The following is a 121,896-nucleotide window of genomic DNA, read 5'->3' as shown; positions in this document are numbered from 1 at the left end:
AATTCACGTAGGCCAACGCTCGCAGATTCTGCCGAAAAGGACTTGACCCGGTTTTCGGTAGCTTTGACAGAATTTAACAAATACCAGAAACGTAAACTAATCGTGCAGTCTCGCAAACATTTTTTTATCCCCGAGTGCGAGGAGCTTGCATGAATTCAATGGCGAGTTATAAGACGAAATTTTACGAACAGCGGTACACCTGCAGCAATTATAACGTGAATTTTAAGCGGATATACGTATCACCTCGATTCACAACGAAAAACAAATCACGGGTAGGCGTTGCAACTTCAATCCCGTGGACAGTTTGTGAAATTTTCATACGACCGACTCGAAATTCTGTCTGATTGTCAGCGTGCCGCTAAATTTGCACGAACTCGTATACCTACCCACCGCGGTATGTATAACTGGAATCACACCTCATAAACGTGTTCAACAGCGCGTATAAAGTCAGTTCATTTAACCGAGTTCCTATCGGCACTAAAATATGGCTTAAGGTCCACAATCCGCCTGCAGCGTGAACTACAAGCGAACGGCAAAAATAGCGACCGACGGATGGCAGAGGGGGGGTCGATTTCTGCGATAGGTGGGGTCGTTCTTTCAAATAAAGTGCAGTAGCGTACCGACGACACAGGAATAAGAGTGTGCCCGCATACCTGGTCCCGTGCAGCAGCGTCTGGGGGGTTGGATAAGGAGCGAAGGGTGCGGCGAGGGTCGACCAAGAGGGAGATCCGGCAGGGGTGGTTTTGTCGAAAAGGTCCGAAAGAGGGACTCCGAGTCGAGGCGAGACGGCGAGTGGAGGGGAGGACCTCGAGCACAGCCAGTCGAGCCCCGGCCCCAGCTTGCAACGCGGTATTCAGTAGAGTGGCGAGAGCCGTTGCGAGCGGTGTAGGCTTCTCGCGATCGCTTCCGAGCTTTTAATCGCACGACGCGGCCGTCGTTCACCGTACGTCACACTGATATAAAGTTGTTGCGAACATAGTTGAGAGTGCGATACGTTTACCCCGACCAAGGATCGTTATCGAACGGGACAAATTCCAAAGGGAAGAAAAAAAGTAAACAATACGGTAGAGATACAAAGCCAGAATCTCCGTCCGTTTGGAGCAGGGCGAATAGTGACTCGGTACTCGGTTCGATTCCTACCCTTAGTTACAGAGGATCACGACAACGAGTGGCAACACGATCAGTGACGTTTTTGGATTATTGTGATTGTTCCGATTTACCGGTTACGTAGTCGGAAAGAGAGCGAGGTGACGAACGGAGGCTTGTCAACGTCGACTAAACTCCCGTGTCGGGTTCGCTGCAGAGCCGATCTCACAGTGCGCGCCGATTTTCTTAAGTTCGAAACGGTTTCGTAGGCACGATTCGAGGTGTCGCTGACGGCGATCGAATGCGTCTGATTTGAGTGTCGAGCCTCTTCGGTGGTGTGACGTGTTTTTCGGTATTTGTGTGTGCTGAAGAAGGCGCAGGAAGAGAGGGAGAGTCTTCTCTAAGGCAGAGACGCAACCCATTACCGGACTGCACACAAACGCGATATCATAAAACGGGCGGCAGACTTGAAAGGAATCTCCGTCGAGCAAGTGGTAAGTTTTTCCATCCCGGACTGAAATTGGTTATACTTTGAGACGGAGGGGAGCCGGAGGATCCGGAAGGTTCATCTCGATCTGAAAGAAGGCCTTCCAGCGGCGCGCTTTGACCGTGATACGCGTGTGTTCGCCCACATTGCGTATACGATTATAGGTGGTGCACTAAAAGCCTTGTGTAAACAATCGTCCCCCTTCACCTTCGGCAACACCAGAAGGAGGAAACCTTTTACGACACGTTCATCCCTTTGACTAGTTCTTCAATCGCATTTTCTCTCGGTCCTCTCTGATACCCGAGCGCGAGACTCGACCGATTGCGAGACTCTTGATACGTTCGGGGGAAGTTGAGAATAAGCCTGTCATTAATCCAGCCGTGTGAATCGGTGTTCGATATTTTTCTTGGATTGCGCGTCGAGCTGATCTGTCTTCGTACAAATCCGTACTTTATATCCTCGTTTCCGATACCAGAGACAACTGCCGACGACGACGAGGGTGTTTCAATTCCAATGCGTAAAAATTCAAACTCAGGTCACGTAGATTCAGATCCGAGCTACTGATGCTGCCTGACGAAAGAAACGGAATTAGTTTTTTCAGCTAAATAGGTACTAATCGTGTCGAGGATTTCAGGCGTTAATTCGTTTGGCCAATTGTCTTTGGTTCCGATTTTTGTCGCTCGTAGTAGTACTTGTGAAAAATTTGTTAGAATTTCTTGATACTCACTTTATTTTATTTATTTTACTTCTATAAATATAGATTCTATATTACGTGATGAGATTTAGATAAAATAAGACCACAAATAGGGAAAAGTGATGACCGAAGCGTTGGAGGTTGTTAACCGTCGGAACTAAATTTATTACCATCTTGGAACGGTGGTATTCTATTAACATGCAACGCATTTATATATCGACGCCTCTTACGAAAAGTAGCATGTTTCAGATTTCTTACGAAAACTAGCATGGTTTGGCTTTCACTGCGAAACTAGCACGTTTTAGGTCTTGCAGCGAAAATTAGCACGTGTCGGTTACCTCCGCGAAAACAATCATGTCTCGATTATTGCAATAACGATTTTCTGAAGATTTGTGCGGTGTACGGTAGACGAAATGAAAGTCAATTTGCGGATGCAGAAGTGCGTTTTTTCCCGTCAAAGTAAACTTATTAATATCCTCGAAATTATTATTATTACAGGTTCTTTACAGATATTTCATTTGATCCAGCTTTATTATCGATATAAATCAATCGGTCTTGTTATATTTACATCGAATAGCCCTTACCTAAACTATGCGTAATCTTTCTACAAGAGTGTAACAATTATTGTAACTTATTGCAGATGACGTAATCAGTCTCTTACTAATCTGTATTAAAATGTGTTAGTTTTCGCGATAAAAACCACAACATGCTACTTTTTGCAAGAGGCGTCGATATTTGTATTAATTTGAAATCGTAATTTAGTCGCAGGCAAAAATTTTGCAAGCTGTGCGAGTCGTCGAATTGTTTGTTCAAGTGATTAATATTATTGTTGACAATCACGTTCGTTGGTCGACGAGGATAGTTGCAAAGCGCCAGCTCGTCTTGGGTTAACCCGTAGATAATTGAGATTGTGTTCCGTCGAGAAAAAGAAAGAGTGAGAGGGAAAGTACTCGAATGTTTTCGTTGTGAAAATCGTCTCCTGGTCCTACAAGCCGTGGTTGAAGAAAGACAGCAAATCTCTCCAGGTTCGACGGTATGTGCAAAAATGCAGCCTCCGACGTGACGATTGCAACCGAAAATTTGGCCGTTACGTTGAATACGAGTTGAATAGTAGTGAGTGATTGGATTTGGGCGTAGTGGTATTAATTTTGATTCCTCCCGGCCGGAGGATCCGGAAGCCGACTGCTGCCTTAGTCGTCCCTGATCTTCACAACGGCATGCTGCTTAATAGTTTTGTGGTTCCGTTCCTTCGTCTCTCTTTCTTTCCTTCCTCTCTCTTTCTTCTTCCTTTCTCTCTGTCCTCTTATTCGTATACCTCGCACGGATTCTTGGTTCCTGTAAAATTTGAATAAAACTGTAAGCTGGAATTTCCAAGTTCGGATCTCTGTGCGAGTCTTACACGCCAGCTTTATGCGTCAAAATGTGGAGGAAACCGTCGAGTTTCGTGGCTTGGGTGAGATGTAAAATCCCGACTGCTTCTACGCTGACGTATTTCTGGAAAAAAGTAGTCAGTTCAATTAAGAGATGAGAAAAAGAAGAAGAAGAATAAGAATGCTGGCACACGACTCTGCGAATCTGCAGCAGTGCTGGCCGCGGTCATTGTGCGACGCTCGATTATTGCGCGGGGAGTGAAGAGAGCCTCTTTTACCGAGGGCAAAGTTGCGGAGATCCTGGAAAACACAAAGAAGTTCTTCGCCTTGTCGTCGACGTCCTCGGCAGCTCCGCCCCCGAACACAAGGCTGCTCCCTGGGAACAACAAAACGAAATTAAAAGCATTGTCGTGTTGCTTACGGAAATAAGAAAAGTCCAGGTGAACTATATAAGCGTAAGCGTCTGCCCCTCTCCTCGACGACGCCGGAGAGAATTTCACTCCCTCTCCGACCCTCTTTTTCTCTCTCTCTCTCTCTCTCTCTCTCTCTCTCTCTCTCTCTCTCTCTCTCTCTCTCTCTCTCTCTCTCTCTCTCTCTCTCTCTCTCTCTCTCTCTCTCTCTCTCTCTCTCTCTCTCTCTCTCTCTCTCTCTCTCTCTCTCTCTCTTTCTCTCTCTCTCACTCACTCTCTATTTCTCGGAGGAGTTGCACGTGTCTGTAAATCGGACGAAAACTGCGAAGCGTTCGTTCTTTTCTTCTTTCTTTTCGCCTCTCCAAGTTTTCCCTCTTTCGCGTTTTTTTTTTTTTTTTTCCTCCTGTTTTTCCTTCACATTTCCCCAACCCGAGTTGGGAATACACAATCAAAGTTATAAGCAGGAAGAAATGGGAAATAAACCAGGGCTCGGTGGAGGAGAGGAAAATTACCCGGCGACGAGAGCTGGGACGTCGAGCCATCTTTCTCTCTTCTTATACCCGTCGCAAAATCCGCTCTCCGCAGTTTGGATCAACGCGGATGCGATATCCATTAGTCGAGGAATAGCTGTTGCAGGTTCTCTCCTCGCAAAGTGGAGAAAAATTTCGGCTCGGATGGAACGAAGCCGGAGAGCCGGGAGTGGTCCAGATTCACGAGCATCTTTCATCGTCTTCGGCTATCCTCTTTAAGGATACCCCGAAGCTTTCTTCCTCTCTCCTCTCTTGTCAGTCTGGTTGGTTGCTTTTTTGCGGGCCCGCGTTTTCGCATGAAAATGACGGCGGCGTTTTGTATGCACCGGTCCTGCAAAACGCTCCATTCAAACGAGCCAAAGAATATTTTCTATCCTTTCAACCTCCTTCTCCGACATTCTGACTTTCCGTAACGCTCGACGTTCCTCGTTTCTTCCGCCCGGCACTCGCGCTGCTGAGTCGCACGACAAGAATCATTCAATTTTCAACTTCCGACGCTTCGGCTCTTTTCTCATAATATATACTTGTATAACCGAGCGACATCTGTCACAACGCTTCCATTAAATAGAGAGACGCCCCGAGAATCCCAGGAGAAAACTCTATGCTGCTCCTTCCTTATGCTTACGTATTATTTATCCTAAATTGTATACGCTCCCTTTCTCGTTCCCGCGATCTGTCCCTTCGTCTGCTTGCCCGATTCAATGGCCACCCGGCACGAAACAACTTCGTTCGCCTCGAGCAAAGAATCAGCGTGTTCTCCGCGATGGAACAAGAAACAAATCGAAAGTACTTGTTCCTACTGAACAGTAGCGATACATTCGTGGACGAGCGTGAGATGAATCGTGCAGAAAAAAAAAATCGATGTTTTAACGCAGCCTAGTAGTAAAAGAATCGTATTTCGGAATTCGAATTATTAGCTGTCGGCAAATGCAGTGATTTCATAACAAAATTTATACATTTAGATAGAAGATGACGTTGAAGTTAATATACCGAAATATCGCCGTCAAATCACTATTTCGAAAATTAAGAATAATTTAGGAGCAGTTGAGATTGCAAAGTACGAGTATTTTTTATTCAGTATATATTTTACTAAATTTCAGACAGTCCTAAAGTTACGAAGTAACAATTTTTTGCCGAAAACGCAACTTACGAAAATGAATAACACTGCCTTATTAGATACTCGATCCTGTATCGAACTACCTGCCAAATTGGATAACTGAGAAGTCAGGTAGGTACGTTTCAGCTGCTTGCGTCGGTAGTGACGATAATTGTGAGATGAGAATTTGAACAAGTTTGCAAAAAAGTCGAGGGCTTATTCGGTTCGAATATTGCGAAACGTAGGATATGTGAGAAAAATATCGAGTAGGGGAGAAGCGGCGAACGGGAATTGTAACGCTATAATAATTACACGATTTCGAATTTAATTGGAACTGATTGGACGCCGAGGCGGAGCACGTCGAATCTCTCCCTCGCGGGGGTTGCAGGCGTATATCACTAATGCGAATTATCAGGATTTGACGAGAAATAATATTAATTTGCACGTTGATTGGCGTCACTTTGCATACGTTTTGTGGACGCTGCTATAACCCGCCTGACAATGCAGTGGGTCTGGAAAATTAAAATAATTATCGAAGGGTTGTTATTGGCTAGGCTCGGACCTGAATTCAAAGCCGTTCTCATCCTGGAAATAATTGCATGTCTCTGTTACGGACCCGGTAATTTGATAACTTGTGATTCGATTAAGCCCCGGAGTGCCCGAACTGTTGGAAATAACTAGTGTTGTAGACTTCAAATTTTTGGGGGTGAAATTATGTAACACGATTCATAAATTGATTTGAATTTTGCACACGCTTTACCGGTTCAGTTTCCTAAAGTTTTCAACGATACACAGTCGATATATCTCATCGTCAAAAAAAGGGAACACGCAATAACGAAGTTTTCATAATTTTAACCATCGAAAAATCCAACCCCTAATTATTCCTCAACGTTGAATACTAAATTAGAATAATTTATTATTCGCATGCTCAAATTCTGATTCCGAAGTATTCAAACACGCGCCGATAATTCACCCCAAATTTGCGTACGTATGAATTTGTCAAAAAACTCCCGAGGCACTAGGTCAATCAATTGTACGAGGAGTAGGTACCCACTCGATTCTTGTACGAAGAAAAAGAGGGAAAAAGGGAGGGCGGAAAACAAGCATCAGAGAGCGACTTCAATTTTACTGAAGGTGAAATTTAACGGGGCGGAAACGACAGGTTAATACACCGTAGATGTGTTACGTTCATTTTGGGTCGGACGACGTAGGCGTACGGCGATCATTGTATGGGAAGAACCGTTTGTTGATCTACCGCATATTACAACACCAAATAGAATTGGTCCTTCGCCGGAACCTTATTATTATCGCTTAGGTGTCACCCTAATCGTTTTATTTATCTTTCCCTCCCGTCGTCGCGGAGAGAAAGCGAAACTTTGGCCTCGTTGACGTGGTTGCCGAACGTATTTATTTCGCGTTGAGCCTGGGGTGCGAAAGTGAGAGGAAAGCTGAAAGATGGAGAAAAAAAGGAGAGGAAATGAATGAAAAATAAGGAAAGTCCCCTTCCGCTCCCGCAACGCGCTCACGTATGCTTTATTTTACAGCCACGCGTCTTCATCCCCTCCACCTTTCCTTGCCAAACGGTCCCGGCTACTCCTTCTTCTCGTGTTGTTGTTATTCCGACTTTTCCTCTCTCTGCTTTCCAGCGCCGTGCAGTAGTCATAAATCCTAGAAATATATCTAAACTGAACCTCCGCCGTCGTCCGGCGAGCCTGAACCCCTTGGCTCTGTATATTATTCTATGTATCTACGGTGTTTGTTATCGCCGAACATTTCAACACCGACGCCACCGCAAGGCGAGAGGAATTTTATCCACCTTCTTGTTGCGCTGGATCCCTGGATTATGTATTCTTTTTTGAATTATTACTCCGACCGCTTTTACGAACTCGTTTTAACCAACCCGTACACCCTACGCCCAAAAATTTTCGATGTACCATGGCTTCGAGAAAGGAAGCTACGCGACACGGCCCGGAGCTTTCAAGCTTCGGGTCTAACCTTGTTACGCTGTTCTCCGAAATCCTTTTTTTCTTCTTTCAATTGCAAGTTGACCCCGTTTCTTATGAAACGCACATAGTCGTTGTTGCTATATACAGCTTTTACACCGGATGAAATTATTATGTGTAATATTGTTGACGAGCATTATTCTTACCGTGAAAAAGAGACGCGTTACCCGGTACCAGTTTTCTTATTTGGCATCAGAGCATGAAGCTGAAGCTAGCCGCCAGGGTTACCAGCCAAACGTGTTAATCATTTTGGAAGTAGAAAAAGGCAGTTCAGTTTCATCTTCAGCATTGGGCGTTCAAGGTATCTGACAAAATTTTTATTTCCGGTCGCTAGCTTCGGTCTCGTCATCAGGACTAAGCCGTTACTTTCCTTCTTCGGCTTTCGATCGATTAGTTATCAACGGAACAACGCGGTGTAACGTTAACGTTGTCGAGCCTTATTTTGTGTGAATTATTTATAGAATTTCACGTCGATCTGATAAGCTCAAGCTCGTCCGAGAAGACGGGCCGTTCCCTCCGACGTAAAAATAAGAAGCATATACGTAAAGGTATAACTAGACAGCTAGATAAGAAAAACAGGCATCTTCTTCCTCCACCCGTTGAACACATGTAGCGTCGCATTGCCTTTGAAGTGCATAGGATGTAACGACATCGGCGCATTTCCTGTGAATTAGAATTCGAGCCTGCCTCACCGATGTCACGTGGCCTCGGCTCGGATCGTTTACCAGGTGTCATCCGATCGTGTCCGGTCTTGGAACGTGTGTCGGTACCGGATCACGGTGTCTTGTGTTTGTCGTACGAATCGAAGGTGGGAAATACACACGGGGTTGGAATGTTAAATGCAGTGATGTACAAGAATCGTGATTGTAAAGGGGCATAACGTCGGTGAAACTGTTTAAAAATTGAAAAGTACATAATTGTATTGAAAACTCGACTCAAAAGCACCACACATGAATTTTGTTAAATTCCACATGGTGAATTTAATTTTTCTACTCGCTTGATATAAAGTGAAAACGTATAATTAGCCCTCGCGATAGATTTTTTTTTTTTTAAATTTATTTCTTTTTTTTTCTTCTATGGAACTGACCGGTTTCTCGTTTTTGGCAAGGTATGATATTTGAAAAATTGTTATATACCTATACCTGGGCTTTGATCCAGCCATGATTGTAATCTTCATCGAGGCGTGGGTCCAGGAGAAATTAATCGGCGTCCATGGGGTCACGGATGTTGGATATAATGCGGAAAAGGGAAGGGCTGAAGGGTGGCGTTGCCGGTGACGACCTCGCGTCGAATATGTGCGAGAGCTGGTGGACCCCGCAGGAACAGCGAGCGAAGAGGGCGTTGGTCGAGGGACGAGTGTGATCTGTAATTTGGTTGTCCGTATATGTATACTTATGAATTACAACGAATAGAATTCGATGGACGATATGACGGTCCGAGACACACCAGAGGGGTAATTTGAAAGGGCGACGAGGCATTAAAGTCGCCCGTCCGCAGTATAACTGTCATTTGATTCGACAGTCGTCGCGTCCTCTGTAGCTTCTACAACCGGGGGGCGTTAATGGTCGGGGGTGAAGAAAATTCGAAACGTCATTTCCGCTTAAATTAACCAATATCAGTGCCTACTACTCGCCACTTTTCGGGGGTCGCAGACGCCTCGGGACAGACTCGCGCCACCACCCCTCGTCTCTCCTTGATTCGAACATTTTAATTGCGTCTTCTTTACATTCGACTCGGAACTCTCGAGTTTCTTTTGCGAGCCATTCTTTCGTCTCTGGCTCCTTCTATTCAATTTAGTTTCATAATTGAAAGTTATAACCATATAAATTCAATTGTAATTCATTTCTTTAGTGAGCAATTAAATTTCTGAATACGCGTGCCATTGTTTTCCTCATTTCCTTCAATCTTTAAAGGTACAACACGAATGACCGAAATCCAAGTTCCTTTCTTCTGGCTAAATTTGCAGCTGAGAATATCTCACAGACGTATGTACAGTCTCAGTAGTAGGTTTAAAATACGGTGGTAAACAGCTGCCAAGTGACAGCGGAATCTGGGGGAAATTCGGTTGATATAAACCAATCCACAGAAATTCTATCCCCTCTCTAAGCGTGGTGTGGCTTCTTCTTCGGCGGCTCTTCCTCCTCGAATTCGAAGGTTATCTTGGATTACTATTTTCTACCGATGCAAAAAACGCGGATGAACAAAGGTTACACGGCGTAGGCGTGCGTCTAACGGCACGTACCCTGTACGTTATTATCACCATCAGACGCAGCGGCATCGACGAGGTTGGCCCGGTATCCAGTCTCGGGGGCGTCGAGGGGCGCTATTTAGGGGCGACAGACCCCGGAGCACCGGTTGACAGCACCGCAGGCAATTCAGTGACTGCCTTCGCCGGCTTACACACCACAAGCAATAACGCTGCAGCGTCTATAAATATACAGCATCCACACCGAGACCATACCAGACCATACCAGACCTGGAATAATATAATTATCCTGGTGATATACACACTGTGACTCTCGCGTACATTGGCCTGTTTTCTCTAGACCGTTCGTCACACAGCCTAATACGTTACTCGAAGACTCGACAACCGCCAGCGTGAAAGGCTCGTTCATTTAGGAAGGAGCGGTACGTATACGTCGGTTAAACAGTGAATGAAATACACGCTTCTAATTAGTTTCTGTGCCGTAGCTTCATTCAGCTGCAGATATCCTGGTTCGCGTATTCATGGTTGAGAGTAGAGTCTGTGGTACCAGGGACAATTTTTTTAGCGGCATTTCTCTGGTTGTATTTTGATCTCTTTCCATTGAGGCAATTTCCGGGTAAAAGGGAATGAGAATACTCTCGGCGTGCAGGTTGGTTGGAGCATTCTGAACGAGATCAGCGGTAACGATTCTTGACCGAAGCGAAATATCCGCGAAAAAGGAGTGCTGAGTATCCAATCAACCAGGGCTCCCGCTAATCGAAGGTAAAAAGGGTACTTGGGATTTTTCACTCAGCGTTTGCTGCTCCATTTTACCTGCAGCTGTAGTGGCTCTCAATATTTAAACGTAAGAAGTCCGAAATACCTTTTGTACACAATACGTTCTTTGTATCGTAGCTTGTGATGCAGGGGCAAATCACTTTGCGATTAGCACGCATGTACTCTCGTTGACAAAAGATCGAGAAATGTTTTCGATTCATTTAAATGTACTTTCGAACGTTATGGGCGACGAACAATAGTATCTCCACTTGAGACCGAGCGAATCAAGGTACGATAATTGATTTGCGTTCAACGTACAATTAGATTCAGGGAGATGTAATCTGGAGTTTGAGGTTGACGCCGAAATGGCGGGTTAACGCTGACTCACAATCAAGTCAAGCCAAAGTGGCTGCTGTGTGGTGGAAAAAGTTTCGGAGTAATCTCGAGTAGTGTCGGTGACCTTTGTCAGTAATTCTCCTTAATTTTTCACTAGTTTTTACAACCTCGGATGCTTTTTGCCAGTTAAGCACAGCCGTTATACGCGATACACATCACGGTTGAGCGTAAATTCAAACAGGAAGAGAATAATTGGTCCCCCAGCTAGCTCGCGCTTGGTAAACACATGGTCAGAAACTTTGTGACGACGCGTTGCCCGCAAGCCGCGCTTATACAACTTATCACGAGCGAAACGACGGAGTGAGCTATTTTCTTTAGCCCTCGAAAGAGCGAGAGCACACCGGCATTATCACTCAATAAGGGTGAGCGGCGTTTAACGGGCAACATATGCGACTAGGTGACGACGAGTCCTTTCCCTCTTTCCCCTCGTCTCGTCTCGTCGCGAGCTTCGAGAGCTTCTCCCGCCGCTTCCACTTCTTTCTGCGTATCCAACGCAGCGTCGCGACGCCCAAGCTTCTCTTGACGAATGTTTGCGATGCAAAGGGGGCGAGTTGCGCCACAGCGCAAGCAGTCTGGCGAGCTTTTCGTAGGGGAATTCCTGCCACGGCTCTTCAGACATGCGCACCGCGACGATTAACGCGTAGGTGCACTTCGTCAGACGGAAGAGCGACTCGCCTGGAGTCCTTTTAAGCTCGGGAGCGTGTGCGAGACCTCGTCGACCTCCTCGTTCAACCCGCGACGCGAATTTATAAACCCCGCAAAGGCACACGCCTCGGAGGAAAAACGAATTTCAGAAATCTCTCCGCGCGAATAGACTCGCGCCCTTCCGCAGCACACCACCGTAGGTACGGTATAAATTGATTGTTTGCGGACGATGGGGAGGAAGGCGGCAGCCATCGGCTTCTACCCGCCTTACTTAATATCTGATTTTCAGAGGATCCCCACGTCGCCTCGAGCCAGAGAGCTGAGCTGCCATGATAATTCCGAAAACCCCGTTCCGCTCGGTGAACCTTATCGCTTCTGCTGGTGAATGGAGCGGGGTGAGCGACGGTTTCCTTCTTCGCGCCAATTCAGGAGCTCGATTTCGTCGAGCCAGAAAGAAACTCTCGCTCCTCACTGTGCGATGGCGTTTGATTGTGATCGGTAATTGGACCGGTAGTTAACATTTGATTGGAAACTTTTTTCCTCTACCTTATACCTAGGAATTCCACCCAGGCACATTTCTGTGTGAATTACGTATGAGCGGTGTGCTTGACACACGGCAGTGACACAATTTTGTCGGGTTCGAGTTTTTCTGCACAATCAATTTCGTCCCTGGTTCAAGTACCCGTGACAAATTTTATCAGTACTGGGGTGTCCGGTGACTTGGAATAACCGAAAATTAGTGCGATATTTTCAATCGCTGGTCACGATAATAACGCAAGTTTCGCCGTCCTTTGAGAAGCAGTATCGCTCAAAACTGTTTCGAAAACTACCCATCGCGATTCCGGACTGTTCTACAATCAATACGAGACTGAATTTTCACCGATTTCGGTTCGATCGCGTACTCGCCGTGTGTAGATATATATATGTTCCATCCGACGAATATTCTCAAGATCATAAACAACGCCTTTGAGAGGGGATCGTTGCCGGTCGCGGGACTAGAAGGCAGCAGGGTTCAACCCACGTTGTAGTTATGGGCGTGGGCCGAAGGCTGGACACCGAGTATGGATCAACCGAGTGGCCGAAGAGTCCTGAGGGTACGTCGCGACGGCGGTAACGAGTCGCGCATCTGTTGGCACGTGTATAATCTGCTCGTGCCCCGGTCGACGGGCAATGCGTCAATACGAGACATCGGGCGTGGGTCGTCCAGGATATCGCGACGGGACTCGGCCCTTCTTCCTTCATCCCTCTTCGCCGTTCACACACCTCTTTATCCTCCGGCTTTCGCCGCGTATCCAGCAGCTGTCCGACCCGCCATCGGTGTACGCGACGTTACCACGGAAGCTTCGGCTTAGCGGCGGGTGGAGACGCTCGGCTCGGGCGGCCTGTCGAGACTTCCGGTCCCGTCATGGGCTCATAGCCAAATTAAACTTATTACCTACCGGCGACGTTCCAGAACGGCCTCGGATCTCGCATGGATTCGCTCGAAGCACCACGTGTTTTTCATCCATCTCCGGTTACCCTTCGGGACTATTTACGACCCGCACAGACCGGCTTGATATTCCGGACCTAGCTCCGTGACGGGTGAAGGCTTCGGGATGCAGAGACTGATTCGGACCTCACGATTTAGTCGACTGACCCTCGGAAGGTGTCCGAGTACTCTGAACATTTTTAGATGTGTCACAAAATCGTTTCTATCGAACAATCAATTTTGAAAAAAATCGTTTTCGAACTAATATTGTTACTAAAAATTTGATGACTTTTGCAATAGTTTTAAAAAATTACCAAAAACCAGCTTGCAACCGATTTCAATCTATAATAAATTTCACGGCTTCATACATCCAGAGTATCAGTTGCTAAAATCGGTTAGCTTGAAAATATTTGATCAAAAACCGGGCGCTGCACGGTCTTACAAAATTATGTACAAAAAGAAGAGGAACGGTTACTTAATTTTAGTTGACTATAATGGCTGGGTTTGTAAAAACGATAAAAATTTCATCAAACTCACAAGAAAATAGTCCTTTCCAAATCGCAGAACAGTCTTCCTATTAGACAGCTGTAAGCTCCAGAAGCTTTTATCCTCACACTCGAATACGTTGGTCGAGTTGAAACGGCTCGTCGGTGCGTCTCAAGGTGGGTACATCTGGGTAATTTTTGACGACCCCGTCCTTTGTCTCCGGTAATGATCAGGATCGCAGTGGACTCTGAGAGACTTTGAAACACCGTCAGACTTTATGCTAATCCGCTTTGGGCCTGGCCGAGGCGCGGCATTGTCCGCTAATAATCATCTCGGGGCCTCCACTGGGGGAGAACCAGACATCCCTGCGTCCGCAGACTAGCAATTATCACGCTGGTACGTGGTTAGAAAATTCCTGGCTATCCTTACAGAGCGTAAGGCATCGTCCTTCGCGTCGAGGAGATGACACTAGCCAGCCCCCTCTGTAGGATTCATGCATCGTACGTGCAGTCCACCTTATCTCTTCAACGCACCCCGTGTATTTATATGACCTTTCGTATTATACGAACGGGTTCGCTTGGGAATGAATTAACAATTGTGAGGTGCGGGTTTCTTGAAAGGATCTGTTCGTGTGATGAAAATACCGCGTCGACGAGCTTTGGATGAATATTAAATAGTCTTGTGTCTGGAAATCTGCTACAGTGCTTGGAATACTGTGCTCCGAACGTAAATTAATATTGCAGTGGCGATTTTTTTCCACGAGTGCAATTCGCGGTTGTTCATTAATATCCTGATTGCTTTCCTTTTTGCTACGCCGTGGAGTTTCGCTATTTCGGCGAGCGGCTGAATCGAGTTGAAGCGCCCTGCAAAGAAGCTGTGGAAATTCGACGCGAGGTGCGGGTGGGCCTTTGGTTATGTAAGAGATTCTCGCGGCCGTCTTGTGCTCCTCCAAGACGTTACGAGTCGTCGTCGTCGTCGTCGTCGAGGATTGCGAGAAGAACGATTTAAATTTAAATAAGCGTGACAAAGCTGCGATAAAATATAATTAAGTTTCATAGCGGTGGCGGCGGGAGAGGAAAAAAAGAGAATAAGAAAACAAAGGCGACGTGGACGAGGAAGAGGAAGAAGAAGAAGAAAAAGAAGACGAAGAAACTGCTAGCTCGAGGCGAGACGGCTGGCGGGGAGGATCCTTGAAGTCCTGGCGAAAGAGGTCCTCTCGGGGTTGCGGCGCTGGGCGTCACGTCGCTGCTTAACTTGACGAACTTAATGGGAAAAGGCGTAATGGGTGCAGACTGCGAAAAAAAAACGTAATTAAGGAAAGGAAGGATACCGAGCTGTTCCGGCGCGAAGATCATGCATGCATCGCTGCCCTCCTTTAGCGGCGTTCGCGTTTATATACACGGGGGAGAACGAGGAGCCTTGCCGCCTGCTGCAGGACGTTTTCCGTTGAACACGATCGCCAAGTCTCTCGAGAAGCAGCGTGTACGGTATCTCCGCGAAGGGTATGCAGATAGCGCCCGAGCATTTCTCATCCTAATGTGATTTATGGGGCATTTTTAACCCCGGGTAATGGCGCGTGGTGGGAGGAAGGAAACCGCCGCGCCGCTCCGGCTCTTCCAATCCTTCGCCACTCTCCCGACCGAAAAACCTCATACTCGCGGGTTACCGGCTCGAGTCTCCCGCCGCGAAACATCCCCGATATTTTCGCCTAATTATACAGGGGTCCGTGAGGTCCCGGCAATAATATTGCGATAAAGGGGAAGCAAGGCGAAGTAAGGAATACCATATACATTTATTTTACCTCCGTGGGTCGATGTGTTGAGAAAAAAAAATATTATAAACATTTTTTACGATGATTGGTCTTGCAATTGGATCGTCCGAGGTTTAATGTTTCAAAATATTTTCATCCGTTCGTTGTATGTCTGTCCAACTAGTATGTGAAAGAGATACAATTTGAAGGAAAAAGGATTCTTAGGAATCATTTTTTGAAGTATACGGTGATCGGGTGTGAGAATCAACCGAAGGATTGTCCACTTCCGAGCATACTCGTTTCTCACTACCTTATTTAACTTTTTTTGCCTGTCTATCCAAAGACTCGTCGGTAATCGCCGATATTCACCGACGAATCAGCATCTGCTGTGGCGAAAGTTCGCGCCCCGCAAAAAGCATGGCAGTGGATGTAGTCGATTTATTTTTGTATCCTAAGATATGTTAATTAAACTCATGATCTATTATAGCCCAACGTATACCTAATAAATGATGAAATTCGCCTTTCTTTAAGTCAGACTCATATTGTTTTCAAGTCCTTTCTGCGACCACTTGATCCAGAAACTTTTAACAATAATTCTTTTCGTACTGGCTTATCTCGACGAGCGATCGAGGGTCAGCTCTCTAAAGGATTTGAGGTTGGGTAAGGGAGGTACAGAGTTGGCAGAAAAAAAGAAAAAAAAAATAAGAAACGTAGAAAGGAAGAGATAGAATACATGACAACGACGACGTGAGTGCGTAATTCCGTTTTCGGAGTTTCGGGAGAAGGAGGTGGAGGGTTCATACATAAAAAGGTTATACCGGTGACCGGAAGTCCTCTTCACGCGTGGATGGTATCACTCGTTTCTTTCTCTGTGCGTTTCGCACCCTCGCGAACCCTTCGGATGTTTATCCGCATCCTCCGGACCCTCGCGAGAGAAGGAAATAAAAAGAAGAAAAATTGTGAAACAGGCAAAAAAAAATGTCAAGTTCGGAATTAGACGGCTGTTTTGCCTTCCAAATATCACGCAAAAACGAAGCCGCGACGATGAACGAACGAGGGGATGCAAGAGTGGGTTCGGTTCGCTGGTTGGTTGGAAGGTTCGCGAGCTGATGAGTTTTTCATAAAGTCACGGCCATCGGGCGATCCTCTCCACGTAGGAAAACAAAGGGGCGGAGGAGGTGGAGGGGTACCTTATTTTCAACGTTCATTAATCCCCGACATCCCATTACACTTTGCGTCGTAAATAATCGCTGGAGTCTCTCGGACGCGGCGCCTTACGTGTTGCGTCGAGACGCCGCGCAAATAACCACCGGATCGTAAAGCATAATCATAAAGACTGGGCGATGGACCAAAGATTGTCGGTCGCTAGCACAACGCCACTGCTGATCTTCGCCGCGTTGTTGCCGTTGTTGCTACTCCATGCATTCGGACCCTTCGGCCACCCCGGGAACCCGTCGATGATGCCGTTGCTGATGCTGCTGATGTTGCTGCACCGGGCGTAGGTGTCGGCTGTGGTAGGTATTTGTAATGAACAACGCCACTTACGGCTTCCCCTCCCCTCTCCTAACCTCCCCTACCCTACCCTTCTTCGCCCGCTCTCGCCAATTCACGTTCCCGTATATGTATATGCCTTTGTAAATTCGTAAATTGATACGCGCACGTACGCCTTATGCACCTACCTACCTTCCACCTTCCTGCATGTGTATGCCGCGTCCATCCACCCCACGCATGGCAATCATCTCCGCGTGAGATTCGCGGCAATTTGTTCGATATCGGGAAAAAATAGAAAAAAAAAACAACAAACGAAAAGAGAAACTCTTGTTTGCCAAAGATTTCGAACCGTCCAATTACGAGAAACGCATCAGATTTGTACGTCGGTCCCGTTTTGAAAAAGAATCATATTCAAATCTGATTCCCAATATCGTACGTGGTATTTTTTTGTCGCACCATCGTGATCCATGCATTATTTTTCATATTCTGATTTGAATTCCATTAAAAACCGATCGATTCAAGGCGTCAACAGATCGAAGGCCTGAAAAAATTGATACTCTTATCATCCCAAGCACGAGTTAGAGAGAGGAATTTTTAGGTATTTTTGCATTTCGTATTAGGAAGCAGGGAAAGTGTGGAGGGGCTATCCGAGTTTATTCCTCGCACTCTGTTCCGACCGCTTTTGTTGTAATTAAATACATACGGTGGGTAACGTCCCAAAACGACATTTCCGCAAATTACAAGCTACCGCAGTGGATTTTCCCGCGGTCGGAGCTGCACGGGAGGATGATTTCAGGGGATGTTACTCCGGTTCCGGCCCTCAGGGGGGTTTCGCAGCCATGGTTCTCCGGAGGAAGCGGGGCGATAAATACAACGTTGCACGCCTCACGTTTCATCGACGATACAATATAATTGAATGATTAAACGAACTTACCTGTAAGTGAAGTTCTATCATAATTGTATGTAGCGCCTCTTCCGAATAGATCATCTTGTAGTACCCCCACTCCACGCCAGTGTTACCACATGTTTACAGTAAAACTAGAAACTTTTGGTCTCCTCCGTTGGTCTATCTGTCTGGACTATCATTTCTTCAAAGTATTTGCCGTAATATTTTGGGTTTACCTCTGTGTACACAGAGTTGGGTTACCTATGGGTGGGACTGATCTATTCGGAAGAGGCGCTACATACAATTATGATAGAACTTCACTTACAGGTAAGTTCGTTTAATCATTCAATTGTATTTCGCGCCTCTTCCTCTAGATCATCTTGTAGATGTTTAAAGATCATTACGGCACCAAAACACGGTGAATTGTTGAACATGAATATATTCTCAAGTAACAAACAACCCAAAAGTGTAGTACAACTACAACCAAAACAAAAAATAGCTATTCGAACAAATGAAAACTTCTTATTTATCTAAAACTGCTTTGGCAAAAGCGTCCTTATCGTTACACACAGGTAAGTTATAGAATCTCGCAAAGGTCTGAGAGGCTGAGGTCCAACCTGCCGCTTTCCTTATGCAGTCTATATTTACTCCTTTCTTATCCGCCGCCGACGTCGAAGCATGTCGAGTGCTATGCGCCGAAAAAATATTTGTGTCCACGCCACTCTGTTCTAACATACTTTTCACCCACCGACTCAAAGTCTGGGCTGAAACCGCCCCGTATGGTTTCTTGATTGCAACAAATAATGCTTGTTCGGCGCCCCTGAGATCCTGTGTCCGCTTAAGATATGCCACCAAAGCTGTTGCAGCGCATATACTATTATCTTTCTCGTAGAATGGTACATTTAGCAAAGGTTGTCTTCTGTTGGGCCCCGAAGTCTTTACTTTATCCGGAACTTTAATCTGTATCTTTTCACCCAGGTTCTGAATATTCGGTATCTTAATTAATGAAAGAGTCTGCATTCGTTGACCCGTGACTAGTGCGAGTAGGGTGACAACTTTTAGCGAGAGGTTATTGAGCGAGATCTCTTCGTTAGGCATTAGACTGGCCGCATAATCCAGGACAATCTTAGGGTCCCACCTTTCGTCGTACTTGGGTTTCGGAGGACGCAACTCAGACACTCCCTTAAACAGTCTTTTTACTCTAGGGTCTTGCCCCACGTGAGGTCCCAAAATTAAGGCTAACGCCGATCTTAAACAATTTAGGGATCCGTAAGATGCTCCCTTGTTATATTCGTTGGTTAGTAATATCAACACGTTTTCAATCGAATTATCGAAAGGGCTGACGTTCCTGTCTGAGCAAAAAGACCACCATTTCCTCAACGCGCCGTCGTATTGCTTCATCGATGAATTGCGGAGCGAGGCCAGCATCAACTCGAAGGATTCCTCGGGGACGTTCCTTATCTCGAAGGCTTTCCTGATAATATTGCGGCCACCAGGGTAGTCTGCTGCCATAACGGATGAGGTTCCCTGTTCGCGGAAAGTAATAATTTCGAGTTAGGCTTAAAAATCAGCGGCTCACTAACACAGAGGGCCCGAAAGAGTGGATACCAAGCTTGTCCTGGCCAGTCAGGGACTACAAGAATACCCGTTGCGTTTTCGTCTCTAATTTTTCTCAGGACTCGCGGAATGACTATAAATGGTGGAAATGCGTAGAAAAAAATCGTTTCCCACGATATAGTAAAAGCATCTACGGCTGTACAGTTCGGGTCGCGTAGCCAAGAGACATATTTTTTACATTTCGAATTTATTCGACTCGCAAAAAGATCGATCTCGGGTCTCCCGAATTTCTGGACTATCGAATGAAACGCTGCGTTTGACAGCTCGAATTCGGTTTCGGGTTCAAGCCGACGTGATTCGAAATCCGCCTCCGTATTCTCCTTCGTACTAATAAAGGACGCGAAGACCCAAATTCCCCTTGTCTCACACCAGTCCCATAACGAACGAGCTAGACGGTTTAATTCTTTAAAACGGACGCCACCCATTCTATTAATATACGCCACAGCTGTGGTGTTATCCACCCGCAAGAGGATATCGCAGTTTCTCAAGTTATCGGCGAAACATTTCAACCCGAAAAGAGCCGTCTTGAGTTCTAGTATATTAATATGATTTTCCCTTTCTTCTTTACTCCAGAATCCGTGAGATCTCTCGCTTCCACAAGCAACGCCCCAACCTGATAACGACGCGTCGGTAAAGATTTCCCGACAATATTGAGGAGCTTTAATTGAATTTTTTGTGGAGAGGATAACTCTGTCCCACCATTTCAGATCCGGATGAAGATCCTGAGACAAGGTCATATAACCGTCGTAATTTCCCTTATTTTGCTCCAAGGCAAGGTATCGTGCTCTCTCGAATGCCTTTGTGTGACCCAGGCCATATCTAACCGCTGGACAACACGAGACAACGCTACCGACAAATTCTGAAAACTCGCGAATTTTACAACGTTGAATACGGCTATATTTTAAAACCCATTGTTTGACTCTTAATCTTTTCTCCCTTGGAAGCTCGATAGTCATACTTAGCGAATCAAACCAAAACCCGATATATTTACATTTGTTTGTTGGAATTAGCTGACATTTTTCGTCATTAATTGTAAATCCCAATTTCTGCAAACGCGAGCACGTGACTCGAACGTTCGCTTGACATTCCTCAAAAGACCTACCGACGAGCAAAAGGTCGTCGATGTAGATGACCGAAAAATACCCTTGTCGCCTCAGATCGGTCATTACAGGCTTTAGCAGTTTAGTAAAAACATATGGCGCTGTGGCGAGCCCGAAGGGCATACACGTAAACTCATAAAGCTGACCCTCGAATTGAAATCTTAAAAATTTTCGGTTAGATTCAGCAATTGAAATCGAGTAATAGGCATCTTTCAAGTCAATTTTTGCCATAAAACAACCCCTGCTCAAGAGATTTATAACGGTCTTTCGATCTTCCAATTTGAAGTGTTCCGTCTGAATGAACTCATTCAACTGCTTTAGATTCAGAATAAATCGAGAACCACCATCCGGCTTCGGTACCCGGAAAATGCCAGAAAGAAATTCGCCGTGAGTGCTGTCGCACTGGCGAATAGCACCCTTCCGTTGCAGCTTCGCTACTATATCGGCCATCGCCCCCCTTTCTTTTTTGGAATCGAAGATTCCCCTCGGAAAGGTAGACTGACATGGCTGAGACTCAAAGGGTATCTTGTAGCCCTCTATCCACGATAATATTAACGGGTTACGCGTTAGCTGTTCCCATTCTTGTCTAAAGAATCTAAGTCTTCCGACAGTCGAACTTACTGGTTCTAATAACGCTTCCGGTTGTTGCTCCGCTCGGACTTCTGATTGATTTTCCAGTTGGTCCCGTTCTTGTGGTTGTCTCGGCGGAATGACGAATATCCTTGATTCCTCGGCTCCTTTCTCCCGCCTGACGTCGTAGCAAATCTCTGGTTGTTCTGAGGACGACGCGGCGGGGCTGTCGAGTTTTTTGAATTCTTCTGTCCCTGTGGCTTTTGAGGAGCTTTCAGCTCCTTGCGCGAGCTCTCAAGTGCTTTCGCCGCCTTTAATTTCTCCTCCAATTGTTGTCCGAACAGCCATTCATCTGGGACAGTAGCGTTCAAGGTCTCCTTACACGACACGTTTAAGTTCGCGAGGATCAGGCTTTTCCTTATGATCGACTCGTCGTGGAGGAGGTCAGCTAACAGTCTCGAAGCGTCGCCCAATAGCTCGAGAATGAGTAATTTTTCAGCTCCGCCCTCTAGAACTTTCGAGAAAACCTTTACGATTGCGGCGAGACACGCCGTGATCTTCGACTGCTTTGCGTGAATCCTCTCGTCTCTCTTTACAACCGACCCATGTAAAGACGCCTGAACCTCGGGATTGACTCTCGGTGGATCGATGATGACGCAATTGGACGGCGGAGGGTGCTTTTTTATGAGAGAGACTCTGTCCTCTGTGGGCAAACCCGTCTTTAGGATTTCTTCCAAACGAACAACTAAGTCCTTAGGAATTGCTTCTGCCAGAACTCGATCCTCCAAGAAGCGTCTCCCTAAGATCTCTAGGATCGCGGGGTCGAGTGAACCCTCACAGATCGCTGCCTGGGTTGACAGTGTTTCCTCGCCAGCTACGCTGTGACTCTGAGAAGGATTCAGGTGTAGAGCGCTAGCCTGAATCACTGGTTCTGTCACAACAGAACTCTGCGCAGTCTGCTGGACCAGCAAGTCAGCTGCGCTGGACCTCTGCGGAGCCCCTGACTGTGTAACCGTGACAGTCTGTTGGGTTATTTTGTTTATCGCAGGAGGATCTTGTCCCAAAACTGCCTGCGTAGCAGTATGATGGACCACTTGTCCCTCTGCGGATGAGCTTGACAAGCTCCCAACCTGCGCAGCGGTCTGATCGACAAATTGCTCTGAAGGGCTGTAAGAGAGTTCTCGCTGTATCGATTCGTCATACACGCTGGATCCTTTCGAAGAGCTTCTTCGAAATTGGCTTCTTCCTCTGCTTTTTCCTCTGCTACGCCGTCGCCAATTGGCCTCTGCCGATGAGGACCTTGAGCTTCGGTGACGTCCTATCAACGAAAGTAAAAACAATAATGACGACGTTATTCCGTGGTTGTCAGGTATGCGTCTGAACCTATAGGTTTTCATTTATTGTTTTCTGCCCCCTGGTTAGAACGTTTAGCAATGACGTCGGGCATGTTTTGGCCGAGTTCAACTCCCCTTTATAGGTTAGGGCCTATAGGGTGCCTCGAGTCATGCGCCTTGAGAAACTCTCCTCCGTGTAGGTTAGAGCCTACACGGGTGGCCTCGAAACATTTGCCCGGTCTGAGTAATAACTCCTCGATATAGGTTAGTGCCTAAACGAGTGACCGTCGAACGCCAATCTCTGCCATATAGGCCAGAGGCATGCCGATGCATCCTATCGAATATTCTGGAACATAAAGGAAACATAAACTTACGACGTCTCTTCTTGTGACGCTTATTGTCTCGTATTTCCAAAATCGCATCCTCCAGTCGCCTCAGTCGCTTCTCCATTCGATTCTCCTTGTCTTCTTCCTCGTCTGAATAACCTCGGTATCTTTTCTTGTCCATGATTAACAATTTGTAAAAAACCTATAAAAGGCACATGTGGTTTCACCGGCACAAAGATGAAGAATGATAGTCCAGACAGATAGACCAACGGAGGAGACCAAAAGTTTCTAGTTTTACTGTAAACATGTGGTAACACTGGCGTGGAGTGGGGGTACTACAAGATGATCTAGAGGAAGAGGCGCGAAATACAATAAACCGTGAACAAACCTCCGCATGCCCAACGATTTATGGAACGCCTTCTGGGACCAACAAATTTTTTTTTCTGCGCCCCTCCAATCATCTCTTCGGAGCAAAATGACTTAGGGTCGGAATTAAAGATTCTTCTCCCAACCGCGGATGTGCCATTGAACAATAACTCTACGACAGCATCGTCAACTATATGCCCCGTGGAGGTTGTGAAACGGTATTCCTAAAATGGCGCGCACGGCTCAGGCGTAACAACGTCCATTTCAAGCACCGTCATCATCATCATCCGTTCTTCTTTAAAGATTCACGAAGGAAGAACAGGAAAAGTCGGGAAGACAAAACGGTTGGATATTTTCAAGGTGATGCGACCTACTCTGTCTGTGGCTCGCCTTCTTATCTCTATGGAGTAAAAAATATCTCTCTACCTCAACTCCAGCTTCCTCCTGCTTCCATTCCCGCGCCGCGGTGAAGAATGATGAATTATTTTAACCCGTCAGCCTTTCGTTCGTTCTCGCACTTGTACCAGCTCTCGGGTCGAAACAGACATGGATTTGCGGTGCACCGTTCGTGCATTTATCTGCAATATGCACAGCCAACTATGATTCCTTTTCTAATTAGACGTTGAACGGATCTATCTCGCCGAATGCGTATCGTTACGAGTGAAGACCTTAACCGTCTCAACTTACTACAATGACCATGATTTCCCTCAATTATTGGATCGTTCGAGAGATGAAAAAAAGAAAAAAAAAAATTGCAAACTCAGAGATAATCGTAACTGTAGACTTGCAGTAAATATTGAGTCGAACGCAAAGATCAGAGCCACGTGCATGGATTATTCTCTTTTTCACCTCGGCACTGAATTGTTTGTTATATCGATTGGAATCCGCGCAGCTCAATGCCAGCGTGAAAAAAGCACAGGTAGACAGAGACCGGAGGCAATGACCCACCGCCCGGTTTCTCTTGCGCGAAGTCTCGACTATTATACATATTTATTTCGCGCGCTATGCGCACAGTTTCGTACACAATCACGGAAACTCGCATAAAGTTACGTAGGTTGTATCGGTGCGCACCAGAAGTGCAAGCCGAGCGAGCATTATTCAGGAGTCGTTACAGTGTTTTCGCGTTTCTTTGGAACTTGCATGCGGTTCGCTCGTTCAGTTTCAGTCGTGCCGCACTTCCTACCGAGGTTTACGATGCGGATGACCTCAACGGCGGTTTGTATGCCCGGTGGTGGGAGGACGGACACGATTCCCGTAAGTAATTTGCGGGGACCCATTACCGTCCCAGTTTGTTCTGCCGATTATAGGCGAACTCTAATAACGAGACAATTATGCCATTTCGAGGGAATTCGACCGCCTGTGGTGCTACGGAACAATGGCTTCGTTAAGGACCCCGTACGTGTGTGACGCGCGTATATCGGATGCCACCTACACTCTTCGAGAGCTTCCTCCTGCCTGGACAACAGCTTCGACGCAGCCACGATGACGGGGGTCTTCGTTGCGGGTATAGTTATACGGGTACATTGGTGCCTTCGCCACACCTAGAGATCACCCTAGTTCTGTTTCACCCAAATACGTACCCCTGATGAAGGGGCGGACCTCTTACGGGTAGCTGAGCTCCAGGTATCGGACAATTCGTCGTTTGCCAGCTGAATTCCACCGTTTTATCAGATCACGTATGTAACTCGCTTATACCGAATCATCGCATCGTTAGGGTTACAGTTTACATGGATTCAACATGCGTTCTTGGAACGGCCGGGACGTGGAAGTCTTCTTTGAAAGATCCTCTTTAATAAATTCTTTCCCACATTTAATCAAACTTTGTAGAACGCTCGGTTATGAAATCTTAATAGAACTACGGTTTGTAATCTAGGTCGATTGAGGAAGAGCTGCTTGTAGCAGCTTATTTTGAAGATCCAAATATCCGGAAAATTGGAGCACGATGTCGATTTTGTTTGAAATATTCGGTATTCGGTGAGTGCGTGTGGCAATAACTGTTTTAAAATTCACGGATAGGGTGGGGCTTATCATCAATCGTCACTTTCGTTTGCGAGACTGTTTACCCTGGATCAAAAGCATTTTTTAAACCGGCGAAAGAGTCTGGAATTTTGACGTTAAGGATCACTGTTTGTTTGTACGTCGCGGCGTGCGTTAGCGCCTCACCGTTCGAACCGGAACTCGGTCCGACGTAAAACATTAAACTAGTCAAAAGTCGTGCTTTTGATGTTTGCGCAGAGCATAAGGCATTCGGACCTTCTCTCTATCACCTTACTCGAAATAACTCGGCCGCTCGTTACGTTTCGGGCCGATCCCGATCCGCGGCCCTCCGAAATACCGATATCAAAATCTCCGTTGCTTATGTGCACAGGAGTCCGAATGTCGGCAGGCAGCATTTTTTATTACTCGATTTCAGACACCGCTCAGCATCCTGCCCGAATGCCATGCTTCTCGCACCTCGGAAGCAGGCAGGCTGGCAGGTGGGCTTTGAATAGTCCCCAGAGTGAAATTAATCCGTGCCTCGTGTTTATTTTCCTTCTTCCTCGATGTAGATGTACATGGCTACGTATACGCACGTACATATGTGTATATACGCGACTTTCACGTAACACGTATCTGGGGCGGTGGATTAATGGTGACTGGCTGCTCACCCTTCTCGCGGACTGCCTGTGTCGGTAATCGAATAACGTGAAATTTTACCAGCGAAAAAAAAAAAAAAAAATAAAAAAAATAAAATAAAGGAAGATGGAACTGAAAATGGTATAAAAAACGGGGTGCGCCGAGCGCTTCGTCGCTCGAGACATGAATATAAATAGCGTATGATTCCTCGATCCGCTGCCCACGTAATATCATCATCATCGCCACCCCGTTCCGCAATATACCCTAACTGCGTCACAAATATCCTCACGAATTCACGCGGCTGTATAAGAAGGATATTACAAGGAGGCGAGGATAGACCCGGTGCGTAACGAGGTTGCATTATCTCCGGACGGCAATTGCCGCGAGGCGCTAATACGGTCAATGAAAACATTGGTTCGGGCCCAATTTTCTCATCAAGCCTCCGAGCCCCCCAAATTGGAAGTCGGAGTATGCACGAATCCGAAGTTGGCTCTCATCTACACGTCGGAATATACCTAATAGTAGAGGAGAGCTGTCGTGCGTTTTTTGGATAGGTGAAACTCCCGCCTGCCCCCGTACACAACAATTTAATCTAACCGTGCAGCAATAACAAGCAATGACACGGCACGCGGTTTACGAGCCGTAGCTGAGGGACTTGGAGGCGAGAGAAGGCGTCACATAATTACATGCCGGCTGCCGGTGCTGTTAGTTCTGATGCGAAGAACTCTCTTCGGGAGTTCCCAGTTACTCGGAGCGTCGCGGTGTCGGGTACTCTCGAGAGGTCCGCGAAGACGGGGGTTCCTTATGCAGCGTTCCCGGAACGTGCCTTTGGAAGACGAGATGGAAGTTGGTGAAACACGTACGTTCACAGGGACGGATGTTTCCGGCACGAGGTGAAACTTGGAGGGTATGCGCAGGTAGCGGCGTTCCTCGTGTAATCGGGAGAGCTGAAATAGCCTCTGCATAAACGAGATTAACGTCGCATCACCAAATTATTACTCTGTATTAATATTACATCAGAGCACTCGTCTACGCGGGACCTCCGCAGTATAGACACGGCCTTTGATCCGGAATATACGCGGCTACCCTACTCGATGGATTTTTAACGCATTAAAAATACACTCCGGTACACGTTGCCCGTGATCCATAAGGTGTGTGTATCTGTGTGTTTGTGTTGGTGGATGTGCGATATACACGTGCCCCGTTTCTTTACCGGGCGACAGGATTTACGATGTCCCCATAATTCAACCTTTTCAAGCACCACCGGCTTCGCCGTGCTGTATAAGTTCAACGTTCATCGATCAAATCTTTTCAAAAGTATCACTTTCCGCCCTTGTAGTTCTCGACATACCCCCACCCCCTCACTCTTTTTAGAATTTTGACGCGTAATCGTCCAGACGTGTTTTAAACACTCGGAACCGTCGAACGTCATCACGATGCTGCTGCGTTACGATATACGTGCGCTTCCATTTCACGCCCACCCCGACAAAAAAGAAAAAAAAAAAAGAACATCAACGCCGATAAAAAGCACTTGAACTTCGTATCAAGACCTCGGATGCTTCAGAGTCAGTGAAAGAAACCGAGTGTAGTGAACTTGGATAGACACGAGAGACAGACGATATGTGTTCTAGACTTGTAGTTACATCCACAATCTGAATTGTAATCAATCCTGTTATCCGTTAAGTGCGATGTTCTTTAAGTGAGTTGTGTATGTGTGCGTATATACATATGTATATATGAAAATGACGCCGGCGGCGTCTGTCAATGCATTCGTTGCATTCTCCTCGATCTTAATTTCTACTATCAATATCTCGCGATCTTTCTCTTGCAATTACAAAGATATTTCTGTTCTCGCTCCCCCCCCCCCCCCCTCGCCCCCCCACCCTCTCTCCATCGCTCTCTTTGTCAAGTTTCTTTCTCCGAGGCAATGTCGGTAGCTGCAGGAAATCTGCGATCACGCGATCGTCTAAGAGTCTAGACCCGTTCCCCGGTCTTCTTTTCCTCGTCTGCGCTGTTCGTATACATCGCTTCTCGCTAGGCTGACGGTGAAAAACGGTAAAATCGTTTCTCAATCACGCCGCGTCCGCTCAACTTCTCAGGACCGAATCTCTGAGAAGAAGGTGAAGAGGGAGAACGAGGAGAATGAGAATGAGAAAACGAAGAAGAAGAAGCGGATTATTATCTCTGAAAGGGGGCTAGACGGGTACTACCGGAAATGAGAGCTCGGGTGGCGAGGTGCCGGCAACAAGCGGCCCGTCAACATCGAGACACTGCGGCGCCGCGGCTTCTGCGTTCGCAAGCGTTAACAGTCTCTTCGCGATCGCATTCCCAGGCCTAACGACATCTTGCCTTCAAGGGATGCGTGCCGCCGTCATTCGGTACCGCTGCGTTATAATATTCACTCGATGTTTTGCCCGGTGTTTTTTCAACGCCTATAATACCACCGCGTCACGTCCTTCGCGAAGTCGGTTGCAGTTTCTTCGCCGCTTCGCTATCCGGCTTATCTGCATCGCGCGCGTTGTAATAATAAACGTGACGTACCTACCTCGCACAAGGGTCGGCGATAAATGTTTCCGATAGCTTCTGACCGGACGAGAAGATGGTAGAGTCAGCACCTGCGACGAGACGCGGAGGTGTGCCATTTCTCGCTTCGCGCATCATGTTGCCGCTGATTCGTTTTATTCACCTCAACTCCGCTTTCCCCGAACGCGAATGAAGATCGGAGAACGGGCCGGAGTCCTCATTATTGTACGCAACTCTCGAAGATGACCGTCGATCCGCTTGTCGTAACGCGTACGAGCCACGTGATTTCAAGGTTTTTCATCTCCACCTAGGCACGCGGCCTTTTCTCAAGTTCATCTTGGGTCAGCCGGTGTCAGAGGTCGGAAGGCGACAGCCCCGGGTCGCGGTCCCGTTGCGTTCGTTGCCGGACCGACTCCGCGTCTGCGCCACATCCGAGATCTCACCAGATTCCGGCTCTATCTTGGGACGCGACCGATCGCTCCAGCCTGCGGCAGCCTCGCCTAACTCAGCTCCACGCCACCTCCGATTACACGCCGGCGAACCAGACGAGCCCGAGGTGTAATTCCGCCTGTTTTATTATCCTTGGATCACCGCGCCCATTCCGCTCGCCTCTCCTCTCCTTTTTGCGACACTCTTTTAGCCGCAGAAGCCGGCTAGATCTCTACCTCCGAGGCGCAGGTTGGGCCACCCTGGTCCTTCGGGTCGGCCAGGTCACCTCTGCACGTACCGTTACACACCTCGACTCGTTTGGCTCACGTTTTCTCAGAGGCCGCATCTTGCTCGTCGTCTCTCCCATATACCTCTACCTTGTACCGTCACGTACGGCCGTAAAATATTATGTTGATGTCGTGCCGCGATCCTTACTACAAACGCCACTGCGACTTACGATCTTGTACCCGTCTTTTGTACATACAAAGCGATTACATTTGCTCCGCTGCGGTATGTATACGCGCATTATACGCTCGTACATATTTCCACGTCTTCGGTGGACGGGCAAACCTTTCGCTTGTGTGTTTTCCACACGGTGTGCGGGTTGCGTTTTTCATTCTCTTACGCGACACGTGCGATTCCCGACTACTTTCAGTGCATCATACACACGATATCGGTAGTTCAACGAATTCAGTTTTAGATGAAATTCTCCTTTATTTCACTGCGAGAATTTACTTCGGCTTTTCCACCAGCGATAACGTTGAAATTTCGCAAAACTGATACTTGTACTTTCTATCGGTGGCGGTACGCTATAGATTCTGTGACTTTGCCGTGTATTTCATACCGCGAGTATATCATGTAACCGCAGCGTACGTTTTATACCGGTCGTAAAGTGCAGATATAACGGTATTGCTTGCACATATCGGCTGCGTATCTGCCAGATGGTGTCCAAGAATATGGCACACTGACCGTGTCTTATACTGTTTGCAGATCGATGAGAAGGACTCTCTGGTATTCGTTCGAATGCCGTTATGAGAGGTCCGGTGGTCGTCTCTCACTCTCTCCTCGCGTCAGATTCCAGGCTGTATACTCTCTCGTTCTATCCCGGACAATGGGCTCATATGTATTGCAGAGAACACCGCGTTATATCCATCCGTATTCCATCAAATTCGCGAATTCGTCGACACCCTCGGGACGCGAGGTCATTCGGAATCATTTTTTTTTCGCGAAATATCGTTTCTCGATGATATATTTTTTTTTTTTTATTTTCGTCTTTTTGTCTTTCCATACATTTTTTTTTTTTCTTTCACTCCTACCGTTTCTTTTTATTGCCATACGCCCAAACGCTATTGATCGCTTGTACGGAATTACTATTTGGGAATTGGAACTTGCCGCACCTGTGGCTATCAACTTTCCGGCAATCAAGCTCTGCGTTCTTGTACAGCGCTTCAACTTTTTCCCCCCACCGAAGTAAAAACGACGAAGAACGAGCGGGTTGAACCCAGCCGCGTGAACCAAGAAAAATTAAGAAGGAAAAAAACCACTTTGCCCAAACATTGATCTTTCAACTTGTTGATAAATCGTGGATGCAGCGTAGTTGTGCTAACGGTACGGAATGGTGAAAAACCGGGGACTCGAACACTTTGGACATCTGCCACCCTTTTTGGGGGATGGAAAGGCACGCATGTATAAACACTCTAAAACCGAACCTAAAATCGCGGTTGAACCGCGGGCGAAGAGGCTTGAGTGCGGAGCCGTTAAGTGACGAAACACGGTTCTCTGCTCGGTCCTGGGATGCACTAGGATGGGTCGGACAAGAGGATCACGAGAGTTCGGGTCGTCAATTTAACTCGCTGGGTGGGATTTGGCGGACCAAGAACTTCGTCCCGCCGCGCTTCCGAGGACATGAAACGAGTCTGAATTACAAAACACAGCTTCTTGAGATATGGCAACAGGGTATATTTGCGTGACGAGACTTACTGAACTGTATCTGGGTGTAAGCGAAAATCATCGCTTTTACACGTAGATCCGCAGACGAACGTTTTATCGGATTCCAATAGAAATGATTAACTTGACGAAAAGTTTGGAAATACGATCCGCGCCATTATACTTCGTGAAACCGATAGCTTCCTGGATCCTATAAGTCGGACCGACGGACTCGAATCCTGAGAAAAGCAGCTGCTTGTTGCTTCTGTACATCACAGCTACCCGCGGTGCGTAATGCGTGCATCTTGTAACGTAAACTGACACGTAATGTAAAACTGGGAAACGTGGTTAATCCGGCGTGTAACGTTTGCGCGGGGCTGCCGCCCGACGTGCCCGGAGTAAAGTTTGAAGTTTTTCGTGAATGGAGGCATCTGTTAGACCCGGGGGGAAACTTACTTTTGCTAAAGAAAAAATGACGCCAAGTAGGATCGGAGTGGAGGAAGGAAGGCAAGCGGATCGAGGTTCGGCCCGTTCGGTCGGCCGGAGGAGGTAAAAATAAGTGGAGCCCATAACTCAGCTCCCGGGAGTGATTAGAAGACTTATGTTTTCACAGTAACGTTGATGCGAGAATACGTACGAGAGCGTCTTCGGCGCCAAGAGGTTTACTCATCATGGTTGCTGCCCAGATGCTCGTCTCGTCGACCGAAATGTCGACAGCATGACGTTTCCCGGTCTCCCAAAGAGACCTCCTCCTCTATTTGATACCGAAACTTGACCTAACCAACCGTGTCTTTCTTGCTCCGTCTCGATATTCGCTTTGCTTCGGTTCATTCTTCTAACCGCCATGCTCGATTCTTTTTGTTTCAGGTGAGTTTCACGCGGTCCATATACCGATGCGCACGAGTCCGCGTGACGTAGATTCGCAAAGACGAGGATCAGCATCGCTGCACGGAGCTCGAAGAGTCTTCGTCTTCGTGGTTGTAACGCGCGGGTGTTGGTATGCCCGTGATGTACGTTCATCGAACGATAACTATACTTGATACCCGGGTTCGCCGATCAATCTTTCGAACCTTCTATTTTGGGGTATCGGGTTTTCACGCGAGCCCGGGTCAGAGGACCTTGGAATTCGCTCGTGTGTTCAGTTTTACGACCGAGTTGGTGAACCGCTCCGACCCGGGCTGCTGAAAATTCACCGCGTCCTTTTTCCCTCCTTGCAATTAAGGTTCAGAAGTATCCACTCGTAGTAATCAGAGGGCCGTTGCGGAGTCCCCTGTAATATAATATATTATCTTCGCCTGACGATTTCGTGGCACATGTATACCCACGTGAGTTGGCAAGTATTTCTTTATCTTTCTCGCCTCGCCCCCTCAGAATTTCCTATCGTACATCCCTATCACGTCTTCCTGATTCGGGGCTGCTTCTATTCGGGTCCTTTTGTACCGACAAGTTGTGCTTCGCCCGACTGAACCCTTAACAAGCGTTCCTCCCTACTGCTTTTCCCGGGAACAAACTTGCCTGGACATTTTCGCCTTGATTGATTCTTTCGTTGTCAATGATCTACTTGGCCGTCTAGTAGAAAATTATGGACGTTTCACGCAAGGAACTGGTTACGCCCCGGATGAATGTTGCACGAGCCATTAGGTATCGTCGTGTCTTTGAAGTAAATTAGCCGAGGATAAGACCGGAATGACAATCCATTATTACACGTACAGTCCGTTAACGGTCGTTTGACGAGTCGTTTCTTTCATTTCTTTCATTCCATCCGTTCGCTAAAGTTTGAGCGTGAGATTCCGTGTGGACGGTTTACTGTAATGAATTTCACTTTCGCCTTGGGCACTTTTTACTCCTATGAAGTCATTGCGCTTGCGCATCTTTTCAGTCATTAAAAATAAATTATCCCATCGTTCCTAATTTACGTCTATCATTTTTTACTGCCGCGGTCAGGCTTTCGGCCGTACAACTTTGAAAACTTAACCCGTTTTTAAAATACATTTTTACTGCTTGACCGACCGCTTTGTATCTATACGTATATGATTACGCATGCCGCAACAAAGCCTGCGTCTCGGCCTGCGTTATACGCCACAAGGCTTTCTGCAACTGTGTCGAGGAAATCCTTCGTAGAGCCGTAAATACGTTGTAATAAAGGCCGTTGAAATTAAAGCATTTGCCTAATTATTTTAAAACCCGGCTTCGTGCTTGTTCCATCCACCATCTCACGAGTGATTCTCAACTTGTATATCCGTGGGGATTACGAAAATCAATATGGAACATTTCTGGCATAGAAAAGCACCTTCTTCTTTTAAAATTGCCTTTGCATCTTCTCTGCTCTTGTAAAACCCTGCTCCGTATTTTCAACTGGGATAGACACAAATTGCAGAGTCCACCGAGTCTCGTTTTGTTTTTCGTTTCTCATATCTTTGCCCGTCATCGGCGTAAGTTGTCCTCTTCAACTTTCCACGAACCAATTACAATTTCATTTAAAATTTCCCCCTTATTTTCCCTCCGGCGATTCTTCTCCGCATTCGGAGAGATGGTGAAACGGATCTAGGACGATGTTTCTTCTTCCGGGAATACCTCTGTGTCGTCCTTTGTTCCGAGGATCAGGAAAATTTCCTTCTCGGAAAAGCTAAACGAAGCACTCTTTGCGAGGCTTATGGGAAAGACTGAAAACGCGGAATTATGGAATTCTGGGGAAAACGATCGATTTTCTTGCTTCCATTTCCTCTCGCCCTACCGGGTGCGGATGTTACTCGGATACCAACAACACCTGCTCTCCACTGTTGGGGTAAGAAGATGCGGTTGACAAACGACCTAATAACTCAGCGCATCCTTGCAAAGTACTGCCGAACAGCGTTCCGTATAAGCCAGTCCTTGTTGTTTGCGAAGACGACGACCTATATTGAAGTATCGTTCTGTTCGGCGACCGACCAAGCTTACGAATGGCCAAGCCGGGCATTTCCTGCCGATCCTAAATCCACAGTAACGGGAGACCGAAGGATTCTTCCTACGCGCAAAGACAGGGATAAAGCTATACGTGTGTGTACGCACGCTGCAGGATAGTCGCGTCTGTGGCGGATCTTGATCCCGCTGTTGGTATTTTTTATTCCCTGTTCCATTTCCAGACGGTGTTCCCGATCCTTCAGTCTCGGCCAAGCGGGGGAGGATTAGCCCCGATGACCAAGGTGTCAGGGTTAAGCTCCTCGCCATGATACGGGATTATGCCGGGTTGAAATATCGCCCGATACTCGCACCAACGAACGTCTACGAATTTCTCCCTAGGTCTTGCACGGGTCCTGTTTTTCGTTGCCCGAAACCTGATCCTTCTCCTTCGCCAGAGCTGTACCACCGTACCTCCTGCTCGCATTCCGTTGGCGTTTTGAAACGTTCGGTCGGCGGCAGTCAAGACGCCTCTTTTGAAATCAATTCGAAATCAGATATTCCTGCTTCTGGTGCAGCATGTCTGCTGGCGATGCGCCGCGTCAGTTTTGATTTAACGGGCATGGCTGTAAAGATTAGGCGTCACTGGAATTGGAAGATTCGATGTATTTTGCTGACGGTGAGTTCTCCTTCCTGAAATCCACTCGGTCTCTGGAATCGAATCGTGCAGCTTCTACCGGCCTTTAGCAACGTCCGTTAAACGGCACGTCCGTTTCACGTTCAACGTACGTCGATGCGAAAAGCCCCCGGGGTCCCGACAGGGCACCGGATTCCGCAGGGGAATGACGGAGATCGTGACGAAGGGCGACGGAAAAAGGGGGCAAGGTGTCTCGCGGACAGCTCCGGTATTGTGCCGAAGCCGGCTTACGTGTAACGCGATATCCTGCCGTCTTCGTCGTCGTCGCACTTACGTAATCCATGCGGAACACACCGAACACGAGCCCGACGCTGACTCCGGGATACATAACACGGGGCCAAAACAACCGACATCAGGCCCAAAACTTACGACGGTAGGTTCTTTGCCCTCTCTCTAGAATCTTGGATGCTGCACAGGGAGTTCCCTTTTTGTCACTGAATTCCCGGCTAATTAGTCAAGAAGTTAATTACCCAACCTTCCCATAGCTCGCGGGTCTCTGCAGGTTTTAGATTAAATCTCCTTTCCACGGCGCGATGCAGATAGGTATATTATATCTCCGTCGTGTCGTGTTTGAGATCGAGAAATCTCGAAAGAAACGGAAATGAGAATTGTGCAGAGGTAACAGCTGCCGGTGAGAAGATTATTATTATTGCTTAATTAGTAAGGTGCGACGATGCTGATTATCGTTGCTGATCCGTCAAAGCAGGTGAGGAATGCGACCGTTTCGGGTTATACCGTGAATTGAGACGCGGGTGTGACGCTGCGCAGTTCCGACTTAATCCTCTGACAGATCTCGGAAAGTCTTCTCATCGAGCGATCCGCGAAACTGAACGAATAAGCCGGGAGCTGAAAAGCGTCGTCGGTCGACAGCCGATTCTTGGTCGGAATGCATTCGGCGTGAAAGTAAATCTTCGCAAAGATTAAATCTAGTCTCGGGTGTAGTCGAGTATTGTATTTGACGCGATGAACGTTCACGCGCATGGATAAACTTGTCCGAGAGAGAGAGAGACGCCTTCCAGCCGAATTTTAAATCCGAAGAAACTAACTGGAATCGACGAAGCAAGGCGATAGATATTCGCACGAGCCAATCGAGCGGCAGTAATAGCGATCATGGCAAACTGCGACGGCGTCTTGAAGGAGGTGGTCGTATGCAAGGGATTCCTCCTATTCGCACTCTGGAAATTATGAGAGAATATTTCACTCTCATTTATTTTTTTTCCGACACCTTTCCCCCTCACCGAAGCTCTCGCATCCGGACATATTTTCTCTCTCTCATCTCGAATATTACTTTGCAGAAACGCGCTGCTGTTCTTTCGTCGCCTCGAGTCGGGCTGCTCCGCAGATTTTAATCAACTATGCCTGCCCAAGGTAAAGAAAGTATCATGGGACCTGCTGCTTCGGGACGAACTTCATTTGATCCCAAGTATCCTGTTTTATTCCCTTCCTCTTTTTTTTTTTCTCCCTCTCTCTTACTTTCCTCTCACAATCAGCTGTCATCTCCTTCTCGCAGAGACAGATAAAGCGCTGAATTTTCGCCATCTTGGCGCACGTGCGCGGGGGATAAAGAGGAATCGCATTCGCATTATAGATTCGCCTGCGGGGTTAATTTACACCAGCAATAAATACACGCCCCGGACAGTTGGTTGTATTTTTTTTTTTCTTTTTTAAGCTCACGCACAGCTACGTCGCGCTGCCTCGGTGCGAAATCTCTGAGTAGCTCTCAGGTAATTTGTTTTTTATCGTGCGTCTACCATCGGAAAAAAGTTTTTTCTTGCAGAGTAACGCTCGGCGAGCTGCTGCTTCATGCTCCTGTGAATTTTATTAAGATGTCCGCGGATAAGAATCCCAGCTTTTATAAACCCTCGGCTAGGTGTTTACGACCGATCGTTCGCAATTGCTACTCGACCGTTGAGTGACTTTATTACGCCCAGGGGCAAGATATACCACGTATTTTTTCTTTTATTTAGTTCGTTTGCCCTGCATCGCCTGACTCGCATACGCGAAACGAAAAGGGGGTCGAGAGAAATTGGTCGGCACGTGCCCCGGTGTTGTTTGAAAAGTTGTGGAATTCACTTGTACCTACCTACGCCCACGCGATACGTCTAATCAACCGGAATCGGGACCCGACCCTTTTTGTCCCAGGGAAAACTAACGAGGGACAGAACAGGGGGCCTGTTTTCCAGTTTCCTCGCCGGTCTAACGCTCGAAGATTTATAACCCGTCGACCGACTGCGTCCCCCGGAATGAGTAATGATGGATTTGTTGGCATGCAACGCGCCAGAGATTGAAACTCGCGATAAGAGAAACAGTTGCGTCGGGCACGAGTCGGGGTGCCTGGTTGGTTCCACCCGCGGGTTAGTTTGTATGAAAACAATGTCGCCCGGGTCGTACTCGCCCCTAAAGTCATCCCCCAGTGTCGACCGTGACCGAAGGTACCCATCTCCCTACCAGAATATTAACGCATCCTGGGTCCGCGAACCTTCGCTTATCCGGCGCAGCCACCGCCGACTCCGAATGCTTCGGGAGAATTTTAACCAGTGGTAAATTAAATTATGTATGAACCTTGCTTACGGCCGTTACATCTATATGTACGCGCTTTCACCTCTTCTTATACCTTTTGGGAAAACTTTCGCCATTTCAGCAGCAGCAAAGTTGTGCGTAAAAAATCCAAATCCTCGCGCCGAGATCATGTCTTGGTTTTCCTCGTTTCGCCCAGGCTGATGGAGCCCAAATTCCAGTCGTATTTTTGGGTCTTGCTTTTCGCTTTTCGGGGGCAAACACGCGGGTGAATCGGAACCGGTTGGCCCGAAACTTGGGACAGAATACGTATCGCGTCTTCCCCCCCGCGGCGACGGATGAGTGTTATTTTTGTTGAGAAACGTTGAAAATGATGAGGAGTAAATAAACGCGTTCGTGGTGAAAAGAGTAGTGCGATTTTCCAGTGATCGGAAGACCGTAAAATGCCGCGTAAATACCAGGCATTGCAACGAATGCCAGGCATTGTTCCCTCGTCAGTCGCATGAATAAATAATAATGCAGCGGGCAGCGGGACCCGCTCGAGGCCTTCTCTCTTGTTCTCTTCTCGCCCTTTTCGCCCCCGCGGAAACCAAAATATAAATATTTCTATTGAACCGTCTTTAAAGCGATCCCACAACCGGCATTTCCCCATTCATTCACTCCCGTCAATGCGGCTTCTTACCATCCCGCCTTCCTTCCTTCCGTCCTTCCTCCCATCCTCGGAGCACAAGGATCACCGTTCGATGTTCCCGGCAACCACCACCCGTGTCCGTGATGCTGCACCGTTCTCACTCGCTCCGCCTTGCTTCACCTCGCCTCGGTTTAAGTGCCTCCGAACGGCAAAGGGTTGTTTGCTTGGCTTAGCGAAGATCGAGGCGTGTCAGGAACAACAAACTCCTAAGCAAGTCTGAATATTCCCTTTCAACGTAAATCCTTCTCATACTGCTTGTCTATCATCCCTGCAACGGTACGAGGTACAGTGTAAGGGCGCTCGAGTTCTCGAACGTCAACCGAGCCGCAAGTTCTCGTTATATCCGTTCTCGGCGAATGATCATTATTATACCTGCCTTATGTAGACCTTCTCTTTCCCCTTAATGACCCTTTTGCACGATTACGCAGCAGAGAGAGAGAGAGAGAGAGAGGACTTTGAATCGTGAAATTTAGGCCGGTTGTCGCAGTCAATTTCAACGACATCAGTCGAAATCGTTTCATCGATCGCGTCGCGTGGACCGGCGCTATCTTTCCGCCAGGATTCCAGCACGAAAGCACCGCAGGAATTATAGACAAGGATTAACAAAAGTGATGTTGGCACACCTGCCCTCCGACGTCGTTGTTTGCTCGGCGCACACAACGGCCGCCCAAACCATCGAAACCCAGCCGGAGTCCCGGCGAGTGGGCTGTGTTTTTAAAATAATATTTCACACGGATTATTGTCCGTACAGTCGTGAGGGGATGCCGCTGGCCGAATGGTGGATCGATCGTGTCCACCGACATAGTTGGCTGCGATTACAAATGCCGTTGGACTTTTATCGATGGGCTGTGGGGAAAAAATTGAATAACGATCAAAGATAATAGAAAGAAGCTCGGTGTAACGAAGCGAGCTTTCAGGCCCTCCGCACGGACCTGGTCCTTCATACACTTTACGGGATAAATGTTTCCCCGCGACGGCAACTCCGCCTCGTTGTCTTTCCGCCCGCCTGCCGACCCCGCAGGTAGTATAATCAGCCGGAACCTCGTATCCGTCTTGGTTGGCGTTTCGGGTATTCTTTGGGGAATACACGAGTTCCAAACGAAGTGTGCGCCTCTGGCTAAAGACTCTAATGACGCGACGTTCATCAAGGAGCACCGAGGCACAAGGAAAGGCCATGCCTCTGCGAACACCGGCGTTCCCGTTTCGCCGAGAGGGGGGAAAGCGGATGGAAGCGTGAACCCGGGTTCCCAAAGCTCGGGAACTGGCTGGCTGGGAGAAAGGCTGGTTAACCGTCGAGAATACCGGCGTGCTATGCCCACCCGGAATAGAATGGCATTGAGGCCGAAGATCCTTGCCGGGTCGAAATATAATATATTATGTGTGCACATCCGACCGCCGATGTTTGCGTTCGCGTAGAATTTTCCCACTTGTTAAAAATGGGAATTCCTCCTTGCTCGAATCGAGGAAAAGGAGGACTTAAAATCACGCGTAATAATGATCGTTGCGTGTGTGCAAACACCGTGCGTGTACCGTACCCGCGACGTCGCGTCTACAACAAATATTGATTTTACCTTAAAGCCGAATGCTACAAAACGACAATAATTTGTCGACGTTTCAAGGTGTGTACCGAACTTGGACCCCGGCACAAGATGCGGTGCCACGATGTTTGTCAAACCGAAAGACGAGGAGAGATGATAGTGGGAATTACAAGAAACCCGGGTCATCTTTCGGTCGTCGCTGGTTCCGACGTCGGGAAGGAGATGGACCGAGGGACCTCGAAATGTTTTGTTCACTGAAATAATCCGTTCCTGTAAAGCCCATCGACCGAAGTCAGTAAAAGCCATTACAAGACGCGGCTAAACGCGGGAATTACAACCTTGTTGAATCGTGTGAAACCCATTTGCGCCTTCATCCGATATCTGTCGCCGCTGAGATACCATACCAGCTATACACACGTACACGTACAGTCTCGGTTCGAGTGTTTTATTGCTTTTATAAAGAAATTAACGACCACGTTTCTTTCCGCCTTTAGACTTGCCTACTTGATGTGTAAGTACTCCTTTATACTCATACTTTACGACTAATTTGTCGGGAAGCATCATCGAAACGAGGGATATAAATATACCTGAAACAAGAAATTCTCCGCGACTTGAAATCCGTTAACGGGCCTCCGGCCGGTCGCAAAGACGGACACGATTCACTCTCTCTCTCTCTCTCTCTTTCTTTCTTCCTCTTTCTCTGCCTTGATATTCGAATTGAAATTCAATAAAAGAGCGGATAGAGCCGGGCATACGTGAACGAGCTAAGCCGGACGTTACTTAGCATTATCTAATTTTACGTCCGAAGCGTTGGAGTCGAACTTTTATGTTCCTTACCTCCCCCTTCCTCCTTCTTTGATCCGTCCTCAAAGGGTCATTTCTTCAAGTTTCTCGTGGTTCCCCAGCAGTTTACGACACGCCTTAGCTTACACCTCCTGCCGCTGCTCTCGTCCTCTTTCATGCCCATGGAGAGACGCGTCTAAACGACCAATTTGTACTCTTCGTAGAAATCTTGTTCTTCGTCAGTGTCACCACGACCACCGTCCTCACCACCGCTGTACCGGCGAAGACACGGGTGATTGTCACGACTATCGTCTCTCGACTTCCCCGCAGAGCGTTACTGAATGCCCGTTTTATACCGGCGTTTGTATGTTGATCGAATCTTTTATTAAGGGAATGCGACTGTAACGTCAAGCCTTCTTCTTCTTCTTCGCGGTTTTATCGATTCTACCGCCTATACCCGTTATTTCACGCCTGCTATTCAAGTCGAGATTCTAGGCGATCTTTATTCCCCTCGGTTTGCTTATTTTATATTTATTTTCACCTTCATTCCTTTCTTCTTCTTCTTCTTCTTCTTCTACTTTTCCTCCGACTCCCCGGCAGGCGGCAGGGATTGTAGTTTTGCTCGGGTTCAAGTTTTAGCGTCATTCAATAATTATTCTCGCCTCAGTCCCTTTAACGAGTTTTGCGAATACCGTGGGATTAAAGGCCGAACCGTCGATCCGGGATAATCCCTTCTCGAAACAGACGAAAACTCGGAGCACTTTGAATATTTGGTTGGAAGGCGTGGGTGCGCGGCGATGTAGGTATACGGATATCGTAGATCGTTGTGTACAGAGGAATCGGAAACGGCATTCATATAAATTCACCAGTCGGCCTACCAAATACGACTTTCCATTATTTCGAGCCCTTGGATCCAAAAGCCGATATTTTATCGCAATATTTACCCACGGATTCCGGCGTTGTACAAACGCAACAAGCAATAATCCTCTCCTCTCCACCTCCCCGGGCAAATACGGGCGTTTCAAATTACCGGGTTTAATCAGAAAATTTCTGATTCCGTATCAAATAAATTCCACTTTCATTCTATTCAATTGTAAATACTGAAGAATCGGCAGTTTTCGATAAACTTTTTAAACCGCGATGCGTCCGCTCATTAAAAAAAAAAAGAAAAAAATGGATGCGTGGCGCCGAGTTTTAAAATTCATTCGTCAGTTGAGAAAAAAATACATCTTGCGGATGGAAGGGAAATTGAATTCAGAGCCGTACCTCGGTGTCCTTCGGGTACAGCTTTGTCCTAATTTTGTCTACATCGAGTCCTGCGGGGTAATGCCGTCGTCACGCATAAAGCACCCGGAGTATAAATATCGGCGGGGGGACGCCATTAGTCAGAGACGTCGTCGCGTGCGACTGGATCTTGTGAACTTTCACGGAGGGCGAGTCCGCTGCGTCATTCTGTAAACACATACCGGCGTCGCAGCACTGTGCTATTTGTTGTAAAGCTCACAGTAACTTTCCTCCTCGAATCTACTCTATGAATTTAACGATTCGGTTTTGAAATTTTTGAAATTCGTAAAAGCATGCGTGCACGAATGTACGACGACTAAGTCTAACCTTCGATATTTAGACGGCTTGTTTTCGCTCCGGTACAATGAACAAGGAAGAAAAAATGAAGAAAGAAACGACAACCCTGGAACCTTCGGAGCAGGGTTTGAAACGACGGCGACGATTGCTCACCCAGGTCGCGAGGATGTCACCTGAAGTGGGGTCCTTTTACCTTGGTTCGAGTATCGAATGGATAGTAACTTCATCCCGATGAAGAAGGTGTACGTGTGGATGCAACTCGGCACCTGCATCACCACCCTGAACGGTTTTGTGACTACGTCACGATCTTAGAAAGCTAAGACGAGAGATATATGGGCTCGGACCGACTCGTGCCCGAGTAATCGATTGTCATCGACATCAGGCCGGTGTTGGCGACGCCCAGTTGGCCCGGAGGCAAGGGGTGGCGGGAAGGTTGGCTGACCCGCTTTGGCCGAGGACCGCGAGGCCACCCAAGCCGAGGGATCATTATCGTGAAAGTATTTTCCCGTCGCGATAGGATTTTATTGGATAGCGAACGGGGTGATAAACCGGCTGAAGAACTGCAGATATTACGTAAAATGGCGGGTGCAAGAAAGAAAAGGGAGCGATGTAACAGTGGCAGTCGATGGATGGTGCGGGAGGAAGAAACGGAGGTGGTTCCGCACAATTGCCAATCTGAGAACAGCGCGAAGCGCGGCCGCGCGTGAAGGGGGGAAACGGAAAGCGGAAAAGGAGGACGGATACCGAGCTCACCAAAGGAGCATCAACTCCGTCCCGTTTCCGTTCCACGGCTCCTTGTTAGCGCCTCGCTACGCCAGCGATTGGGCGAAACCACGCGAAACTGCGGAGAACCGTCTAAAGGATCCGGAGGCCTCCTCGAGAGCGGATCTCTGACCAGTCGTTTATCCTGCCCTTATTATTACCGTCGACAGGGACCATTTGCCCTGTCCGCCACGTTTGAATTTATCCTGCTGGCGCCTAAAACGTGCGGAAGGTATGGTATCTCCTGCGAAGTGTGCGCTGAACTTTATGGACTGTTGTACCGTTATGAAAAGATAATTAAAGCTCGGTTTGGTGGAATTTAATTGTGGCAACCAGTTGCTGCTTTTAACAATGAAGCTGTTGGCGGGTGTTCATTTTTTCTCACTTTTCACCAAACCGACGCTCCACCCTCGCGACCAGTGTGCTTTTTATCAGTTTCCAGCCTGCCGCGTCGCTTCTGATGCTCCGTTTTGTTCTCGTCGACCGGTTTTCGCGGGGTGACCTTGACCCAGAGTATTCCCAGCCAGACTCGAGTGCACGGCTTAAATAAACTCTGCTCAGACGCTCCTTGGAACACCTTGGAGACATAAATTTAGCCATTTTTCGAATTGGCACAGAACCTCCGCCAACTTGGCTGGACTTATTGTGTACCATTTGAAAACGGGGCGCGGATCGATAAATAACTGCTGCATCAGGCGAGGACTACGATTCTCGATATAGTATAAGGTAAACTTGATCCGTGAACCCGTTTCAACGTAACAAGGGGTAAACTACGGGCGAGCTTCCCACAATTGGGAAAACATGTCGGCGAGTTTCTTAGCTCGATCTACAGCTCGAAAGTAATCGGAACAAGTATTGTTAATACTCGACAACGGCGACGCCGGGCAGACGGAGGCTACAACTGATATTTGTGTGTCTACAGGTTCGGAGATTCTTGGAACTACAGAGAGCGACCTTCGTAGTCGTTCCTTCATTATCGACTTCAATCATTCCCAGGACTCTAAAACTGTACACTTTCGGTGAATTTCCGGTTGAATAGAGCAATCTGTTATTTACTTGGGCAAGTATATTTGATGAGCGAATAGAGCAGAGGGAGAAAGAAAACGAGAGAAAGAGAGTGAGGGGGAAGAGAGAGGGAAATGGTGTAGGTGTAGTCAACTAACAACGGTATAAAACCGTTTCAATTTGGCGCCTATCGAGGAATATCGTCGTTTCTACTTTAAAAAGGGAACGAGAAACTCGCGGTTCCACTGTCATGGGTAACATTAGCTTAATTGATATGTTTTACACCGGGAATATGTATGTACATATAACATTGGCACGCAAACAAATTGGAGGATGTACCTACTTACTCTCTGAGTTTATAACGCAGCTCGGCATGGAAAGCGATGGGTTAAATCGCGAGATGAATTTTTTGGATCGAATTCTCCACGAACAAGAACCAATGATTGAAAAATTTACCGCTACGATTTTTCAACTAACTTTCTCCTTACGGCGCGTATCTGCCATAAATTAACTGGTTGTAGTCGCGGTGAACGCAATTATAGCGCCTTAATTAACGTGTTGTACCACTGTTGTAGCAGCAGTGGCGTAATATCCTCGCAGCAAAGAGCACGGAGGATGTTCTCTTCCGGTGATTTGCGAAGAAAAAGAATAATCTTCCTAAATGGAGTGGTGGATTCGAATTTAAAACGAATCTGATCAAGCGAGTACTTGGTTTCAAAATCGAACGAATCGTTGGAACCAGTCAATTCGGCTTAGCGAGTATTTCATTCGGTCATTTCGGTGGTTTCATTAATTTACGCCGTACAATGTGCCTATCAAATTTGTTATTTTAACACATAGTCGTGTGTCAGGTGATTATAGAAGCTTTATTTTTATCACAGATAAAACATCGGTGAAATTTTATCCGCACATATTTGTTCACAGTTGGTTCCATTTCACCCCCTTCACTGTTCATTCGGTTTTCAATAACTGGGAGGAAAATACACCCTTTCATACAAACAAGCCTCTCGAGCTCCCGTGTTTTTGTCATTTCGAATACAAAACAATAATTCAGCGTACATGTTTTCCGGCCTACGAATAGTCTCACCGGAGTTTCGTCATCCGTGGTACAATTTAAAATAATTAACCCTTACGCAAAAGCGTGCTGCGGGGCCCGGGGGAATGGTCCATCCTTAATTAAAATGTTTGACTACTGTCTCTGCGCCGCGGTTCGTTATGCTTGATCGCCTTGTGTGACCGATTCCAGGAATTATCGTACGTAATCTGGATCGGGGAGAGAAGAACACGAGGGATAAATATCGTACAGCAAAGTCTGTACGGTATTTGTATCCACCCATTCGAGAGCGATCTCGTCCAACGAGGAACTCACGTTCGTGCGACTTGGAGAGTCTTTCAAACTTGAACATAATTTTGAGCAAATTGCCCGGTAAAGTAGTGGAATATTGCTGCACGGAGGGTCGGGACCAGTACTTTGCCACAAAGTGCCCTCTCTTCGGTAGAGGAAACTACCAGATTCCGCGGGGCAGTTTGAGAGAAGATGGCGGAGCGCGACTCGCGAGACCTCGCAGTGTTGCATTAGCCTCTAGCCTCTCGGTAGCTGAATTACCTATTACACATTCTTGTACTAGCCGCCACGTTGAGTTCGTAATTTCTTCTCAAATCACTTAGCTTTGTTTCAGCACAGCAAACTCTCTAGCATTCGTTAGTCCTCCATTTGCCAGCGTGCAGCGCACCAGCGGTATTATTATTAAAGAGGACTAAAGTTGGGCTGTGTTTTCATCATTGAATTAGTATCGTTGCTCGCTAACCGGCCTCCACCACCTCCTTCGCTCAAGATTTTCAACGTTTATATTTTTATTTGTTTTCCCGCTTGAATTAACTCCGGGATCTAATTGAGCATGAAATGATCACGTTGAGGTATCTGTTTGAGTGACTTGGCAGAAAATCGAAACAGACCAAGTTTTGACCCGCGGACAAGAGTTTTGGCGAAGAACGAAGATCGCGTAGGCGTGGGTGAAAAAACAAAACGGAGTTGAAGTTAGCAGCCAAAATTAACAGCCAGACGTTCTAACGTTCGTCCGAATGAGGTAGTGAAGTCCGAAAATTGAAATTTTGTGGAATACCTCGAACCCCCGATACGTTCATACATTTATAAGGATAAGATTGAACCGCATTTTTCTACTTCCACGAAGTTTAACACGTTTGGCGGCTGCTAACTCTGGCTGCTAGTTTCAGCTACATAAAAACAAAAAGGGTACTCGTGATACCTGCAAAATTTTCGTTAAGTTCAGATTGAAAATTTTTACCCTCGTGAGAAGAATTCTTTTCTACCTCGGGGGCGAATAACGGTGCTTTTTGTTTCGCGGAGGTTTACTTTCGCTTGAAACGTAAACATTCGATCATCCTCTGAAATTTTCATACATTATATTGCCTCCATGTTTGTTATCATTTTTCTTCTCTTTTATTTTTCATTTTAGAGCCAGTATACCTGTATTACGAGTGCGAAGTTATGCCAGGAAGGATACGGCGACGTTTCGCTGGAGCGGAAATTCGCTGAAGGTATTGCGAGCCGAATAAACAGGTCAAAGGTCGCTGGCAACATGCTCACTACCAAACGACTCGCAACTGTTCTCTCATTACGCGGGGGGCACAAGTAGGTCATTCGTATAACACGGAACGTTACGAATACACGTGTGTATCCCTCTCGAGTGTTTAAACATATATTATACAAGGTATATACGGGCATGTATGTATATACACGCTTATATACACTTGTGCGTATAATAATATTGTTTATAATACAACGTAGGAACACAGCTACCTAAATTCACTTCTAATTCTCCGAGACATGGTAAACCCGAGAGGAGAAACGGCCGAGTAGTGCACGGCCATAGAGAAAGAGCGGTTGGCGGGAAACGGGGGGGGGGGAATAATAACGACACAACCGAATGTCGCGTGTTCACCACGGGGTGCAAATTGAATATTTTTCGTGGCAGGTTCCCGGCATAACCCCCTTCGTTCCTTCCTTCCTCGATTTAGTACACGAGCATTTGCGCTCGGGCTGAATAATAATTATTTCTTAGTCGTGGAAAGTCGGTCCAATCTCATTCCAACTCCCTGGTACCCGAAACGCAGTTAGATTCTATCGGTAATAATATCTCGAGTTAATCCATTTGTTTGCGGGCCGTTTTTGTTTATTTCTCTTTCCCGCCCGTAAACAAATAATAATGACGATAATAATGATAATAATAATAATTTCGCAGCGTTTCCCGAAGGGGAACGGGAGCCGGTGCGGAATTGGGTTTGAACAGAACGCGAATAATTTTCCAGGTAGGGGAGCGGGAATTAAATTGACAAACAACCCGTTCCAGCATCCCGTATTGCTTTCTCAGCCGGAACTGACGAGGTTCGAAACCGCCGCAAATCCAATCGCCTTCATCAGCCTCGGAGAGCTGCGGGCAGGCAAATATCAGTTTTGCTGCCTGCTCGTCGCTTGCCGATCCTCGTAGGAAACGGTATAAGGTAGCGGATCGCCGGGGAACTTTTCGACGATTGGCTACCACCGTGAGGGATGAAAAAAAAAAGACAAATTCTAGGACCGAGAGAATTTGAGGCCAGAGTATAATGCTGGGTGCAGTATTTGTGGCGTATCGGTTGATCGACTCGTTCCCCAAATGACAAGAATCGGCACCGCTTACTCGCTGCTACAATTTTCACCGAGCGAAAAGCGCAAACCAATTTCAACCGGATCGATAGATTATTTCAGACGACATTCTCTGACTCGCTCGTCTCTGGAAAGCTCGTCTCACCGAACCACGCGACGCATTCCTCCGGCTTTCTTCCCTCACTATCTGTTATTTCCTAGGTCGATGCATGGTATAGATATATCGGTATGACGTATAGCGGCGAGCCGCGTTTGAAGTGGATATCAGCTCGTTTTTCCTTATTCTCAAACAGAGCCGACACAAAGCTCTCGGATATTCCGATTGCTTTGATCGTAGCATCGCGGTACTGATCCACAATCGTAATTACCTTTTTGTTTATTCAAACAGTCATTTCGACGTCGATCATCTAGACTCTGTACAAGTTCATTGTTTACAATCCTTTAGCACAACAAATATCATCAAGATATGTTGAATTTTACAGTATGCATCTAACAGTCTATCAATTAACATTCAACTTCCCGCACTCTGGCAATTATCATATTAAGTATCTGCAGTCAGCTTTGTCAGTCGTATATATACGTAAACCGCAATTTGCTTAATTACCCGGAAATAGCAAAGGAGTAGAAAAGCAGACTTTCGATATATGTACAAGAATTGCAAATTTCAACGTGATTATCTAGGCTATTACGCGGTATAACAAAAATGTTACGAGGCAATTTGAAAATCATCGGGTGCGCGGGTTGCCTGTATGAAAAAAATTTCAACCGTCGAACATGCCATTCTATTTCTGTATCCCGTCCGCACATTTGCATCCTCAACCTGGAAGCTGCGGCGTTGAAACTGGATGGGCGAATGCCCGTATCGTCACGTCTAGCGGTGTTACATTGCTGCATGAAATCTTTCTCCGCGAGTCTTCCACCTGCATCCAAATACTCGAATAACGTCCCCAAGTGGTGGTGCAGTGCTAATTAGCTCGTTAACGCGCGGTTTGTCCGGGAAACGTCTACCTACCATCAACGGTAATTGACCGTACGCCTGGTCGCTTTTGATGCCTTTCCGACCTGGGTGACCCGAGTGTTCCATCCTACGCGGTCAACTTCCGCCCTCGTCTAGTGCAGTTCGTTGTCGCCACCCGCGCAAATGCACCAGTCGTCTAACAAAGCAAACACGGGTCCATTTTAGAATCTCCGGCCTTTCTACTCGAGCACGGTCGGGAAAACGAGTCTGTCACAGAGCCGGGGGAGTGAAAATTTTTCGCGGAACGGCAATTCTCCGCTGGAAAGGGTCCACCCTGCGGAGCTTCTAACGAATAAACGAGGCCCCGCAGAATTGGGGCAGCGAGTATCACCTGGGTCGGCTTTGATTTGCGGCGTGTCGTTCAGTCGATTGCCTCCAAATTACGTCCAGCACTCCCGGCATCGTGTTGGAATGTCCAATAGCGGGCATCGCTTGACCGTTTCAATTCCCTCCGCTCACCTCCGCCGCTCTCGTTGACCCCGGTGCTGATGCCTCATTGCATCCAAACGTGCTATAAATTAAATGAATCTGGTTAAATTGTTGTCGAGAACAAATTCCGGATTTTCTGATATTCCGGTACAGGTCCGACCGCTCGTCGAAATTCAATCAGTCGACGGATTGTGCTCACGATCAGAGCCATTTAAAAATTAGGAACAAAAAAACAAATCGGAGAAAAAAAAAATGGCGTTGGTGAATCGGTCGATCAAGGCCTAATTCGCCCGGACGAATAACGAATACTTTCGGTCTGCTCAACGGTTGTAGATTCGTGACAAACAATCCGCGTCAGGTTTCGAACCGCGATACTGTGATAAGTTTGGGGCTGGGCAAGGCAGGACTTGCTTTCGGTGAAACTTTGGAAATGGAACTATACGACCACTTGTAATTACGGCATGATACTCGTGGAAAACTTGGTCGAACTTAGTCAGCAGTCGGCGGGGGTCGTCTGGAGTCCCGGCGCGATATCGAGTCCAAAATTGCTCGAAACACGCAAGTTTCGCCGTGGCTGCCAACCATTGTCGAGGAGTAAGTGCCGAGGCCCCCGCATCTTTCCGAACCGGCGATCTTAGAGCCGGTACCTTTCACGGACCGTTTGAATTCGCAGTTTCGGATGATGCGGAACCCGGTGGAAAGGGAGGGACACGAACGCGGGGTGGGAAAAGCGAAAACGGGAGGCAACAGAGGCGGCTTGAGTGCCTCTCTCGTTCGCCTGCTCAAATATTAAAAGGCAATATTCTCACCTGGTCTACGAGGATGTAAAACTCGCCTAATAGGATCGTAGCGGGATGCTGATGCGGCCTTTATCGCCCGGATATATATACACGCACCGCGCGAATACCTGCCAGCTTAGCAATATTGCGAGTTGTTGCAGGGATTTTGCGTATACGTATTATATTCAAAAGCTGAAAATTCCATCCTCCAATTTTCCCCATTCTTGTCGAGCTCCGCGGCGGAACTTCACCTCTGTAACTAACGGCCGGTTATATTCTCTGACGTGAACACCCTTGTTAAACGGCCATTCGAAACGCCGCGTATCCTCGCCATTAACCTAGCCGCAGGGGGTAACGAAGACCGGAAAATTTGAGACTCCTTGTGAATATTGTATCATATGCAGATTACACCTGGCCTAAGAGATGAGAGATAAGCGGAAAGAACGGGATGACGAAATCCTGAAGAATTGCAGATATCGTCCCATTCGAGGTGTCGATGTTGCTGCGAAGCAAATGCGCTGTACTCCATCCGACCTGAGGGAATTTTGCTCAACAGTTGCGTTCACCTTTCTGTTCCAGATGCTGTGAGTCGCGTTACAGTCTCAAAGGCGAGGCGAGAGAGGCGCGGAAAGTACTCATCTCGAACGATGGAAGCTCTCGTTGCAGCTTTTATCATCGCGTTCGCTCTCTTCGGCAACTGCCTTTGCGTCGAATGGCGACACAGCGCGGTGCTCGACAACAATTTCCTTGTCCTATGGACCCCGGGTGAGAAGGACGTCACCTTCGAGGTCCAGGTAAAGACTCTGGGCTACGTTGGCCTGGGATTTACCAAGGATGAGGGACGCGCCGGAGCTGACATGGTCATTGGCTGGGTCGACAACAATGGACAGGTTCATCTCCAGGTAAGATCCTCACCCCCATTATCTCGCGATTAGAGAAATACGTGGCGTCAGCCTTCGATCCGGGGCGGGTTTCCCGACATCGGTCGTTCGTTACGAGAATTTTCGCGTCGAGCGACGGAACCTAATTACTGTAAAGCCGTTCAAGTTTAAAGGTGCAAAGCGCCCGGCTCCGTTAGTTGGCGCAAGCGGTTACATTATTTCTGGCTCCTTTTGTACATCCTTCATCCAGACATGCCGACACAATCGAGCCTGCATCGAGCGACGTGGAACGAACTCTGAAACATCCCGTTGCACTGATTTTTTCGAGGCTCGCTACCGTCGCGATCAGGTGTCCCGGTCAATCGTATGGTAATAACAGAGTCGAAGGTTATAACAATCCGCCGAGGGAATGTCGGTAATGATAGTCGTTGAGCTTCGGTAAGCATCGGGTGTCCGGTTTCAATCGGTGCATCGAACGGTAACGAATCCCACCAACTGCGGTCGAGGCGCCCTGTCATTACGCGTTATTGTTATTTTATACGACGACACCGTCGGTCGCGCGCCAAGGATCATCTGCGTTTCGCCCCCCAAAATTCAGGACGATTATTTCCCTCGTACGCAAGCTACGATAAAACCACGCACTCAGCCGCAGGGATCGCCCTGCACGAATTCGCCGTAAAACATACATCGCAAACTCGGAACGGTATAATAGAAGAAAGCAATCTTCCGGGAATACCGAGTGACCGCAAGCATCACGTGGCAGAATGAAGAGCCGCTTGCGAGATCGCAGGCATTGCAGCAGCAGCGTAGCGGAAGAGTCGGCAAGTCGCATATTTAAACGCGTCCGCGGTACGGCGTGTTCGCTATTTTTTCACCACTTCTATCGCCGTCCATCGCGTCTCTCCGTTCCATAATGCATGCCGGTCCGAGAATGAGCGTCGCTTCTGTTCGCCCGATGCGCAGGTCAGGCCGCAGGAGTCGCGGAACGCTGCCTGGGCGAATCTCCCGCGGTTCGGTTTTCTCGGCACAGTCGCGGTGCGGAACAAACGCAGCCGCGGGGCGAGCAGCACGACAACCGACCAATGGGAGTGAGAGGGCTTTTTCGTTATGATTGTAATCTTAGAACCAGACCAGCCCCGGGCATCTAGACCTCGAACTGACCGCGGGCATTCCCCGTACACAGCCGCCGCGGACACCTTTATAAAACCCATACCTGTAACGTGGCTATTTTATCCGGCACCATGGGGCAGCGGCTCTCTTGTCTAGAACCACCGAGCGATCTCGACGCTGCAGCCGCAGGTAGTTACACACGTATAAGTCCATTCCCATTTCTCACAGTGACCAATATGAATAATTCAGTGACGCTTCGCGTGGCAAGTTTCTATCGCCGCGGCGAGTCAGGGGTGTTATTAACTTTCATTACAATTGTTAACAGTCCGGGAGCAAATTGGGCGGATGATATACACGCTTGACCCGATGCACTATATAAATTCTCTTGCTCCAGGTACGGCGCACACATTTCACCTTTCGGTAACACGGCTAGGTTTATACTACAACTATAACCTGCTTGTCTATGGAACATTTCAACCGAGTCTTCTTTCATCTTGCCACTCGGCACCCTTGTTATTCATTCTTTCCACGTCACTTTTATCTCTACGCGGTTCGTTTCCCGATTCCACGTTACGGCTTTCGAATAGTTTCGCAGATGTCCCTCCACGTCCTCAGTCCCGTCGCCGTGATATAAAACGCGGCGCGACGTGATGACGAAAATAGTTTACTTTTACCCCGGAGTTTCGAGTACTTTGAACTCTGCATCATGCTGCTCTGCAGTGCGGTAGGTACTTGTTTAGCCGCATGGATATTCTGGCACATATTGTCGATGATCAAGGGAGGCGAGGGGCGGGTCAAACACAGACAAGGGAGTCGAGAGAGCGGCGAGAAGCGGGGTAGAAGAGAGTTAAGGGAACGAGTGCTCTCGGCATAAATGAAAACGCCACTCCGTTTCTACATCAGGGTGGGTGTGGGTATTTCATACAGGTTGAAAGCGAGTTTAATGCACTTGGAAAATCCCTACGAGACTGCGACCGTCGCCTCGACGAATGCAATTATTTATTTCATCAAACGTTACCGCAGCTGTCGTCCCGCACCGGTGAATATAAAATAGCGAAATTATTTTTCATACTGTTCATAAATTTCTATACAGTCAAACGGCAGTCGAGACGCGATCAACGTTTGCGAAACAATTAACGTTTTCTTTGCGAAAATCTAATTCCCGTTCTATTCATATCTCACACAAATGACGCCGAATTTTTTCGACCTCCTGCCAGTCGGTCGCGCTGATACGGCCGGATTCACCGGCGCCAATAAACCGTAAGCCTATTAAAAATTACAACCATTTATACTCGGTGGGCGCGATAGTGCCGCGGGGCTATTGAAAGCCTCGGATTCAAACACAACCACCGTCGTATTCACGGTCCGGTATAACTGCATTCGTGTTGAATCCTATTCACCGTGCCGTCACCCAATCGCATCCCAATCCAACTCCGACTGCATACTCCTCGCGAGTTACAGCCATGCACCCTGTGCATGGGTAGCGAGCTACTGCAAGATACCGGGACGCAGTTGCCTTTCAATGGTTAACTGATGCGGTCGCGTACGATCGCTGTTCTCTGCAGCGTGCGGATCATGCATCCAGCGGAAAATGCACAATCCGGCGTATTTTATACAAGGATCGCCGCTCATTCTTGTTCGCAATGATTCCCAGTTTCTGTATCATCTTCGCACAGAGGACTGTATTTATGCGGCTATTCACTCGGCGATCCGGCTATTTTACATACCAACTTCATACCGCGGTTGCGTTCAATACGTATATTGTGGACATAATAGGGAAGCTACGTGCGACGTTTTTACCTAGCATTGCAGGCGAACGAATGGAAAATAGTGTGGGACACGTTTTAGCCGAGAAAATTGCACGTTTCCGAACGATCGCGTACACGTGTATAGGAGAAGGAAGATTTACTACCGTCGTCCGGGTAAATGAAACTCCCGTACCGAACCGCTTTTATAGGCTATCTTCGAAATCTTTGCAGCCACCGCATTCGCGACGCGCGCCGTAATCCGATGTAAGATTAATTCGTACGTGCGACGGCGGCGGCGGCCAAGCTCTACGTGATCCCGTTTCTAAACCACGGCTCGTCTCGTTAAGTGCCCAACGGAATGGCCCAAATAAGGCCCGGCTTTTTTCGGCCCCACTGTCGTCACCGTTGCGCGCGCGCGCTTCTCTAGCCCCAAGACTTACTTGGCAGCGCGTATAAAACGACGGCCAAATTCCACCCGCGCTCGCGGATTCCTGCTTCCCAGATTTACTGTCCGCACCCTTGTTAAACTCGGCTATATGTTAATACCGCGACGACGTATGCGCCTGTGTTACGCCGCTACCGCGCAAATTCACCGAGGCTTTAGTCGCCGGCTGATATATCGCCGCATCCGTGCTGGACGTGCCTCCATTCTCCAACTATCGTTCACTGTACAATTATTATACTCGCGGCCAATTAATTTAATTATTTCTCTCATACAATTGTTGTATACCATTGTATGAAATTTCGCAGGTGAAAAAAGAGAAGATATTCGAAGAGAAAAGAAAACTCGGGAAACTGTTATTATATATAAATTGAAAACGCGCTGAATACAAGGGACAAAGAACAGCGTGGGGAGTGTGGGATATTAAAGGAAAGAAAAAATACAATCGAAAACAATGGAATACTTCGTCAAGAAAAAAAGGAGTGAGGCTGCCGGGCCAAGTTTTGTGAAGAATTTACTCGACGCAACTTTCTGACCTATTTCGCGTTACAGTTGAAGCGTTTTTTTCACTTTAATAATCTTTGTTATTTTTTTTTTTTTTTGTACCCATTGTTTTTTTATTCCATTTTTTTCATTCCGCCCGAAACCCCTTTCGCGATAACCCAAACAGCCTGCTTGGATTATTCAAATAGGTTATCTACGATTTTAGGAACCCTCGCCGTTGCTCGAGTAACATCTGCAAAAAGCACTTGACCCTGGACGTGCCTGGTGGACGCACTGTACGTCGGCGAATGGCGGCTCGACAGTCTAAGGGATCGAGTATATACATATACGCACACGTACCGATAAGCCGGTTGATATAAAGGGTAACAACGAGTCACCCGAGAAGCTGAGTTTTATTTTACCGCATTGCATAAACTTTGCCGGGGTATAGAAAATCGGGGAAAAGAGACGTACGTGTTTCATGTAGGTACACGTACCGAGTTATACCTACCCATAATACACGTGTGTAATGTCGGATGTGTTGGAATTGCACCGACTCGCGTCGGCGAGAAACATGCGGGGCAATCTCGCATATCCGGGAAAGAATAAGACCTCGGAGAGAAATTTACCCCGTATACGATATCCGAAGAGCGGTCGAGGATTGTGTATGCACGGACCTCTGTCTGCGGTCCCTCTACGCCGGGAGGGTAAAGGAGAACGGAGAGCGAAATAGAAGGTGATGGATCACGCCTAGTCTCGTGGATACGCTACAGATCAATATTATAACGCCAGCCGACTGACTGACTTCGCGCCGGTACAAACGTCCAGCGGCTACCTTCCTGGTAGGACGTCGATCATAGATCCGATAGTGTCACACACGGATACGTAAGGTGCGAAGGAACGACGGAGAATCTTGAATCTTGAATCTTGGATCTTGGATCTTGGATCGGGAGGGAGATGCCCGGACGTCAGATACGGGATCGAAACGAAATTAGGTCGGAGGAGTCTGCGGCGCTATCCTTTTTCGGCTCTCCGGATGAACCCTTCCTCTACTGACACCTTGATCACTTATGTCACAGAAAATTTCCACCCAACAAAGGATAAATATTTTGGCTCCAGACTCTCGAGTTTCTACCACAGTACGCGGCCTGTGTGTGTTGTTACACCGTGCAATACTTTTCTTCCCTGCTTATTTGTTCTCTGTAAGCCGAAGCCTATCGGTCGACGCCAATCTGTTAGCTTCAAAGCCGAACGTTGCGCTCGCGCGGTACGTCCATAGTCAAGACGAAGTGCAGCTGTCCCCATATCTTCGAGTAAAGAAGAAAAGAAGAGGAAGAAGAAGAAGAAGAAAAAGAAGAAGAAGAAGAAGAAGAAGAAGATGAAGGGTTGCTGGCACGTGTATACACGAGAGTACAATTGTACACGTACATGGATACCTACCCACATGTCGTAGGCACGTCGATATATCTTTTCACCCGTTAAGCCAGGCGCCGACGCCACCAAACGGCGTTGTCCTTATCTCGTCCCTCTAAATTCCGAGTCGTCGTTGTTGTGCCTTTATCCAAACTTTTGGCGAATGGTTCCGTTCCTTATTTGCATTTTTATTCGATTCGTATGTACGATACTTGAGAACACCGTGATTTTCCGTTGCTTGTGACGATATGACGCGAACTTTGACCATGAGCATCAGAGATATTGTCAATGGCGGTAGACTACCTACGGCAAGAAGACCGTTATCGTCGTATGGACTTATGATTACTGCTTATCTGGTGAAATTTTCGGAAGAGGCACGAGCGACGTAGCTTGATTATGCTCAAATACCGCGCATCGACTCGCTTCTCGTTCAAACAAGCGTCGTCCGAGGCCGGCCGTTGGAGGTTATATCGGTGGGTATCGAAACCTGATGCCCGCGCGTCTTATCGATGATCCTAGACACACACAGTTGCTTGTTGGTTTGTCGAGTGACTCGCGACGAGGCAATATGTAACCAGTTTATCAACTGACTTGGAGCCAGCGGACCTTGGTCTGCCGATCGAAGTCCCGTCCCTTCTCAGACTGGCTAATTGCGCCACGTTTTGACGTCCCGCTGGTATTTCCACAAATCACAATTCAGCTATGTCCGAGCTACCGTGAATCGGACGGCTTAGCAGCAAACACCAAGTCAGATCCGAAATTCTCCAAGCAGAAACACCCGATCGTCAGAGGTGACATCCGTCGGATCGGATCGGATCGGGGTCGTTCGATCCATCATGCTCGGGCCAATTAACCAAGCTGTCTCTTTGTTCCACATACATAATGATACGTTACACATGCACACGGCGCTCGTCGAGCCATAGGTTTGGAATGACCGGCAGCGATGTGAGAGATTGAAGAAACACGCTCCCACACGAGCGATAGCCCGGAATGACGGCACCGCAGGCGCGTTTTGTCAAATCACGCCTTGTCATTCTGATATTCGTTTTAGATATTATTTACTCTGTGTCTCGAGCTGCTCGCCTTTTGAAAGAGAACTGATTTAATACCATTTCCATTCTAACTAGTTTCGTATCTATCCCCCCCGCGTTCCCCTACAAAGGATAACGAAGAACATCACACGTATATTATCCGTTCAGTGTGTTTCGTATTCTCGCGTACCTGCCTTCGGTACTTGACGCATCAGCTTTTAGGCCCGGTTCGGCTCCTGCCGCCGGTTGACAGGTTGAAGTACAGCTATTATACCTTACACGTGTTATTATTACGTGAACGAGCCAGAGGCTGGCTTCCTCGTCGACTCGATGGTAAAGATTCCTTGATATATCCGGACAAGCTCGCGGTATGCTGTAGCCGACCCGTACCGAGTCCGAACGCCGGCGGGCCGGTATCGCCGTCAGTTTGTGGTACCGCGCTGACACTTTGGTGTTGTGCTACGTCACCGGAGTCGTCGTATGTGGCTGTTTCGTTCGTACGGGCGAACATACGCGCGGCGTGGTGAAAGAGAGGAGAAGAGAAGAGAACGGGGCGCGAGGCTGGTCCACGGCCTGAGTCGAGATACGAGATCCTATCGCCCCTCTTATTATGACAATTTATTTGTCCCGGTTTATTCGGGCCACCGTCGACTGTTATTACCCAAGAGCCCAAGTGGTCCTGCAGGTCGTGCATGGTCGCGGTCGCGCCGGAACGGGACGGGGGCGACTCTGCGAGCTTGAGATATTATGTCGGTCCGTCTACGTCGCCCTTTGTTCTCTTTTAAGCCTTTCAAGTTTTATCTGAAATCTGCTTCAAAGGGTCCTGCGAGGCGCTCTTGAAACCCGCTTCTTCAACCAACTAGCGGAATGACGAATCACTGTCGACTTTACGGCTTGCCCCTAGTTCTGACCCACGCACACGCACATGGACGACGTAAGCGACGCAGGTACGCACGGCGGACCGACTCTAAGATGGAACGGAGTTTCAGGCCTTCCGATCGTGTGTAAGTTACTCTCCAGATTCGTGAGTATTTTGGTGAAGAAGAATGACGCTGAACTTACGTCGATTGATGCCGGAGTATAAGTATTTTTCTCATCTTACGGAGAATAACGGATGGCAGCCGGTTTCCAGTGGGTGGTACAAAGCGGAGCGGAGGACTACACAAAGGATCAAATCTGCTGGCTTTTAAGGACCTGGCTTATGACGTAATCCTCGAGGCGAAACTGGCTTACACGGGCTGGACGGAACTGGAGAAGCGCTATACCGTACTCGCGGCGATGAGGAGAGACACTCGTAGAATATACACGAGCGTGCCGCGATGTTCCCCGACACAGATAGAGAGTCTTGTTTCTAGCTGGCGGATGGAGATGTATTGCCGAGGAACCCCCTTCGCCCATTTCAAATCCACGTCCAATATCTCTGCGACGTAACAACTGCCTGAGCTGCAGCGTAAAGACGGCTTTGCAGAGTCAGCCGCTAGCCAGTTCTATAACCGTCCGACAAAATGTGCTAGTTTTTTCCACCCCTTGAGCTCCCCGATGTCCCACCACCCTTCTTCTTCAGATCGTATCAAACCGCTCTTTGTGGTTATATATATATATATCCTGACGTTTTTCTTTCCTCTTTACCGTCTTTACGAGTACCTTGAAAAAGAGCGACGAGTGAAAAAAGAAACAACAGGTATTCCGGCAGACAAACTGCACGGAGGCAAAATTCCGGACGTAAGTACAAAGTCAGCGAAAATTGGAGACCGCCCCTGGAAGAGAGGGTTGATACGTGCTCCGTATTGACTGACACGTACCTCTCTTTGGGGCCTGAAAGCCTCGTGACACGAGGTCGCAACCACCGTCCTGTTTCTCGATGGCAATCTCGTGCTAATTGCGAACCGGGTTCTCGAAGTCAGCCGACGATAACGACTTGAGAAGTTCCGAGAAGCTCCCGCACGTTTGTCGAACCGGTAGCCGAGGAGGAGGACGAGGGCGCGTGGCCCGGAGGTATTAAGATTCAGCGATGCAGCTGAGCCTCGCCGGCTTTTCCCCACGGCCCGGCACGCCACTGATCTTCTTTTTACGACGGGGAGTTGCCCACCGGCATAAGTCATCTCGGACATTTCACGGTCGACGAGGTCGACGAGGACCGAGAGATGATATTTTCCGTACGGTACGAGGTGTTTGTCGTGCAGACCGTCACGAGATACGGGGGCGAAGAGTCGCCGCAACCTATCAACCGCGTCATCTCTCCCGGAGTGATCTTATAAGGTGCAGCCGGGCAGCTGCCGCCGCCGTTCTTGCGCGTCGAGACGGTAGTCGAGTCCGAGATCGTTTCTCCTCCTCCTCCTCCTCCTTGCCGCGGTTTCCTGCAAGGTACCGAGGGTCCTGCGAGCCGGACCAAGAACGTGAATCTGTACCGGGGAATGATTCATGGAGGACGAAATTATACCGAAGGAGAGGGACACGAGGCGAGGAGGGGAACTAGTTATGGTAATGAGAAGATGCGCCGATAGCTTGCGAGTATACTTTAGGTGTGTGTAGCCAACCTTCCTACCTACCTACCTACCCACCGACCGGCAATCGTTCGCTGCTCCGCTTGGCAATGATCTCGAAATCGAACGAGCGTCCTATCGCGGCATCCCCCCTCCATTCCTACTCGTTCTCTTTCCTTCGTCCCATCCCGCCGCCGCCGTTCCGTAAGACAGGCATTATCCGAACTGTTGGTTGCAATCTGAGAACGGCCGCGTGCCTGCGTTGTTATACCGCAGGCACGGGTACGCTTCAAAAATAGGAAAATAAGTCGCGCTTCTTTCTTTTGCCCCCCAACCCCACCACCACTACCGCCACCACCGTCCTCGTCCCCCGACCCACCCCCGCCGCAAAGAGTAAGGCGCTTGTTAGAACGCTACTCCCGCTCCGCCAAACATTCCCGCGTCTCAATTTCCCCCTTCTTGTTTTCCTCTTTCGCTTTGAGACCGCTTCTCCTTCTCCTCGGCTTACCACTCAAATTGGATAGCTCTCGTTGTCTATATACCTTTATACGTATATACATATACACCTGTAACGTTATTTCGCGTATAGAAAAGACCAAGCAACAACGTTATTTTCAAACCAGAGTCTTTATCTGCGACGTTGTATACCAGCCGCACCGTGACAACTTCTGCACCGTCGCTTCTCGTTCACGAAGCGGAGATGGTTTTGAGACGGATCTTTAGTTTTTTCCTTGCTTCTCATCTCCATCGTTGGGAAGAAAACCGGCAAGGTAATAGAACCTCGAGAGAAAGATGTAATTTCCGTTGGTTGATGATCAATACCTTAAGGTTGCGGTAGGTGGGGATTATCTGGTCGTTAATTCGTGTAGCTAACCAGCTTGCAGCTCCGTGCTACAGCTTGACAATGCCCTCGGAAAGCGTCTACAATACCCGTCACACGATCTTCTCAGCTGGACAATGCACACTTTTTTCCCCCCTTGTACCCACCCATCAGGTTGTGGTCACCGAGCGAGGTGAACGATTGAATGACACGACGCCGTGCCTCGCGAGCATGGAAGAATGTAGATGATCCATGATTGTGGAAATATATGGGCAAGAACCTCGCCGTTTCTGGATGACTCGATTTTCGGGCTAGAATGGTAATTTCTCTTTGCGCACCTACTCGGAGTGAAATATTATACCCACACGGTTATCTCGGTCACCGTAAAGCAATGTTGACTCCATTGTAGCCGTAAGCAGTTCGCGTGGTGATCCTGGTCATTCTTCAACGTCACTCGTCTGGCCGGTACGTACGTCGAAAGCACGACACCGGAGTTACCTACTTGGCACCGACGAATGTTAATTGCTGGAATGAGTGCAATGTTTCGTGAGTCACGTTTGGACTGGGTGCGGCCTGCAGCCCTTGTGCCTCGTGACCTCGGTCTCGAGTGTACCTACTTTGAGAGAGGAAGGCAATCGATCGTGAAGCTAGCACCGATCGAAACGAGATCGAAGCTCTGATCTCCCTTCTTGAAATACTCGTCGATTTTTCAACCGATAAAGATAATTTTTCTCCAAATCGGTCGATATTCCTGTTCCCGATAATGGCTACTCTTTCAATTCCGACGCACCGTCGTATCAACGACGTATATGCGAGGAGCAATCGGATTGAAATTGACCGCCGTGCTTCGATCGCCGGGGTAACGTCTTAATCGATTCCGGCTCGTATAAAAGAGAAAGTTTCCTTCCATCGGTCAAGTTTACATTTGTGAATGTTCGGCACGCGGCCCCTCCACGTCCGCCATGACCAGCTTCGTTCCGCCTATAAAAACGCCCGAGTTACGTTGAGTAATGAAATATCATTGATTTTTCCACGAGTTTTTACCCGGCGCAAGTTTGTATCCGTTTTGAAACCGGGGCAACGCGTTTCCTCGCCTATACTCTGCACGCGTCGTATTTCAATCGCGAAATCGGGCCCCCCGTCTGTTGTTTCTGTGACAGAAAACGATAAAAAAAAAAAAAAAAAATGCGGAGACAGAGTGAAGAAAAAAGGACATAAAGAGGAAAAAGAAAACACGAAGCGATGCGACGCGGCGAAGACCACGAGTCGGCAATAAAACGGCGCGGAGAAAAAGGAGCAGGACATCGAACAGGCGCGACCGCGCAGCGAACAGTGTCAAGCTGCGAAGCGCAAGAAGAAAACTGGATTGAGATCGGCGTGTTTCAGAGCTGTGTGTGTGGGCGGGGGCGTAGACCCAGCCGATCTCCACGCCTGACAACCAAGACGCCTATTTCTGGCGCCGCAGAAACTCTCGATCGCCTCTCTTATACGTGTCCCACGGAGTGTGCGAATCCGGGATGTGGAATGCAGTTGCGGGACGATATTTCGGAATAAAATATTTCATGGAAGCAATCGAGTGTCTCGGCTCAGCTGTCTCCGCATCTCCGACGTAAAAACACATTACAAGCTTTTCTAGCTTTCAAGTTGAATGCGATGTACGAGTATAGGTATATTTGAGGAGAGAGAGAGAGAGAGAGAAAGAGAAAAATACATGATTCCGATACAAATAATTTTTCAAAGATAAAGGCAACGGGGTAGAAAAATTGAAAGCGGTTTTTCTGAACGCATATTTTGATCGTGAATTCAGGCCAACGACTATCTTGTTATTATTACAGCCCCGTGAATGGCCTTACAACGAGCAACGACTTCACGCCAAGAGTCCCAACGTCGGTGTCTACACGACCCATTAGTCGAATTATCTCGAGATGCCGCAGCCACCATCGATAATAGAGGCTGGCTTTGACCACGACGTGGAATTCGAACGACCGACATTTGTGGAGATCTGGTTATAGGAGCGCGAGTTCCTCCTCTTTCTCCTTCTCATCCACCTTCTTTTATCCTTCTTCTACTTCTTCCCACGTAGCTTTACCGCGTGTACAGACCCGCACGCGTATACACGTGTAATACGGCTTCGCGTACAGACGAGCAAACCCACGCACACGCAAGCTTACCGACTCACACGCGTGCAGTGCGTGTGTCTCGTTGTTCCTCGCCGACGGTAGCTGGTAGCCGGTAGCCGGGCCCTCCGGATTCCACCGTCCGTCCATCCGTGGGCACGCGTGGAAGTCGGGATGGCAGGCGGCCCTCCTTGCTTCTCTCGGCTCCTTCCCTCTCATCGCAAACGCGGCTCCCCATCGCTTAGTTTATCGTCGGCGTATTAAGTAGTGCGGGTATACGTCAGGTATGTGTATACGCATGCTTGTGCACGAGGCAACTGACCATCCGCCCTTCATCGCACTGCAGTCAAGCCTGATATCTTCGGTCGGCGTTCTTGCCGAAAGAAACCTGATTTTGTAAAGGTTTCGGGGGGACGGCCGGAACGAACGGGGCCTTGTCGCCGGCCGGAGGTATTGTACAGCAGAAAAGCTCGACGACTCGCTGATTGTACGGGTTCTTTTTTTTTCAACTGTCTAATCTTAATTGAAGTCGCAATTTTCCGGTTATACGCAGATTTGTAGTTACTCGTTTTACTGTACTTTTGCTGTCCATGAGACCCCGACTTTTAGAACCTCCGCTGTTTAATTCACAACCTAGATGCAGGGAAGTCTTCCTTTGCGCACCTTCAAGCAACCGACCGAAGAGACTCGTAACTCCATTCCAGATATTTTATTCGGTTTGTTTTGTTCCCAAAGTGTATCCCCGTATAGAGTCCCACGACATGAATGACGAATCAATTATTCAACCGGTTGAAAACTAGCGGTGCTATGCAACCGGGACGTCATAGATCGACCGTGACGTACTTTGCGACGCTTCGACGATACAATTCTTACATCATTCTTCTGTGTTAATTCATTGAAATCGTGAATCGGTGCGCCCGATAGAGAACTAGAATTTGCGAAATGATATCTTCCTTCGGTATCTTGTCACTGTTTTGCTCCTAGCGTTGTTTTCGTGAGAATGATTTCACCGTGTGTTACTAGTTTTGTGCAGACTCGGCAAATCCGGGTGCGAGGGCGGAAATTCTTCCACCCAACAAGCTTCTGAAACCCGTAAAACCTGTTCAATTTCCGCAAACATAGAACGTATACCTACCTTTTTCCGTTACGAAGGTGTTTCCAAAACGGGATCGGTGCGCCTGAACCACCCATCTTTCCATTTTCGACTTCCAGGCTTTAGTTTGATATTCAGATATGTTAGATTCGTGCTGCGGTTGATCCTCTGGTTTTACTCCATGCCTGGAAACGCCGCGTATTTTCTGTTACGGTTAACGAACTTACGCGTCGAGCGCAGAGGCAACACAGGTGCCTGCCTCGCTTGTACGGTTCGCTGGAAATATATCGGAGCAATGAAAAATGTCAATTTCAGGACCGGGCAGAAGTCGTTAAAACGTTTACGACGGTAGCCAGAAGTGACCGACCACCAGTCAAACTGAAATTATGGAATATTCTGCGGTTGGCAAATCGTTTTTCAATAATTGCATCGTGAGCAGTGTGCCTGCAGAGTCCGTTCCGCGGACTTTTGACGCTTAGTGACGCCCAACGTTAACGAGAAAATGCCGCGTCGTAAAACCAGGGCTGAAACTTTCACCGTCACATTCTTACATAACGATTATTGTTGTCGGTGTGATATTCGCGTGGAAAAAAAATTCTTGGAAACGAATTTACGTGGGTGCGGAATACAAGCGAGCGTCGAAACGCAAAAACACCCCAGTGTTAAAGACGGAAAAGCGCGCGGTCTTTTTTGCCACTCCTGTGAATGCGAAAAAGCTGGAAAACGGCGCGACGCCGCAGGAGACTTGTGCACTAATTGTCGGTACATACCTACGTATAACACGTTTCTTTATTACGCGGTCTCTCGTTTCGCGGGTGTGCTTTTCACCTCAGTTTTCTTTCGATGCATTTTCATGAGGCTTGAAAAGTTTCCTCGTCAACTTAAGGAGACTCGTTTATTCAGCATGTAAGTTTCCTCGCGGGTTGTCATCTTTTTTTTTTTACTCGCTGCACGGGCACAATCCGACTCTCTTCCACCCTCATCCCCCCCCCGGAACGCGGAAGCACGAGTCTTCACGTATACGTCCCGAAGTTAAAACAGGGATGTAAACTCGGTCTTGTCATGAAATGCGCTGAGTAAGTTTTAAACCGGGAGCTGAATTGGCCCGGCTTTGGGAACGCCGCATTGCTGCTGTATGTTACAGAGGCCAACCTCGGAAAGGGTGAGGAGAGTCGGCACGCTAGCGTGTGCAGACTGCAAGCGCGGTTCTAGAGCTTTCGGGCTTCTTTTTTCCCATCCATTCTTTCCTCCTGCCACTATTTTCCTTCCGGGTCTTCGCTATTTGCTCTATCCGCGCTCGTTGCAGCGAACATAGAGAGTAATTAGAAATTATTTACCCCGCCTCCTTGAAACTGCATCGCACCACGGAGTCTTATACATGCCCGGCTGTAGGTTACCCGGCAAAGATACAAGCCCCCGCCTTTGTCGGCGCATCAGCCTGGGTAATTCACGTCTCGGGTGCATTATAATTTACTAATAACGCGCAAGCTTAGGTTGTTACCTGTCGGAACGGTGTCGGGAAACGACGCTTTAAAATACCTCGCTTTACCCGCACCGGAAAGGTCGGAGAGAGAGGCCATTTCCTTCGCTTCCTTCCCGCCTGGCAGAGATTCCTTGTGAAGTTTTATACACACCCGGTAATTTTCAACCAAGATCCGTTAATATTACGTCAAGATTTTTCCCCGGGCCGTCGACGGGACGGGCACTGGTTTTTATATGCAACGTACAAACAGCGTTTTAAGAGTAGTGATACTGGGGTGTTTCGCAAATGCTTGAAAAGCACCGACAAGTCGGGGTTTCTTATTCACTTTCTCTCCCTTTCCTTATCGCCCGAGTCTCATCGTCTCCTTTGCACGGGTTCTCGCGCCAGATTTTCTACCCAATTAATAAACCTCACTTTGATCTTAATTTATTCCCCTACCGGTAGGAAGGAGAACGAAAAAAAGAACAGCAAAGAAGAAAGTTAAAAGTGTAGTAGCTTAGCTCGTACTCCAACTCCAATACCTTGTAAAGAGAATTCACTGATAAGGAACAGAGTGACGTGCGCGTCCCTTAAAAGCACTAGGTGGAATCTGGTAGCCGTAGTGGTATATGTATATCGTCGAGATAACATCTCCGCATTATGAATCTTCAAGGTGTGGTCCAGCGGGGTGGTCGCCTCGTCAAATTAATAATCGTTCGTTTTGGAATTTTACATGGCCGCCAGAGCCCTCGAGCCTCCGAACCGATTGCCAAGAGCATGGGAGATATCTCGTCGATAAACTGTAACATTACGTGTAACTGTAAATAACCGTTCAATCGCGTGCTGAGAAATGTCGATGGAATCGCTATCCATCCGTATTATCGAATATTGACGAAGGGAGGATGGATATTTAGAAGCGGTCTTATCAAGCCAATGGCTTCACCTTACAGCGTACGCGTTTTCTCTTGTGACCGGTGTAGTTTATGTCCGAGTTGCGTAACGTTGCCTTTCGGCATTTATCCGGAGTCTCTCTGCCGAGGGAAGAAGAACGAGGGTTTGATCAATGTTAACGGTATCGGCCTTGTCCGACCGCCTATGTATCTCTTTCATTTCTTCACCCGACTTTAACAATGTAGGATCACGCAGCGGCTTGGCCAACGCGCGTTTACGTAACTCGGAGTTGGATAATTGATCTATTTCTTTCCAATCGTGTTCTTCTTCTTCTTCTTCTTCTTCGACTCTCCTTTGCTCCTTTACGGCAATCGGAGCAAATCCTCTCAGCTTTGCCTCGAAAATGAAACCGCACACCTGACACAAGGTCGCGAAATTTTCCCCGCCTCGAGAAACGCGTGACGCGTTATTCCCACGGTGATACACTAATCCTCGATAATGGCTCTTGGGGTGGACGTTGACAGTTTCTGAGCCGTTGAATCGACGTCGGAACGGTGACGCGCCGTGTTCGGCGGGCATCCAAGAAGAGAGTGTGTATCGCGAATGTTAAACGCGGGTGCGTTGGCAGGGAGATTTGTCATTCAAGAGATTCGCCGACATGTCACCGGAGCACCGGCCCGCGGTATATCCATTGTATATTTATGTGCACGCCGCGCGGTTAAGGCCGACATTTATGCATAAACATCGCGTCTCGTATTCTCGGTAGCTGCGCAAGATCGTGCTCTGGCAGCGCGGTGCGGTGCCACGAGTTCGGTTCTTTTATCATCCGAGCCTCGCCGAGTCGAGAAGAGGAGGCCTGAGCTAAGTGGCGGGGAGCCGAAATGGAAGAGAGACGATCGGCAGAAGAAGGAGGAGACGGCGAGCAGCTAGTCGGGCCGATCGTATCACTCTACATATCCCGGAGCAAAACCGTAAAACTAATGTCGCGAGAGCACGTCGCATATGAATGCGTTATTTGGACGTTTAACCGAGAAAGAAAACAATCTGAAATCGGATCGAGCCTGGGCTGTTCCTCTTAAGTAGGTATACCAGAAGGAGGAGGAGAGAGGAAACGAAACGTAGGGTTGATACGCCGAGAGCGTACCGGCGATCATGCGGGATAAAGAGAGAGGCGAAGGTGGAAAGCAATAACCCGTTATGGAGATGAGAGAGCCACCGGACAATGCTTCCACGGGAGGAGAGAGGGAGAGGCGGATCCGGAGGACGAGAACGGGCCTGAATTCATAATCCTCGTTCCTACGGCCGGCTCACAATGATCCAAATATGTTTTATGTATAACAAAACGCTTTTATAAATGTTTATCATTAATTTAAATATTATCTGATGCGGGTGGCATTCGGTGTGCATATACAGAGAAGAATAGGAGGAGAAAAAAAGGAAGAAGATACCCGTGGTGGACCATGATCGTCAACCGTGCTTCTGGCTCCGGGATGAAGAATGGCTTTGGGATTTTTCACCGCCTTCCACCGATGCAGGATCCGCGCGTTCCAGCGATCCTCGTTCATCCCTCATCCTCTCTACTTTTCGCTCCTCATCCCATCCTCTCGTACCTCGGGCAAAAGCTCTTCTCATCCTGCACTTGCGGTACCTGCTCGCGAAGCTAAGTTGGGAATGAATTGAGCAGAGCAAAGCGAGCTCCGCTCTCTGGTGCCCCAATCAGCCTATGACCGACCACATTTCAGCTCTCTTTCACCGCTTTCTTCGGCTCGCAACCCTCTTACCCTAGCTCGCCCGCGGATATCAATAGCCGTTGGGTAGCCTTCAATCAGACAGAGAGCCGAGAAGAAGAGTCAGCACACGCCTGGACGAGCACCTACTTGTCTACTCGTCTGCCCCGAGGCTGCAGTTCCTTCTCGAAAGCTCACCTGCTTTTATCGATTTGATTCCGACCGAAATCGGCGTCACTGCTCGCCCTCTAGCTTCGCGTTTTACACGGGTCCCACCATCCCTCCAGGGTTTCAGTTCGAACTTGGAACTTGAGTAATTGCCAACCAAGTCTCCCGCTCCGTCAGGTATCGAACGCCGCCGGAATAGCGGTTTTCGCGTTTTAAATATCTTCAGCGGTCTCGCGTCAAGTCCGGGAGTACCAAGCTCCGCATTTCCTGCGACCGGAAGTTCAGGCTGCAAATGACGGGCCGAGTAATAGGGTCGATTACGCCGTTGACAGAAGCGTCGTATACAAGAGCCGATACGCATATTACACCCTTCTTATTATCGTCTCGTAACTTGAATACAAGATCCTTGACACACGGGAGGAAAAGACACACTCGATATCACGCCAAGGGAACAAAGCTGCTGTGGTATTCAAATGTGCCACTTGATGCGGCGACATTTTTGTGATGGAATACGAGATGGAGTGAAGTGGAGAACTGAGAAGCGGAGGAACGTGATGGCATTAACCTTGATTACTTCATTCGTATATTCTTTGTTTACTCCTCGTTAAGAGACCACTGAGACGAGAGACTACTTACTCTCACTTACCCACTTTGGACCTGGAGAGAATATTTTTTACCGCTGCTCTCGCCTCGCGATCCCGTATCGTGTTACTTGACGGGTGTAAAACCGCCTCACTGACTCGGGAAGATCTTTACCTAATTTTTTCCCCCTTTTTTGCTTCCCTTTCTTCCTTTTTTCAACGGAGATATTTTCTTCATTATTATACTTTTACGCTTCAAGCCACTACGCCTAAGCAGCCGAGTTCAGGAAACCGGGCATTCGGGTATCCCTTCGAAATTATCCACGATTAGAATGTATTAAAACATCCGGTGCTAGTCGATCTCACCATCAGCCACGAACCCAGAAGTAATTTCTCATCTTTCTCAACGATCTCTTGTACAACTTTAAATGTACTAAATTCTAGGCTGCCATACCGACGGTTTACCGTCAGTTATCTCTTCTGACATGCCTGGAAATATACATATTTATAACAGTCAAATATACAGCTGCAACACAAATCGGAAGCAAAAAGATACCAAAGACTTCTTCCATCACGCGGTAAGTTCGTCAAATCCTTACGGAATCGTTATACCCTAATTTTAAATAATCTTTTGCGTCACACTCGAGCCGCTCACGTGTATATTTCGCTCGTCTCATTATTAGCTTCTTGCAGTTGAGTACAAATCATGAACTCCGTGCGAAGCTGTCTCCACATCGAAGCGCGCAGAGTGGTTGTCGAAACAATTTCAAGTCCGATAGCTGGGTCATTATAACGACCGTCCGCTTGTTAGGAGTTTCCAGCTGCTGAACTATGAGGTCCGAGGCTGTTTGGGATCATCCGGGCAAGCGACGATGAAGTAATTAGAGGCTAACTCGGCCGCGAAAACGGAGTTTGAGACGTGTCAAGGAACTCCGTAAGCTCATGGGACGGAATGCGAGCCTCGTCGCGGAGAGGCTGTCCAGCTCTCATGATGCGCGGGTCCCCGGGTCCCGGAGGGCCTGAAACCTCCCGGACCCCTCGCTGCAAGGGGTGAAAGTCAGAATCGCTGCATTCCCAGATGAGAACCGAGATCCCCGTCGCGGTGCGACGCTCCACCAGCGTTTATCTAAAAATCTCAAGATCTCGTCTCGGTGCCGTGCCACCCGGGCACACACGTGCACCGCAGGGACGAGATCTCGGAATTCTGGATCTCGGCTGTCGCTCCGGGAGGAGTTGCGTCAACTCGTTTGAGAAATATGAGACCGAATTAATCCCTTTATTGCGTTAACTGTTTCCATCTCGTTATCCCCACGCAGTCGCCTGCAGCTTCCTCAATTTCCACACACGGATCTGCAGCAGCAGATAATACCGACCACCTCGTAGCGTCGTCTTCCCCTTTCAATTCCACGCTCATCAATATTCAGCCGCAGCTTATCACTGTTTAGCGACGAGCGCAACAGAGCCGACCAAAAGCGCAGGCCTCGTCACCGCGGTGAATGCAAGACGACGCGCCAAGTCATGAGCGCGTCGAATCGGTCGCCCGTCTGCTCCGACACGGTCCCTGAGCCACGGTTATACCGGTCCCAAAAAACCGGCCTGATACTTCTTCGCGGTTCTCTCGTGTCACGTGACCCTCGTATTATATCGGGACCGCGACGTGCCTCGTGTTATTACCATTCGCAACACCGGCGTCACCCAAATCCGCGTTGCACGTTACAATCGTCGTGTCCGGACGCCGATCGGGATTACACGCACGGACGTTGAGCGATCAATGGCCTAACGTATGCGCGATCGAATGATTTAAATACATTCGACAAAAATCGAATTAACGCCGTTCAAAAGTCATCGAGATACACCGTGTATTGCCGTAGAGTTTTTCCGAGTATCGGAACATCGCGACGTCCTTATCGAATTTTTCCTACTGTAAAAACATGCTCGGTGGCCGTTTACTCGTCGCGCGTCGGTACGTGCATACATCGGAGTAAGTATATAGATTTCGTTTTGAGAAATCGCTGCGTAAACATCTCGCCTTGTTATATTGTATCCCGCAACGTGGAACTCGATAGCGTGACGTTTGTACAACGGGTACAAAGTCGATATGTATTTAAAACCTGTGAACGTGCACGAACGAAATGCGATAAGCGTCGGCGAAACTGTTGCATTTATTTTGTACGACTACTATACGCCACGGGGTGGATATTTATGCCACTTGGTGCAGAGTAGCTGATTGTGAGAGAGGCGCATCGAATTTCTCCATCACGAATCGCCGCGGCGTATGATCGACGTGACAAGTGGACTGATGCGTGATCGGTCCCGTATAATCGTTGTATACCTGGTGTCGAGTTATCGGGCTGGTCACGCCGATTCTCCAACCGAGTTATCGCGTTTATCAAGCAACAACGACAGGCGCTTCGTCGCATGTTCGAATCGCTTGAGGTTATAACATACAGAGGTCGATTCACTATCTGCATGAAGGTATATACAAAAAGCGTGGATGATTGTGACCTCTGCTTTTTGATCGTTTATCACCAGTTCGCGGTGTAACGCGATGTTTCATTCTCATTTTCGAAACGGATTGACCCGCTACATACGAAAATCATCGATATCGAAAAATTCGATATTACACAGCATCGACAACTTGTGGTTAGAAATTGCCTACTATAAATGACCGAGGAAGGGAGATTTCTTGAAACGTCAACCTGCAATCACGGTGGATTGGCTCATGTCAAACCGTGAAACGTCTCGCGGGTCGAAATGATCAGAAAGTTTTGACTGACTGACATTATACCCGAGTCATCGGTAATTCTGTCGTAGTTTTGTACGCACTGTGCACGATCCCGTCGACGTTCTCGTACCGCCCTAAATGATCAGATAATCGCTGAAGTAACTTGAGCTAGCGGTCAACACTTTACTGCAGGGTGGTGCAACCGATGTTTTTTTTTTTTTTTTTTTTTTTTTTCTCGAGAAAAAATAATCCTCTGTTATTACCAATCGCGTTTCTGCGGGAAATGTGATGCATTCGGGGAAACGAACGCGGAAACAAATAGGGGAGAAAAGGAGAGATCGACGGATATTGCGGTGACATCGAAACCACGTAACCTGCAGCGGATTAGGAACGAGTGTTTCTCCGGTTTCCGGTGAACAAGGGCATATGCGGCACAAAGTCGACGGTTTGGAAGGAGAGGCGCGGTAACGCGCGTGACGCCTGCAGTGGCACGCAACCGTCGCGAAGCTCTAGCAGCCACGGGACCGAATAAAATTTTAATAAAACCCGGGATGAAAAATAAAAACTCGTTTAACAGCAAACAATAGTTTCCAATCGCGCAAGCCGCTTACATGGGCATATACATTGTGCCGTGAAACGGTGCAACGCCAACCCTGGTTAATTATTTCGAGGCGACGGTCCGGAATTCTCTGGACAAAAACTCGTCCTCCAACCCACGAGGATGTTAAGAAGCCCAGGGCGCAAACCCACGGACGCCCAACGTCGAGGCTGCACGTACCTTGTCCGTGTCCCATGGACAGCTGACGACGGTGGTTGGTTATTCGATCGCACGGGAATCAGTCTCGGTGAAAATTGTGAAACACGTCGCGCCGTTATATTGTTGTGAAAACACCGAAGAACAGCTCGGGATGACTAGGTGGTTGTATTCGGTACGTAAGGAAAGCTGTTTCGGAGCTTCTGAAACGATGCGAGAAAACTCTAGCTGCTGGCTACCTCGGACGATGGCGAACTATGCCCGAGTATATTATTCAGGTCTACTCGTCCGATCTCTCGCCGCTGCTCGACCCAATTTTTCCTCTTACCCATAAATCTGGAACGCGTGGTAATCGGCACTAATTGTAAGTTTTGTCGCTGGTCTCACCCTTTAATCGCGCCTTGTTTGTACGACAACGAGAGGCCGCGATTCGGGACGACGTGAGAGCTATTACAAACGCAAAGGTGGTAGGGAAACGTCCAGGCACCAATTGTTTCGTCATTAAACGCCCCCGCGCCAGGATCGATCGATCTCGGGTCACGCATAGCGGGGGTGGTGCGAAAGCTTCAACCCGTCCTGGTGCTTCATCGAACTTTCACCCGTGGTGGTCGAGAGGGGTTCACCTTATTACGAACGCCACGGGATTTTCCATAGCCGGAATATCGTAGTTTTCGATCGATGCCCCGTGCCCTCAACTGCTGCGACGCCAAGATCACACCTGTAGCTTTTCCCATATCCTCTCGAGGCCATCCGGGTACTTGGATCGCAATTATTATGACCAAGAGTACACTTTGCAGGGTGTGAAAACTTGTTTATTCACCTCAACCGAGTTCACGAGGCACTCTTATCGCACGACTCGGTTCGCTTCGGGGTCTCCCTGCGGCACATGACACGCTAATAGTACCCCCAATGGAAATAGGTACCTACGTACGCGGAGGGAAGCGATGTTCGAAATCCGTCCCAAGAACATTTCGTACTCTATGTTCTTATTCCCATTTTATTTTTTTTCCCAGGATCGACACGTGAAGGATGCCAGCAGAGATCCGCAAATGGACTCCAGTCAGGACTATCGTCTTCTACTTGGATACGAGAACAAAACCCATACGGTACTGCGATTCAGCAGAAGGTACGACACCTGCGACCCAAGAGATCTGAAGATCACGGTGAGTGCTCTTTTCTATTGTACTTTACATAGATGTCTATTACACACACGCACGCACGCACGTACACACATATGTATACTCGTATATGTTATATGTATACATAACCCTCCTGCCCGTAGCCCAGCTGTGCTGGCCGGTTTCATTCTTCTCATTTCTACCTCGTTCTTCTCCTATACATACATATATATATATACCTTTTCGCTCGTAGTTGGACGATCCCCGCGACCTTATTGAATTTCATTCATGCCCCGCGGCAGCGACTCTCTTCCTTCTTATCAAAGGATTTGAACGAAAAATTGTCTTCCGCAGGGACATACTTACCGATCGGATGAAGACGTAATTGTTTCTAGATTCAATCTTCCTGTTCAGCTAAGGGATAGGATTTACGAAACGTGATTGTATTTTTCAAGAGGGATAGAAGTATCGGCGAAGGTGTAGGTGCCCAAGGTATACGTATGTAAGATGGTACATAAACGGAGAGGAGTGTGGAATGGAATACTGGCACAGTGGCTCAGTTACGTTCCCTCGGAATCAGTGCGACGATTCGCGAAAATTCGGAGGGGATGCGTGCACAGGTAGTATCCTTCACGAGCTTTAAAGCCTTATTCAATTTTGGAGCATCGCGACGTTTCACAAGGGTAGGAAATTCCTCGTGCACCAGAATATATGTATATTTATATACGTATGCGCGTCCAATTGTGCCCCTGCTTTGAACCGGCTATTCAAATTTCCGGGAACCTCAGAATCTAGCTGAAGTCATTACGCCTTTGGGTTAGAACAGAAACGAAACCTTCAAAGGATCAGAAATTAATTATTCCACCAGATCAAAGTCCCATCTCACTTTCCACCTGGCAAAGGAATGAAAATTCAGTTTGGCAAGCGCAGCGAGAAAATTAACGAAAGGGTTGATTTTATGCCGGGTAAAAAGCTATAAGAATTCCAAGTAAAGATTTACGAAGGTCTTCTCTCATACCTCCTCCACTCTTCTCTAATATTTTATTTTTCTAAACCCGCTCACGAGTATCGGATTCAACTAAAACCAAGGTTAATAACAGTCTCTCAATGGCTTCTGTCGAGCTGCAAGCAATTAAAGCGCAGTAGCGCAAGCGGCAAAAGGGAATGGCAAATAATTCTTTACGAGGCTTAAGTGGAAAATGGGCTTAAGCAAAGGCGGCGAAAGACCGTTGAAGCGTGTTCAAGATACAACCGGTGCACTAGAAACGGTATAGTTGTAGCTTTGAGATATATCCGCCTTGTTAAGGAGCCCATTTATTCACGTTTCATTGTTTTCTGCCCACCAGGAATTCCCTTCTTTTGTATAGGTGGACTTATATACCTATATATAAATATATGTATATACATATTACTTCTTGCTCTTCCGTTCCGCGTGGAATTTATGCTGTGGCTACCACAGTCTTTTGTGTTTACTTTATTTCTTCTTCTTTTTTGTTTTTTTTTTTGTGCTTGTTTCCATTCCAATTTCTCTCTCATAATCACTGCTGCAGCACGATACAGCGATCTCGATTGGATCCGGTGTAAGGCCACTATCGTTCATGATCGGTACAAAGTACAGTTATACTTTCGGTAAAACTAATTCTCCTAAAGAAGCCGTACGTCGTAAGAACTTTTTCTAATCCCCGTTGCTCGATCCCCGAGCGACCTCTGCGGTTGATGCATGGCACGCTTTTTAACGAGGTTGAAGTTCGTATAGCGTTAGCATAACGATGCGTATTCAAGAAAAAAAAAAGAAAAAAACGTTCACTTCGCAACTTCAGAATTGTTTTAAATTCAGTAATCCGTAATTGAAGCAGAACGTACTCGTATTGTGCAGACTAAACTTTTTTAAAATCGTTCCCAAATAGTAAATTAACGAGCTTTGTTTCGATGCGTCATTACTTTAACTTTATACCAACTTCAATAGTGTGTTTTTCACCGCGTGCGGATTCTAGACTCCAATTGGAGAGCAATTTTCGAGGTTTCGAGATCGGCCACGCGGTAATAGGCAGCATGCAAAGTGGGTAATTTCTGTAAAACTGCATTACCCGCACAGGTATCCCCGTAAAGATGCAAATTTCGAGATCGTAAACCCCTCGCATCGGCGCTCGGCAGTAATACCGGAGACCTCATACGGTTCACGGTGAAGAAGCATCGAAGAACCGTTCCAAAAGGCGCGGGGCAACCAGTTGCGTCGTAATGACAAGCAGTGATCGCTCATCTTCCTCCGAATGAAAAAAAGCCACAATCAAAACGCGTGTTTAACAGAGCGGCCGTTTTATCGACGAGAATCGGGAAGTCGAGGCTAGGGAGCGATTACGCCATTAGCCGTGTTATATGCTAAACAATGGCGTATAATGATCAGCGCATTTATGTAATAATAACCGGGTACTACGGAATTACGTCGTTTCGAGGATGGCTCGCCGACGGATATTACTCGCCCTCGCCTGCCGATGCCGCGATGCAGCCTAGGAGAGCCGCGCTCAGGGCTTATGTATTCATGTATTCGAGGGCGTCCGCGTCGCGACGCCCGACTTATACCAACGGCGCACAACCTCGCTGGTCCAGACAAACAGCCCTGCGTATTTACATATAATTAAGTAGAGACTCTCGGCTAATGCACCGGGTGGAAATCTCTACGGTTATAATTTTGTGGTTGCGGGTTGCAGCTGCAGAGTCGCTTCGAACGTCCCGCGAGTGCTCGGGGTCGGTGACTTTCGGTTTTATTATATATGCAGGGTTAAAATTGAGGGGTTGAGATCGGCTTGAAAGCCGGGGGAGGCGTGGGTGACACGCAACAAGAATACCTGCCTTTCCCATACATATCGCACGCGTCCCGTACGGCGGGCATGTGCTTTTAAAAATAGCAAACAAATCGAGATCTTATCCCCCGGGAAACAGCGTCCGAACAGCCCGACGGTCTGCATAACTTTATCTGATCGCGTGACGTCCTATTCGAGCCCCTGGGCACGCTGTGTGTTTTCACGCTGACTGCAACACGCGTGTGTATTTTTCCGTTCACACCACGCCGTTTGCCTGGAGTCACCGATCGAGTTCGATCTATCGTGATTCCGACAGCTCGGTCACCCAAATCTGTTGTTTGTACAAACAATTGTGAAACGTGCAAATCGAGCTGCAACTTGAAAACTCGGTTCTCGTTTTACGGCGTTTTCAGATGGGGTAGACGTCTACCGTGATTAAGACGTCTACGGCGGTTCTTAACTATCGTGGCGACACGGTTTCTTATCCGGGATGAATTGTCGTATAATATTTACCTTTGCGTTGCATTACTTCTTATTAGGTGAACGAAACGTAACCATCGTCTGGTCGGACGTGTTACGTGTGCATCGGGATCGCGATTTTATGCGGAGAAAGATGGAACGATGTAACGACAACCAACAAGACGAGTACTTTGCGATGATCGAATAAACATCAGTGGAGAAATTTGACTGCGGCTGAAAAGAAGTAGGATTAGATACCGGTAATATTTTACTCCGACCTTTCGGGTAATGCGTGATTTATCACGCGGACCGGCGCGCGGCGTGCGCTCATGTCGTGTATATGCAAGGTAAAGTAACTCCTTCGGAATTTCGTCCCGGCGCGCAAGGCGGATATTCAGCAGTGTTTCGAAAGCTCGGTTCGCATTCGGTCTTCGTATCTAGAAAGATTAGTACGATATGGCAGGGGCGGGGAGGGGAATTTGATTAATTTCCAACTGCCAATGCCTCGTGGCTTTGTCGAATATCACATGTGTACGTTGAAAATCGAGATATCCTGCGCGCGTCGCTGACGGACGAATCATGGCGGAATTTCCGTTGTAAGATCTTCCCTTTTCTCTTCCGTCACGAAATATCTGGAGGGAATCGATCCTCGCACCGGGTTATGGAACTAATAAGAGGCATTCCTACTCCAGGAAGCAATTCGTCGAACGGTTGGTTCGTTGGAAATTTACGAGGTACTACCAAAGAACGTGAGAGCACAGATGATGCCGCGCGCGATTCACGGACCGTCGGGACGTACGGCGAAAGCTCGCGCGAAAATCCTGGGAATCCCGTCTCCCTTTCTCGGTTCTCTCTTTCTCCCTTCAGATCTTCGCGAGACGCGGAACGATCGAACGAACTGCCTTGCTTGTTTGTTCCTGGTATGTAAATTCGACCCCGTCCCTCCGGGATTCTCGCTGCTCCGAGGAACGTACTCTGGGGGCCGAAATAAGGCGATGCCCTTACCGGTATAAAATTGGCTTGTTGACCTGGTTTCTATCTCGGTTTTCTGACGACTCTCGCCTACCTTTGCGCTACGAAAATACTTGCAATATCAGTGGCAGGCCGATGTCGTTGAACCGTTGCCCACTATCTTAGGTGAAAACTTTCTTAATTGACATTTGGTTGCTGTTGAATCCGATCCGCGAGCCTGAATCTCTCTACAAATGCGGCGGTACGGCATCGCCGTTTCTCGCTATTTTATATGCTGATTTTCCGTCGCGAATACGCGAGCTTCCTTGGTGAAACGGGGATGATGGGGAGGAAACCACTGGAGAATCCTATTTACGGTGGCAATAGTTTACCTCTGAGAAAAGTTTGTTTTATTTTCATTCTTTATCTTTTTTCCCACTCCGAGCAAGGGTATTTCGAGTTCTTCTTCTAGAGCGGTGCCAAAAACATGTTTATCCAAGATTTGTAAACAAACGACGGAAACAACGATCGAGGAGCACCGTGTCATTTGAGCGTGTTTTCGATTTCTTAAAAAAACTAATGTCGGTTGCGAACACTGAACTATATCGTTGCAAATTTCGCAATTGTGAGAAAGAAAATTTATATTGCGCCCGTCCGATTGCCGTAGTGAAAAAATCGAAATCTTCTCCTTGTTGGATATAGTTTTCGGTTTGGTATACGAGCGTGGGAAATATAATGTCGCCAACTTTTGGTTCCAATTTACCAAACGCGTGAACGAAAGTTTCGTAAATCAGTTTCGCAATCAGATTTCTACCCGCTACAGCTATCCGGACCAATCCCTTGGAACGTCGGTCCGCCATTATGAGGGATCCGAAGGGTCAGCAATTAAACTCGTATTTCGGATTATCCTTAATTCCGGTCTTTCGTTGAACCGGCGCTAGTTACGAGATTAGTCACAGATTACACAAAGTTATACTCGAAGCTTCGCCGTGCTATCGTATAGTTATTAAAGTCGCGAAGTTTCTTTACGTACCACGAAGACGACTCGGAGTAACGCTTCCATACTTGTAACCGAAAGATCCTATCTGATCCTTTCCGACTGCGTCCCCTCGACGAATAGAAACCGGAGGTGCTCTTCTGCACTTTGCGATAATTATCAGAAGGATTTTATCCGCCGATATGGGAGGAGCGAGGAGTTTCGCTTGTTTTCTCAGGACGAAGATCGGCCCGATAGTACCTTTATACGGCTCATTGCAACTCGAGACAAACTTAATCATCGTAAGCGCAGGATCTGCTCGTGCAATAGTTTCGAAAACCCTTTCGGCCGTCTTGTCAACGCCAGCTGTGCAGGATACCGCCGGTAAACGTAAGAGAATGATTCCATACGATAAACGCGTTTCTTGTTCGGAAAAAAGGGGTTCGCTCGCTAACATCGCACGATCAGAACTCCGCGTCGTTTCTCGTCAACGGCCAGGCGATAACTTCCGGTTTGCATTGGTTTATTTTGTATGCAGCTAATTTGCATGCTTGACGGGTAAGATGAAATTGGTTATACCTGCAGGCCGCCGAGCCCTGCATGCTTCGATGCTTAGACCTGCACCGGGTCTCAAGGAGTTACATTAATCCTTCCTACTTACGCTAAGTCGACGAAGCTCTGCCGCTCCAGGAACAATCCATCGCCAGCCTATACAACCCCTCACACCGAGTGATTCGGTTAATGTTGAAAATTTTAGAAAGTTTGAAAAGTGAATTTGTAATCCTTGGGTTGAATTTTTTAAACAATTTACGGAGAAATAGCTGCGGGGCGCGAACACGACGCTGTCCAACTCTAAAAGGAAAGTTTGATCACACTTCCAGCACCCTGCGAGAAGGCGGGAGTCTTGCCCTGTTAAGTTCGCTACTGTTCCAAGGCGGGTGCTGAGGTTCTGAGGCGGGGAATAAGGTCACTCTTATCGCCCGGAGTTTGGAGACACGGAACCAGGAGCCAGCTGCACCTGGGCCGAGTATAAAACACCTGAGCAAGCTGTTATCGCGCGTATTTATTGGCGTGGACCAGCGCCTTTGTAACTGCGGGGTATTTTATCTCTTTGAAGGAATTTTACAGAGTAGTTGGATCGTCGATCCCCTTTATCGCGGATAAATATTGCGGCTAGTTCGTTACTTGCTCACTCGGCTAATACGGGTAGCGTATTTTCGCGCGCCAGTACGTTGTACGTACGTAGAAACCGCAAGAGTTGTACCGGGGACAAGCGAGCGAATGAGCTGCAGCAACTGCATCACGAAGCAAGATGCAAAAACCCCTTTTGTAATTAATTTATTGCCGTTTCTCCGATGAATAATCGTCGGTATACAAGCGAGCGAACCGCCCACCAGCAATTTATCTAACAAATGGTTTGAAAACGGCGACTCATGCCGCGTTCCGTAAATAGCGCGGGCCTGCCTCGCCGAGTGAAATAGCTCTACAATACGTAGACTTTCTATACACGTGCAGCGATCCAGCTCCGTTGGAAGTTGATGTGGAAGTCGAGCGGTCAACGACGGTCGTTCCTTGTCACTATTTGTTCATTTGCTAGTACAAATCACGACCGACGCCGAGGTGTTTTTCTTCCCTTTTCGTTTCTCGATCGTGATATACTTTGCTTGGATAGAGCAGGTACGCGGCTAACGGGCACGTCAAGTATGCGCCTTGACAACGGACGCTATCCATCAATCGGCGGTGAAATATGGGCGATGGTGTATTTATTTTAATACGTGTACGGATCGACGACGTCAGGGTCGCAAAGGCGCGTTGACCTTGCCTTGGCAGCGAGGACCAAGATAACATCGAGGTGAAACCAAAGAGCTAGATAGAGATCCATTTTCCTGGAGCGCAGGGTGGTTCGGTTACCTCGAGGATGAATAGCGTGTCCACGTATCCACTGCCCGAATGTCTATGGATGTCAACTTGACCAACTGCTACGGGAGTATAATGTATAGGTAATGCTAGGGTGGACCAGGATTTGGCTTTGCCGATGCAGAAGCGCGTGCCTGTTTCCAAAACCGAACTCTCAGTATGCATGACTCTCCCAATTACGTTTGAGCAGCTTCTACCCGTCTTTCCCTCTCTCTCTCTCTGAGGGCGATAATGCAACTATTATGTCCGCGGTTATCCTTCAAATCAGAGTTAGCGCAGTCATCCTGCTCTCGGCGGCACCTGGAAGGAGGTAATCCCGAACTATCTCGGTGCACCGGGGATCCGATAGGACGTGGAGCCACCTACATACTTGCAGCCTGAGTTAGGAGCTCGCCAAGTTGGCGTTCAAGTTTACAGCTCCAGTTCTCGATCCGAGTGCTCCGACACCCTCGCGCCTCGAAAACCTCCCTTGGCTCCCTCTTTCTCGGCGCTGTCTTTCTACCGATCTTGGCTCCGAGGCGCGGTACCGGAGAGACGTTCCTGGAACACTTCGACCCGCGTAGTTAAGAGAAGTCGTCTCCGCTTCTGCAGGCAAAGTTGGAGCCTTAATCCCGAGCAAATATCTTGGAATCAGCGATAGTTTAACAAACTTATAGCCTGCAAAGCCTCACCCTCTTCTCACAGAACCCAGGATGCAGCTCGCTCGCGTCTTTCGACTTGAAATCTCTACCTTATTACCCTTATTGAGTAAAACCGCGTGTGCGGCGCTGGGAAGAAGCTACGGGAAATTGGTTATCTCTTATACCGTTCAACGTCACTTTATTTCCATCCCGGCTGTACCCGAGGGGGTGTACAGGAATCGTGCTTCAAGCATCAGACAAATTCATCATCCTTCTCTATCCCCGGGCACTTCCAAGTGCGATACTATAAACGCTCATGAGAAGAAACGTGAAATTTATATTGTGTTGATGAAACTAACGACTAACGATGTATGCGAAAATTTATGACGAAGCATGCGTGACGCAGGTAAGAATTTCGACAAGGCTACGACCAGAGACCAGGGAAATGGTTGCTGGTTGCGGACCAATTTTGAACGAAATGAAAGGACACGAAGAAAGGAGAGTAAGGAAAAAGGGGAAACGAAACGAAAAATTACACAAATGTTTCCCCGGGTGTAATTTGGAGTAGCGGAAAAGAGGACTGGAAATTTGCGTGGGGTTGGTCGTTTGCTTGGAGCGAGCGACTCCCTGCGGACCAAATTGTAGCTTATTTAATGTCCCAGCCGAGATAAGAAGCGTGTCACGTTGTTCTTGCCGGGAGAGATAAAGCTGTCTAATACTATTTAGGGGGTACGAAATATCACCGTAAATACCGTGTTTCTTGATGCGAAATTGGCTCGGTGGGATATTATTTATACCTTTCGAGGACGGCGTCGCGCGACTCCTTACGATTTATAGTTTCACAGGTTCACCCACCTTCTATCCGTGGGAGGGTGCGATCACCTATCTCAAATTCAATTCTTGACCTCCAGGGTGAGAGGCGCGAGCGTATCATCGTCGCATCCGGCCCCCGTCCAATCATCTTCTCCATTATTACAAATCACGAAGCTCGTATCTACCAAATGGGGAAACTAATTACTGATCTGGATAACAGTCGGAATGCCGATACGAGGTAGAAACGAGAGAAGTGGCGAGGTGAAGAGAGGAGAGAAGAACCCCTAAACGCCCTCCTTCGCTTTGTGGAAGGAACGTGTGCTCAATGTTGATAGGGAACAGTGCCATACCTACCGCTTGTACTCGGGGTAAGGTGCAGGATAGAGTTTCCTCGCAGACTCGCATAGACGAGCCGGAGCATCGCGTAGAAATGGCAAGGTCATCGAGTACCGCTTGTTCGGGGGGTGTGAAAGGCGTTACTATACGTCTATACCTCGTCTACTATATACGTTGAGACAATAAGTGCCGTTCAGATAAAACGGGGCTTAGATAACCCGCATGAACCTCAGATCCAGTAATGGAGGTGGATTCTGTTTTATGTTCCCACCATTTTTTCCCTGATAACGAACAAACGAGTACGTGCAGCACGGCTCTGGCTTTGCCAACCGTATATCCACAATTTCCTACCGTGACGATTGATCCAATTTCCGTTACGACTCGTGCCGTTCTATTCATGCAGCCACTAAAACTGCACAGTTATCCGATGTATCAACAGTTTTTCAGTGTCTTACGGGAGTTTCGCTATATCACACGTCGATGACTGCGCGTGTTTGTAAATCGAGACTGCGGATGAAAAACCTACGACAGTTTGGTACTTAGGACAGAATGTATCACCAAGTTGAATAACCGATAGGAGAGTCGATTCAGCTGTTACTGTACGTTGAAATTTACATTCGAGCACGAAAATTTCTACGGCATTGCAATCAACGGAATAAGGTACTGGTAAGGTCTGACAGGTGCTGAATGAAATCTGAGACGATTTTGAGGATCTTGAAGCCTTTACACTTCTAAACTTCCGGTGGTGCACGGACGCTGAGTATTCATTCGGTATTATCTGATGGCGAGTTGTAACGAAGTTCTTGCAACTTCTCAAAGCGATGGCTCATATTTCGCACCGTTCGAATGAAACAAAGAAAACTTGACATTTGGAAACCTGTAAATTATATATATTTGGCAATATTGGTCTGACAACGAAATGTCGAGTCAACCCTAAAAGCAGGTTGACTTTGACGCACAAATTTTCTCGCGCGAAAAATTTGGAATTCACTTCAATTGTTTATGCAAACCTAACCTTAATCTTACATGAGCGCATCGCGGAGGCAGTATTCACTTTCGAACCAAAGCTCGAACGCTGAAACCATTCCGCTAATTATTTTCTACCGACTTTCTTGCTCCGCCGTTGTTTCAGGGTTGATGTTAACAATGAATGGCGAGGGATACCCTCGTTTGAATGCGGTACTGTGTACGATTGTATGAGCGGGGATTTTTCTCGTTATAAAAATATACCCGCGCTGCAACTATTGTTGCTATCTACTTGCCGGGTCGTAAATTTTTTCATAAAGCATTGCTCACTCTGCTGCGTCGGAATGAGTAATCCGCATCCCACTAATGTACTGAAAAGGTGTACCAGGTTTTTATTTCGAATGAGAGATTAAGGAGTGTAAAAACATAGGGAACAACGAAGACTGCCGCGGTAAAATAAATTACATGCATGCAAGCCATGCCAAGTTGTTACCCACCACCAGCCACGCCGGCAAATACGGCTATTAGGCAAGATTATAACCACTGTTAACACGTCTATTAAAATATGCATTCTATCGTTACGTTGAAAATCTCAACCGAGACGTACGTGGCTCTACGCCATAACTATAATCGCAGGTCTCCGTGCACGCCCACACATTCAACTACACTTACGTTTCATCCATCGACGTATAAAAGACACCCACACAGAACTCGCAAACCGACGGAAAGTTCGTTAACATCGGACTGTTCGATGGTTCGATATTTCAACAATTATGATAGAATAACAGAAATTATCCATCGATCAGGATACTCAAAGCTATAGTCGACCCTTCGACCTACTCTCAAAATGATATCAGAATCGTCGGTTGTTCTACTCGTTTTTTTTTTTTTTTTCTTAGCACGGGATCGTCTAGTTCATTATCTATTCGATTTCTCATTAGGAAACGCGAACCGAAATAATTGGCACTTTGGTAGAGGTTTGTACCCCGGAGCGTACGTAATACTTTCCCGTGTCGTGTACAGAGCTACTTAAAATTGCAGCACGAGACGTAGATACCTACCGATCTCGTGCCAGCTGCTTGAAACAGTCCTCGTACGTGTATTCTCGTCAATTTTCGTGACTCATTTGAAGTTTTGAAGGAGTTTACTCACGAGTCACTGCTACAGCGGCGGATTATGTATTATAGGCAGCTGGGAGTGAAACGAGCGAACATTCCCGAGCTGAAACACCACCGCCACCGTCGACGAGGCAGCATACCTAAGAGCTAACATGTGTTTTACCTGCATGACTACCCATCCGTTCAACTATGTTGAACCGAGTGAAATGCGAATGTATAGCTAATCCCCAACGCATGATGGATAGCGTACGGCGCAATTCAATTTCCCCGCGTTAGCATTTACGTCGTTGCTGCTTGTGCTGGTGCTGCTGTTGCTGTTGCTGCGTGAAAACCCGGTGTTTCGAGCTGTTTCTTCACTCGCCTCGCTGCCACTTCTTCTTTAGCGCGGAATAATCTCGCGAGTGCCGACACGTCACTCCGTATTTCTCGCCCCCCGCGTGCATACGGGGTGAAATTTAGTGCTCGAGAAAATCTTTGGGCTAATAATTAATCACGATACAGCTGAGAGAAAAATCGTGCGGTAGACCGTTATGGTTATCCCCCTTCTACGCGTCGCTTTATAACTGCGAACCGGGAGTGTCCGTTTTCATTCCCTCCCCCCCCCCTAGCATTCCGTTCCGAGATAACAGAGGGAGGATGTAGTAATTGCCTGTAAGTGAGGTTAAATATTTGAGTAGACCTCTTATCGAACCGCGTAATGGCCAGAGTAGCGCCCAAGTATAACTTGATGTCCGTCTAAGAACGGCGCCGAAAGCAGCTTTCGTCCGATAAAAAACGATTTGACGAAACCTGCATAAAGACGCCATGCATCTCGTCGTCGTCCAGTTTCACCGTGTCCTGGCCCTTTTCGCACGCGTAACGCACAACGGCCCACGGCCTTGTACTAAACGTGGTGCAAAGTTCAGTTGTACGATGTTGACAGGGGTTGAAGTTGGTGCAAAAGTTTAATCTTTCAGGCGGTGAGTCCGTGCGCGTTTCTTGCGGTTGACGTCATGCTTCTTTTTACGCAGTTGCGAAAGGGGAAAGTTCAGGCTATATACGGCGAAAACATCCCTCGTTGGGTCGTGTCTCCTCGAGCCAAGGGAGCATTTAAATTACAAATTAAACCAAACATTAACTTTCTTTGCAGCGCGGCAGCTCGCGGGGCTCTACGTCGGATTTTTAGGGCTGCAAATTATTTTTATGGTAATTGGTCGTTCTTAAGTTCACCACCCTCGTCGTCGCCACCACTCCCGAGTATTCCACGCCCTGTTTGCCTGCAATTTGAATGATTTTTTTCTGCCTTTCTTTCTCTCCTCGTCCTCGGGTTTTTCTTCCTCACCTTTTTTGTTTTGCTTTATTTATTTATTTATTTATTTTTTTCATAATTACTCGCAATCAGTCTTAGTCACCTGAAACCACCATGATCGCAAACGGTGTCCGTCCACGTTTTTATACCGTCACGACGACAACGCGCTCATGCATATACGCGAGAGTCCTTTTTCCTTCTCCGAGTTATCGTTGGCCTTCTTGAGCCCAGTTTCAGATTGCCGTAAGGGACGGTCTTAAAAATCTGCCACATGCGCGATACGTGCGGCTATGGTAAGTCGGGCAATAGCACTGCGCAAGGTGAGATGAACATCTCGAAGCCGCAGGAAATAACGAATAACATCGAGCCTTAGCCTTGGTTATTCCAAGTCGTGAAGAAATGATCGAGTGCCACGCCACGCGAGTCTAACTATAACAACGAACAGGTACAACTTCTTACTACGCGCAAGGCGGAAACGTGGTGTTTTCTTCCATTTGAAATTTTTATTTTTAACTGCCACTTTCGGCGAGGCCGGAAACAGCCCAGTAATTTTACTAGATACGCAACATTATGCCGACGTGCGTATTACAGTTATTTATTTCTGTTTCCTTCGTCTCGATATTCCTCACCGATAACGCCAACAATAGGGTGACTCAAGCTTGTTATGAGACGACGGCAGAACTAACTTTGAAATTCGCCGTTGAGCCGTTCGATAATGGGGTTGGCGATGGTGGCGAGGGGCAGGGAAGAGCCTGCTCTAGTTAGGGGTAGAATAAGAGTTGAGCAATGAGTGGTGGGAGGTGGGAGAAGGGCGGGGTGAGCCGCGGAGGGAGTTGGGTAAATTGGGGAGCGGACGAAGTTTGCATTCTGCGATAGCCCTTAATTGCTTTTTAAAACTCGCAAGTTTGAAAATAGAGAATTCCTCCTGCCGCACTTGACTCGATCGCTCGCTCGCTTTCGTACTTGCGCGGAAGAGAGGAATGTTCGATATTAGATTTCCATATCACGTTGCCGATATGTATAGCCGGCATGATCCACCCACGCCATTCGTTCTCGTCGATATTATATCCCCAGAGCGTAGTTCTCCAAACTCTCTACGGCGAAAGGTGGATCGAAGGAATGTCCAAGTTTCTATTTTTTCCCTCGGCTCTTCTTCGCCTAGTCTAACTAATTAACGGTGTTACTTTGAAGAAAGAGGATCCTTTATTGGCTCACACCCAGCTCTTATATTATATTTAAGACGGCCACGGCTGCTACGAGTCTCCTTTCGCCCATTTTCAAAGTGTGTGTGTGTGTGTGTGTGTGTGAGTGCTTCGCGGACCACGAGAGATTCTCCCTCGACCGAGTGTAAATTGCTTTATATTAAGTTGACGACTCGGGGAATTCGCCGCTCTCAAACACTTTGGTAACTCTGAAGCACGTCAGAGGCAAAGACGAGGGAGGCAAACTCTACAATTCACGTAAAAGAAATTTATAATACCTCGCTGTAACCAGTGAGAAGGTACGAATGCTTCAGGGATTCTCCGATCGGTCAAACAACGCTAGATAATTTGTATTCCTGAAACGATTTTCGCCAGCTGTACGTATAACCTGCAATTCGAAATCGATTGGTTGCTCATCGTCAGCGGTGATTGGTTTCGAGCTTTAGAGCAAACAAAATTTCAGGGGCTAACGTAACCAGATCAGGTACCACTGTATATCGATTCGGAGAAAGTCACCGAGGGATGAAAAGTCACGTTATCTTCCCCTCCCCGCCGGCTCTAAGCCGCGAAGACGGAATATCGCACGGTGCGCAACCCAAAGATCTGTATCATAGGGTCGTCACCCGTTCAAAAGGTTAGAAAGTAAACGATCTGGCGCTTTCTCCGATGGTCCCTTTGCTCGCTCCTGCCGGAAGAAGAAGCATGGGATCGGGTAAAAGCACCCCGATCCAAGGATATCATCGCCGGCCCTGATCCAGATTCAAACAATATGCTGAGACCCTATTGCGGGACGTTTAAACGAATTTCGCTCTATCACAGCACCACCCGGTTTATTTTCCAATACGATGATATGATATACCCGCTTCGACGGTGGAATCAATCGCTCGGAACTTACCGCGATTAAAATCGATATAGCGAACATGCCGCAGGGATGCAGGGGCGCACAGCCTGCTGCAGTTGCTGTTGCTGCAAGTTATATCGGCGGCGTGCTTGTATTGTCGGATCGATGGGAATCCCGAGTCGCCAGTTCGAGGCACAGATGCAATTACTGCGGGCATTGTGAATAAGCTCACCCCTTGGCCGAGAGAGCCTTCCCGAATCCCCTCCCCCGGCTCCCAGAGGACTCTTCTCACTCCTCCACGTCCTCGTCCTCGTCCTTTCTAGGGTGTAACTCATATCCCGTTGCCCTTGTGCGGCAGCATCGAGCACGTCTGTAGGATGCACACCCACGTGACACGCGGCTAAGTCCGACGCCTGGGTGTGGATGAGGAGCAGGGGGGGGGGGGGGCGAGGTGGCTCTATACGTTATTACGAAAGCTCCCCGGGGGTACGTTCTGTCACGATGAGCAAGTGGGCTTTCGGAAAATGAAAATGCGAAATTTATGGATCCTTCTCACGAGAGTTCCTCACGCGCGCGATTGCGACAACACTAGGCAACCACCGCGTCTCTGACGGCATTCAACATCGTCGTCGTGGCCGTGCGGCATTCATCTGCACGGACGGAGAACGGGGCGCCGCTGTGTTACGCTCATTTCACGTCAGTTTCGAATTACTTTATAACGAGAGAGGAGAATATACCTCTGCAGCAGCCGATGTCCCGTCTCATTCGTTGAGCTCGGTTCCTATTTCATTTCCAACTTCTGCCACGCGGTGCGAGCTGCGAGAATGCGGATCGTAACAAGCGGTGCAGCTCAAAAGCACGTTCTTCCACCTTGAGATATTTCACCTCTCATTTATTCCATGTTTTCATTTAAAACGTTGTATATGTAATTTACTGAAAATTTTCACTCGTTTTTTTCTCTCTCATATATTATACAACTTTTTGCAGTGCCGTGCGAGCAGGTCGATTTTGCGTAAGACTTGGAGATGAGGTTTTCTTTGATTGATCCCTCTCCTTTGAAGCCTCACATTTATATAGAATATACATATACCTCCGTGTGCACATTTTTTTTTTTTTCTTCCGATTTCGATCTTCTCTTTTCCGCCGTTTTCTCTCTACTCACGGTGAGCAACGTAGCGCGAGATCTCTTAGGTTCGTTCCTCGTTCCCCGGTTGCTTATCTTTTCCAATCGGTTCTATCGCGGGTCGCACTGTAGCAATGCCGCTACCCTTTTATCGCAGCTCAATAAACGCAAATAGATCGACGTCGGCTGATTTTGCGCTCGCAAGCTTGAGCCTCGACCGGTGCTTCGAAATAAGATCAAAGCTCCGACCTTTCCCTAACCTTTATCCTCAGCCGTAGAACCCCAGGCCGATTCGAGATTTTTTCCTCGATTGAAACACGAGTATATTTTTTATCCCGAAGATGGAGCTAATATTTACATGTATACTGCCGTTCATATCTCTGTCACATTACATTTTCCTCGCTGCGTCTGTTGCAGTGGATGCAAATCGTACAATTTTGCAGGAAAGTCAAAGCAGTAATAGGAAACGCGTTACCGCGTTGCATCCGTCAATTATATGTAGAATTTGCCTCTTGTGAGACTGCGTTCATAGGCTCGTCGTTACGTTTATTTATTTTTGTTTTTTTAATGAATACGATCTGCCGATCCTTTTCACCCTCGAATATTATGTGAAAATATCCGCTTCTCGTCGTTTCCTCCGATGTTATTTCGGTAGACCTTTTTTTTTTTTTCTTTTCTCGTTCTAGAAATGTGGATTCGGACAAAAATGAAATAGCTGGTACCGAAGAAATTCAAAATTCATTTCGCACGCGTTCTTGGAGACGAAGTCGCGGCATTGTATGTTTCGTGCCTCCTATGCCGACTCGGGACAGCGGGAAAAATCGTCGACTGCCACTGAGAGGCACGCTTCATTTACCTTGGCAGCAGCGCGACGCTTGAGAATTGAATTTTTCCACTTCAAGTAGAATTAATATCCGTATGTTATCGCACCCCGCCTGGGAAAAATGGTGAACAAGAAGATATGAGTCTTGAGAATATGCGGAAAACAAGCTTTCCCCCCTTTTTTTTTAACGTTGTTACATTTTTTACCTTGTTTTTTTTTTCCTTCATTTTTTCTTCATTAACACTTTCCTCTCAGCTTGTCAGTTTTCTTTACCTATAACATCTAAGGAGTAGACAGTGCGAGTTCCTCAAAATTCCTTCCAACAAATGATATACGAGCCTCGGAATGTTTTTCGTATACACACGTATAAAAAATTGGCACGAAAAAACGCTGGTAGAAAAACAAAAAACTTGAAGAGATATACAACGGAAGTGGGTACGGATTAAAGGAAATAAGGACGTTACTCCAAAACTGATCGTCTGATTATTTATATTTAAGTTCACATGAATACTCCGTATTAGCTCTCCTTTTTTTCGTCCGTGCTCCGGCACTTCAGCCTTCTTTTAATCTTCACGTTGAATGCAGTAAAACGAAGAACATTCAGCCACTAGGTCGGCCTCACTTGCACTTCTAGCCTATTCGCCGTTTCAAACGGTTTACTTCTCCAACTTACGGACTGTGTAAACGAGCTTGTATACCGAAGTAAACAGGCCGCATAGACTATGTATATAACACATATATTTATACATATATATATATTCCTCGGGCAGTCGTCGCCGCGCCGATTAGAGAGTGACTCGCTAATTTGTTTCTCTTCTTGACGTCGCGACGCCGAAACACGGCGAGGATGCGAAGGAAAGTGAGAAGAGGAGTACGAACCTAAGCTGGCGAGACATTTTCGACGTCTGTAAGAGCTTCGAGACGCCTTGGGTGTTAGGTCTAATTTCTTCTGCCTGTAATCTTGCGAACACAGTATTTCTCACACCGTCAATTCGACGCGTTTTCTATCCTCTTCACCCTCTCCTTTCCGATACTTTTAAGGTGACGTCTCACTAATTAACACCGCGATTTTCCTCCATGTTTCAGAATGACACAATGCAGGTCGTTTGGCAGTATCATGCCGAGGAGCCCGTATCAGCTGCGGGGGTTTTGCCCGATCACGGAGACGTCAGGGGGACGAGACCCCTTTATCTCGTGCAACGCGATGCGCAGCCACGTCGCAGCTCACGAAACCAGGAACCAGAGACGCCGCTCAAAATCTGGGACGTGTTAAACCAGCAGGTGAGTTGATCGACTTTTTTTACAACCTAATGGTGTGATCTTCGTTTCGAGCAATCGGAAACTCGCTGATTTTTCGTGTAACAACCAGGAACTTTTACCGAGCATGCTCTCAAAATGATGAAAATACTTGGAAATTCGCAGGAGTCACTCAAAAATCGCTCGATTAACAAAATTCCTGAGCTCCGGAAGGCTTCAGAAAATCAATGGAAGTTACAGGCAGTTTCTGCGATAAAAGGGTGATCATAACGCACGGCGAGTGAGGGTCGAGTTATGCATCGTAATCTATGACCTTCCAACGCTAATGAACGTATAGTTTTTGCCGGATGTGACCTGCGCCCGATTTATGTCGTCATAAATTCGGTGTCGTACAATGCCTCCGTTGGAACCAATTGCACCCCGATAAAAATTCGCCCTGCCTCCCTACCCTCGTTCAATTTGCTCGAGTATTTCGCCCGACTCGACTGCGATCATTCCAATAATCACACGTGATGAAAGCTCCCGTAAACACCGCAGAAAACTCGATGCGATATTCTCGAATAGAGATTATTTACCGGACGCAGCTAAACACGTAAATATTCAGAGGTACCGTTCTGGTATTTTTGCTTCTCTTTAGTTCGTCGCTTATTTTTGTAACGGATGTATGAATTATGGAAAATGAGCAATAAAAGTGCTAATTTCGGAAGATCAAAATTGAAATTGGAACTTGGGGCATAGCAAAAACTGGCACGGAGAACGGGGAAAATTGTATTTTCCTATCGTATCAGAGAACGAGAAACGGCCACAAGCCACACCTTGGTGTGCAGTGGTAGAAGAGGCGACTAGCTGTTCCGAATTGCGATGTTCCAATTACGGGACACATTGCGACAACGGCAAGGAACTTTTTATTTTATTAACCTACAAAGGCTGCCCCGGCACTCACTTAGGTACCTGCGAGAAGACCACCGAGCCGGTTGTTTCAGCGGCTTTTTCCCTTCTCTTTCTCTCAATGTCTACATTCGATGTAGAATGCAAGCTTAAACTCGGTAAGAATTGAAATCAGTGAACGTTAATAAAATGCAAAGTTATTCATACACGTACTACATATTTCTCGGCGCGACGCATAATTTCGAATTGTAGAACAAATATAATCTCTAAAAAGCACTTGAGGTGCAAAAACCTTGCGCCGAATACATGAAAGTGGAAGCAACCGACAAAAATTTACTTTTCTACTTGTTATAAATCACCAAAATGATAATGCACATTCGAATACGTATCAGCAACAATTCCCTTAAGTACAAAAAATATTTAAACCAAAATTCTTACTGCCAAGTATGTCATATTTTTGGCAAAATAAGAAATCAACACGAGAGTTAAGGACGAAATGGAAAATTGGGGATTAGTTCTGATTAGTGGGCCGTTTTGGAAAAATGTCTAGAGGAATAACTCAAATTTTATTACAATCGTTATTTGACGTGAGTCTCTACCGAGTCTTTTGATAAAGCGAAGCGGTTCAGAGTGAAATAAATCCCCGGAAAGTTTCGGCGAAGTGAATTATTTCTGTTGCTTGTTTTTTTCGCAACGTATTTCCATTTTCAACTTTCGCCACACTTTTCCCCCTGCTTTAAAATCACCCTCACTGCTACATAAGAATGCAGCCAATTTTTCAAGCTCTCGGTTTACCGGGAATCGAGACGACTTAAGCCAAGTCGAATTCGTGCTCGCGTATATTTCCTTGCGCCTGCAGGTTACACCGAGACTACCGCAGCACGCCGATCTAGCCTGATATGTATCTCGCTCGAGGTTATTCCGAGTGATAACGATCCGCTTTCGCGCTTCTGCCGCGACGTGGGCGTGCAAGGTAGGGCGAAAAAGCCCGAGAGGGATGGAATAGAAGCGGGGCGAATGAGGGAGAGAGACGGAGAAGCGGGGGTGGCGACGTTTACACCCGAGCAAGTTTTGTAGATTAGGCTTTGTCCGGCGGCAAACAGAGAACGAAAGAGTCAGCGTTTCGCCGAGGCCAGGCCGCGTAATCCTTGAGACACGGGTCGAGCCGAAAATCAGCTATGTAATGAAATCTCCGTGTTCAAGGTAACCCCGCGTGATATCTGCTGAATTTTCACCACCCTGAAAAAAATTCGCACGCAATATCACGCGTCGACGCGTGATTGCGGACCTTGTACAACGAAATAGTACCTCCAAGATTTCAAACAATTTCTACGCTAACGTAATGTAAACTTTTCTCTGTATTATGTTCTCCAGGTTCGTCTGCCCATGGAGGAGGACACGTTGCTCTGGTGCAGGGTGCTCGAGATGCCGCCGATCCGGCGCAAGCACCACGTCGTGAGGGTGAGTATCCCACTTTCTATCCGTCCGCCATTTTGGTATCGCGGAAATATTTCGTTCGTACGCGCACGTGTCGCGAAAGGGGTTAAGGGGCAACTTCTAACTGGGTGAACGGTGGAAAGGGGATGTCGGTAGGATGGAATTGGGCTAATTCAGGGTGAAGGGTGATCGACGACAATCAGGTGGAGGGCTACATCGATGACGCGTGGATGAGGGGTCGTCCGCATTGCCACTTATCACGAGCCCTTCGAGTTTAAATTGACGGTATAACGTGATTAGCGCGAACCCAAAGACGAGAGCGAGTCGTGCCAACCCTTTGATTATCCATTCCCTTTCGAGACGCGATATGTTTGCTCTTCCATGGTCGTACACGTTTCGGTGCTAACTGCACACCGCTGAGTGACTCGCAAACATATCGCCTCACTTTCCGCCAATGGGGAGGAAATCGATTAATCGATCGTCCGCTTCCCTGTAATTTCCAGTACGAACCGGTTATCCAGCCTGGCAGCCACGAGTATCTCCATCACATGACGCTCTACGAGTGTCGCGGTTCCGCCGCCGAGTTGGAAACGGCGGCTCGTTCCACGGGTGGAGTTTGCTACCAATCAGGTCAGCCCACCTTGCAGTGCAACACAATAGCAGCCACGTGGAGTCTGGGGTCCGAGGTAAGCCGAGAGAAGTTACGAGTTTGATAATCCTATTCCTTTCGCGCAAAGAGCACAGAGCACAGACCGCACACACAAACACACTCGTGTGGAGTGATTGCCGTGGCTGGTGTCACTTTCAGCCCGCGTTCACGCGGCGTAAGGATTCTCGCGTATGTACCGCAAAGGAGTCGTCCTGCAGCTCTTTGCGGTTCACGTCGAAACTTGAGCCCCCTGCGAAGAAGCTGATCTCGGCGCTCTTGGTCTAACTGCACGTTGCCCTCTTCTCGTTTTCGCAGGGTTTCAATTACCCCCCGGAGGCCGGTTACGCCCTCGACCCGCACGCGGGGCCGCAATTCTACATGCTCGAGACCCACTACACGAACCCGCAGCTGGACGCCTTCATCAGCGACAGCTCGGGCCTGCGGCTCCTCTACACGGAGCGGCTGCGTGTCCACGATGCCGGAGTGCTGAGCATCGGGATAGACCCGAACTGGAGGCACCTCATCCCCCCGGGTCAGCCGGAAGTCGTGTCCGAGGGTCACTGCGTCGCCGACTGCACCGGTCAGACCATTCCCAACAACGGGGTCAACATGTTCGCGGTGATAATGCACACTCATCAGCTCGGGAAAAAGGTCCGACTGAGGCAGATACGCGCCAGCGTTGAACTCCCGCCCATCGCCTCGGACACCAACTACAACCCGAGCTATCAGGAGTATCGCAGACTCCAGAGACCCGTCAAGGTGTATCCGGTAAGTCGGACTCCTAGTCCCGCGATTCCGGGAACATAGTCGATACCCACGAAAATGGTCGTCTTTACGAAGTGATTAATTTTCTGGGTTACAGGGTGATCATCTGGTAGCTGAATGCACCTATTCGTCCGAGTCCAGGGCTGCGATTACATTGGGCGGATTGACCACCAGGGAGGAAACGTGCCTGATATCTGCTCTCTATTACCCACGGATAGAGCTCTCGCTATGTTATTCGCTTCCCTCCCTGCCCACCGTTCTCCACAGTTTGGGCATCCAGCAGCTTACGCCGTGAGTATTACACTCGTCGTCTGTATCTAAGTCACGCTCTGGCGCTTCTACCGACGCTCCGCAGTGCCGGTCGCCACTCGAAAGAAGGGAATCGGAATTCGATGCAATTGGCACCGTAATTGACTTTGTTCTAACGGAAATTGGCAGTGGTTTCAACTTAGCTAAGTTTCATCGTACGGTAAAACGGAAGTCTATTGAAAGGAGAAACCCAAGAAAGTAGTTTCTAAATTGAACTGGTTTCTATTCCCCTAACCGTCGATTCTTTTTTTCATAATTGAGTGATAATATAAGTAGAGCTGACATACCGGCTGTTATGTATAAACTAATTCACACGTCCCTCGGCTAGAGAAAAGTTTACCGCTGTTTTTCGACATTGCGCATTGGCATCGTTGACCCAGTTGTACCTGCAGCAGCTAGATGTAGATATGACAAAGTTGGACTAAAGAAACGAGCCGATGCAACGTGTTGAATTACGTGACGCGTACTCGAGTTCAGCACTCCTCTCGTAATACTGTAGATAAACGTATTTCTCCGAGCATAAATCTGATCCCTGGGTAATTTTGTTCCAGTAACTCGAGTCCCGTGAAGATTCAGGCGCCCCCTGAGCTCTCAGGTTTAACGCTGGAGGAGCGCCTGGTCAGCTACGACTGGGAGACGAGCTTTCAGAGCTTTCAGGAAGCCACGCGGAGCGGTACGTTCAAACCGCTCTGCTGGAGCAGTCGAGGCGATCTTTTGCCGGGTACGGCGCAGCTGGAATCACGCTACCCGCGGATAATCACGCCGTACAAAGAGCCGACGTTACCCTGCACGAAGAAGCCGACGCAGAACAAGTTCTCGAAGCTGCTGAGCAAGGACGGCGACATCGGAAGCCCAGTCGAGCCTGACAGCGACGAAGCGAACGCCGTCGAGCGGGGTCAGCTGGTGCGAAGCAAGGTGTCGCGGAGCAGCGAAGGGCCCATCGCCGGAAGTTCCAGGACCCGAAGCGTATCCGTTGCTCTAGTCGTCGCCGCCCTCGTCGCCGCTCTCAGATGAACGCCTCACGACGTGCCGCAAACTTGGTGGTGAATTTCGTTCGTTTGGTGCCGATTGTGTGTTTCGCGTTTCGTGTCAAGTGCGAGGTGTGGTGTCCCGCTAGGATTCAGGATCAAGGATGGAGGATCGAGAATCGGGGTGATCAAGGATACGTGGATCGGACACGAATGTGTGAGTATGTGATACCTGCATATCGGACAGAGGAGATTTTCCGCGTATCCGCGAACACGTTTGCTGATCTTTGTTTTCTTGTTCCCCGTCGCGATTTTGCGATGAGTATAAAATCGCGCCGCAGCGGTTTCCCGCAGGGTATTCTTCTTTTCGCCGATCAACGGATTCGCCTAATTTTCACTATTTATTCACAGCTCAAACTTGATAAATTAATTCTTACGACACAACTACGGAGAAACGATGCGAGGCTGTCGTACTGTTGGTACAATTTATGCTTATTTACGTTGAGCGCGTACCTTGCGATTGGCCGATGAAGAAAAATACCCGGCCACGGTGCGAGTCCGATACATGTAACGTATAATATGTGTGTTTCGGGATCTATGATCTATAGGTATTGTAATAGCTCCGCGAGACATGAAGTGAGAGATAAATTGTAATATTGAATCAATCATTGTTGTTGGCTGTTTATTTGCCCGACGAGAACCAGTCCATGTCCGATATACGGAATTTAAACAGTATATACATTATGTATATATTTATACACTTACATACTAGTTATCTCATTATAATATGTATAATACGTATATCGCGTCCGAGAATTACGCCTGAGCGTTTAAATTATTCCTCTACCGACGCCTCCAACTACTGACTCTATTATCTCGTTATTCTGCTCGAGGCATCTCGTGCACATAGTTTGAGATATACACTACTGTGTGTACGCACACCGAGGGTTTCTATTTTCTTTTTATATATTTTTTTTTTTTATTTTATTCGTTTTTCCTAAAATTTTCTCGTGTAAATTTTCAAGTGTACATAATTATTGTACATAATATACGTTTTTCGTAATCAATGCACGCGCATATGTATTATATATTTATATATTGTGAACCGCAATATTCGCCGGAACGGTCGTTGATTGGGTCTCGTCGGGATTTTGTAAATTTTGTTAATTATTAAATTTATTACATGGAAACGGGTCGTTACGTGTGTGACATTTTGTGAAATATATGTATATAAGCGCTGGTTGACTCGCGTGCCGAGAATAATAATAATAATGATAATGATGATGATGATAATAGTAATAATAATATATACATGTAATAAATCGTTGCCTCAGACGTTGCTATTAATAGGCTGGTATATTTTTTTGGACTAGACGCGAACATTTTTTCTCTTGTTTCATTTACCTTTTTTCTTTATTTGTTTCTCTAAAGAAAAAGCTTTTCCGCCTTAAATTCGCGACCGTTGATTAATTACTTCACGACTTAACCAACGCTTATATATCGCAGGATTCCTCTTGTGTGTTATCATGTACAGTATAACGACAACCCAGTATTCTATTATTATTATTATTACTATTATTATTGTTACTATTATCATTATTGTTTTGAATACGTACCCTAACATAAAAAATGGAAAAATGAAGAAAAAGAAAAGAAAGAATGAGAAGTGAAAAAAGTAAGGGAAAAATATTATTTATTCATTTATTTAAATTACTGTAAAGAGAGAGATTATTTTGAAATAAGGTTGTTAACACTTTTCTATATATATTCATCCACAAATACGATTTGATACCTAATCTAACGTAATATCGAACCCCCGTAATTGATATCTATAATTACTGTAATTCTGAAACCCTCTAGCCTAGAGCCTTGTCCCTAAAATAGGTTTAAGACTAAAAACCGAACGCGCTATAACAATATGTATAAATTAATCGTCACACGCGTTCAGTCTTTCTGCTATAGACGGTATACATGATATAATATACACAAGCAAATTAGCTCAAAGCGAAGGGATTGCGATGTCGTTCGGAAAATATTACTTAATCGGAATCATCGACCTTTTGAATTTTTCACTGATGTCGTCTGCAAAATATTTTCAGCTGTATATTTTTCGTGTTATTTCTTATTCGGTAACAATTTGCTGCTAAGGGAACTGTATCGTACACCTGTAAGTATTTATCGATCTTCAAGCGACATCGCTCAGAAAGAAACATGAAAAAAAAAAAATAACATACATTGACGTACGATATTCGTGACAGAGAAGCAGGGAGGCAATATTAGAAAATTATAAAAACGGATACATAAGCCACGGATTCCATTTTTGATGTTAGACTGCCCCCCCCCCCTGCTAATATGACATATGCACGCACTCTATTCATTCTCCTCTCCTTTCGCCTTCCCCTTTGCCGAACCTTAGGCAAGTGAATATGAATTCCTGCCACCATAAATTCGCGCGGAGGTTGAGAAAATCGTACCCCATCGTAGAACGTAGACATACAGTAGCCGCAACCCCGTATATAGCAGGTAATAGATAAACATTAATTACGATACGTAAACAAAAATTTTACAATTTAATACAGTAATTCGTAAATGTAATAGGGATTTGTGTGTGTAGGCCGTAGGGCGGTTAACTTGCTATTTGAAAAAGAAAGAGAAAAAAAAAAAAAATTATAATCGTAAAAATTAAACGCTGTATAATATACTTAGGAAATTAAATAGTATTTCGAAAAAACGTCACCATTCGAACTGCCAACCCGTTATGCATATATATTAATCCGTTTGTCCAATGTTATCAATTTTGACATATTTTTTTCTACCATCGACATTCGATTCCAATTTTTCTTTCTTCGTTCTTCCCCACATCCACGAATACACTTTCATTTTTGCTCTGCATTTTCATTGCATACGCTTACAATCGCAATACCATATACCTATTATACAACATTATAGTCACGGATATTCAATTCAATCTCCGAATCGTCCGGAGATTGCGTTGCATTCAAATTGAATAAAAGTATCGATATTATTGTTATTATTGTATTATTAATACTACTACTATTATTATTATTATTGATAAGTGGTAACCGGAATGCAATTGGTGTGGACGTCGCGTACAATGTTGAGTTATGGATAAAAAAAAATTATGTTCTTTCGTTTATGTTAATTTTCAAAATTTGCGAATAGAAAAGAAGTGAATGTCAAATATAAATTTGGTCCGTCGTAATTATATCTTTCCATCCGTCCACGCGACTCGCTATGCGGTTACCGCTGTATTAAGCCGACCAAAGCTACGGAATGAGAGATCCTGGGGGGCACAAGGAGCTGCCAGTGATATGACCAGAACAATCAGCAAAAGCGTGACAGTTTCGCAATGATAAGAAAAAAAAAAAAAAAAATAAATAAAAATTAATGAAAAAAGAAAAAGAAACGAGTCACTTAAAATACTGGAATTATGTTAGATAGAAGACGATATTAATGCTATGTCTATATACGACGATCTTGTATCATGTGTATGTTATAGTTAATTTCCAATGCGACGCTCGCCTATCGCTCCTTTTTCACACGCAATGAACACGGGAAACTGCAGGGTCTTTATTTACAATCGATCGGAGTTTGCTGTCTCATGTTCATGGGACAAATCATAGAGTTGCATTTGTTTGCGAATAATCAAAGAGCATTGTCGTCGTTGATTTGTTGATCATGTGGATTAATATTTTTCAGAGAGTATGATTTATTTATTTATTCTTGCATTAGGAAAATTTTCCTCCCCGCATACCTAATATTCAGTAAAATGCAACATGTTGCGGTCAAGCGAGCGTCGCCACTTTATGTGTATATTGTATGTAGTAACCTAGGGAATGTCGGTCGAAATAATAAATTTAAACAAACACGACCCGCGTAATGCGGGTATGAAGCAAGTCAAAGGATGGCCGAGGTCACGAGATGAAAGAAAACCGGAATGAGTGAAATAGAATGAGAGAAACATGAAGAGCGAGAGGGATGGATTAAAAGAGAGAGAGAGAGAGAAAGTGCGAACGTAGAACTGTGTAAATATAGGAATCCTGTATATAGTAATAATAGTAGTTTAAAACACGTCCTGATATATAGTTCCATAGACACACTCGCGAGATGAACATGTAGCAACATAGAAAGAAAAAGTGCAAATACAGAAACAAACAAATGCGATAGAATAAATTAAACTAAAACTCGAATTGATTATACACGACTTGACTTATATCGTTGTAAATTGAGTTCGATTATATAATTTATTAAACACCGACTGCCCTGTTCCTTCACATAGTTTACGCCTAATCTAAACTTATGTACCGTTAACGTTAAATACCTAGCCACTACTATCATCTGTACTGTAACAAATTGTATTATATTTTATATATATATAAATATGTAAATGTTTTTCTAAACACGTCTCTCAATTATTTATGCTCTAAATCCCAATCATTCATCCAATCCCCCGTAGTGAATTCGAAAAGCCTCGCAGTTATTAATAACGCCATCGTTTTGCGCTGCGATCCATGATAGGTATCGTAATATTTCATTGCAAACGTCATTTTCCAACGCGTCTTTCAGTATACGTCAACGTACTGTACGAAAATAAGAGCCCAAGAGCTTCTTCATACCGCGATATTCACGCACATTTCACCCGAAACGATTTGTTGTCAAGTCTTTCAGACGCCGTATTGCTCAGTTACGCCCTTCGCAACCTTGTCACATTGCCTGCTCGACACTTGTGTTTATCAACCGTGAAGAGTCTTCATGGTATCAACGATGGTTGCCTCGTGTCTGGAATCAGAAGTTTGCCATACCTGGAACGGGACGGTCGCAGATTTGTACACATACCGCGAGCACATGTTTATTCTCTGCGATGATGATCGTGACTCGGAGAATTGAGACGGGAGTGTCAGATACGCGGGTGAGAGAGTGAGAGAGAGTGTTGTTCCGTTTTTCTCGATTCAACAGATAGCGCATAGCGCGCGTTGAGTTATCGACGTATCCGCTCGTACACAATTCAATATTTTTACACGCCACCTCGAGAGCTCGTTTTTTCGTGCAAAAAAACAATAATAATAATAATAAATGAACCCCTCGAGAATCCGATGATGGAGTCGTTTACACCCGAGTCACGAGGGCGAGTTGACAGTGAGGGAGAGGAGGGATGGAGCGCGAACCAATTTCATCGAGATTATGCCTACCTGCAATCGGTAAGTACAAGATTATCAGATTTTACCGTTCCTGCATTGGGTTTCATTTCAAATTTACATAACTATAACATCACGATATTACCTCGTCACACTCAATACACGCTTATTATCGCGTGATGGGTGGCAATTTTAATCAAGTAAGAGACGAAAGGAGGTGGCGTCTATATACACGTATGTATATTCTGCGAGAAAACAAGGCTGGGACAGGAAAAGCGGGTGTTAAAGAATTCGAACAATTCTGCAATCAGGATCAGCCTTAACTCGTTTCTGATATTTTAACGCTGATTCGAGCATTTAAATGCATAAAGGTTCACCCTGGAAAATAATAAAACCTTCTTGCGTTCGATAAGAATCGGGGTTCGACTGAACGGCGGTTAGCGAAGAGGGTTGAAGACTCCAAATTAAATCTCACCAACGCAGTTCCCCGTGCTAACGACAAATGTGATTAGATCTCGAGCCAGCAGCATCTTTTTTTTTTGACAATTCTTTCTGGTACTCCGATCGATTCGTCCCTAAACGGTTACATACGCGATGAACTTGTTCAAAACTCTTTCGTCAAATTTCTGTTCAAGTTGAATTTAAAGCACGAGAATATCCTCTCTGGATTCTGGAATACGACTGGCATTCCAGGGGTCGCTAAACTGCGACTGTAAACATTGTACAGGCGAAACTTTCCGTGCCAATTGCGCTGCTATCTTTCACCTTTATGCAGTGCATCTCACATTTTACTGCAATTAACAAGCTTCCCATCATCAGTTCGGAAATGTTAAATGACCTAATTTTGAATCAATTTTAAGCATAAGAAAACTTTTCTTCTTTGGATCGTTTGATTGGGGAAAAATACTGCGACAAAAGAGGAATAATCTCTCTCGGCTTCTGTCACAAAATATTTTCAATACCTAATGAAGAAAAAAAAGTGAATTTCGTAATTCGGTTCAAAGTATATTCCGTTTTGAATTGCTAGCTGGAATAAAACCGTACAAATTGCCAACGTCTATCGTATTTATTCTCGTTCAACTTCTACGGAAATATTCCATGAATACGATTCAATCGGATAAAAATTCGGCTATCTTATAACAGCAACCCAAGGTTTCACGAGGCTTCACATAATTCTGATCGGTTGTTAAGGGGTACCATCATCTCTGATTGGATTTCTGAAGATCCGATCGGTAGAGAAGAGCGGCTAGGTTACAATGTAAGATGTGATTGTCATCAGTGGCTCAAACTATAAACGGAATTGGAATTCTTCTCGAGTTAATGTAAGGGAGTACGATCGTTCCCACATTCCTCCAACCGACGCAACGAGTCTAAAACCGTCCGTGACCGAGTAAGTGTCCAGGTAATGACCTGAGGTAACACGATATAGCGATAAATTAGACAAACGCCTGGGTTCCCGGGATTTGATACGGTGCATTATAACCGGGCATGGCGCGTATGTGAAACACGCTGCTTCAAGAAGGTCAATTCTCAAATTTTTCGAAGGTCGTGCGTCCGCCTACCTGCGTGCTTTTCGAACGCGCTTCACGCATGGACACCTACGCGTTAACCTGGGATGGACACGAGGATGCCATTAGCGCCCGCTAACCAAAGAGTTGACCGAATGCGTAACCTGCACGCGTCTCTGCGGTGTATTTGAAGTAACGTGCACGTCTACTACAGACGCGTACGCGTTATATATGATTTCACATCAGCTAGCCAGCTGTGAAAATAAGAGTCTGAAATTTGTTCACACAGATCGATAAATTGAAGTTTCCAAAAACTTAGCAACCCCGATTAGGAGCGTTCGGAAAGATCCCTCGGATGTCCTTGGCAGTAGTAAAATTGCACGGAATAATCACAGACGTTACTTTTCGTTGTTTCCACGTTTTGACGGAACATTAGGGAAACATTATACCGATCGTGCAGCTCAAAAAAGGCCGTAATTTTAGAAGAAATTTATTTCCTTTAGATTTCGTGATGAATCTGAAGAAGGATGTAGGTAATTATCGATGAATCATTGAACGACGGCAACCGGGAATTGAGAGGATTCTTCTTTCTTATAAACCGAGTGTAACGCGGCGTCTGATCAAAAAGTGCCGGACGTTGCGTTCAACAGGAAATCGATCAAGAGTCCGGTCGAACGCAGGATCAAATCGCGAGGTGCTGCCGATGGCAAAGTTGAAATTGCCACTTCAACTTAGCCTTGCGATTAGAGCGGTTTGCGCAGCGCGGCGTGTAAGTGTTCAGAAATTCAATCCCCATTGGCAAACATGCCGCCACGGTTTATCGCTTCCCTTCAAACGACGCCCGCAAGTAGCGTCGCGTCAAGATGCAGGGTGTGCGAAGAGCGTTGCGAGGTGTGAGTCGCCAACACGCAATTGACTTCCGGTCAATCCGGACGCGTCGACGTTGATTTCTTATGGCAGAGGCCATGAATGCACGCGTGCACCGCAGGCACGATGGAAATTATTACCAGAGTTTCCGGAACCTCGTCCTTTCTGCATTACATAATTACCTACCTACATATAACGTAATTTCCCTCTGGCTCACGTTTATATCCGAGTATCACTGCCACGTGATACAAAGATGGGCAGTAAACCAATCAGCGTAGCTTCACGCCGGCGTGCTGCGATAAATATCCTGCAGAGAGCGAACGCAAAGCAACGAGCTCAATGAGAACTCGATTGTAGTTCGCGGTCTCGACTCTGGCGGTCGGCGAGAGCTCTTGATTGAAATTTATGTCCGATGGGACCGCGCCAATTCTCCAACACCATCCGACGCTGCCGCGCGATGCCGTTTCTCACCTATTGTACCTACTTGCTCTCTGTAATATTGGTACAGCACCGTGGCGACGGACCGTGCGATTGAGATCGTGAAATGGACAATTATTTGGGGAGTTATTAGTTTTTATTTTCATTCGATTTCTTCGCTATCCGTGGGTAGAGATGTACATAGTACTGCGGCGATGAAAAACTTGGAGCGGGTTATTAATTCCGGTAAAATATTTCATCTGCTATCATGTTATAACTGTATCGAAAATTCGGGCACGGAATGAGCCCGTGCAATTATCCCGCGCATCGTATAATTGCCTCCGCGAGTATTATTGCTGCCTTCAATTTATCACGGATACGTTTTCCGCGGTTGATTTAATTTCATCTTTTTTTTTTTGTCATTTGCGCGTCAAGTAAGATTGTCTGGAATGTTTGCAAAGCTAAGTAAACACTTAACGCGAGTTTGGAATGTGATTGTGATTTTTTTAGTATAACTGACAATAAATTAAGAAAAAATAACAAGAAACGATCAGATCAACTGATGTTCTATGAAAATAATGGAGACGTTATAAAGATCATTCCACGTCAGGTTTGCGAAACAACCGATCGATAAACGATCCTCACGACGACGAACACGTTACGAGTTCCGTTTGTACACACATACGCGCATACATAATACATGGATATTTATATTCCACGACAAGCTGGTTCACCACGTTGTGATTCATGATGCTGTTTGTTGCTCGGATTTGCCTTCTGATTGAATTGTGCTCGATAAGATAAATCACATCAGCCATACTCAACCGGCGTGCCACGCCACGCCACGTCGCCCTTCTGAAGATTGCCTCGTTGATAACATTTCGTGTTTCCCCTGCAGTTACTACGTTACGTTACGTAGTCCCTTTCAGGTACATATTTACATCGACGTATATTTATACAGAAACTCCAGCTGCCGCCATCAGCGTTCAAAGTAATTGCTGTGTTTACCGCTGTCTAAATTTTGATCATGTCTCCACCTCTTTCACACGTTATACTTCTTACCGACTGGCGTACACGACCGCTGGATGCTATCTATGCTAAATAATTCAACCAGCCCCCAGAATAACTTTCCGATTCAACATGGAAATGGTAAATAGTTACTTGCGCCGAGTGATTAATAATGAGCATCGAATGATTCATTTAATAGTTTGTGGCAATTCTACTTAACTTTAATTGCATCTTTTGGTTAAAAAAAAAAAACCAGGTTATACGTATTTCGTCCTTGCATTGCTCAAGTTAGCCTGCAAGCATATTTGTTCCTCTCGAGCGTGTTTGCCAACGAAAATGAGTAAATAAATAAGCGTAATTGATTGGAACGTGACTAGTGAGCATGCATGCCGCCGAATAAAATACCTGCAGGAATTTGCAAATTTCAAATACGAATATTACATATACATATACACACCCACACCCACATATAAATATATATACATATACTTATATTCTGCCATGCATATACAAACATTTGCATCCGACTTAATAACTCAACGGTAAATAGTGGACCCTTGACCGAATTATGTGCATTGCTGCTATTTCAAATGATCACCTGCACGAGCAATGTAAATATTTACGAATAATAGAGACTGTTGATCAGCGAAAATTTCGATACGTCGTGAATTAATATCGGACAGTAATTGCAATGTAGGAACTCAATTTAATCCACGCTTCGCAGAAAAACACTCGATCGGCATTGCAGCGAAAAAGTAAAAACGACGCGACCGTACGGACGAGAAGAAAAAACTTGGATATATACGCCGTAGGCAGGAGAAGGTGGCCGGGATTTTTAAATGGCGGTAAATCGTGAAGGCTCGCAGCACGCGTGGGCGGTTCGTGGTCGCCGTTCGTTATCTGTGAGTGGGATTAAACGCGCAGCGTTGCATCGAAGCGCGCGTTCCGCTTTGACGAAGAACGCAAGAGGATGGCGATGGACCGACGAAGAGGAAGAAGACAGAGAGAAGGAGAGCGCGAGCGAGACGAGGTTCGAAATTTATGAACACCGGACGCACTCGGCCGCGAACTGTCACTGAAAATTAACAGCAAACAGAGAAACGAAATGGCCTTCCGCGCTGGCGCGAATGTTGTTTGCGATGCTACTCATTCGGCGATGAATTAAAACATAAATTTCAATCAACCATTCGCCAACGTTTGCGCACTTGCAGGACACGGACGCGTGTGCAAGCCATGAACGGGAATATGCGAAGCACGTGGATTCGTGTACGTACACGTATCCACCATCGTTGAATTTCCGTGGATTTATTTGGCCACAGGTGTCTGTATCATCCTCGCTTTTGCCGTTGTGCAATCGGCCTCGCGTGAAAATAAATTAACGAAATTTAACACTAGGAGAGACAGAGACGGTGCGCTGTTGCGACTTTTTGTTAACCGATCCGTGACGCGATGCCAATTGTTTATATCGTATACAGGCACGCAGGGAACGAAACTGGAATGTCACCAATTTGATGGGCTCGTTAACCGTGCTTTACGCAAACTTTTTACCTTCTCTTTTTCTTTTTGTTTCATTGTTTAATCCCGGTTGATGAGTCTGCCAATTCCTCGTCACGCTTCATTTGTGCAGCTGTGTTTTATCCCTCGCATGTGCCGACGATCGCGGCTTGGCTGCTTGAAAGTAACAAACACGCGCGGTCGAAACGACAATAATCCGCATCTCTCGTACGCGGACATCGGTTCTCAGTGAAACGGGGCCGGTACATTCGGATGGAAATTGTTCAAAGGCGCGCGGTAATTCGATGCCTGTCAATGAGACCCTCGGCCTTTCGCCGATTTCGGCCAATTCGGATAAACGGTATTAGCGTAATTGAGGCATTTTCATCCGACTCCGGGGGAAATTTAACGGGAAACAATCATTCGATTACACGGTGTAGATGACTGCTGGTCATCGCAGGATGCACACAGGCGAGAAGAGAAACTGTAAAAGAATCTCGAGCTTGCGACCTTAACCTTACACGTTGACCGTCCTCGTTATACTTTGCCCCGTCTTCAGCCCCGCATATCGTGCAAGAGAACCGCAAAACGCGGAGGAAACTTTCGCGACTTTAACGCACCGCCAGTGCACGGTGATAGACTCTGCCCTTCACCCTTCGCTGGGCCCGAAGATTTCGGGCAACTGCCGTAGGTACTTCAGAAGTACTCGGTGCGCCGCTCTGAGGCACTATTTCGTGGCACTCCGAATCCCGGCACCTGCAGGCGCGTAGTTCGAAGGTTGGGGTCGGTTTCGAGGTGTGGCGAGGATCGACGCGGCCCCCGGGGGGATGCCGTTATATAATTAAAGGTACATAGAGCTTCGCCTTGTCTGAGCTGGAAGGATGCGAGGCCTTCCACTGCGCCGTACCATAATGGTACAGGTGTGTAGTTACACGGATATCTATCCGTGTACGTGAGCCGTCCGCGTCGGCGGGTATATTCGGTGTATTATATATTCACACCGTGCAGGATACAGGCGTCGATGCACCCGCGTTTCGTTACACGTTACACGGCGAGAAGGATCCGGGTGGATCGCGTCGGATGCTGATGATACTGTCTATACTCATGCCTCACATGTAGCTTAAGCGCCGGTACGAACGGTCTGCAGTTGAGAGAAATACGACAGGATCAACGGGAGAACGTTGTAACGGTATCAAGACCGATCCAATCAGCTGCATTGTTTAAAAGTACCCCGCCATGCACTTCGACTCAAGGCAGCGTTATTCCGACTCTGCAGGATCGTACGAAATGCGTTTGTTTCCTTTTCCGATCCATGATGCAGCTTGTGGTATGCGTACAGACGTATGTATGTGGGCACGTTCGACGTGAGTTACTACGACCGCGTTCCACTTTAATTAACATTAGTGGATTAACTCGATTTAATTCTGCTCTACCTGCTGCAGCATTCCGCTATTCCAACACGGAATTGTCCTCCTATCTCTCTTCTCGAGTGGATTTCTTCAGCTTCAAACGATGTCCGCGATCCACGGATCTGAAGATCCCTCAGTCCTGATGGATAAATGTTGACCTCCAAGGTCAACCTATTTTATACGGTTCTTAACCTATTTCTACAACCTTTGGATAGAAAAAATCTTTCACTAATCGTTGAAACGGAATTACAAGGAAATCTTTTGCAGGCAAGTTATAAATTATGTAAGGATACCGAGGATGCAATCAAACCTGCGAAGCATTGATTTGCCTTTCATCGATTCTAGCTGAAAGCAACGCTTTGAAACGCAAATCGATGTCTATCTGGTGGATAAATCTTGGATGCGAGTCAATTATCCAGAAAGCAATATCCTCGCCTTTCTCAGAGTCCTGAATCCATCGTCCGCCGGACCGATCATGAGGGTAGAATTGATTAAATTTCTTTTGATCATCGGCCGAGGATCGTCACGTGTTCGACGAAATTACAAGCAAGTTCAAGGAACCTTTTGATCAGTTGGGAAAATTGCGAGTACGGTGTCTTGGACCCGGTAAGCCGTACGGCGAATTCCGCTCTAAAGACAGGCTTCGGGTGTCTGGCGTTCGAGGCGGGATCAATTAACGTCGACGACTCTTCGGAAAAGGAAGTCGCTTCGGCGAGCGAAGTTCTGCGGGAAGATTTGCTTGTGCCTGGCGTGGCTGCTGAGCAAGTCGAAATCGCGCGCGGCTTTTCACGTAACCTGATCGATGTACTATATCGCCGTTGAGAAAATGGGGACATGGGTAAACGGCGGGTGAAGGAGGAGGAAGGGAAAGAGAAAGAGAAAGAGCTGCGGACGGTTGGCTTGAATGGGTTGTTAGCGCTCGGTGACTACCTCAACGCTTCACAATCACGATGTCCCTTTGAAATTCGTACGTCCCAGATGCGGTCGCTCTGGTTTCCGACTTGCATACTAACTAGTGGGGCAACTAGTTACCAGCTACCTTTCCCGCAGCTATCGGGGATAAATTTGTGATTAATAGCCGATTCACGGACGCCGAATGGGGATGAAACTTCCCTAACCACCCCGAGTCTCCGAGTCTACTTTACGTATAACCGACGGCGCGTCCTGCCCTGTTATGAAGAACCAATCGCTACCAGCTTACGGAATTGCTACTGCTGCTGCCGCTGCCGCTGCGGGAGACTTCCAACTTTACTCGTGGATTTCCGATCCGATTCTCTCTCGAAAACAGCTCTTTCAGACCGAAATTCGACCAACTCCGATGAGATAAATTTTCAACGTTATAGCCGCGTCGCCCTCGCGCTGCAGTTTCACAAAGTCTGATGACCTAAGCTATGATCGTACTGTCCTGAACTCTGTGATTGCTCGGATCAACTGTTGTTCATAGTTCGTTGAACGATAAGATGCTTCTAGTAGCTGTGCTACCCAGTCGTTTCGTTCGATTCAGCCGTCATTTGCGTTTTGAGTTGATGGCAGTTCAAGAAATTCCTCTTACCCTCGGTATTTTTGTCGTAAAGATCGTTCTCAAGTAGAATAAGACGGCTTACGGCGTTTGTAATTATTGCCTAATTGAACAAAAATTTTCTTATGTATATAGCTAGTTCGAAGATGTATTTTCAGTCTTAAAAGTGGGAAGTAAAACACAAGAAATAAAAAAGAATACGAGTATCGTGACTCGTTTTGATGAATGACTTTAAGAATGGATGAGACAGCTGGCGAGTAGAAAATATCAGGACGAGCGGAATTTGGAGAGGTAAAAAATGCCCGACGCAATATGCATGTATAATTATACCTGGTCCTGAAACAACGGTTACTTCGAATGCTGTGAAAATAATACGAATGGCGGGGCGGCCAATTAAATTCGGCAAAAAGCGAAATAATTCGGGAATGGAAAATAATCTATTTTGCATGTAAATTCAGAAAAGCGATTTATGGAAATCTGTTTGTAAATCAAATAGCAGGTCGCGTTTGGCGCATTGCGTATTTTAACACCTTATAAACAAATCTTCCCCCCCGGCGGGTTGCAGGATTTCGAAGAGGCGATTCGGGTGGCTAGCCTCCGTTGGAATGGGAAGAGATTAGGATATAACAGACGCATCGGGGGGCGAAAAGGGGGGATAAAGAGGCGGGGAATCAGCGAAGAAGAGGCTCGGCTCTTCAAGTTTTTATTAAACTCGCGGAGGTTAACAAGAGTCCGGGAGAGACAAGAGGGATAAGGGCAGAACGGGGGGTGAGGAGGGTTTGAGGGAGGGAAAGTCGGCGGCTCGCTTAAGCCGGGGATGACGACGAGGAGGGTGAACCTTAGGGTCATTTGCAAACTCCAGCGTCTCGTGCCTCAGGGAGATAAAGGGAAATTCGGTAACTCTGACACAGTGATTGCGAGTCTGCGGAGACGATTCGCGGCGTTATTTTTACCGCGTTCTGAAGAGGCCGGGCTTATCTCACCTGGTAATGCCATCCGGAGTCGAGGCCCACCGTCGACTATTAGAGGGATTTCCACCGCGGCTTCAAATTTCAACAGGATATCCTGTGGGCGGTGATATTCTATATATCAAGATAGATATGGGACTACGTCTTGTCGGTTATCCGAAAGTACCTACGCTCAGGGTAAGAAGTAACGGAGAATAGAATGAACATTGATTTTCAAATATTAGATGAAAACTGTGTTTATCTCTGTATTCACCACGAATCGAAAATTTAAATGCATAATTGGCTGCTCGAGTCGATGATTGTTGGAAGAGATACAGATCAAAGTGAAGAAGAAAATTTCCATTGACTGTTTTTTCTGTTCTTGAATTCGAGTTTAATTTTATTCATTGACTTTTTACTTCATATACATTTCACTTCACAGCGGCAGGAGACGGTTCGTCAAAGAGCGGTCGGACTTACAAACAGGAATGAAACTGAGAGCTTGTAATCATAATGAGGGGGGGGGGGGGGGGGGGGGACTGGCTTTACTTTGTACTACTTTTTCAATTAACTCGCATCGCTCGACAGTAAGAAATTTTTTAAGCTTAACAAGCCTGGAGGTACGCACAACGCAGTTTGACTGACGGCTCAAAGACCTTTATGTATTTATTTTCTTGAAAGTTGTTGACAATAATCGCCTTCATCTACACCCTTGAGTTTCTGTACGTGTGACGATGTTGGAATTCCAAAAATTTATACTTTTTATTAACTTCATTACGAAATAGTCGTAATAATAAAATGAGTTATCGCACGAGTGTGGAAGCGAACAAATCTTACGCCATGAATATTTAACGATTTTCAAGTGGTTTCACCGAATCAAGCACATCTAATCTCTTGGTTACAATTACAGTCATTTATAATAAATATCCTATCAAGAATCGTCCGATTGTAATAAAATCATTGAAAAGTACAAGCTTTTAGCCTATCAACCCTCTTTCGAGGATCAGAAGATCGCAATGTGAATTAACGGAAGCTTTCAACGCTTGAATTCTTAACCGGAAAGTCAACAAGAATGTTCAATTCGACCCAATTCCTCCGGCAGCGGTAATGCGGAGAGGGCGTAAGCACCGGCTAGGTACGTAAAAAACGGAAAACATTCAGCCGCAGTTTGGCTATTCGTTAGCGAAGGCGAACCTCTAATTGCCCGACGCTGCTCGAAAAGTGCACCGCTACGCGAGCTAACGGGAGACGCGATCGCAGCTCTGACCCCGATCGAGGGATCGAGCTTTTTTCCACCCCGTTAACCATCCGCCACGGTAGCGTGGATCCAACCGCTAATCGCCGCGCTTTGACGTGATGTTTATTTTTTATTGATACACGCGTGTTCCCTTTCCTTTCATCATTTTTATCAAACAATCCCGACACGCTATTCGGCGATTAATTATCGCCGCGTACGCACGTCGCCTCGGTTGATTATAATATGCAAATAGCCGTCTAGCCGACTCGCAGTTGCTGCGTTCCGCGCGCCAAGAAATAAGGGCTGCGCTACCTTTATTAATGCATAAAAGTTTACGGACACTGTTCCCGGGACTCCGATGCAGTTATGGGGATCGTTATACGGGCTGCTATTTGGTCACGCGTTGAACGACTCGCCCCGAGATTTCAGCTTTCAGGTTCCAGTTTTATCGCCGCTGTTCCGTGTACGAAATCGGTGGACAATAACGAGTCTTACACTCGCATAAATATATCATGAAATGTATATCTGATCGTGTCTTCCACCTACGTACGGAAGGTGCACGCTACCATTCAGACGGCTGAAGGATGTTGAATAAAAGAGAATACCGATAGAAAAATGATTGGATCAGGTTGAGAAGGAAGAATCCTTGAGGGTGTTCTTTGTTTGAAAGGAACCTCTTCCCCGGATGATCCCAATTCTCATTTGTCGGCCAGAGATCCAAGGAAGAGAAAACCGGGAAGAAATTTCGCCGTTCGTGATGAGAAGAGTCTGCAGGGAAGATCGTATCTCGAGATGAACACGTCTCTATCCGTATCTCTGTATACCTGTATTTATATGTTTGTACAATATACAGGTAGGTGTGTGGGCGAAAGAAAATTCAACAATTTGCAGAATCGTGCCAGCCTTGCCGACTGAATTACACGCGAACAATGAGGAGAATTGGATGAGGGCTTTATAATTCATTGATACATATATACATGTATGTACCTGCAGCCGTAGCGTAAATATATCAAGAAGTTTGTAATGTGTTATGCAAATATTTCCATGACTAGAATTCAGTTCGTGATTTGCAAATTGTACCACGCGCCGCTTGTTAGGAATTCTCAACGGGATCTTGAATAATTAAATTAGACGCCGAAAATCTTGAATTCAGAAATGTGACCTGGTGACCCGAGGGCGCTGATTTATACTTATCATTTTCCACGTCTTTCAACGAGATATGAAATCTCCCAAGTACCGTACCTCATTAGCACGATTAACTGGAAACGAACGATGTATATACATTTAGCCCGGGATCCCTGCAAGGTGGTGGGTAAATTATTCACTCCGGTTATTTAATAATGTTTCACGATTTTCGGGAGTGAAAATTGAAATTGTGCAGAGCAGCCGGATTAGGCGGGTCAAGAAGCGAAAGCGGCGCGAAAGGACTCGGAAGTTTTTCGTTATTTTCTTTATTTGCCCGTTTTTCAGCCGCGTTAACCCTTTGAAACTAAATATCCCTAACACTCTCACGTCCCGCAATTAAAACTCTTCAACCAAGGCCTCGCGACCCCGCGCCCTACACCCTCTGCCCTCGCACACAAAAGTAAAAGCTCGCTAAACACAGTTAAGTATTTAAAAACAAACGAAGTTAGCTACCACCTAGGACACCCGATACTGCCAACTCGACGGCTCCGAGGACCTGAGGCATGCGCCCTTTAGCTCAAATAACACAAAGCTGTAAAGTCCTGAATGTTTCCTCCTTTGCACCCTTGAAATTCCAACTTCTGATACCGCAGGCCATTAGCGATTGACGAAAAACCAAAGTGTTGACCCAAAAGACCAAAGAAACGTGTTTCGAACAGGTTTTTTAGACTAATTTCCAAAATTTGACCGTCATCTGTTATCAGAGTTTCCAGGATGGAGTTTCGGGCATGTTTCACCTATCGTGCATGAAACCCTCCTTTCAAAAGCCTTTTAAGCGACTACCGGCGGTGCCTGAGGAAGTGAGCAAAAGCGCCATTTGTTTTCCGCAATCTCCACCGCGGTAAATCCAGACCCTAGCTGTGGCGTGCACGCGGACCGGACCAGCGGAATCGAAATTGGGTCGCCGTCCGCGTCGAGGCTTGAACGCTCTTGGAGTGAATCCTTGGCCGGTTCACGATCGGTCCATCTTGCACCTTCCTCCAGGAAGAAAGCCTCCCGGGGAATCAGCCGACCTTTGGCGGACAGGTTTCCGCGTTCCTCTAGGAGTCTCTTGACGTGTAATCGCCACTGCGCGTTATCTGAAGGGCTGAGACGGACTTGGGCTCTGGCCTTCAGAGGAATAGAAATCGTCGATGCAGGTGAAATAATGTCGAGGAATATTGCGCGGCGTAAAGTGTTCTTGTGCAACATGCTTCACACCTGCACTGCAGAATCTCACATCACACAATCGCAGATCAGGCATCAAGTTACGGCGTGTTGCATGTATAATCTACGAAGTTCAAAGTCTCAGGGTAGCTTCCCGACTCACGTGTGGAAATGCATTTCACTTTCAATTATGCACACGAGATACGACACAAAATTTTCACACAAATTTATTCACGTAGAAGAAAACATTTCGTTACGTTTCATGCGGGCAATTTTTCTTTCTCTTTTCGAACAGCCGAAAGACCCCGAAAATCGAATCACTATTGCGTCAAGGTGTGATGACTTTTCACAACTCAACAATCAACAATTCTTGCTACTGCGAAATCTTGAAATACAAATTGCTTGTGGATCGTAGGCCCTTACTCCTTACGATATCCAAACTACCGTGTTGATGAAAAAATAGTTACCACGTGACGGAATCTCCATTGTCCCCCGTATCCCATTTACCTTAGACATGTATTGTACTACTAGTTCCTAGAAGCATTTTCCGGTGATGCAGGATTCACAGAGTGGAATGTAGATTATGGGAAGCGTGCACGCGCGAAAGCCATGAGTGTATAGCTTGAGTTGAGGTGGAGTGCAGTCCTGGCGGTAGGTAAATTGTGCGGCGATCAGACGAGCAGGAGCAAACCACCTGTTTATGTAATAGTTGAGTTATGTGACACGTTGTTAATCTTTCTTTCCCTGTACCTACCCCTACAGCAAAGTGGTTGCGCATGCTTCGTCACGTCTTCCCCATAAAAATAGTCGACTCTGTCGGGGTTTTGCGGTTCGTCGACCCTGTATAGTAAGTCACCTTCATTCCCGTCTTTGTCCACATTTCCGCAGGACGATTCCCTGCGGGTAAAAATTTCTTCTACCACCCGAATGCTACAGATGTTTGACACTTGAATTCGCAAGATACTGCCGTTGAAAAGAAGTCTTGAAATACCTTGGGTGTTTTATTTCGCTACGGAATTTCGGAAACTCGCTGATAAAAGTGACGTATACCTTTCCTACCTTTCCGAAAAAAAATTAATAAATCAATGGTCAGATTTGAAAGACTTGCTTTTTCGTACGATAATAACACTTTCCGGTCAATATTCTCCTGATCAACTTGAAAGCTCTGTACCTAAAAAACTTTCGTATGAGAAACACTTTCTAAAGCACTAAACTAGTTCTTCTTACTCGAGTCCATCAGAAAATTCAATATAATGATTTGCAAATGTTGCAATTTTATTAACGTAAGAGCTTAATATTTTTATGAGTATTTCGAAAAAAGATATTAACTCTGCATTGTCACAGTCATTATGTGACTTCTTGTAAGTCTGCCTCGATTATCCTAAACTGGTATATTTTACGCTAATTGTGGATAATAATCAATAACGCAAACATTCATGGCAAAAGTCTCTCCGTATACAGTGACAATCACGGTTCACCGAATGAGGGCATGAAGCCAGATCGCAAGGCAGCGAGATGCACCGAGACGTAAGTGAATCGTCCTCGAAAAAATAACAAGAAAAGGTATGAAATATTTTTGCCTCAGAAAAAAGCAGGGAGCTATACAAGTATGTAAACCTGCTTCGTGAATTTAATGGGAACGACGGTACGAATTTACGTTTTCCCTTCGTATTTCGGAACCTTTTCATCTAACAATAAGCACGATAATGTAGCCAACTCTGTCAATACAGAGGCATGAATTTTTGGTATTTGTAATGCGTGTGACTTTCTATGCGCATTTGTGTATGTGTAAAATATACTTGGGTGTATGGCTCGTGCGTGATCTTTAATGATGCCAAAACTTGGTGTCGAAAGAAGTTCAACAATCACTCCACACTGTGGAATGCCCGAATCAATTCTCAGTGAATATAAATTGCTGTATATAAATTTAGGGGACCATTATTTTATACGCGCATTGCTTCACTTTAAGGTTAACAAAATAGCTTGTGAAGGTTGTAAGTCGAATTTATTTAACTATTTGCAAATATTGTTTTCCAGACACAGAGAAGAGATTCAATAAATTTAATGAAATAATACTTTTTTCGTGTATATTATTAAAATATTTAAGCAGAGTCTGGTATGTAAATTCAACTGAATTGCTTCATAAAGCTTATTGAATATATTTGGTGAATGAGAATTAGGATTGGTTAAATTTACAAATAATGAAAGTTACCAATTGATTACCGTAATTAAATAATATGTTACGTAGAAAATCTATAAAATATTTTGATGGAATGACAAATAGTCTTTTCGACGCGTGAAAATCCTTTTTCCCAAGAGCCGTAAGACGAGCACTCTAGTAAAATCAGCAAAACGAAATCATTCGTGGCTAGATACCATTGAATTAGCTTGTCTATTCACAATGGGCATATTTCTTTGTCGTTGTTTGATGTGAAACTTAATTCGCACAGCATAGATTACAATTGAACGATAATTTTTTCGGTTACACCAATTGCATAATTATTTTGCATCCTTCAAAAAGTGATTTCATTGCATCTGGCTTTGCAGTCGCAACACAATCTATGATATTTTGATGCGAAACTTTTTCTTAGATAGGTTTAGAGTATTTTTGTTTCGTATGCAAAGTGGCTTGATTAAATTTTTTCGGGCTGCTCCGACACAACATTTGGTGGGTTGTATATTAACCCTAAAATTTATTCACGGTGACAAAATTTGTCCGAATACAGACTCGAGTCGTATTGACCTTATAGAACTCCGTTGAGAGTAGCTGAATATTTAGTATCGAAGAAGTGGATTGATGCAGCATCTCACCAAATGATATTCCCTGCTGAAAGATGTCTTTTTTTTCTTTTCTCTCTTTTTTTCCATTAATAACGTAACTTTTCAAGAGCAGCCATTAGCCATAAGGCTGAAGCTGCCGGGTGGAAAAGTAAATTCTACCTCATTAGTCGGGTGAACTCTGCTGTACGGGGTAGAAGTCTGAAAAGAGAGAGAAAAAGGGAGAAAGATTAAAAAAATCAATTATCCTCACTTTTTATACATCGATGATCGAAAATCTCTGTTGACGCGATTCGTTTTTAACCTGAGAAAATTTATGATATGGTCTTTGATCTTGCGGGTGTAGGATAGGTATAAGAGCGGTGAAATGGGAGGTGCTTAGTTTCATGCGAAATTCAAATACTCGGAAATACGTAACGAGATTCATGTATTCAGTAAAAAAAGCTTTCTTCCCAAATTGGAACTTTCCTTTTCTTCTCTACACGACCGAACGTACATACATATATGTAACGTTTTGCGGTTAAAAAGTTCTCTCCCACATGCGGAAACTCTGATACGTGGTGAACCTCGATTAATATCAAACCTCTCTGGAGTTCCTCGTTTATAGGTGCCTTGTACTTCATGCCTGGTTGCATCCTAATGCGTTCCTTGCATGTCAAGCGGCTAAGTTGGTCCAAGAACTCGATTCGCCCACCGAGCAACACCCTTTGTACACCCGCTTGTGAATTACATTTGCTTTCTCGCTCAGCAATTTTTATCGGCAAGTATTCCAATTACCTTCATATCAGAATATCAGTCTGTAATGACGAGTTAACGAGGTTTTATCCTGAATCTTTTGCATTGCAGTTTAAAATCCAATTTTTAATATAACAAGTTCTCGCTTTTATAACTCGCTGGCCGTTTCAGAGCGATATTATAGTGGCATCCGGTATCGATGCTTCTTTTTTTTTTTTTTAAATGTTTTACGCGCGAGTATAGGGAGAAATCGTGTTTCAAATGAAGGTAAATGTAGATAATCCGATCACTCTGTAGGAATTTTTTTCATTTTCTTTCACTTCGAGTGTGTAAGTATTCTCTTTATCCGAGATTCGTTCAATTTCCGGTTTGAACAAAAGCGGCCAGTCAATCCAAAGTGGATTCAGTGAGAGAGGTACGTATAATGAGGTATATCATTTCGTTTCTCTCATTTTTCCAGATATCAAATTCTGAAATGCAAATGCCGGGGCTGTGAAATATACCTATTTGAATTTAAAATCAAATTCTTTTTTCACCTCTCCTCCGCTATAGGCAAGCTGCCGCTTCGTAAGCTGCGAGTGAGCTAACGCCCGTTTATTCATTTGAGAGAAAATGTTGATCAATTGTTAATGACATTCAGCCACGTACTCGCTACGGCCGGTTGTCATATTGTACGAGTTTCTATAGGTATACTTATGCAAATATCACTCGACGGTGTGGATGTTCTCAAAATTAGAAATTGCGTGAATGCAAAGCTCTCGTTTCACGCATGCTCAGTGTATATTTTAAAAGGTTAAATAATCGAAAAAGGGTGAATATGACTTCTGATCAAGATGATGGTACTGCAAGTATTATTCGAGCTCAATTCTATTCGCGAGCACGTAGGAAGAAATATCCACAGGTCATGACGCTATGACGTCTATGCTAGAAATTGGCCACCTCTCGAGTCGAAGCGAAGTTTGTAAAAGCTGCGGTAGAATATTATTTTAAGTCTGCCGCTCCACGGCGATAATAGGTTTGATGACGATACTTATCGATCGGGAAATAGGTACTTGGGAAATTACAGGAATAGAAGTAATTCGTGACGTAATTCTGTTGACGGAGAGAGGCTATTGAGGAAAAATGCTATTTCCGGGGAAGGAATTGTGCCAGAGGGTGAACTTCCTTAAATCAGCCTAGACAACTGACGGAGAGCAAAGAAGTTGTTGTCGTCGCTTTGCATCCGCTCGTTTCAAAGCACCACCTGCCTGTTCAAACAGTCGACTACCAGAGAGCCTAAACATCAGAAAGCTGTTAATATTTATCCAAGGCTCTCGAGCTCGTCGCCGTTGGCGATTTCACTGTAGTCGCAATTACCGAGCTTACGACTTCGCACCCTACGGTCAATTTTTAATAATTAAGCCAAGGCGCCTGTAGGACGAGGGGCTCAAAGCGACGCTGAGCGTAGCGCTGCGGTGCGCAAATACACGGCGAAGAACGGCGCAGTCTGCCGTGCCACGCCGTCCTGATATTAAAATTGGAAAATGCCTCCTCCGTGCTTTACCCCCGATTTCTGATGACTGCGACAATATTCAAATAAGTTGCCAATAAGCCGTCTCCGTGCATCGATGTGACGCCATACTCGTCCTCTCACCCACACAAATATGGTCTCGCCTGGCTTGATTGCGTAAAGTTTCGAGGGTAACGCAGCCTCTCAAACTCACTTGGCGTCAGCGTTTCTTCGCCACCGGATGTCAGCCCCACGGCTCGATTCTTCACCCCGTCGTAACCAAGCCTAGGATTGACAATTTCCTCGGCGCTATCGACGCCGGGACTTGATGCACTTGATGCCCGAGAAATTATGAAAAATTGAGGACAGACCGAGCTCGCGCCTTCGTGACTAGGACATCCGGTGCAAAGGATCAGCCGGACGTTGTTCCGAGTTCCAAAAGCGTGCCTGCGAGGTGTTTCGCACGGTCGCGTGCCGATTAGGGACTGATCGGTCCGCCGGTATTACGCCGCTAATCGCTGACCGTTGACGCTGAAATTGCCGAGGACAAGGTATTTACAATTAGATCGGTTTCCGCACGTATATAATAACGCGATCCCGTCCGCATGTGTGCAACTTCGGGTGATTGGTCTCGGGTTTTAGCTCTACGCGCAGCAAATGCTGCCGTGGAAACTCTTTCGTAATGTAAAGTTGGGTCGGCGGAAGCTCGAAGGAGCTTTTTGTTCCTCGCTGAGACGGGAACCTGCTGGAGCCCTGGAACGAAGGAAAATAAATTTCCGTCGGTCTTTAGTGGAAGGATGAAGGCTGCAGGTCGAAGTCCAGGTAACGGGAAATCCGCTATTCTTGAAAGTCTTATTGCCGGGTAAGGTTCCCTTTTTCCAAAGGCGAATGTAATTTTCCAACTCAGGATGACCATTGTTCGCTGGAAATGTCCAACAATGAAGATTGAGGCGTCCCGTGGACCGACCCTGCCTGCATCGGGCGACTCGGCCAGTTTAATCAATCCGTTCTTTTCCCGGAGTCTCGCGAAAGCTTCTTCGATTCTTCTCTTATCAGACTTATTCTAGGACTCGAAACGTGGTCGTCCGTAATTTATTGATGGCTAGAAAGGCTATCAGAGAGGGTCTAACGTAGGTGGAAAATCGGTTATCAACGTCTTTCTTGTATATTGTATATACTCGGGAGGATCGATGATTTTGTTATTGTGGCAGGTTGAGCTTGAGAGCGGCTTTGACGAAGAAACAGCCCATCGTTCATCTCCGAGGGTGAAAGTAATAAGACTATTCGAACTTTTTTGTTAAAACTCGGCAAAGGTTTGCGCAGTAAATAAGAAGTGGTAAAAAGTCGTTGAGAGCCTAGCGCGTCGGGGGTTGCGGGGTGTGGTGTAGGTATATAAGAGCCGGTGGATATTAAAAGTTATTCCGGCGCCGAATAAAGTATCAAAAGTTTCAACTTCCTGCGAGGAAAAGGTACTCCGTTATCTCCGTGATCCTCGACGCCCAACGAAGGCCCTTTTATAAATCCTGACTGAGGCCGAGCGCAAAACGGCGTCGCTATTTCAGCGTACACAACGGCGAAACGTCGCCCCTTAACGAGCTTCCCTTCTCTTTTTCGATTACCTCGTTCCTCCCCGTTTTCCCGGCATTACGTGCAGGCCTTGAGTATAATCGCGAACAATCGGGTCGACTCGTTCCGGAACGAATTTTCACCGAGTGCGTCGAATTTTTATTTTTCTACCCCGAATTTCGGTCAACATCAGTTCGTGGCCAGTCGTGAGACGAAATTTCGTGATCTACAGGAAGCGAAGACGGTGATGCACGCCGGCGGGATTACAGGAAACGGAAATACTCGGCATTAGGGAATAGGAGGAACAGCAGAGTCTACAGTCAGCAGCGCCGAACGAAGTCTGAAGAGACGTTGATTGAAAAAATAACTCCCGGAAAGTTTGAATTTATCCTTCAGCCACCGCACCACCACCACCACCACCACCACCACCCTTCGCCATCAACCCGCACCTCGCCGCAGTGCTTCCATTCACTTATGAGAACGACGCGGCGGGGGAAAAGAGAGAAAGGGAGTGAATATTATGCATAACTTTGCATCTCCGCATTACTTTATTCGAGCTCGCTCTCTTTGGCATGGGAATTGTGGCTTCGGCGTTGGCGAATCAGCACAAACGGAGCACGTGGGCTCGCCTGACACCTCGAGGAGGATTCAGGCCCCATATGCGATGGTCTCGGTGTTGGAAGCGAGACTTATTGGCGATTTGAAAAACGGTTGCACTTGTATGCACGCGTAGGTTATGTGGTAAAATAGAGGAGCGGAGAATGGTGCATGGGAAAAACTCGGTGCCAGCCGAATTCGTTATTCATCAAACGTTGCATATGCAATCTTGGTGCAGCACCGAGGCGCTCTGCATGAAGTATGCACTGCGACCGCGAGCTGTTATAAAATGAACTAAATAAACTGTTATACGGTGAAACGTATGCGCTGGCTGACCGATGAAAAGCTCCAACTTTTTCTCAAGAGCTACGTGCTTTCCCAGACGGCGCCAGCGATCATTATATCAGAAGTAGGTATAGTGCTCATTTGGGAGTTGTTTAACGACGCAGCGCTACTACGGACCGCAGAGCGGACCATTCCGGGCTGTTTGTGTGTGTTTTGATTATGCCCAGCTCTATTTCTCCGCCGGATTCTTGCGCTATTCTGGTTTTTCAATTTTGACTACTTCTTCCTTCACACAACTTAACTTACTCCATTTAACATCGTGCGCAAAAAATTAAACCACTAGATGAATAAAAGCAGCGTTAATGCTACGAACAGATGGGCGAAACGGTAATAAAATTTCTTAAATCAGTGGCCAAATTTTTTTAACGCATAATAGCTATATTTTTTTCTGCGATGGTATAAGACTTGTTGCTGCGGGCTGAAAAAAATATATTTTCACATATTGCATTTTTTATGTACATAACCAAAATTTTTTTCATTACCTATCTATAATCAACACTGTGTTTGTTGTTTTCGCAGGGCGTTGTATTAAATTTTTTTCTCTACTAGGGGATGTGAGGTTGAAATAGAAATGAAACCGAATTGGTGTGAAAGTAATTGATAGTAAATCAGAAGAATTTCTTTGAAATTAATTGTAACTTTATAATATTTGCAAATATATCAGGACGATTGATCAAGCCTTCTTTTCTGACCTCACATTTTAAATTGAAGAGGCCTGTATTCAATGTTTTCAAAAAAATCCTACCACAGTACTCGACATCTCATTCATACGTAAGAAAAGCCAGGATTCTTCAACATGATCAATGAGAGCTTGCGGAAGAATTTGGTGTCATAAAGTACGTCGTTGTAGTCACTACATACAGTTGATACTTCGGGGCTTATTAGATCCGAATTAGGTACACGATACAGCTCCGTATCATTACTGCACACGCATATAACACAAGCTTTGCTCAATGAAGTGCAACGTGTACCAGAAAGCACAGGATTCTCTGAGGAACGAGGTTTAGGGGATGAAATAATATCTCGTTTTTCTACGATAATCTTTGTTTATTTGAATTTTGATCACGTTTTTTTAATCTTACGAATCATCATCCGCCATATTGCAACAGGACGGTCCCACAAATACGATACCTGTAAGAGAAATATCTGCTTATTTTGTAAATTTATCACACCAGTTGCCATTTTTGTTTTCCACTCTACTTTTAGCTAACCTGCCTAATTGTAAGATCACCGTATCGACAAAATGTTGATGTGCGATTGAATTCCGCTTTTGATCTTCGTCGAAGACGCTTCTTTTACCGGCTGTAAGGAGTGAAATGTTGTAGACGTCGAATCTGCAGGAGGCATAGAATTTCGCTGGGTAAAAAATCAAGTATGGAATGGGAAAAATGAAGACTCGTCGCGGTCTCAGAGAACGAGGAAATCGTTGTAATTGAGCGTCGTAGGCGGGGAGAAAAGATACGGAAACTTGAGATCGCCCGCGGAATCAACGGGTAAAGAGGTTAGCAGAGCCACGAGATGGAAGACCACGAGGTCGCGGCTTGTCTAAACCTATTTTCGCTGGTACCTGGCTACGTATACCTGTACTGGCGATTCATACATATTGCATTTACTCACGCTTACCATTTCAAAGCGAGAGAATCTTATTCAGCATGCAACATTTCCCGGTATATTCCGCGGGACGTGTTCCTGTTTGTTCAGCGCGCTGCCGTTTCTATCGTGATTAAATTATAATTAAATTCATGCTAGCGCGTAGTGTTTCATCAGCCCCCCTTTCTCACCACCTCCCCCCCCCGGATAACGAGATTTTATTTCGAAAGAACGGTGCCACTTCGCGTTCTCCCTCGCGGCTTTAGCGATTTTCCAATCCAATCTCAACGCAACCGCACGGCTCTCATCTCCTCGCGAATAAATCCACCACGCGTGAATTTTTATTACGTTTTTATATCGCGAAATCGTGCATACTCGGTGACTGTTGAATGGCTGATGCTCGGCACGGGGATGTGACACGATTTTATCCCGACTAACTCC

General features: G+C 46.7%; 2 protein-coding genes across 2 annotated transcripts; one reads left to right on the top strand and one right to left on the bottom strand.

Moving 5' to 3' along the window:
* The first annotated feature begins 845 nt into the window (after positions 1–845).
* Positions 846–97,919, top strand: LOC107218955 (MOXD1 homolog 2). Its single transcript, XM_046736932.1, has 9 exons — positions 846–1,580; positions 49,488–49,810; positions 71,851–72,000; positions 89,276–89,470; positions 91,709–91,795; positions 92,275–92,457; positions 92,736–93,188; positions 93,283–93,476; positions 94,046–97,919. Exons 2-9 carry the CDS (start codon positions 49,556–49,558, stop codon positions 94,506–94,508), a joined length of 1,980 nt encoding a protein of 659 aa, XP_046592888.1. The 5' UTR covers positions 846–1,580; positions 49,488–49,555; the 3' UTR covers positions 94,509–97,919.
* On the bottom strand, positions 19,155–22,930 carry LOC124293923. The gene is made up of 3 exons (XM_046736933.1): positions 22,756–22,930; positions 21,099–22,365; positions 19,155–19,287 (listed from the first exon to the last, which is right to left on the bottom strand). Exons 1-2 carry the CDS (start codon positions 22,886–22,888, stop codon positions 21,104–21,106), a joined length of 1,395 nt encoding a protein of 464 aa, XP_046592889.1. The 5' UTR covers positions 22,889–22,930; the 3' UTR covers positions 19,155–19,287; positions 21,099–21,103.
* Positions 97,920–121,896: the final 23,977 nt, after the last annotated feature.

This window comes from Neodiprion lecontei, chromosome 4, assembly GCF_021901455.1.
Source record: "Neodiprion lecontei isolate iyNeoLeco1 chromosome 4, iyNeoLeco1.1, whole genome shotgun sequence".
Taxonomy (NCBI): domain Eukaryota; kingdom Metazoa; phylum Arthropoda; class Insecta; order Hymenoptera; family Diprionidae; genus Neodiprion; species Neodiprion lecontei.
The sequence above is the reverse complement of the archived record's forward strand: the minus strand, read 5'-3'. Positions and strand labels throughout refer to the sequence as shown.

Bases quoted from the DNA above. Each gene is read 5' to 3' on its own strand.
- LOC124293923 (XM_046736933.1), bottom strand. From the start codon at position 22,888: ATGGACAAGAAAAGATACCGAGGTTATTCAGACGAGGAAGAAGACAAG. The intron at 22,366-22,755 runs GTAAGTTTATGT...TTTCGTTGATAG, and splicing joins GCGTCACAAGAAGAGACGTC to GACGTCACCGAAGCTCAAGG.
- LOC107218955 (XM_046736932.1), top strand. From the start codon at position 49,556: ATGGAAGCTCTCGTTGCAGCTTTTATCATCGCGTTCGCTCTCTTCGGC. The intron at 93,189-93,282 runs GTAAGTCGGACT...TCTGGGTTACAG, and splicing joins GACCCGTCAAGGTGTATCCG to GGTGATCATCTGGTAGCTGA. The intron at 93,477-94,045 runs GTGAGTATTACA...ATTTTGTTCCAG, and splicing joins GGCATCCAGCAGCTTACGCC to TAACTCGAGTCCCGTGAAGA.